Source organism: Carettochelys insculpta, chromosome 30, assembly GCF_033958435.1.
Source record: "Carettochelys insculpta isolate YL-2023 chromosome 30, ASM3395843v1, whole genome shotgun sequence".
Lineage (NCBI taxonomy): Eukaryota > Metazoa > Chordata > Testudines > Carettochelyidae > Carettochelys > Carettochelys insculpta.
In genome coordinates, this window is record NC_134166.1 from 1,595,146 (window position 1) to 1,718,782 (window position 123,637).

A 123,637-nucleotide genomic window follows, 5' to 3' on the forward strand; every position below is an offset into this window, starting at 1 on the left:
GAGTCTGCCCTGCTAGTGTCTGGGCAGCTCCTTCCCCAGAACACAGCTGGGAACACGCCTTGGCTTCCTGCCCTCCCCACCCCATAGCCCAGTGAAAACTGCCTCGGATGCTTCCCCTCCCCTGCACCAGGATGGGCTCTTCCAGCTTACCCTCTCCCCCCACTGTCCTGCTCTGGGTCTGACCCTTCCTTTCCAACAGCAGGAGAGTCCCCACCCGGCATCTCCAAGGAGGTGGCATCGGCACTAGCCGGTGTTCCTGGCTTCGAAGTGGACACATCCCTGGGCCTGGAGGAGGATCTCAAGATTGAACCGCTCACCCTGGACGGTCTGAGCATGCTGAGCGACCCCTATGCCCTCCTGACGGACCCGGCGGTGGAGGACTCCTTTCGGACAGACCGGCTGCAGTGAGGGGCTCACCTGGGGAGTGGGGGAGAGAACAGACTGCAAGCCGCACAAATAAGTCTGACTTCCAGGGACAAAGTGCCCGTTCTGGGCCTGGCAACATGCCTGCCCTCACTGCCCCACTGTGCAGGGAAACAGCCTGGGGCCAAGAGCACTGAGCAGCTGGGCCCAGGTGTCGGGACTCTGCCAGGAATCACTCAAAGCTGGGCAAGGGCCAGCCTCTGCCCCCAGCAGCGACCCTGTGCCGGGCGGGGCTAGGCTCTCCTGGGGCCCTCTACCACTGTGAAGGGTGCAGTCTGCAGCCAGGGACCTAGGCCCTTAAATGAGGGTGGTGGCTCAGTGTCCCCATGCTGGTGGGGAGGGGGAGCCTAGGGTTCCACGGCCCCACAACCAGGGCTCTGTGCCCGTTTCCAGGCAAGTCTGTCCACACACAGGCGCTGGCATGGCTGTGTATGGAGCTCCGGGCTGGCTGTGTATATAACTGGTCTGTTAGCTAGCCGCCTGCGCCCCAGCACTCTGGCCTGGGGGCTGGGTTTGTTTTTGCTAATCATAACGTTTAAAGACAAGATTTACCCCCATCTTTCCCTGCCGAGCCATATGTACCCGTCCCCCACCGAGCTGTGTGTCCGGGGCTTGCCCAGGGCGGGGGAGGAGAGGGCTGTGTATAAAGCACTTGTAACTTTGAATCCTTGTCTGTTGTGAGCTCACATCCTGCGTCCATGTTGGGGGGGCCCGTGGGGGAGAGCAGACGTCATGGGGCGGAAGGAGGTGGGGCCCCAGCCCCCTGTGCTCCACAATGGGCCCCTTGCTGCGGAGGAGAAAGCCAGAGTGATTTATTATTATTATTATTATTATTATTATTTTTTAAATATATTCTATGTTAATTACCAGCGTCGCATTGATATGTGGGTGATTGGGGGCAGGGCAGGGGGAGGCAGTGGGGCCCTGCGTGCTCCCACTCACATCCTGGTGCTGGCAGAGCGACTGCTTGTGGGTGGGGCGTGTTGTGCACTGGTGGCATTTGCAGCCAGCATCCGGCCAGAGCTTGTCCAGCTCCCTGCTGCTAGGGGCCTGCTGAGCAGCAGGGATGGCTCCCCAGGCGGTTAGGGGACGGCCTCAGGCACCTCTTGTCACTGACCTGCCACTGGCCTCCCTGAAATGCTCTTCCCCGAGGCCTCCTGTGGTTGGGCCAGAGAGCTGCAGGCTTGGGACAGGACAGTGAGAAGCAAGGCGTGGAGAAGGCTCTCACCCTTGCCGATGGGGCTGGCTGGAGTGGGGGCATCAGACCCTGCACCTCATCCACAGCCCGATGTGACTCTTGTTCAGCAGGGAGAACAGAAGGTTTATTAGAGGATAGGGACACAGTGTAGAACAGACGCAGGGACCAGATGCCTCAGTACCATCCATCTTGGGGAGTGGGGATCCCTGAGGCAGACCCCTGGCCCCGCTTCCTCCCTCTCCAGCCAGACCAGACTGCCCCACTCAACTGCCCAGTTCCAATTCAAACTAGCCAGCCTCTCCTCCCACCTTGGTCCTGTTTCCCCAGGAAGAAAGGTGTCACCTGGTTGCCTAGGTTAGAAGGGCCACGGGGGCCATTGCCTACATGTGAGAAGTTGTCACCCTGAGATGCCCCTCACCACTATGCACTGATGCTGTGCCCGGGGAAACTGAGGCTCCCACTTTGTGTTACTACCAGACAGTAGGAAACACACACAGCCAACCCAGGGAAATCAAATCCTCATGCACCCCACTTTGCCACAGAAAGGGACCTGGGTCCTGCTGGGGCTGGAGGGAGCAGTGGGCTGGCTCCAGGGCAGGGTGGGGGGTCAGAGCAGAGCTGCATGGGGTGAACCGCCCTTCTCTTCCCCTGGACTCAAGAGGCTCATGGCTGGCGAGGCCAGCTGACTGGCCAAAGGGCTGTTTAATGGCAGTGTTGTCTCTAACCTGCACCAGATGCTTTAGAAAGAGAGAACAGAACAAGCCAGTTGAGCAACCGGGCCCTGTGCTCCAGTCCCAGCCTCAGGCACTCAGAGGGCAAAGGGACCCCCCAGAGCAGGGAGTTGTCCCTCCCTGCCCATGCTGACAGCCACTGATGGGTGCATCCCCCATGTGTGAGCCCAGCCTGGCCTTTGCACCCCTGGCACTGAGTTCTACCCATCCCCCCTCCTGTGTGTGTGTGAAAGGGAGGGGAAAGCCTGCTGCCTGGTCATTTCTTGGATGAGCCCTGGGTCCTGTGTTATGGGGAGGGGTCACTTTCTCCAGCCCAGGCAGGATTCTACAGACCTCCATCTTATCCTGCCTTTGGTCTTTTTCCAAGCTGAACCACCCCGTCTTTCTTCTCCTTGGTCAATGCCTGTCCCAGCCCGACTGGTTCCCCTTCTCAGGGTTTCTTGCCACTAGGTGCACTTTGGAGCCGGGGTGAGCAGAGCCATGTTTGAGGGTGGGTGCTGTGGGCTTGGCAGCGTACGCAGTGTTCTTGGCCAGACAGGTTAGCATGGGGAGCTGCTCTGCTGGCGCTGAGCAGGTGTTTCCAGGTGCCCCCACCATGTGTGCGGTGGCAGCATGCTTAGAGCCCAGCTTTTGGCAGAGGTAGCTGGGTTCCCACTGCTGGGTTGTTGGCCACGTCCCTAACCCTGGAGGAGGATCTTCGTGCAAGTCGCCCAATGCTGGGAGATCCCTTTGGAGCTCTTCCCAGGCAGCTTTGGATGGAACTAGCCTGAGTCACCGTGTAGTCTGCCAATGCTGATGCCTCTCTGCTTCCCCCTCTGGGCAGGGGCTTTCACACAGGGCTGGGCCAGGGGCCAAGCTTCGGGGCTCTTCTCTCCAGCCTGGCAACAGAGCATGGCCTGATCTGGCTGGGTGCTGCACTACTTCTCTCCTGCTCCCCTAGGCCAGGTGCTGCCCATCACCTGCATTTCTGCAGCAGCTGCTTCCTATCTCCCTGGCCCTGGAATCAGGAGTGAGCCCAGCTGCAGCCCAGGCAGTCCCAGTGCCTGCTCCTGGCCACGGGCGATCTTGCTATTCGTGTCAGCCTGTTGCTCTCACCCCACTCTGGCTCCTATCTGGTCCTGCTTGGGCCTTGCTGGACCAAGCTCTGTGCTGAGGCCTCGGAAGGTGGCCTGGGCTCTCTCTTCCCTGCAGGCCTGGTGTGGATCCACCCAGCTGATTCTACAGCCCCTGCTTTGGCCTGGTTTCCAGGAGCTCCCTTTCCGTAGGCCTGGCCCAGCCCAGCCCAGCCCAGCCCCTCCCTTCATTGTCTCCTGCACCCCCTCCCCCAGCCGAGTGCTACCGCCTCGCTCCAGGGGCTGCTGGTCTCCTGGCCGGGGGAATGGGTGTAAAGGTTTGACAGGAAGGCTGCGTGCCTCAGTTTCCCCATTGCCCCGCTGTCACTCACAGGCGGTGGGAACGAGCTGTTGCTCTGTGGGACCCTGAAGCCAAACCCCAGGGCGTTTGCTCCCCCCGCGCGCCCCGGGTTTGAGCGGCTGAGGTCGGGACCCGGGGGGCCTGGCGGGCTGTGGGGTGGCCCGCTGCGGACGGTCCTGGCGGGGGCCGAGAGGCGCTGGAGTGCGAGGCACCGCCCGGGGAGGCCGGGGCCAAAGCGGCTGCCCCCCGGCCCGGCCCCCGAGAGCCCCTCCCTTGGGCCCCTTCCCCGGGGCTGCGCGCGGCGGGACCCAGGCGTCCGGTCCCAGCGGGGCCGTGAAGCCAGGCGGCTGCCGAGCAGCCTCCGAGCCGCCAGGGGGCGCGGCGCGGGCGGGAGCCGCGTCGTAGGTAGGGGCGGGGCGTCCACCGGCCCCGCCCCCGGGACCCCGCGGCCCCCCGGAGCCCGCACCTCGCCCGGCCGGGCAGGTAGGGCCGAGCGCCGCCCCCGGTCGGGGCCGCGGGGGTCGGTGGGGGGCCGGGGCCGTTCGGGAGCCCGTCGGGGTCTGTCCGGAGACCCGCCCGCAGTGGCGCCCCGCCCGGGTGTCACTAACGCCCCGCTCCCGGGGCCGCCGCTGCCCCATTGCCCGCGCGGGAGGGGCCAGCCGGGGGTGCCCGCGGGGCGCTGTGCCGGGGCGGGGCCAGCTGGGCTAGAGCCCCCCCGCAGGGGCCTGGTATCCGGGGGTGTCCGGCCCGAGCTGGGTGCCCCCCCCGGCCCCGCTGTCACTTGCTGCCCCAGCGGGCCGCTTCCTCATTGCGAGTTCTGCTTTGCCCAGCACCGGCCTCCTGCGCCGCTGGCCGCCCCCGGCAGCCCGTGTCCGCAGCCCCCGGGGCTGGCCCGGCCCTCCGGAGCTGTGCGGCCGTAGTGGTGTGAGGCGTCGCAGAGCAGGTAGAGCTCCGGCCCGGGGGGCAGGCGCCCGCTGGCCCCGAAGGCCTCCTGCTCCGGGGGGCGGGGGCCCCCAGCGTGGCTCAGAAGCGGCGGACCTGACCTTGGGAGGCGGAAATGGCTCAGGCACCGGAGGGGGAGAAGGTCCTGGTGAGGTGGGTGCTGGTGAGGCGGGGGGCCCCCCCAGAGGGAGCGGTTAGGGGCTGCTGCCACTCCACGTCTTGGGGCTCTTGGGGGTCCCAGCCCCTGAGGGGACTGGGCCTCCTTGCTGCTTTGCTTCCCCTGGCCTGTGGTGACCTAGGCTCACAGGTTGCAGCCTGGGGCCCTCGCCCCAATCTGCCCAGACCCTGGAACCCATGTGAAATGTCACCTGGTTACGGGCTAGAGGCATCCTGGCTCCTGCCCCCACTGCTCTGACTGCTAGACCCCACTCCCTTCCCAGAGCCAGTCCCAGCTCCCGCTGCCTCCCCCACCCGCTCTGGCTGCTTGGCCTGCTGCTCTCCCAGGGCAGGCCACAGGGCTGAGGCACCTGCTGTCCAGCCCCTGGGCTTGCATTGCTGGGGAGCAGGGTGTCCCTGGAGCAGCAGGTGCCAGGCAGGCTGGTCGGTTGCTCTCGGCTGCGCAGGCTGAGCAGGGAGGTTTGTGTGTCCTGTAGTTGAAGGCGGTGCTGGCAGCAGCTCTGCCACTCCCAGCATCATTGGAGGCTCAGACTTAACCTGCCTTCCAGCCATCCCTGAAGGGAGGAGCCCCTCTGTCTGGAGGCTGCTGACGCTGCCCAGGTACCAGGACTGATATGCCCAGGGCTGGGTGCCAGGCAATGTGGGTTTGGCTGGCGCCTGTCATGCCCTGGGCAGGTTTGGACTTTGCTGGCCCTGAGTGGGGTCTCCCCTCTGGAGTGGGTGCATGGCTCTGTTAGGGAGGCTGGGGGCCCAGGGGTGGGTCAGCAGGGGCTTGGTGAGAAGCCCTAGCTCCAGGGTGCTGGGAGTGGTACCGGCCAGTGTGCAGCAAGTGGGGATCGAGGTGACTTGCTGGGGTGGGATGGAGACTGAGCCTCGTGCTGCGGGGAAGGCGATCCCCATCACCCAGGGCCTAGGCAGGGGAAAGCCCTTCCCCAGAGCCCCACCCCTGACCAGTTTTGGTGCAGAGGCAGGTGCCCCTCGGTCCTCCCCCCAACGGTGGGGCAGCAGCAGCAGTTCTGCCCGGCTTGCCTTAGGCTATGGGAAGCTAAATTAAGAGCCGCCGACACAGTGCGAGGGATCACATGGGCCTGGGCTAAACATAGCGCAGGTGGTACCTTGGCAGTGCCTGTCTGGGGCGGAGGAAGGGAGGCCTGGCTGTGACATGCAGCACTTGGGGGCAGGGGGCATCTGGTGGCAGCAGAACACCCCTGCCCAGCCACAGGGACGAGTTAGTAATAGGCTCGCTTTGGGGGCGGCTCTTCCCCCTCATTCTGCTGGGGCCCCAAACTCAGCACAGGCTGGGGGAGCTGCCCGGGGAGCAGAGCAGCTGCAGGGTGAAGCTGGTGTGGGCTGGGGACAGCTGTGCCCCAGAGAGGGACCTAGGGGGTTGTGGGGGGTGATGGGCTCCCCACCCTGTAGCAGCCTCTCTTCCCTGGGGTGGGGCTGGGCCAGGGCTGAGGTCTGTTCATGGGCCTTTTCCAGTAAGCCACTGACATGTCCTGTCTTCTCTCTGGGCCACCCCTGGGTGGGGAGCCACCCGTCCACACCTCTCTGGTCTCCCTCCCCCGCTCGGTAACCGCGGTAACACTGCTGCAGGAGCCGGGATGGTTCTGCTTTTTGGCTGCGCAGTGTTGCAGGGGCTCCCCAACCGCCCCTGCTCTGCTCCCAGTGGCCCTGGCAGGTCGGTGCCAGGGTGCCCCTGTCACGGGGAGAGAATGCAGTATTGTGTGCAGGGAGCTGGCTCCCGCCGTCTGGCATCACCCTGCTGGGAGCGTGGCACAGTGGGGCGAGCCGGCCAAGCCAGAGCTGAGCGGCCCAAAGGCCTGGACTGGCTTGGCCTTGCTGGGGAGTCCTGCGGGGTGTGACTGGGCCCCTCCCCCGGCTGTGAGCAGCATTCCCTAGAAGCAGAGCGCGTGGGTGGCTGCCCAGCAGAGTGGCAGAGCACCCCGACACGCGGCCTGTCTGTCCGTGGGTGGGGCTCGTCCGCCAGGGATGGAGGAGTGGACAGCCCGGCTGGGTGTGTTGTGGTGCTGCGCGGGGAGAGGGGCCGGGGGGCAGTGCCGGGTGCAGGGACAGGAGGGCACTGGAGTGCGGCGTGACCTGAGCGTCTCCTGCCTCCCCCGCCTCTGCCCGTAAGCCCGTCACAGGCCGTGCTCCGTCCTGCACCTGTGGCGGCCGTGACTCAGCCTGCTTGGCCCACTTCCTGCCTGCGCAGCCCGGCGGGGCTGGCTCTGGGGGGGCAATGCGCATTGAGGGGGCGAAGGGAGGCTGAGGCTGCTGCTCGGCCCTAGGCAGAGGGGGCCTGGGTGTGCTGTGGGGCCCCTGGGGGCAGGGATCTCCCCACAGACCGCTGGGGTCCTGCCCCAGTCCCTGACTTTGCAGTGGCTGGCAAGTGGAGCTGGTCTGGGCCTGAGCAGGAAACAGGAAGCCGCCTCCCTTCCTCCCAGCACTTCATGCTGTCAGCTCAGCCCCACAGGCTCAGCGGGTCGTGCCCCCGGGTACCCTGGGCTCTCTTGCTGACTCCACTTCAGATTGGCCCTGGAGGCGGCTCCTACCTGGCCCTCCCTGCCCCATAACCCACCCAAACAGCCCCTTCCTGCCCCATAACCCACCCAAACAGCCCCTTCCTGCCCCATAGCCCACCCATATGGCCCCTTCCTGCCCCCGCACCCTATAACCCACCCAAACAGCCCCTTCCTGACCCATAACCCACTCAAACGGCCCCTTCCTGACCCATAACCCACTCAAACGGCCCTACTTCCTGCGACCTCCGGGGGAACAGGAGCAGGTGCTCCCATTGGCTGCTGGCAACATTTCTGTGATGTCATCCTAAAGCATGCTGTGTCCTGGCTCCTGCAGCTCCATTGGCCATGTTGGGCCCTGCCTCTGGGGGGTCTTTTGTCGGGGGGTCCCTGGCATCCGGGTGGGGGGCAATCACAGTGCCGCTCCTGTGGCTTCATCCACCCTGGTCTTCTGCCCCCCCGCGGCCCCATCGCTGTGGCACTGTCCTCCCCAGCCTCCTCCCCTGCCCCATGGCCCCATCCCTGAGCCTGTGCCTTACCCCCAAGCTGCCGTCCAGGCTCCCCGTGACACCAGCCTGCTCCTCCCCAGATGCCGTGAGGCTGCTGCCATGGCGGAGGAGAAGCCACCGCAGCTGGTGGACTATTTTGTGGTGGCCGGTTTGACGGACTCCTCCAAGGCCTTGGATGAGGAGAGCCAGCAGCCCCGGCCGGCCCGGCCCAGTGAGCCCATCACCGACGTGGCCGTGGTGATCCACTCCCAGGGCGAGGAGGTTCCCCAGGGCTTCACCTGCATCGAGCGCAGCACCTCTGGCCACCCCGTGGACCTCAACGCCAGCCTGCTGCACAGCCCCCAGATGTACATCTGCTACAAGCGGGGCCGCGCCAAACCGCCCCTCATCGAGCTGGGGTGAGCTCAGTCCAGCTCCGGGAGTCCCGCCCCGTCCCCTGCTCTCAGCCCTGGGCTCTCCCCAGCTCTGCTGCTGCCCCTCACTCCCGACCCACAGCCCCCAGTGCTCATTGCCTCCGCCTGTCGTGCAGCTCTCGTTAGCCCCACCCCCTCCTGCTCCCCAGGGCTCCTCCCACTGGCCTGGCCCCTCCTCTTCCCCCTTCCCGTGGGACTGTGTTGGGCGTACCCTTCCCCCACACATGCCTGCTTAGCCCCTTTGGCTCCCGGCCCAGGGTGCACTGCGAGGGGAAGGACCGCCTGAAGCCCGGCTACGAGCTCGTCCACACGACGCCCTACAGCCGCTCTGCCAACCTCACCTCCGGGGCCCCCGGCCACCAGCGCACCTTCCTCGCCTACCGGCGGGCCACCGAGTCGCAGGGCCACAGCGCCCTGGGCATCACCGACATCTGCCTCGTGGTGCCCAGCAAGGGGGAGAACACGCCTCACACCTTCTGCCGCGTGGAGCGGAGTCTCAACACTGGCATGGTGGGTCCCGTGGGTGCCTCCTGCTGCCCGTGCCTGGCAGGCACAAGCAGGGCAGACTGGTTCTGGGCTCCTTGGGCTGGTGCTGCTGTCCCTCTTGGAGGAGGGGGCCACAGCCCCGCTGACCCTGCTCTGCTCTCTGGCAGTGGGGCCCAGCCGTGTTCCTCTGCTACAAGATGGCGATGTCCAAGGCCAACACCCTGGTCTACGAAGCAGGTAGGGCCCTGGCTGTGCCCTGAGCGCCAGGGGGTGGGGGGTGGGGGGTGGGGGGACCCGGCCCCGGCTGTGCCCTGAGCCCCAGGGGGGAGGGGTGACCTGGCCGCGGCCGGGCCCTGTGCTGTATTCTGAGCCTTGGGGAAGGCGTCCTTGCCCCCATGAGTGACTCGTACTGAGGAGCTGATGACGCCAGGTATGGGGTGGGCAGGGACTGCGCCAGCACCCTGTCCCCTGCTCTGAGCCCTGGGCTGCCTCCAGCTCTGCTGGTGCCCCACACTCCCGACCCGCAGCCCCCCAGTGCTCATTGCCTCCGCCTGTCTTGCAGGCCTCATTAGCCGCTACCCGGAGCAGGACAGTGAGTCGTTCCCGCTGCCTGAGTCAGTGCCCGTCTTCTGCCTGCCCATGGGGGCCACCATCGAGAGCTGGCCCCTCGACACCAAGTACCAGGTGCCCCTCTTCTCCACCTTCGTGCTGACTGGGGCCTCGGGGGACAAGGTAGGCAGGCTGGGGAGGAGGGTTCGTGCCGAGGGAGGGGGCCTGGCCATCGTGGGGGTCTCTGGGGACCTGGGACAACCCCGAATGTTGGGCTCACTGGATGGAGGTGCTCCCGTGAAGGCACCACCTCTGCCCTCATCTCCCCTCCTCCCAGGACTGGGGTACCCCCACCCCGTCGTCTTGGCCCATGTGCCCGGGACCCCCCCATCTCTTCTGCCCCGACTGCCCCCCCACAACATACTCAGGACCTCCACTTCCTCTGCACCCGCCTGGTGTCCCCGCAGGTGTACGGTGCGGCCATCCAGTTCCATGAGGCCTACCCGCGGGCGTGGCTGTCAGAGAAGCAGAGCCTGCACCTGGGGCTGCTCAGCGTGGTCGACCGACGCCCCATCACCAGCCGCTCAGTGCAGACGCGCCGCAGCATCTGCGTCCTCTCGCGTTGGCCCTTCTTCGATGTCTTCCGCAAGTTCCTCATGTTCATCTATCGCTACTCGATCTCGGGGCCCCACGTGCTGCCCCTGGAAACGTGAGCACCGGGGGCGAGCTGGAGTTCCAACGGGGCCGGGGCCGGGGCCGGGGGAGGGGAAGCCCTGCCGCAGGAGAGGGGCTGCGGAGCTCCCCCGGTCCCTAATGGGCTTCTCTTCCCCCAGGCACATCTCCCATTTCATGCACAACGTCCCCTTCCCGTCCCCACAGCGGCCCCGCATCCTCGTGCAGGTGAGTGGCTGAGAGCTGCCTGCCAGCCCCAGGTTCTGCCCCTGCTCTTCTCCCCGGCAGCTGTCCACATTGGCCGTCAGCTAACGGTTAGGGTCAGAGCATCCCAGCCTGTGTCTGTAAGAGCCTGAGGCTCCTGTGAGCCCGCTGCCACCAGGCTGCCCCCCGCTCCCCCTGTCTCTACCCCAGGGCTGCTCCCGCCTGCCCCCACCCCATTCAGCCCTGTCCTTGGGCTGCCCCCTGCTTGCCATATGTTCCTGGCCAGCCCTGCCCCATGCCCGCCTGCACAGTGCAGAAGCTGACTGCGTCAATCTCCTCTCTGCCCCAGATGTCTCCCTACGATAACCTGCTGCTGTGCCAGCCTGTGTCCTCCCCGCTGCCGCTCAGGTACGCCCAGGGGCTGGGGGCAGGGCAGCCGGGGGTGCTGGTGCGTGGGGGGCTCAGGGTCTCTTTCACGAAGCGGGGGAGGCAGGCGGTCGGTGGCCGTGGGGGAGGAGTGAGTCGGTTCTGTGCAGTCCAGATGCTGCATGCTCTCCCCTCCCCCGCAGCGGCGCCAGCTTCCTGACCCTGCTGCAGAACCTGGGCCCTGAGAATGCCGTCCGGCTGCTGCTGGCCGTGCTGACAGAGCAGAAGCTGCTGATCCACTCGCTGCGCCCGGACGTGCTAACCAGCGTGAGCGAGGCGCTCATCTCCGTGAGTCTGGGCGGGGGCGGAGTAACAGGGCCGGCTTCTGCCCCCTCTCGGTCGCTGACACCCCTCTCCTGCCCGCCCCAGATGATCTTCCCGCTGCGATGGCAGTGCCCCTACATCCCGCTGTGCCCGCTGACGCTGGCGGACGTGCTGTGCGCCCCAGTGCCCTTCATTGTCGGCATCCACTCCAGCTACTTCGACCTTCACGACCCTCCTCACGACGTCCTCTGCGTCGACCTGGACACCAACACCATCTTCCAGTGAGTTCTCCTGGGGAGGCTCTCGGCGTCCATGTTCCTGGGCGCTGCCGTCCCGGCCCAGTTCCTGCACTGGGGTGGGGAGGGCTGCCCACATCTGTCTCCCCTGCCAGGAGCGAGGAGAAGAAGCTGCTGTCGCCTCGTTCGCTGCCCCGCCGCCCCTGCAAGGTGCTGCTGGCTGCGCTGCATGCCCACTTCCAGCAGCTGGATGAGAGTGAGTTGGGGGCTGCGGGAGGTGCTGCTGGGGTGCACGTGGTGCTGGGTGGGGGGTAAGATGGTAGGTTCCTGGGGCACTGCTGAGAGGTTAACTCAGGGTGAATTGCTTGTTGACGGGGTAGCTTTCCCATAAGGCACCAAACCCGTCACACAGAGCACATCTGTCACCACTCAGGCCAGTGAGAAGGCGTCTGGGCCATTCCCTGTGCCACCCCCGGCCCCTCACACCGAGGAACCGTTGGGAAAACAGGTTGCACCAGATCCGCCCAGGTTCTTCCAGACCCAAAGGACCAGCCACGTCCCCAGGTCAGCGTGTGCCTGACCCTGCTGAGCCTGTGGGCCTGGCCTGCAGAGGGGCCAAAGGGTCAGTGATAAATGAGAAACACTGAGAGTAAAATCGCTACAGGGACCAAATTACAGGGACCACTGCAACGTCCCTGGGCCAGTCTGTAGCAGAGATGGGCTGATCTGCTGGTTTATGAGCCTCTGGAGCACATCCTCTGTTAGGACACAGCCCACAGCAGAGATGCTCCTGAAGGGAGGAGCTGCAGTGACCAGTGGAGGAGCTTTCGAGGGCCCCTATCCCCTGGCCCGGGGAGGGAATTCCCTTGTGCTTCCTGTGTGGACGCACGTCGGAGCTGGAGCCTGTCACGTGAGCAAGTCACCTGCCCATGTGTGACTCTGTGGCAGCCCTGGCTGCTTTGCTGGTCTGAGTGTTCACAGCAGAGTCCCTCAGATGGGGGTTGGCAGCACTTAGGGCTCGTTGTCAGTCAAGTGCAGTAGAACCCCAAGATATGTGCACTCAGGTTGTGTGTATCTCAGGTTAACGCGACTGAGTGGCAGGGAGCTGGTGCCTGGCTCCGGGCTGCCTGCCACTCAGAGGAGCCAGCGGTTCAGCAGCCCTGGTCAGTTCCCTGGCTCCTGCGCATGGTGGGCAGCCCGGAGCCAGGTGCCAGCTCCCCCGCTCAGAGGAGGAGGGAGACTGGCCAGCGCTGCTGCATTGCTCGGTTTCCTGGCTTCCCCGAGTTGCACAAAATTCGACTTACGCAAAGTCGTGCAAGAACACAACCTCTGTGTCGGCCAGGGGTCAGCCGCACTGCAACTCACTTGGCTAGCAACCTTTTCTGAACACATTGGCCGACCCTCCTATCAAGGTCTCCTTCAACAAACACGTGGCACACAAGTACAGAGCCACTATTTGTAACTTCTGATGCGAAAACAGGCACACTCGTGAGCAGTAAAAGGGAACCACAACTGATCATCTCAGCAGATGTCTCCCGTAGGCCCCTGTGCACAAGATTTGGTGCAAGTGCAGAACAGTGGTTGCAGCAGTGTTTTTCATGGTCACGTTAGAATTCAGTAACGTCACAGGTGGGCAGGCCCTTCTGGTGGCTGGGAGCCAGGCATGTCCTGGCAGAGCATGGGGAGCCGAGAGGATGGAGCGGTACTGGGTGGAGCAGTGGGGGGACAGCAGGATATGTGGTGAGGGCCAGCGGGCTGCTGGGGATGGGGCCGGAGCTGAGTGGAGCCCTGGGGCCAGCGGGCTGCTGGGGATGGGGCCGGAGCTGAGTGGAGCCCTGGGGCCAGCGGGCTGCTGGGGATGGGGCCGGAGCTGAGTGGAGCCCTGGGGCCAGCGGGCTGCTGGGGGTGGGGCTGGAGCTGAGTGGAGCCCTGGGGCCAGCAGCCTGCTGCTGGTGGGGGGTGGGGCCTATGCCAACTCAGCTGCACCTGGCAGTGTACAACAAGCCAGTGGAAGAGGCCTCGCTGGAGTTCCTGCTGACCGACTATGACCTGGTGCACGGGCGGCGCAAGCAGCTGGAGCTGGAGATCCAGGCTTCCTTCCTGCGCTTCATGGCCTGCGTGCTGAAGGGGTACCGCTCCTTCCTGCAGCCCATCACCCAGGCGCCTAGTGACACCACCCATGACGTCAGCAGCCTCTTCTTCCTGCAGGGTGAGCTGGGGCTGCCGGGGGCTGAGCTACGTGGCAAAGGAGGTGGAGCCGGAGCCATGTGCGGGGAGCAGGGGCCTTAATCGCGTGTGACCCCCCTGCTCCCCAGGTTTTCTCAAGTCCCGGGAGCGCGCGTACCACAAGTTTTACGGGCAGCTGCTGCGCACACAGCTCTTCACCCAGTTCATCCAGGAGTGCTCCTTCGTCAGCGACCGGCACGCCTGCCTCGAGTTCTTCGACAGCTGTGTCGACAAGGTGCCACCCCGCCCCCAGCAGCGCCCATGCCAAGCACCATCCTCTCCCTCTCCCTCTCCCTCTCCCCAGCCTGCCCTACTGCCCTCGCTGGGTCTGGCCGCTCGTGTGGCTGAGCAGGCCGGTGCCGGGGGCTGTTCGGGCCCCCTGAGCCGCCCTCTCCCCCAGGTGCAGGTGGAGCTGGAGAAGGCCGAGGACACGCCCCTGCTAGAGCTGGACGACTCGCACGGTAGTGAGCACACAGTGTTCATCATGCCCCCCGAGGAGCCCCTGCTTCCTGATGGCACTGAGCCACCTGCACTCTACTGGTGAGATCTCTCCCCCCCGCGCTCCCCATCCCCCCCGCCAGCCCCTGACACCCTCTCTGCTCCCCCACAGCTACGACAGCTTCCCCGTGCTGCAGGCCGAGCTCTTCGAGCGCCCCCAGGACCAGCTGGCTCCTCCGCTGTGCCAGCCCAAGAGCAGCGCTCCCAGCAGCCCCGCACCGCGCAGAACCAAGCAGGTGACTGCCCAGGCTCAGCTCATCCTGCAGGGAGTACGCTGAAGCCGATGGGAGATGCCAGTCCTTGGTGGGCAGGGGCCCAGGCAGAGCTGGGGGGCGCCATCCCGGGGGGTTGGGATGCTCTGATGGAGCAGGAGTGTGCCAGCCCTGGGGAGAGCTGGACTGGCATGCGCTGGCACAGCTGGAGATGCCAGCCCCTGGGGGGTCCTGGTCTGGGCAGAGCTGGGGGGTGGTGTGCCGGCGGGTTGGGATGCCCCGGTGGAGCAGGAGCAGCCCCGTGGAAGGGGTTGTGTTCCCCAGCCTGCTGTCCCCCCAGGAGATAAAGGCGGCGCAGCGGGTGGCGCAGAAGTACTCATCGGTGCCGGACATGTGGGCCCGCTGCCTGCTTGGTCACTGCTACGGGCTGTGGTTCATCTACCTGCCCACCTACGTGCGGGCTGCAGCCTCCAAGGTGCGGGCACTGCAGACGGCCTATGAGGTGCTCAAGCAAATGGAGAGCAGGAAGGTGGTGCTGCCAGATGAGGTGAGGACCCCAGCGCTACTGCTGGTGTGCTTAGATCCTTCGCAGGGGGACCAGGGAAAACACCACCTTTGTTGGTAATATGTATCTCAGTCCACCCGGTATCACAGAATACCAGGATGGGGAGAGAGCTCAGGAGCTCCTGGAGCCCAACCCCTGCTAAAAGCTGGGCTGACCCCAAGGAAATCATCCCAGACAGGGCTTTGGCAAGCTGGGACTCGAACCCTCTTGAAACCCATTCGTTCATTCACATCTTGGCCAGACAAGTCGAAGGCGGGAGATCCATTCAGCTTCTAGTACAAAGCTGCTTTCTTTACCTGCCCAACCCCAAGGGAGGATAACCGTATCCCAAGGCTTCCTCCAAAGCGTCTGCGTGAAAAGACAGTTACGTGAAAGTGCTTAATACAGAGAGTCATCTACACTGTGGCCCCTCCCTTGGCCCATCCACGTGACACGGCAGCCCTGGGGGGCTCTGGACCTGTCAGTGCCTGGGGTGGGACCTGGCTGCCCGGCTCTCCCCTCACAGTGCCCTGTGGTTCCTGCCCCAGGTCTGCTATCGAAGCCTCATGCAGCTGTGTGGGCAGTATGGCGAGCCGGTGCTCTCCGTCCATGTCATGTTGGAGATGAAACGGGCCGGCATTGTTCCCAACACCGTCACCTACGGCTACTACAACAAGGTGTGGGCTGGGGTGGGGCATGCCGGGGGTGGGCCAGGGAGGGGTGCACGGGACCATGCTCTGCCCAGGCAGCAGTTGCCATGGGGGCGGGGGGGCACATGGGGCCATGCTCTGCCCAGGCGGCGGTTGCCATGGGGCCGGGGCACATGGGGCCATGCTCTGCCCTGGCGGCGGTTGCCATGGGGGTGGGGGGGCACATGGGGCCATGCTCTGCCCAGGTGGCGGTTGCCATGGGGGTGGGGGGGCACACGGGGCCATGCTCTGCCCTGGCGGCGGTTGCCATGGGGGTGGGGGGGCACATGGGGCCATGCTCTGCCCAGGTGGCGGTTGCCATGGGGGGGGGGCACACGGGGCCATGCTCTGCCCAGGCAGTGGTTGCCATGGGGCTGGGGTTCATGGGGCCATGCTCTGCCCAGGCGGCGGTTGCCATGGGGGCAGGGGGGCACATGGGGCAGGCCATGCTCTGCCCAGGCGGTGGTTGCCATGGGGGCGGGGGGCACATGGGGCGGGCCATGCTCTGCCCAGGCGGCGGTTGCCATGGGGACGGGGGGGTACATGGGGCCATGCTCTGCCCGGGCGGCGGTTGCCATGGGGGCGGGGTTCATGGGGCCATGCCCCGCCCAGGCGGCGGTCGCCAAGCGGCGGTTGCCATGGGGCGCAGGGCAGCCATAGTAACCCATGGGTCTGGGGGATTCACTCTCTTGCAGGCTGTGCTGGAGAGCAAGTGGCCCTCTGGTACGCAGGGCGGGCGGCTGCACTGGGCCAAGCTGCGCAACGTGGTGCTGGGCACCGCCCAGTTCCGGCAGCCCCTGCGGCAGCGGCAGCGGGAGAGCCAGGCCCACGGCAGCACCCTACCAGGTGTGTGGGCTCGGCAGGCTGGGGCCGGCTGTGGGGCGCACAGGCGCACGGGGCGTAGGCAGGCGGAGCCGGCAGCCCAGCCCAGCCCCTCTCTCTCTCCTGGCCGTGCAGAGAGCCAGAGTGGCCGGCCCCGGCCCAGCCTGCAGCGCCAGAGCACATGGGCTGGGCACAGCCTCCACGAGCCCTCGCCCAGCCCCCAGCTGGTGAAGAGCAGCAGTGGCAGCGTTCCCCACAGTGAGCCCTCCACGGTGGAGGCCGGCGTGGCCCAGAGTGAGTTGCAGCCCGGGGGAGGGGAAGCTCGCAGCAGTGAGGGGCTGGGATGCAGGGTCACTGGGCTTGGCACTGGGGGTACCCGTGTCCGGCCCCTGTAACCCTGCCCTGCCCTGCAGTTATCAAGGCCCTGGGGGTGCTTCAGCCTGGCAGCGACTCCGTGGCCACCCTCCCAGCCAGCCTGCGCCAGCTGCTGGATGAAGCCGGCAGCTCGGAGGATGGGAGCCTGTCAGACATCAGCTTCCAGACGGACGAGAGTGACCAGCAGGCCCTGGCCAGCGCCCAGGGGCAGCCAGGGCTGGGTGTGCGGGGCAGCAAGCCAGCCTGGCATGACGAGAATCACAACAGCCTGGGGGGGACACCGCGCCGGGGGCTAGCTGCCAAGCTGCAGCAGCTGCTGTCCCCGGCCAAGCGCCCCTCTCTGCGCCACACGGCCAGCGTGGAGCAGCCCAGCACCCGTCGGGCCACCGGATCCCTGCGCCGGGCCTCAGAACATGCCGAGCCCCCACCGCGCAAGAGCCCCGTGGAGAGCCTGCTGCGCCCCCAGGAGCGCCCCGACTCCACGGCCTCCGAGGTAGGGCTGGGACCTGGGGGGTTGGGCTGGAAGGCCCTTGTTTCTGGGCTGGGCTGGGGCTCTGGGGCCAGGCTCTGGGGTTGGGGTCTTGGCTGACCTCTGAGGGCTTTGCACTCTGGAACTGGCAGGGGACTCGGTGGCTCTGTGTGAGCTGCTGGGCCGGGGGTGCTGGCAGGGGCAGGATCCAGCAGCTCCAGCGGTGGGGCTCACAGTCTGTCTCTCCCCAGAGCTCCATCTCCCTGGGCAGCGAATTCGACCTGTCGGACACGTCGCTCTCCAGCTTCAGCCTGCGCCAGTCATCGGACCCGCTGCCTGAGGCCTCTGCCAGGCTGGAGCTGCCCCCTGTGGAGGTGAGCTGCCCTCCTCCACCTGTCCTGCACCTGGGCCAGGCCAGAACTGTCTCCCTCCCCCTGATCACCCTAGCTCTGAGCGGGACCACACCAGGGCCTGCCTGGCTGCACCTGCCAGGTGGGAGTCCCGCAGCGACAGGGCTGTGCACTGGCATCTGACAGAAACTCCCCACGGGAGCCCAGCAACCCAGGCTCTGGGAGGCAGCGACCAAAGGTGCTGAGCCAAGTCCCTGCCCCTCAGGAGAGCTGGGGTGTGTGTGAAGGGACTGAGCCGAGCGCTGTGGGGGAGCTGAGCCAAGTCCCTCCCTCCCAGATCCGGCTGTCCAGCTGCTCGCGGTGCCAGACCTGCAACTCACTGGTGCACGACGAGGAGGTGATGGCTGGCTGGACGCCCGACGACTCCAACCTCAACACCAGCTGCCCCTTCTGCTCCCGCCCCTTCGTGCCCTTCCTCACCATCGAGATCCAGGACTTCCCGCAGCCCCCCAGGTGAGAGCCGCCCTCCAACCCCCTCCTCCCGAGGGGTCCCCCAGCACCCCCCAGTGAGAGTCCTCCACCAGCCCCCTCCTCCTGAGGGGTCCCCTGGCAGCCCCTTAGGTGAGAGCCCCTGCTCCCGAGGGGTCCCCCGGCAGCCCCCCTTGCCCTCCAGGGGACTCCCCCCAGTAGCCCTCCTGTCTTTGGGGCAGCCCTCTCCCACTGCCCCCAAGCCCTGCTCTGCTCACAGCAGTCTTGGGGTCAGGTGTCTTGTGGGGGTTTCGGGTGGGTGGCCCAGGCGGTGACTCTCCTTGTTCAGGGGCATTGAACCTGTCTCACTCTGGGCTGTCACAGCCCCTCGTGCTTTGACATGCGACCTGATGGGGGCGGCTGCCCAGGGGCTGCATGCCCCCAGCCCTAAGGGGGCAGGGCTGATCTGCCCTGCAGTAACCTGCCCCTCTCTTGCCAGCCCCTCGGATCTGCCCCGGGACGGCACAGAGCAGCTGCCAGCTGGCCAAGGCCCAGTGCTCAGCGACCGCTACCAGTGCCTGGCTCTGGACAAGGCTGAGCTGCAGCCCGGGATCCCCCCAGCGCTCTGCAATGGCTGCATGGACGCCTCGGTACAGCCTCTTCCCAAACCCCCTGCAGCTCAGCCAGGCTCCTCCGGAGCCAGCCAGAAGGGGGCGCTGTGGGCACCGGCGAGAGGGCCTGCACCCCAGACTGCTCAGGGCTGTGGCAGGAGACACCCCAAGGCCCAGCCTGCACCCCTCTGCCAGAGCTCCCACCCCTGTGCCTCAGACTTGAGCCCCCTCCTGTGTCCCAAACCCCTCAGCCCTAGCCTCACCCCAGAGCCCACACCCCCAGGAGAGCCTGTTGGGGGAGCTGAGCTGTGCCCCGCTCCAGGAAGGGGCAGGTCCTTGGGCTGAAGGGATGGGGCTGGGGCAGGCGGCCCTCAGTGCCACCTGGGCCATGAGCCCCCGCACGCAGATGGCCACCAGGGCAGCACTCCAGCAGGAGTTTAAAGGACCCAGAGCTCCAGCTCCTTCCCTCCAGGCCCTTTAGAATTGCCAGGCCTTGGGGCAACTGTCCCCTCTGCTCCAGCCTGCTGCAGGCCTGCACACACTGCCTCCATGTCTAACCCTCTCGCTCAGCCCTCCCTCTGCACCCAACCCTTTGTCCCAGCCCCCTTCCACCCTCTCGGCCTGCCCCTGCCACACACCAGCCATGTGTGTGATGAGTTGATATGTGCCTCAGCTCGGGCGTGATGTGTCACGCCCATCACAGAACTCATTATGCTCATGGACAAGGGGACATTGGCTCCTGCTCCTGAGGAGTTCTGGGACTGCAGGGCAGGAGCAAGCGGCAGAGGCGCAGCTGGGGTCAGCGCTGGGGCAGTCAGGGTGAGAGGCGAGGCCAGGGGCTGTGGGCCGGCAGGGTCCTGTCCCCTCAGGACAGCCGCTCTCCCTGCAGGTGCCCAGGAGTCCTGCCCTGCGCTCCAGCCTGGTGACCGTCGCCTACCTGAGCCCGCTGGTGCTACGCAAGGAGCTGGAGAGCCTGCTGGAGAATGAGGGCAGTGAGTTCCTGGCCCAGCCCGAGTTGGTGGACAGCCATCCCATCATATACTGGAATCTGGTCTGGTATTTCCAGCGCCTTGGCCTGCCCAGCAACCTGCTGCAGCTGGTGCTGGCCTCCAAGCACGGCCAGCCCATGCCCCAGGTAGGGCCCCTGCCCACCACGTGCCCTGTGCCTGGTGCCAGCCCTGCCCCCGTTCCGACCCTACAGGTCTCTCTGCAGGCCCAGGCTCCGGAGGGGCCCCGGCTGTGCGTGCGCCTCTTCTGGGACGTCCTGACCCCCGACCCTGACAGCTGCCCCCCTCTCTACATGCTCTGGAGGATCCACAGTGAGTAGCCAGGCCAGGGGAGGTGGGGCGTCCAGGGGTCAGCGGGGGGAGGGGGAAATGGCAGGGGTGTCTGCAGGCCGGGGGGGAGGGGCGGGCCGAGCCGAGGCAGTGCCCTGACCCCCGCTCTCCCCGCAGGGAACAGCGCTGCCTGTCTGCAGTCGTGGTGCCGCCACAACTGCCCCTTCTCACTGGCGTTCCTGGAGGCCGTGCTGAGCCACGTGGGGCTGGGCGAGATGCACAAGGCCATCGCCCTCTTCCTGGAGACCCTGGCTGCCCAGCCCAGCCCCCCACCCCTGCAAAGGTACTGCCCTGCTCTGCCCCACCCTCCCCCGTGCATCCCCGATCTGCCCCGCCCCCTGCAGACCCCCCACCCCCTCTGCTCCCAGCCCTGTCCCCCGGCCTCACTCTCCCCGCTGTGCCCCCCAACTCAGTGCCACTCTCCTCCCTAGGAGTGTCTACCGGGAGATCCTCTTCCTCATGCTGGCTGCGCTGGGCCGGGACTACATGAACGTTGGTATGGGGGGAGCGGACATTGAGCTGCTTGGGCCCATTTGTTCTGGGGTGGGGAGATAGCCAACCTGCCAGGCCCATTTGTCTGGGAGTGCAGGGGGATTTTGAGCCAGCTGGGCCCGTTGCTTGTGGGGCGGGGGGAGATATTGGGCCGGCTGCACCCATTGCTTGTGGGGTGGAGGGGGGTGGGGTGGGGGAATATCTAACCTGCCAGGTCCTTTGGTCTGTGCAGGGTGGTGGGGGCTATTCAGCCAGCCAGGCCCATGGGTCAGGCAGGGGAACGTCTGAAGGGTTGGGCCCACTGGGCTGAGCCAGCTCAGTTGGGTCCCAGCCCTGCAGCTCCCTCCAGAGCCTGAACCCCCGTCTCCACTGCAGCCGACTTCGACAAGAAGTACAGAGCGGCCTACGCCAAGGTGGCCGGCAGCCTGGGTAAGGAGGAACTGATGAGGAGGCGGGCGCAGCCGCCCAGCTCCAAGGCCATCGACTGCCGCCGGAGCTTTGGTGCCATGCTGGAGTGCTAGCACCATGCCACGCCGCCCGGGGCAGGCCCAGGACCCTGCCCCCCCTAGGAATTCAGGGACTGAATAGGGTCTTGGTGGGGAGTGAGCAGGGCAGAGCTGATACCAAGCCATGCACTGCCCCTGCCTCTTCTGGGGCTCTCCTGGCCGTTGGGGGAGCTGCACTTTATGCCCTCTGAGCCAAGGCAGAGTCAGGTGGGAGCTGGGGAGGCCTCTGCTGCCCCCTAGCACTTTATCCAGCCCTGCCCAGGGGCAGTGGCTCCTCTAGGCTGTGTGAGCTGGGAGGGGAAGCAGCTGCTGCCCAGCTAGGGAGCTGGGGCTGGATGGGCAGGGCCAAGACCTAGCTCTGGGCAGAGCTCACACAGCCCCTCCAGGGCCAGCTGGACTAGGACCTTTGGTGGTGGCTCAGCAGCAGGTGTGGGCTGGGCTGGCGCCAGGCACCCTGGGTATACCCGAGGGGTCAGCTGTGCTCCTCGGCCTGGCCTGGGAGGCTCCCCCCAGCCCGGTGCTGTTTTGGAGCCTGGCCAGACACAGGCGCATGAGCGACTGCCCAGTCCACGGCTCTCGCCCTCCTGTGGTGCCCCCCAGGTGCAGCCCTTGCCCTGGGGTAGTTGGTCAGTGTTAATATATTTTTTATTTATTTATTCTCCCCACGGCTGCTGTTAGCTTGTGCTGTAACCGCTGTGCTGGTGAGCTGGCGCCATGCGAACCCCTCCCTTCCCTGCTGGCCCCCTGCCAGGCAAGCGGGAGGCACCCTGGGCTGTCATGGGACTGGGTCATTGCGCCTCCTCCCGGGCAGGAGAGGGGACCTTCCCCTGACTCCCCCCCTCACTGCCTGCACTGGAAGCTGTTTCTCTCCACACCTATGGTTGGGTAGGAGCCTGTCTGGGCTACAGGAGTGGGGGTTCCCATGCACCCCCCATGGGAGTCTCACTGTGCAATATGGAGTCATCCCCATCCCTTGGTTTCATTTGGGTTTTGTTGGATCTGTAAATAAAGCCGCTTCAGTATTTTCACTGCCTGGTGGTGGGGCGGGGGGCACGGGGGTTGCCCTGCTCTCGCCTATGTCCCCATCAGACGTCGGTCATTGCCCTGCCCCTGGTTCTGGGGGCCTGAGAGGAACCCACATGCCCAGCCTAAGCGGGGTGACTAGGGGTAGTGCAGGCCTAGGATGGCCCTGTCTGCTGCTGGGAGCACAGAGCTAGAGGGCAGGCCTCTGGCCCCCACCCCACCCAGCTCCTGCCAGGCTTCCAGCCCTGCCTGGGGAAGGGCCATCTGATTGGCTGCCTTCCCTACTATCCCGCTTCCCCGGGCAGAGCAGTCAATGACTGGCTGTGTGTGATCCTGAGCCCTTCCCCACCCAGCAGGTGCTGGGAGGAGTTAGGGGGAGCAGGAGGGGCCTGGCAGCTCTGCTCTCACTTCCCCTCCTCTGGCCCTAGCTAGACTCCTGGTGCTTCCCAGGGCTGGGACACTCCCCAGCCTGGCAGCAGGGCAGAGGAAGCTGCACTCTGTGCCACCAGGCAGCGTCTCGCACCTTGTCCTGTGCCCATCCCATTTCCCTTTGCTGAGGCCTGGCCCAGGCACCTTCGGCTCCCAGCAGGTGTCACCCGTCGACACCTCTCTCCCCCAGCCACTGTCCTCCCCTTTGGAGCTGTCTGGGTCCATTGGCTGGCCCCCATCCTGCTCTCACCAGCCCTACTTGGCCAGGGTGTGGCTCAGCCTGGGTGGCTGCTCCGGGACTGGCTGAATGAACACTCCTCCCTCCCTGTGTGGCTGGCAGGGGCCCCTGGGCTGGCTGCTGCAGCCTCCCCTGGCCCTGCCCCAGGCAGACTGGAGGCTGGGGTGCTCCTGCTGTGCCCAGCTCCCTCCTGGTCCTGCACTGCTCACTGGTGGCTTCCAACAAGAAAGTGCTGCTGCAGCCTGGGTACAATTGACCCCTATGTGCAGGGCCCTACCCACCCCGGCTCCCCTCGCTGCTCCCTGCAGACAAAAGCTGCCACACCTCTGGCTGCACAGCAGCTGCTGCCAGGGCTGGTCTGTCTGGGAAGCCAAAGTGAGCTGGTCACCTGCACCCTGGCCCTGGGGCCCCCCTCATGGCTTGGCTCCCGGCACAAGGCCATGGTATGGGGCTGGTTGTGTTTGTGCTGCACTGTTGCTAAGGCCCAGGTCTGCGAACAGTCGGGGACTAGCTCAGCCTGACTCTTGCTGCCCATAAGGGCTCCTGGGCTAGCTGTCTGCCAGCCTCCCACTTGCAGTACCAGGCCGGGCCCCAGCCAGGCATGGCCCATGTTATGTGGTGTGGGGCTTTCCCTGCCCTCAAAGCACATGTGGCAGTCAGCCTCCACCTTGGCCCTAACATGCCCCTCAAGCAATGTCCACTCTCCTCCTCATCTGCCCCCTTCGTGCCCCTGCTCTCCATCAGGACTTTAAAAGCAATCGATTGTTGTGAGTAGGGCCTGGTTTTCTATAGGCCCTACTCATGTTTTGGGGCTGGTTTGCTGCCTGCCAAGGTGGCAGGTACTGAGCCAAGGGCTGTGGGTCGCAGCAGTGCAGGGGAGCAGAGTAGGAACCCACATGGCCTGGGGCTTCAGCACCAGCCTTGTCCCTAGGACAACTGAAACAGCTCTGAGCAAACCCAGTGCCACTGGTAGGAGTGGACTGCATTGCCCTGCTGGCCTGGACTCTCGTCTGACACAACATGCCCACAGGCCACAGGGAGCAGCCATGTGCACTCAGGTCTTATGGCCACAGGCGTCTGTGTGTCACCTGGCCCCTGCCATCCTTTGTTTGAAAAGTAACAGAGGTGGCTGTGTTAGTCTGTATTCTAACAAAACAAACCAGCAGTCCAGTAGCACTTTAAAGACTAACAAAATAATTGATTAGGTGATGAGCTTTCATGGGACAGACCCACTTCAGATCTGACCCTCTGCTTGGAGCGGGAGAGCCCGTCCCAGTGCTCAGCCAAAGGCGGGAGTTGGCCCTTTCTGCAGTGAGCATTAAACTGTTTGTCTGAGGACTGAGTGAAGGAGGTGGGGGGCAGGGGGGCGCGCAGCCTGTCTCATCTGCCCAGCTCTGGCCCAGAGCATGCAGCCTGGCAGGAGATCAAGCATTCACAGCCCCAGCTGACCCAGTTCTCGTGGGTTTCGTATGCCGCCACTGAGCCAGGCACAGGAAACTGACAGGCCTGCTTGGAAGGCCGAGTAGGAGACCGCCAGCCTCCCCTGGGACAGTGCAGACGTGTTAGTCGCTTTGCTTAATGGCCCCAGAAATAGCCTCTGGCGGAAATGGCTGGGAAGGGCTTTGGTTTTTGCCCCTGCCTGCTTATTGGCTGGGCCAGGTCCAAGTCATGGGCCTTTGAAAGACACAGCCAATTAGAGAGCCCTGCAGAAGAAACAGGGTGTGTGTCAATCACCTGCTGTTAGCCAATGAAGTGAGAGAGGTGCTAATAAACCATAGATCGTGGAGAAGAAAGGCCAGAGTGTTGGCTTGACTCCACGTCTGGCTTGGCAGACACCCTGAATTCTGGCAGACGGGCTCCTTGCCTGGGCCACTAGGCTATTTCCTGAGGCAGCTGTATGAGGGATGAGTGAAGTGGGAGTCGTTAGGGTCCCCGCTTCTGGCACCCACAAGGGCTATGCAACCTCCTTGACCTCGGCTGTCACAAGCACACACAGTATCTGTCCTGGCAGTTTGCAACAGGAAATGCCCTCTCACCAAAAGAATGGAGAAAGTGCTGACCTGTCAGAGATGGGGCCTGCTAGCACAGACCCACCCCAGCCAAGCGCCCCCAAGTGCATGGGGCTGACAAACCTGAGATCAGTGCTGCTATCTGGGGCAATAATACACCTGCAGCTGCTGTGACATATTCCAGGCAGGGGAAGCCAATGGCCAACTCCCCCTGCTCCCAGCCACATTGGGATGTTATTCCCAGGACCCCACGCAGCTGGAAGGGGGAAATTCCACTGAGCCACCATAGTGATATTACTGCAGGATCATGGAGCCCTGGTGCGGGGGGAGCTGCGTGCGTGCACACACAGAGAACAAGCATATGCAGACAGTCTTAGGGGGCATCTTCCCAGCACGTATAAGGGGGATTGCTAGCTGGAATTGGGTGGAAGTTTGCTGACCAGCTGAAGTGAGGACCACAGAGGTGGACTGCATTTAACTCTCAGACAAGTGGAGGTGGCAGAGGGTAGCAAGAAAACAGTGAGGCAATAGGGGCTGATGCTCTGCAGCATCCACAGAAATCCACTCATGTCAGTGTGGCCACGTGGAGTCACAGGACATCTTGTGCACTGAAAAACAGCACCACACCACTGTGTCCCTGGATCAACCTGCCCATGTCACTGTCATGGGCAGCAGGCCTGCTAGATTCCATGGCACTGTGACACTGGGACAGACTCTCATTTCCTGGCATGCAATGCACAGGGAAGACCTAAGGTTGGACTGCAGCTGTGCTGTGGCTTGGGAGTGTGACCAGCTGCTCTTCACCAGTCTTCTCAGCTGGGTCTTTGCTGACCTTTTGTGGTGAGAACCAAAGAAGAGCACTAGTGGAGCAGAGGGATGAGCCAGAGCCCAACAGCCTGTGCCTTGAACATGGCCTGTGCCAGCTGCTTCTCGGAATGACTGCACAGGGGCACTATAAAGGGACCATCCCCCGTTGCCCAGTCCTCTGCTCCCCTGCAGCCCCCACGTCCTCTATCCCCTGCACCTCCCGTCTCCTGCACCCCCCCATCTTGTGCACCCCGTCCTCTACCCCTGCACCCTCCATCCTCCCGTCCCCTGCATCCCCCCGTCCTCTGCCCCCTGCAACCCACGTAGCCCAGCCGGGGGCGGGCCCGAGCGGGGGGCAACCTGTACCCCAGGGACGGGGGAAGCAGTGAAAGGGGATCGGGGCAATTTGGGGTAACCACGGTACGGTGGCTGCCGTGGCCCAAACTCCCTTCGAAGGCCGTTTGCTTTTTGCCCGCCGACATATAATAGGACCACAAGGTACCCGGATGTCCAGTCTAGGGGACCCATTAAAGGTGCCCCGCGGGGCGCTTTTGCCACCTCCCAGTGGTCGCGGTGTACGCCAATCAACAGTCCCCTTAGCCAGTCGCAGCTATCGGGCGGGCGTCGCGGCGGAATCTCCATTTTCGATTGGTTTTTATGACCATCGGTCATCTGTCCTGCCCAATGTGCGTCGTTTTTCGGGCCGGGAGGTGGAGCCGGTGCGGCGGGCCCACTGCCCAATCAGCATCATTGTTTGTGGTGGTGCCGGCTACCGCTGGTGTCTGCGGCGCAGCGTCTGCTCCACCCGCCCGGCCCGGTTTGAGGGGAGCGAGCGGGGCCGCCGCCGACCGAGGTGAGCGGGCGGGACTGCCCAGCGCGGGGGGCGGGAGCTCGGCGGCGTTCTGCCTGGGGCCCGGTGCCTGGGCTGGCTGCCCTGGCGGAGGAGGGGAGCCCCCCCCCCTCGCGGCCTCGTTCTGGGGCCGGTCGGTGCAGGTTCCCCCCCCACCTTAATGTTGCCGTGGAGCCTCCCCACGGGCGCGCGTGTGCGCGAGGCGGCCATGCCCCGCTGTCAGCGCCCGCTGCGAGGCGGGGGGGGAGGGGGGCGCCGGGTGGTGCCTTTCCCGGGGCGGCGGGGGGGGGGGGGGTCCTTCTGCTTTGCCGCCTCCCGCCCCGCGCGCCGCGGGGAACAATCGCTCTTCTTCTTTCTTCCCGCTGCATTTCCTCTGCTCTCCGCTGTCTCTGGGGTGCCGCGTGCACACCCACCCCTGGATTTCTGGGGTCCTTCCTGACACGTCCCCCGCCCCCCTGCGGGCTCTCCACGTTGGAAGTGGGAGGGGAGAAGTTACTGGCCGGGAGGACCTCCACACACGTGCTTTTCTGTGGCGCAGAGAGCCCCGAAATTGCTTTTCCTCCACTACTCTCCGGGCTTTGCTGCCTCCCATGTGGGTGGTGGGAGCGGTCATGTCCCTGCCCACGTTTTCAGGGAGGGTGGCCTTGGGAGGCCGCCTTAGTTCGGAGGAGCGGCAGGTTTTAGAAAGCTGCAAAAGACTCCCCCCTTCCCAGGAAGTTCCTACCCTTGGGATTGGAAATTTTCGTGGTACTGGTACCGCTCCTCTCCTTTCACTGGAATTCCTAGGAGAGAACATTTTATTTGCAAGCGGTTTGAACAGCGCTGTCACTTTTCCTGTGCACCCTGTCTAAAACTAGAAGTCTTGAGCAGTAGTGGTGTGGGGAGCCTGGGGGGTGAATTCAAAAGAAAACAGGGAAGGAAGCAGCATCATATAAATGGAAGCTTAGTGATGTACAGCTTTACATGTTACTTGCTTAGAATACCCCCAAAAGGAGACTTTTTTTTTTTTTTTTTAGAGCTTGACAGGTGGGGGCGGGTGGAGGAGTGGAGACTTTGGGTGGGTGGGGGGCTGTGCACTTGATGGTGTGGGAAGTTAACTGTTTGCAGCAGTTATGGAGGGTGGCTGCAATAAACAAGCATTTAGAGAGGGCATTAAAACAAAAAACTCAGGGCTGATTACAAGCAAAGGCATCTCTTTCCTCTCACTGCGTGGAGAGCAAAGGACTGATCAAACTTTTTATCACCCTAGATATATTGGGAATTTGTCCTCTCCTAGAAACCTTGTTTATCCAAGACAGTTCTGCTTTCTATGCTCTTCTTATGTAAGCAGTATGCTGTGTTTGAAATTGACAGTGTTCTCCCTTTGCTATTGGTGACTAATAGTATTTCATTTCAAGCATCTTGATGCAGGTTTTGGTGTTGACTGATAGCCAGGTGGTAAAAGATGCTGCATGTACCACAGGCACAAAGGTATTTGGGCCCTGTCTGCACTGAGGTCAAAAATGGAAATGGGTCTGTAGCACATTGCACCTAGCATACTTGAGATCTTGTCTTGGACATCTGTGTAATGGGAGCCCTTGTCTACATGAGCTTTGATTTAGGCACAAGTTTTAAGTTGATGCATTTCTTTGACTCCTGGCTGACTGGGAGGTAGCAGAAAATGGAGCTTAGAAGGTTTCTTTGGACTGATAATTTGATTTCTAACTAGCTAAGGTCTTCAAAACTAGGTGGAAAGTATGCCTCTCTGCTTTCCTGATCATGTGGTTATATGAAACTGAATGTGACTTGCAGCTGACAGGGAGCATCCATCTTTGTGGGTCCTGTGGTTTGCCTTTACCTAGCATGGTCTGACTTCCTGTTTAGCACTCTAAATGGTATCTGTGAATTTTGATATTTGACTTGAAACTACATTTTTTTCAGCTGTAGTCTACTCAAACAAAAGACCCCTGGCTCTCATCTCTCCACTTAGACCCCGTTGGGAACAAGGGGAGAGACGGGTACATGATTAACTGAATGAATGAAATTTGGGTGTTCTTGGAAGTGTGGTGTCTGCTTTCTTTTCTCTGTGCCAGTGTTTCCTGCTGGAGAGGAGACATGGTGCTTGAGATGAGCTATTTAGAAAATGCACAGGGTTAAGAAGTGTATTTTCAGGATGCCGTCTTTTGATTGCTTTAATCTGCTTTGCAGGTTAAAAATTTTTTTGTTTGTTTTAAGAAAACCCTTTCTTGTTCTTTAGTGTTCCTTTTGTTTTCCCTTTCAAATCCTTACTGGTTGAGTGGGGGTGTGTACAGTGTGGCAGGTTAGTAAGACTTTGGAAGAGCTTCTTTTAAGAAGCTCAGTTTGGGAGAAATGCAGACCTTTGTCTAGAAAACCCTTCTGTTCCCAGGCGGGGGGAAGAACCCTGCTATGTTGCATCCTGATTGAAGTAATATGAGTCTTTAGCCAGCCTGAAGCCCTGGGGTTGGCTGTCTGTGGGTGGAGAGAAATAGTTAAATTGTAACTATTGTCAAAATCTTCTGTTTTTAAAAGTTTGTGCCTCCAACAGCCCTTGCAGAGGGTGGCCTCTCATATTAATAAAAGCATCTTTTCAAAAAGTACTAATCTACTTCGGGAGTTGCAAAGTGCCATTTAAACCCTCTCTTATATAAGTATTGAGCTTGAAGCTCTGCTTCATGTTCATATTGGGGTGCAACAGCAAGAAGTTTCTGTTAAAGGAAGAAAAAAACCTGGCTGTTAATCTAAACCCAATGTAAAGGTATCCACCTCTAGCTCACAGAAATTCAACCTATCTGATAATGCCACATATAGTTGCAATTTTATGGCATTGGATAATCCCACTGAAAGATGCATCCAACATTTCTACTTTTGCACATAACTGTAGTGTGTTTTCTTGTCTCAAAGCTTTGCTGGTATTTACGTATCTACACGTGAAGAACATGTTCCGTTGTCTTTTACTATTAGAATTCTCAACACTCCCTCTGTATAATGTACAGATTTCTGGTTGAATCAACAATGATATAAGAAACAATCATACTCTTGCATGTTTGCTCCTTTATCTGTGATTTGTTTAGAGAAACCCAATGTAAGAATGCTGGCATTTAATTCTGAATAATTCTGTTGTATATGTATTGCATAATGTATCTGGATTGCATAGCCTTTTGAAACATGCAAGATGATGCATTGCCATTCTGCAACTGTTGTTAGTTGACCTCTGCTGGGTGTGATATAGCAAACAGTGGTTCTCAGGAAATAAAATGTTGTTTCCCATATTTTTTGCATTGGCTGTTATCTTTGTAACTGTAAATTGTTACTCCTAATTGGTTTTAAACATCAGTATGGTAGTTGGGGATAAATTGTCAATTGAAAAAAAAAAATGCTTGATGCATTTGTTCCTTGCCAGCACATGCCAACCCTTTCATTGTTTAACAAGTGTGAGATGAAGCAATTTTGTCATAGGGATAGCTGAGTTAGTCTAGAGCCGCAAAAACAGTGCAAAGTCCTGTGGCACCTTTATAGACTAACACATTTTTTGGAGAATGTGTTTGTGGGCAAAGATGCACTTCATTCATGCATCTGACAAAGTGGGTCTTTGCCCACGAAAGCTTATGATCCAATAAATCCGTTAATCTAAAAGGTGCTGCAGGACTTCTCGTTTTTATGAAGCAATTAGAGTTGGTTTCTGTGGTACTGTGATAATGGGGTACCTCTGAGTGGCTATTTCTGTATTTACTCTGTTCTGAAAATCTCACTACTGTTAATGCTAGACCAGTTGAAGAATGGTTCCAGGTGACCACTGGCATTTTAACTACTTTATTATCTGGAACTGTTGAGAGCCTCTGCAAAGAACAGGAGTGAAAATGCATGGAGTTATGCTGGTGTCTGCAACAGTCGCAAGTTTCCTATTGCGGGGGGGGGGGAAGCCTAAATATTTTGAAAGAACAGCCAGTCTTGGCACAGGATGTGCCCATTTTCAGAGGTGGAGTTGCTATGCTTATGAGTAGTGTTTAAAAATAGTTTTTTTCCCTAAAGGAACATCAATTATTTTGCAAGTGGCATCTTAAAGCACTTGTACAATGTGCAGAGTCTGCAATATTTCAGTTCTTAAATCAGTGTAATGTAAGAATCTGAGTCTTGTTTTTGAAGCTTGCCAAAGCATTGCTGTGGAATCAGACAGCATGGGTTGCTCGGGCTCTCAATTCATCTAAACTTGCACAGTGTGCTCCACTGCTAAGGGGTGGACGGCCATATTTTTACAGTGACAACATTATTTCCGGAGCAGTGATGTCTCTACAGGAAGGCTGTTTTTATTGCTGCTGGCCTGGGCTTCTCTCTTCTTTCTCTCCCCAAGTGTCTGGTGTAATTTGAACTCCTGCCCCACCTTCTTACTTTTGACACAGTGGAAGCAGGAGAGTAAGGTTTCAACTCTGTTAGTGAGTCTGAGCCAGGAGCAACAAAAACTTCATTTCCGGAGAGATGCTGGTGGCCCACTGAGGCTGCAAATCATCCAGGCTCTATTCCGTTCTTGCACAGAACGTATAGAAGATCTTTAGGAACACGGAATTGGATTTTTTTTCTTATGTCGAGATTAATGAACATGATGTTTAGCTAACCAAAACCAGAGCTTCAAATGGTAGTAACTGTTAGTCTCTTTTAGCAAAAACGAGGAGTCCTTCCAGCACCTTAAAGACTAACAAATTTATTTGGGCGTAAGCTTTGTTGGCTGGAGCCCACTTTGAGAGATACGTGTGATGAAGTAGGTACCAGCCCACGAAAAGCTTATGCGCAAATAAATTTGTTTCTTTAGGTGAGGCAGGGCCTCCTCACTGTTTGTTTGTGTTTGCTAAACAGAGTTGCATCCCTGGTGGTGGTTCTGGTGCTTTCTATCTATTTACAAATAATCCAGAGCAATACTAGCTGCCCATCCCAGCATTTCAGACTTAATAGAACACCATAAGGTGTTGTGCAGTGGGTGCCTGAGCTGGGAAGTGCATTTTAACGCTTTTTGAAAATGCAGGCTTCAAACACTGCTGTGTTATAAGTATTGTGGATTTCACCTTGACAGTACTTTTCTTTGTTGATGCAATCTGTGTCCCTGCTCTCATTAACATTGTCAAGTTGTGTAGGTCTAGGCCCCTGTCCTGTGCACCACCTTACTAACAAAAGCATGCATAAGTCTGTTACTAAAGCTGCGTGTGATTAAATGCTTGTAAGGTTGGGATTGTTAGTGTGTTGGGAATACACATGAGGTTGAGAGGACAAGGGAGAGGTGCTTACAGTTGTAGCTGTAATGTTAGACGTTCCAATAAGAGCCTTTGCTGGTGTCTTCCACCTGTAGTATATAACTCTGAAGGCCCTCTTGCTTCTGTGCCGCCTTCTATCAAGATGACTTGAGAAATTCTACAATTTCTCATCCCCAAGCTACTTTACAGCCATGGAGAGCAGTACAGCAGTGCCATTCAGTCCTGACCATGGTTTGTCTTCCTCTAAGTCTGTCCTGGTCATGTCCCATGAACAGTTTGCCAACATTTGGTTGTTGGTCAGCCCCTAAATCTGACTGACCTTGGTTGAATTTGCATTATTTTCTGGGGCATCCTGTCTTTTTTGTCTTCTACAACAGTGTCCTTGTTTGTAATCTCTTGATGGGAGCCTAGTCTGTCCCCTGACTTCATAGCCTACTTTCTACTTAATTATCTTAAAATCATTCCCCTTTGCACCTGATGTTTTCTGAAGAGCTCTCATCTCTACTGCTTCCAGCCTTCCAGGATCTGTCTATAATGCAGCTGCTTCCAGACCTTAGGATCTGTAAAGCCGTGGGAGGTATGAAAGCATGTCTCTTCCACCAACAGGAGTTGGTCCACTAAGAGAGACTTCATGCACGTGTGTGTGTGTGCGCGCGCGCTGGTACCAATATGGCTACAACCCTGGCAGCCTTAATATAGTCAGTTAAAATAAAGAAACATTAAAGTGGCTGTTCAGAATACAGCTGAATACGAGTAAAAATCAGCATTTGGAAATTCAAGCTCTGTACAAATGCCAGTGTGATAAAATAACAGTTTACAAGGCTTCAGTCTAAAATTAAAATTAAAAATTCTTTTGAAGTGCAGAGCAGTGTTCCCTCTAGTCTTTTTCATGCATGTGCAGACTTTTTCCACCCATGTGTGGAATAATTTTTTATATGTACTGGAGCACGTGTGACTGCACTATCAGTAGAAACCAAAAAGCTAGCTGTGTGTACTCTGCTAATCAGCTAGGTGGCATTTGAATTTCTCCTTACGGGCTACACAAATGGACAACAGGGAACAGTATCTGTAAAGAACCATAGGGTCCTTTTTCTCCACCATCTTTAGCAAATTGAGAGTCAACATGACTGTCTCAGTCCCAAGGCCAAATTGAGAATCTCTGGGCAGCCACATCTATTTTGCCTTAATTTTCACTGGAGTATTTAAAATGTACAGTGTAGCTGCTACGTTCAGTTAGGTAGTAGCTGAATGATTTAGTAGTTTGTGTGATGATGGAGCCTCTCAACTTGCAGCTTTGTGGAAGTTGTCACAGTTTTGGGGATAAACCCTGTATTAAATTGCTTGAGACAGCAGTCTGTCTGGTTCTATCCACAGACTTCACGTAGCGTCCAAGGGACCTGTTTCACTCCTTCAAGGTGAAGAATCCTGCAGGATGACTGAAGGAGTCACAAGGGATAAAAATACATTAAAAGAACATTAAGGCTACAGCAGAAAACAAAAGCCAAAGGAATTCTCAGTTAGGAATTAAATGAACTGTATCTCCAGCGGCTCCTCGGCTCCACAGGGAGTGCTAAGGAAGGAGTGGAAGATGCCCTGTTGTGCACAGAGATATGGGAGAAATAGTAGATCTCACTTTTACCTGTACATTGCCTTGCTTTTGTTGGGTTTCCCCACAGCACTTGGGATCATCTTAGCAGCCCTTTCCTGTGTCAAGTTTTCACTGCCTCTTCTAAAAAGGAAAACATTCTGTTCAGTGTGCAAACGTATTGTACTTCAGATGGTGTCACATACTGCTGGCATGTTGTTCTTTGAGCAGCAGCATGTCATAACTGGGTCAACAGCTGTGTAAAAACACCTGAGAGCCAATGTGGACACATCCTGTTATTGAACATGTTTGCAAACAATTTTTTAAGGTTTTGTGCAAACTGCATCTGCAGTTTGTGCGTTGTATCGGAATGTAATGGATAGTCCAATGGTGATAGAGAGGAGACTGTGTAGAAGTAATATTAAGGCTCCTGGGAGGAATTTATTAAATGGTGATAAAGCATAACACACTTGTGTATGGTGTGTGTGCATGCTCCCCTTCCTGCTACTGAGCTCAGGCAGTGTGCTCTATTTTCTGTACCCACACTCACTACTTTTGTGTAGTTAGAGGGCTCCCACATTATGGTACCAGGACAACACACTTGCAGTAATATAGATGAGAATTTATCACTGGATTAACGGTTACCTCTCAAATTACTACTTTGAGATTCTATAACGAACCTCAGTGGAATGAAAACAATTCCAAAATACAGACCAGCACGCAATGGCGAAGCGTCCCCTTTCACTCGTGAATGCCTTCAAATAGAGTGAGCTTCTGCAGAGCTGCACTGCAAAGGTCTAGACCAGGAGTGTCCAACCCGCGGGCCGCATGCGGCCCTGGACAGCTAGTAATGCGGCACCACAAGATTGTAAACTTTTAACATTATTATGTGATTTATCTACATTAACTATATTATATATTTTATATGTAGCCCAAGACAATTCCTCTTCACTCAATGTGGCCCAGGCAAGCCAAAAGGTTGGACACCCATGATCTAGACCCTGTGGACACCCTGTCTGGCTTGCACTTCATTGTAGGTGAATTGGAAATGCCTGTGGTCGTTGTACCATGGTACCAGACCTCATTAAGCTTTATCATGAGAACAGAAAGGCCTCATTTCTTCTTGCAGAACATGTCCAACCAGAGTCCTTTCTCTCTTTCAGGCAAATCAGAACTATTCACTGTTCCATCTTCTCCCTCTCAGGGCTCCAATTGTTTTATTATGTTCTATAATAAATAAAGCTGCTCCATTTTTCAGTAGGTTCAGCTAAAACATGAAATAGTGCACTTGGTTCAAGTTAATCTGGTGCTGTTTTTATTTGTATACTGAGGTATCTCAAAGCCAGAAGTAGGAGCCAAAGTTATGAAATAACTGTGTGGGATTTTTAGAAGCCAGAGCCAGTCTTAAAAATCCTGCATCTGTTTGAAAAGCCTCTTTACACTTGTTAAAAGAAGGACCCAAAACAAATGTATCTCAAGGAGATTGGAGAGGGTTGGAATTTTTTCTTTTTTCCAGTTTGTATAAGGTTGGCCTCACTGTTTCCAGGACTGCAGTCATTTGATCAGTTTCCTGCTGTTTGTCTGGGTCTTCAATACAGGCACATAAGAGGAGAGGGACTTTTTTTTTAATTATTAACTGTGAAAAGCAGACTGTTACAATGATATACAGTTAATGCTGATTATATGCTATAGATGTTGCATGGCTCTTAAGCAAAACTTAAATTTATAGATAATCTAAGCATGGAGATGCACAGAAACATTTTTTGAGCTGTGTACCTATAGACATTTTTTTTAACATTAGTGTCAGTAAAATTTTGAAGTCTGCAGCTATTTTAAAATGGATAGTACCCTCTCTTCCATAGCCTCTGTTTGCCAGAAATTGGAAACAGCTAAAAGAGGATGGAAAATTTGATTTCTGTTCTGTTCATTCCCTCGGGGGCACCTGGCCTTGGCCACTTTCAGAAGACAGAACACCTCCTAGATGGACCTTTGGTCTATCCCATAAGGCTCTTCTTATAATCCAAAGAGTACTTGTTGTAGGCCTTAGTACCACATTCTGATTCATGTTGGCATGCACTTATGTGAAATCCCATGGAACTCGTGGGCTGTGCCTACACTAGCTCCTTACTTTGAAGGGAGCATGGTAAGTAGGGTGGCGGGAAATTATTAATGAAGTGCTGTGGTGCATATGCAGCACTCCATTAAGCTAATTCTCCCCTGTGGCAACTTCGAAGTACCGGTGGGTTAGTCATGGCTACACGCAAGCCAGCACTTCAAAGTTTAACACTTCGAAGTGGCTGCAAGGGAGAATTAGCTTAATGATGTGCTGCATATGTACGGCAGCACTTCATTAATAATCTCCCACCACCATGCTTACCACGCCCCCTTCGAAGTAGGGAGCTAGTGTAGACTCAGACATGGGGTCTCCATATAGATGCAGGGATCTGATTGCAGGGTTTGGGACCTTAGGCTTCATGAGATGATCTGGCTGTAGTAGTATCGTAAGTGACCCCATGATAACATATAGATGTCACTGAAATTTATTGTAGCATCTTTATTTCCTAACATAACCAAAGACTGCAAATTGATTGATTGGAAAGGTATAACAAGTGGGGTCTGTTTTGGGACTGGTTCTGTTCAATATCTTCATCAATGATTTAGATATTGGCATAGAAAGTACGCTTATTAAGTTTGCAGATGATACCCAGCTAGGAGGGGTTGCAACTGGTTTGGGGGATAGGGCAAAATTCAAAATGATCTGGACAAATTGGAGAAATGGTCTGAGGTAAATTAAGATGATGTTTAATAAAGACAAATGCAAAGTGCTCCACTTAGGAAGGAACAGTCTGTTTCACACATACAGAATGGGAAGCGACTGTCTAGGAAGGAGTGTGGCAGAATGGGATCTAGGTGTTATAATGGACCACAAGTTAGATATGAGTCAACAGTGTGACGCTGTTGCAAAAAAAGCGAACATGATTCTGGGATGCATTAACAGGTGTGTTGTGAACAAGACACAAGAAGTCATTCTTTCACTCTACTCTGTGCTGTTTAGGCCTCAGTTGGAGTATTGTGTCCCATTCTTGGCACCGCATTTCAAGAAAGATGTGGAGAAATTGGAAAGGGTCTAGAGAACATAACCTATGAAGAAAGGCTGAAAGAATTGGGCTTGTTTAGTTTGGAAAAAAGAAGATTGAGGGGGGACAGGATAGCAGTTTTCAGTTATCTAAAAGGATGTCATGAGGAGGAGGGAGAAAACTTGTTCTTCTTGGCCTCTGAGGTTAGAACAAGAAGCAATGGGCTTAAACTGCAGCGAGGGAGGTTTAGGTTGGACATTAGGAAAAAGTTCCTAGCTGTCAGGGTGGTCAAACACTGGAATAAATTGCCGAGGGAGGTTGTGGAATCTCTATCTCTGGAGTTATTTAAGAACAGGTTAGATAAATGTCTATCAGTGATGATCTAGACAGTACTTGGTCCTGCCATGAGGGCAGTGGGCTGGACTCAATGACCTGTTGAGGTCCCTTTCAGTCTTAACTTTCTACAATTGTAGGAAGGTGACAGAAAAGCCCTCTTTCCATGCTGTCCATCTCAGGTGCTGTCCCCCTCTGTCCAGCTGTTAGCCTTTTTGAGTGTTGCAACATTAGTGCGTGAAGAGGGAATGATATAGGTGACCTCCTAAATTAAGAGTACAGGAGTAATCAATAAACAGAGCTCCCAATCTCAACTCCTTTGGACCTGCAGATGGAATGATGTTTGTGAGCTGTGAAGTCTGGTCTTGAATGGATATGCTAGCCTGTGGAGATGAATCCAGGTGGGTTTGAATCCCAGTTGTCCCAAGTTCTGAGTGACACACAAGCTTTGGAGTTCCTTGTAATGCTTTATTTTAGTGTGGGAGCAGATAGGAGCATCTGCCTTTATCCCTGCAGAAGAGTCCTAAGAAATGGATGGTTAAACCAAACCTCTCAAGAAAAGGAATACAAACATAAGCTCTCTTTCAATCCTTGCTGGTAAAATAATCTGTCTGATCTGGGTTGGGTTTTGACCCCTTCTCTCCTTTGTTCACTCCAAAATACCTTTTGTCAGTCCTTTCCCACAGGAAAATGACTGGAATCAAGTTCTCTATTCCTTATATTGGCACTGCTGAGAGGTAGGGGGCATGGTCCTGTCACAGGTTAAGAACAGTTCTTGCTTAAAATCTTAAACTCCCCCCACAAATTATTTAAACTGGAAAAGTGTGTGCAAATGTTGGGGAATAGTTCCTACAGCTGTGCTTTAATCTTCACATTTCTGCCTGAAGTTTTTCTCATTAACATCTTTGCATGGGCAATTGCTGTGTGAGGAGTCTCCAGGAGATTGCACAGTGCAATAGGCTGGTGGGATCGAGTACTACATTCAAGGAGTGTGGGGGAGCATTAAGTAAGACGGATAATTTTGGATTCTTCAGGAGACAAGATTTTTACTGCTGACTCGCTCTTGCTTTAACAGCTTTCTTGTCCTTTTTCCCTGACCCTGACTTAGTGCTGTTTGTCTGAGAAGATACTCTACTTGTCTTTAGTGAATTATAAAACTTGTTTCACTGCAGTGGGTCTTCATTTTTTCCTTCTTTCAGCAGCAGATTTATTGTTTTGAATGGAAAAAATTCACTTAGATTTAACTCACCCTTTCAGAGACTGAAACCACTTACACCAGTGTGGGTGATGGAGAGTAAAGTGCTCCTGTTATGGTGATGGTAATGTTTTGGGTGGGTCAGATTGTGCTAATTAAAACTGGCATTCTTTGTGCTGTTTGAAAATGTCCTTTTGCTTTCCCATGTAAAGTCAGTGGAAGTGTGTGTCTCTCCATCTCTGTCCCCAGAGGCAAAACAAGTCTGTAAAATTTAAGAAACTGTTCAGTTGAATGTGTGCAAAATCTCTGGAATGTTACACTTTGCATTGTAAATTCTGGCCGTTTTCTGTTCTGTCACTTGATGGATTAAAAGACTTTGTGGAAAAAAATTACATCTTAGCCTTAATACTATAGCAATGTGTTTAAGACACTGGGAAGTCTTAACTGACATTCTGTAAGGAGTAACAATGTATATTTGAACCAAATTCTTTGTTATATGGCTAAATAAAAGTTCCCAGCTTGGCTTTTGGTTGGCTTGGTTATTTCTTCCATAGTTATGTGTCTAGCTCAGAAGAGTTGACTTACTCTTTACTAAATTCTCATCTCTTTTTAAACACTATTACAGTGGCTCCCAAACTTTTTGGCATCATGCCCCGCTTTTGATTTTTGAGAAACCATCATTCAGCCCCTCCCCCCTTAACAAACAATTCGATTTGTAATTTCAAATAAACACAACAATTGATATAAAATGTTATTTAAAATTAAAAATAAGCACAACTAGTTTTTCTTGGCCCCTTGTGGGTGCCTGGTGCAGCCCCAGTTGGCCAGCTGCCTGAGCCCCGCACTTCCAGAGCCACCTACCTGAGCTGCCCAAGCCCCACTCTGCTGGGGCTAGCTACACACCTGCTAGCCCGAGCCCTGTGCCGCCGGGGCCAGCTGCTCTCCTATCCGCCTGCCACTGGGGCCAGCCGCCTGCTCGCTCACCAGGGTCAGCTGCCTGAGCCCCATTCTGCGGGGCTAACCATCCTCCCGCTAGCTGCCTGAGCCCAGTGCTGCAAGGGCCAGCTGCCTGCCTGAGTCCCCTAAGTCCTGCAAGCCAGTCACCTGAGCTGTGCACCCCCCCGCCTCCCAAGCCAGGTACCTCCAGCCCTCCATCTAACCCCATCGTCCTTCTCCCACCCCCCAAACCCACACTCACTTACCTTTTCAGGAGGCAGCTAGTTCCACGTGGGTCTTTGCTGGCTGCCTGCTTTTTATAGGAGCTGCTCCAGGTCACCCACATAAAAAGGCAGGGGCTGAGAACCAGAAGCAAAGGCTGGCTCTTTCTTTGGATGGGGGAACTATGGGCGGGGCAAGGGGGGCTGGTTCACCTCATGCCCCCCTGGAATTTCTTCATGCCCCTGCAGGAGGGCACATCCCCCCCATTTGGGAAACTGTGATCTATTAGCATTCACTAAGGCACCTTCTGATTCTTGTGTGTTGGGGACAGCTGTGTATATGTGCAGGTGAAGATGATTATTCATTCCTCATTTGAAAATACATTGTGTCTGTTTGGTAAACACATTTGGTAGTGTTCTGCTGTAATATGAGGTGTGGCTGTCTGTGCATGTGAGAGCTTCTTGCATTGTTTGTAACAAGCCAGAGATAGTAATCTTCAGATATTTGTTTGTAAAAGAAAATCTCAAATGAAATCAATCAGACAAATGCAGACTTTCAGGGAGTTTCAAAATGGTTGCTTAGTAATAGTCCCTTGTTGAATAAGTCCAAATCTAATGCATTCTCCTCCCCCATCACCACAACCCAATGAATCATCTGTTAACTTGCTTGCTGTTAAAGTCCCTGATTCTAATTTAATCTTGGAGATTTGACAGTTTTAAATACCTACTAGTGCTATGTGACTCTTGAATAGCTATTTCAATAGCTTATTGTTTCAGCTTTTGCCCGCCTGAGACAAAGGGTCTTCGAGAACTGGGACATCTATCCCAAGAGAGAGCTCCCTGTATACCGTGCAGTGGTTGTTCCAGCGCTACTATATGCACATGAAACCTGGACAACATACAAGCGTCCTTTGAAGGCACTTGAACAATATCACCAACACTGCCTCAGGAGAATCCTAAATATCTTTTGGGAGGATAGGGACACAAACACTAGCGTCCTGGAAGAGCTGAACGTGACCAGCATTGAAGCCATTATCATTCATCAACAACTTAGTTGTACTGGTCACGTGGTTCGGATGTCTGATCAGCGCCTCCAAAACAGATTCTGTTTTCCGAGTTGGAAGAAGGACAGAGGAGCATTGGGGGCTAGCGGAAGCAATATAAGGACATGCTAAAGGCACACGTGGAAAAGTGCAGCTTTGATGTCGACACTTGGGAGAACCTTGCCCAAGACTGTCCTCGGTGGAGAATGGTAATCCGTAAGGGAGTGGTGCTATTTGAGAGGTCCTGTGGCAGTGTAGATGAGAGGTGTATAAGAAGAAAAGAGCATCAAAAACTGCCCCAGGCCCCTGCAACAGCTACCAACACCTGCCCCTTCTGTGATAAGATCTGCAGCTCCAGAATTGGGCTGATCAGCCATCAACGGACTTACAATTAGGAGGGTGGCATGAAGACATCCTACTTGTTATTGAGTGTCTGCCAAGAAGAAGAACAAAAAGTTTCAGTCTTCACAAAATTTTTCAACAGGCTAGCAGCATTATGGGTGAATATGGCACTGAAATATGCAGAGAGTCACTGGAGTGTCTTTGCTTTGAATTCAGGGCATCTTTTCCAGAATTTTGCTTAGCTGATTCCCAATCAACTCCCCCCTCCCCCCCAAAAAAAAAAACCTGTTCACAGACCCCCACTGAAGCCAATTCTGGTCACACAAAGGTGCCACAACACAGATTTTTCAGACGCAAGTTAACATTATTGGAAGATATTTTGTTTAAAAATAATTGATTGTAACTTTACAATTTATTTAAAACATACTTTCTATTATTTTTATTTTTTCATGGTCCTCCTGCAATACCTCATGGGTCCACGGACCCCAGGTTGGGAACCACTGCTCTAACACATACCCTCTCATGTACTCTTGTATTTCCCCATCACAATTCCTTGATCTTGAAACAGGAGAGTTTGGGATAGTCTTTTAGGACTGATTTAACAACATGTCAGATTCTGATTTTCTACCCATCTAACTTTTATAGTACTTCAGAGCTTTTTGTAAGGCTTAATGTTTCAGAGAAGTTTGGACTCCATCTGCTCAACTGAAAAACTGACTTAAAGCAACAATGAGAGGTCCAGGCACTCATTAGAGATCACTGAGGTACTAGTCCTGCAAAGTGCTGTGCGTCAGTTGGGAGTTCTTTACCTTTTGTGGGTGTGCTGGAGCCTCCCCTTTCGTGTTGAGTTGGTGGATGGGTTCCCATCACAGCATGTCCTAGAGGTGATGCTGTGACTCCCTATTTTATTTCGTTTCACTTCTCCTTGTGTTTCTTTTAATGTGATTTGTTTTCTTTTCCTCTGACCGCTGCTTCTGGTTTCCTATGTATTGGCCTAGAGCCCCAGTGAGGTGGTGCTATAATAATCAAGGGCATGTAGCACCTCACAGTGTCTTGCTGTAGTGACTCATTCTACACTTGAGCCTCAGGCTCTAGTGGTTCCTGGGACTCAGCTGTTTTCTGTAATCACTGGGCTCCAGAACCTCCCTTCACTTTGTGGTGAGGGTCCTGTGGGGATCAGTTGTGAGTGACCCATTGGGGGAGTGGTAAGTAAAGCAGTGTTAAGGTGTGGTCTGGATTCTAAGTAATCTGGGCACAGATAAAACAATGTGTGCTTTAATTTTCCTCATTGTGAATGCATGCCTTTAGCAGCAAAGAATGTTTGCCAAAGTTACAGGATGGGGGACTGTTCTGGGAAATGGTGACTGAAAATGATTGGAGGGTCATGTTGGGTAATATGCTACACTTGACCTCCCTGAGGGACACTGGACAAAAGGGGGAATCATAATCCTAAAAGGGGATCATACATATGAGAAGAGAGCTTGGTTTACTTCTGTATTTGATGCTATCTACCACTGTTGTACTTCTGTTCAATTCTGGTGTCTGCATAGTCCAGGAAAGATGCTGATACTTTGGAGAGGGTTCAGAGGAGAGCCACACAAGTGATCAGATAGCACGCCTTACAGTGTGGTGCTCAAAGAGCTTGATTTATTTAGCTTAACAGCAGTCTAAGTATGTACAAGGGAAACAAATATGTAACAATGGGTTCTTTAGTCAGGGAGGCTCAACATGATCCTATGACTGGAAGCTGAAGGTAGGCAAATGTAGACTGGAAATATGAGTCTTGCTTTTAATAGTGAGGGTGTTGGAACCAACGTACCAAGGAAATTGTTGTGGATTCTCCATCAATGATCATTTTTAGTTCAAGCTTTGGATGTTTTTCCAAAGACCTGCTCTAGGAATGATTTTGGGGGCAGTTCTCTGGCCTGTGCTATGCATGGTCAGACTAGAGGATTCCTTCTGGCCTTGGAAGCTGTGAAATGCCATAGATGAACAGTAAGTTTTCAATGAGTAACACAGTCAGAGCTATTTCTGTTCAGTTAAGGTACATTGATGCAGACTAGTAACCAGATTCCATTATTTTTTAATTTGAGATCTTAACTGTCTTGGCAGTTAAGAGCTGGTGGGATGGGAGGGCTATCTCTGGCATTACAGTGTAATTTACTATGGAGATGAATAAATCCAAGGACATGTTTAATCTAGTAAATCCTTAGTTGTATTTTGTTTACTGGGAAACTTCATAACTGCAGGGTGGCTGATGCTAGACACAAATTGACTTGAAGTTTGTGTGGAGAGATTTTGTTCTAGTTCTGACTTTTCCTAGTCCTCTGAAATGGAGATGTCCTTGACCTGCGCTGAGTCACTCTTTTGCCGCCTGTTTCTGTTTATCCCTATTCTAGTCTGTGGTAACACCCAGTTATTGCATAATCACTTTCCTTGTGCTGTGATTGGCTCAGAGCATGTTTTGAAGTTACATTGAATGTGAATTTGGGCTTTTTGTTTAAAAGAGATTTCTTGCCTTCCCTAGCAAAACTGTGACCCACCTGTTGAAAGTCCTTCCAAATGTCTTAACATTAATTCTAAACTGTGCCTTATCTGACTGCACGTAGGGACTGTTGATGTTTTATTTAAAAATAAATAATTGGCGGAAAAAACTTTGCAAAACCCTGCTTAAAATAACAAGTGGCTTCAGGACCTCAGCTGTGGAAGAGAAGAGCATTCACTGCAGCACTTGCAAAGATCCAAACCCTAGGAGCTCCATGTGATGAACAAGCAATAGGAGAACAGAACTATACCCTGTCCTCATCTGGGTTATTTAACATCAAAAAGGTTTTCCACTTGCTTAAAGTTTGATGATTCCACTGGGTAACTTGTGTGAGTCTATGAAACTTCATCATTCTTGGTTTAATTCACTGAGTGCTGTGATTGCTTGAAACTGTAAAAGCATTGTTTCTTGCAAGGTGGTACTCACGTACCTTTAACAGAGCTACAAGCCATAGACTATGAAGTATATAGTCTCTAGCTCTGAGAAGCATCTGGCCTCACTCATAATGTCACATCAAGGTACATGTTTATAGGGAAGAGGGGCACCCACCTTTCTACTTCAGAGAGCAGTTGGTAGTTGCTGACAGCTATAAGAATGGAAAAGTCTGCTCTAAAGACACGTACAGCCCTTATAATGTTTGGTCAGGCTATACAGAAAGCAAAGGATCACAAGAAAACAGATCAGAGAAATGGCCCGTTCCACCATTGGTGGCAATCTTGATCATCTTGGGTCAGCCCTGCGACTTTTTATATTGTCTAATAAGATGCTATATCATGTTTGAAATGTTTTTGTTTTGGAGGGGAGCCTCCTCCATGTATCTCTGCTTTGACACTGAAGCACTGTATCTGAAAAAATAAAATGGAAATGGGGAGGTTCATGTATTAGGTAAATGGTGCTATATCTCCCACAGATGCTATATCTCCATGTCTCTCCACCCACACACACTCTTAATAGCGTCAAGGCTATTTGGGAGTATTTATGAATGGATTATGGGGTGGGGTTGCAGGTGACAGCAGAGGTGATCAGGAGATCCTTCCAGTCTGCTAAACCAAACCATGGACTGAGCACCTAAAATAAAGTGGCACAAAACCCTAATAGTGTCCACATTGTTGGCATGGGGGTTAGTTTTTAGAATGTTGCTTTTAAATTGCTTTGTTAGTGCTGTGCACATAAGAAAACGAACTTTCATGCACAACTCGTTCTATTGCCAGGTTAGCTGGTCTTTAGTGGTGTTCCACAAGCAAAAACTTCTTAAAATTTAAGACACGCCCCCCATCCCTCCTGCCCACACACAGAGTACAGCAGGAAGAAAAATTAATATCAAACTATTTAAAATTCAGCCAAGATTTGTTGTATTTAAGTACTTTATTTCCCCACTCTTGTTTGACCGTCTCAGATGGCATCAAGTATCCAGTGGCTGGGAGAGTCAGTTCTGTGCTTTATCAACACTAATTTCTCATAACATGCTTCTAGGTTAAAATAATCTCCTGCCATGTCTCATCCACAGTAGATGATGGAAGACTTCAACCAAGGGTAAGGTTCAGCACAACAGTGTACGCCTTCAACCCCATCTGCCGTTTTCCTTGTGTCTGCTTTAACCCTTGTCCCATCTGACTACGTCTTAATAGACTTGTCTGGCACTTGCTGCAAATGTTACGAAGGCCCTGTCCACCTTTATCATCTATTTTGGGCCTATGCTATCAGTCCAGCTTTCTGGCTTGGCATGCAGTGTCCAAGCTAGGCCATACGTCTTGTCTTCTCATTACTTACATGTGCTATGACTTATTCTGCCTTTGAAAATGTGACTGCAACAAATCTTAATTTGTGTGAAATTTGGATAGCTTTCCAATAAATCTAAATTAATAACTCAAAGCAGTTACACACAAATGTAGCAAAGCTTATGGTTGGCCATCTTTTAGCTAATAAGGAAGGTAATGTGAAAGCTCTGAAACTACAAGATCCCTAGCATTGACCTTTTGAGTTATATAAGGATCCTTTAAAAAACAGAAGTGAAGAGAATGCGGGGCTTCTGGGCTTCAGTCTTCCATCAGAGCAATCCGTGATGGGGAGAGATTTCTAAGTCAGGGATCACCTGAAGATGATAAATCTGGTTCTGGAAAGAGTGTAGCATACACGCAGCCATTGTTACTGCTCCTGTGGATGATAAAACGGCCTTTGAGTAAGTGGAAATATGAGCATCCAGAGGAAAGGATCCTAAAATGCATTGAAACAAATAGTCCAGTGACAGCTGACCACTGCCCTTTGCCTTCTGGGTATAGAGAATCTTTAGAGCTTCGAATGGGAAGTAGAGGAGACCATGGCGTGGATACAGAGCAAACGAGCTGCTCCCAGTTTGTAGAAGACACTTTCACCTTTGCTGAATCATTGAGAGACCTCAAAGCAGTGATACAGCCCCTAGTCACAAATGAATGCAGAGAAGAATAAAAGTGTCTTTAAAAATATCAGTGTATAAAGATAGCAGGCACTCTTAAGCTGTCTGTTTTGTAGCAGTTGATATGTACCACTGCAAACCAGGAAATTAGATGAAAAGAAGACTGGATTGGGGGAAGGGGAAAATATGAACACTCCCTTTGCTATTCTGTACCAAATTAAGAAGAAACCAGTGGCCTGAAATTCAGGATTGGAAAGGTGTTCATTGCCCTATAGAGAAATGAACCAGTGAGTTAATGCAAGATAGGGTGAGAAGATGAGAATATACTTGATGACCTGCAAGTCCAAGTACACAGGCTGTAAAATCACATGAGTTAAAACTAACCTTGACACAATGCCAACTCAAATAATCCCTTCCAACTGACCTAGTCACACTGAGGCATATGGCAGAGACTTGCAAAGCTAGGTGCCTAAATTTGTTTAAGCACCTGAGTGAAAGTAGCATGAAGTGCTGAATATCTTTAGCTTCTACTTGTACTTAGTTGCTTGGCTGTAAAACGTTGGCTATTGTGAAGTGAACTTTGAAGGTCAAATATGGGTCTGTTGGATGAATTTAGTATGTGGAGGCTCTCAACTGAGAATACTCAGTTCCCATCTAGTGGTGGTCAGCAGGAGAGAATGTTGAGATGAAGCCTGAGCAGTGTGGGTGGGAGGGCTGTCTGTGACTTAATAAGTACCCAAATCACGTAGTGTCTCATAGATCAAGACTCACACTAGCTGGAAGTGAACAGGAAGTTGTGCAGTCTGTGAGACGTGTACGATGCAAGAAACACTGAGTTAAGGAGGTGACATCTGACATTACTTGAATTTTCTTTGTGATCTTCCACGGTAGCCACAAAGTGCTTTTAGATTTGGTCTAGGAGCAACTAAGGAATGGATGATGGTAACTTAGTCTGCATCTAGAAGGAAAAATTAGACACTTCAGCAGGTAAGTATGAATGAAGGTGGTGGCTGAGAGGAACAATTCATGGACTTCTTCGCCAATTAGGTGGCTCCTTCATTGCTAGGATACAAGCAGGGACTCTTAGATTGTGAACTTTGAAAGAAGAGAAATTGCTGCCAGTAACCCACTGGCACGATACCTAAAGAGAGAGACTGGCTCTGAATAAATGTATGTTTAGAAAAATGTGGCTAGTTGTCTGTAGCAGTAGACACTATACTGGCTACTGCTTCAGAACTTATCATGGTCTCAGGTGATACCTTTTGAAGATACCTAGCTTCTATAGTCAGTACAACAGAACATGTGAAACGTTCTACACAATGCAAACTGCTTGATACATTTTTAGCCATGATTTCTCTTGCTCCGCAGCTCCATATGGCTTATTCATCACTCCTTCACTTACATAGTCTCTGCTTGGTCGCACCCTTTCCTTACTTGTAAAATTGGGCATTTCTCCCTCACTTTCTGGTAGTAACATTTGCAGTGCACATCCTGAAAAAAGTTACTGGTGGCAGCTTATTGGGCGCAGACAGACGCTTTATTAGGTCATAATTTGATGGTAACTACTATAATTATAGACTAAATAGTTATTTCTCCCTTTGTAAACTAAATTGTCCCATGTTATTTAACAAGGGTAACTCAGATGGTACCAATGCTTGGAATGGCACAGGAACTCTAATTACCAGCTTCTCTGCACTTAGTGGGTTAAGAGCATGATAGTAACTATGTATTGTAGATTACATGGTTATTTGTGCACTGTGTAAGATGTTATTTTTAGAAGACTGGATACTTAGTTCATGCAGGTTTCATTGGTTTGAATGCAAAATCTAGCAAAAGATGTAGTTTGTACATCACTAATATTTATGCTTGCTCCACAAATAAATTCAATGTAGTAGTAATACTTAGTGCATGTAATTAGTATGTCCAAATTTGCTATAGTTTTTTGCCACTAAAAATGAACCATCGCATTTTGCAATATACTTCTGCCTTGCATTAACGCTCTAAAGAGAACATTTGCATCCTGTTTCTGACTGCATGGGATTTTTAATTTTCCTCAACAAAAGGTAGCGCTAGGTTTTGAAGTAACCTCCCTTATCAGCTTTAGAAATTACTAAAACCTTCATTAATAGATTAGACTTTACTATAACCAAGCAGTCCATTTCTAATAGATGGCACAAATCAGTGAGAAGTGAGCTGTAGTTTCTAGTTCTCTGATATTGCATGTCTGATGTTGCATAGGAGCGTAATTGATTCTGTTGTTAATAGGATTAAAGTGATATAAATTAAGATGATATTGTCTATTTAAACATTAGCAAGATGAGGTGAGTAAGGCAGTATCAGTTATTGAACTAGAGAACTTTTGTTCCAATGTAGGATATTTGAAATAGATATAATACTAGGTAAGATTACTTTGCCCATTGTGTGTGTCTAATATCCTCAGACCAACATGGCTACAACACCCTTGTACATTTAGTTAAACATGGACTGTCTTAAAGTGTTCAGTCTGCTGATAAGGCATTAATAGCTGTGGGAAATGTTAAAAATTCAACTTTTTACATGATGCATCAATGATGAAAATTGTTAGTTTCATTTTCTTGTTGGGTTTCATTTTCAGGATCTCTATTCTGTAATGTCTGGATTGCAAAAGCAGGGGAACATATGTCTTAAAAACTGCCTGTATTATAAATATTTCCAGGATTTTTAAATTGATTGGTCCAGATTTCATATTTTTTTAATTGAAATCCAAATCCCTGGGCTCTAAGTAGTTGCTGTTGTCCTTGTTACTTTCCAGAAGAAGTGCATAGTAAGGAATTAGGTTCTAAGTGTGCTAACAAGGTGTCATGGCCATATAACTAAAGTTCACAAGAGTATATTAGCTGGGCATTAGAGTGGATCAAATTGGGACAGCAAATGCATCAACAAACGCAATATAATGGTTATAAACTTCACTACAGATCGCTACAAACAGAGCTGGATGACGTGCATATTTTAGCATACTCTTCCTTGCAAGGTCTAAGGTCATATGGAGATGCTTTATATCAAAGTTGTAGGCAACATTTTATCTCAAGTAGCAAGCACAGGAGAAAGAAAGAAGAGATATGAAATAGGGGCAAAAGCTTAGTTGTGCAGTGCAAATGTTAAATAAGTGTGTGTGTGTGGGTATTTGTAGGCACTCAGTGCTGCAGTTTTCGTAGATGACTTTCATTCAAATATACTGAATGTCCTAAGTGCAGCAAGTCTCTTGCTTATTAGGCTTCTGATCGATTCTCAGAGGAATTCAGCTATCTCTGGGGGGTGGGGATTTGGTGTTCAAAGGCCTGTGAACTGGAGTGTGAGCAGCAGTCTCTCTAGAGGATAGAGCCAGGGGATTGGAACTCTTGGTTTTCTTCTTTGCTCTTGTGCTAACTCACTGACCTGGGAGAGAACCACTTAGCAGCCTCTTCCTCATTTTACCACTCTTGCAGGTGTGAGGTTACAATAGTCTAAGTATTGCTTTGAAAATATAAACACTTAGGTGTTAAGAATTCTCCATGGAACTTGTGTGTGTCTGTGTATTTTATAAATATAATAAGTAACTAAAGAGTTAAATACAATGGGCCAAATTGGGCTATTATGTACATATTTGATGTTCAGCCTCTTTGATATCAATGGAATTGGGTACCTACGTCTGAAGATAGAATTTGCTTTGCTTAATGTGTCATTTAGACCAAATGAATTCATGACCTGTGCCTTCAGCAGGGTGGTATCAGTGTCTAACCTAAAAGACTACTGCTTCACATTTAAAAAAGATCTGCTACTTACTATCGCTTTGCAGTCCCTTAGTTACATTTGAACTTTTTGGGCTTTCTGATGAGATTTCAATAGGCCTCTGTTGTAAACATAACATAAATTAATGAATGATCTCTTACTACCTAGTGTGACTAAATTCACATCCATCTCTAGGACAATAGACTGAAGGGCTGAAGTTACTGGCAGATGTTTGCGAGGAACCTCTGTCAAAAGCTAGTTTGCTTTAGTTTCTATTGTATTGTTTCATTGAAAACAGTAAATTCTTCACACAGGTTGAACCTCTCTAATCTGGAATACTCTTGTACAGCAATATCTGTAATGTGGCATGATTTTAGTTCGCTAGATGACCACTTGTGGGGGTGGCCAAGTTTCCCATAGTCCCATAAAGCTTATTTACAGCCAACTGACCCAGTTCTCTGTTCTGTGCTGTTGTTTAGTTCTAATTTACTCCTGAATGTCTTCTAACACCCCAGTAAGCAGTGGAAGTATTGAAAATGCTGCTAGACTATATTAACCTCCCATGGGTTGGCAAATTCTCTCATCCAGCAACGGTCAGGTCCCAAGAGTGCTGGATTAGAGGGTTCAGCCTGTGGTAGTTCAGTGTATTTTTGCAGCAGATAGTTGTATAGTGTTGTCTTAATAGGACTTGATTCTAGTTAAGTGTTTCAAAATGGTCTCTGTACAGTGACTCAGAATAGATGGGCATGGATTGGGTTCGAGGAAGTCATTACTGTGTGACTTTTTTTTTGCAGCGTTTTTTTACTAACTGAACAAAATTCTCCTGATCATGAGATTCCTCAGTTACCCTCAATTTCACACCATTTTTAACAATGCATCTGCCTTCTTATGTCTAAAAAATCCTTTTTTCTTTGTCAAATAATTCTTAAATTGCATTTGACTTTTCTCCTCAAGTTTTAAGTACCATCTGCTTGCACTCTCACACCTGATCCTCAGTTTTAAATTGCACCTATATAATCTAGACTGACATTCTCCTGGGGGCAGGGACCTTGCCTTTCTGTGTACCTATCAAGTGCCATGGAAGTGTGCTGTGCTGTATGGAGTTGCAGGAATTTATCGTTAGCAATTACTTAATTTTGGTACAGGTGTAAATGCGTCAGCATAGGGATTGAAAATCCTATTCTCCCCAAAGAAGTGACTGTTTTTAGGGTGGGCACTTCAGGCTGAGTAGTACCACGTCTGCTTTAATGCCTTGAGGAATGCAGGCGTGGCAGTTCCTAGTTACACCATTTGAGCGCTGTTGTCTCATTGCCCACCCCCCAACCCTTCTGCAGTATGTGAAAGTCTGAGTGGAAGAGGGCCAAGGAATGGCTGAAAGACCAGGGTTGCATGTAGTATGGCAAAGAAGTCCAAAAGAAGCAAGACTGGGCAGACCAGAATGGTACATCAGAACTCCAAAGGACTAACATTGTTCCTGGGAGCTAACCAGAAGGGAAGTAGTGGTGTTGCATCTAGTCCACTGGGCAGGACCTAGTTCTCATGCAGGTACAGCCAGAAAGGAAACAGCTGGTGGAGGATGAGCTTTCAGGCCCAGATTGTAGGGGAGGACCCAACATCTTGCTTCTAGGACTTCAAGGCTCAATTTATGGGGAGGTCTGATGAGCAGGAGACACTGGACAGATATGGGCCCAACTAGTGGGGATCTGGAGTGTCCAGGTGTAGTGGACGGCTGACCAGTAGAGGAAAACTGGAGGCTAGAGCCTGTGAGCTCAGTCAGGAAAGATCTGAGGCCAGTCCCACTCTGGGGATGGACAGTGTGAACGTGACAGACCATCTGGGGAAGGGCAGCTTAGCTCTAAACTAGACTAATGGAAGGAGCTCAGGGGGAGGAGCACATCAGTTAGACTTAAAACTGCTTTGTTGTTTCCCTTGTTCTTGGGAGATACGCCAGAGAACTGCAAGCACACGCATTGCTTTCTGTCTCTGCAGGCGTTAATAACTGACTTGTGGTGGAGTGGTGAGAGGATTCGGGGTGTTTTGGCCTGAGCAATAGCCTGAGTTCTTGGACTTGGACTAGTAAACATTGGATAGGTTTTTCAAGCTCTGCTGATGCATGCAAGTATTGGAATAAGAGTTATTATGGGAACACCAGATAGAATGGAAAGGATCTTTTTTTGGCACACCACCACCTTTCCTACAAAAACATGCCTTGGTCAGAACCTTTGGGTATGTTCTTAGCATGTTATCAAACACCAACAAAATATCAGGCATAATCCAAGGATGTAGAGAGATACATTTGAGCATTCCAAGGATAGAGCTGTTGAAAGGACAGTGAGGATGCTGTGAAGAAGTGGCTTCACTTCTGTTGAGGGTATGGCAGAGGTGTGGTATCTACCTGGTTCTGTCTGGAACATGTACAAGAGCGGTAACTGATCATATCTGTGAAATATCTGTAACAGATTGTAGGAAGAGAGAGTGCTTGGCAATTATCAAATATTGGTATTGGAGGGTAAGAATTTCAGGGTTGATGCCTGGATGTTTGACACCATGATATTCGTTAGGAATGCTGCAAACACCCTGATTTTTCCTGTGTTGGCTGTTCCCTGACTCCTAACACCAGGCAGGTAAGCCTTTTTCCAGAGAGATGCAGAACAATGAGATTATTGTCATTCTCTTTTTCTTATGAATACATCTTTATTAATTGCTTCACCACATTGATGGAATGTCCTTAAATTTGTTTTGGGAATTAAACAGTTAAATAGCGTTGGAGGAAATGAGCTCTCATGAATGAAGACAAAGTTTGGCAAGGTGCCAGAATCTGCTGGGGGGAGGGGAGGCAGCTTAACTGACTTTTTTATACCACAAACGACTTTAAAAAATTAAGAGATAATTCCATGTCCTGAGGTTACAAACCGGCTGCAACTGGTTTTTTTTCCCCTGCCCCCGCTAGGCATTATGGGTAAAAGTAAGCATCCCCCTTTTCTTTTGTTTAATATAACAGTACAGCGCATGATTGGCAGGGAAGTGCCCGTTTTGAGACAGGGTTTCTGCAGGTCCCTAGAGGGGGATGGCACGCGGGGCCGCCCATGTTCTACGGAGAGGGCTTCTCATAAAAAAATCTCTTTCCTTCCCTCCCCCTCTCACTCTGTCTTCTCTTCTTTCTCTCTCTTCCCCCCTTCTTTTCTCTCTCTAATTTTCTTGACAACTAAAGGAGGCAGCAGGATATTGTACCTGTAAGTATTCTTTAGACTGTCCTTTTTAACGGAGAAAAGGCTCTTTATGGATTATCATGCCTGTTTGTTTTCTCTCCTTTAACGTGAGTTGGAAGGTTAAATGTAATGTTTTTACATTATATTTAAAGAGAGAACTGCACTGTTGCTTGTGTTTGCTGTTGGAATGCTTCCTTCCCCTACCTCCCAAAAAACCTCGCCTCTCTTGTTCATGGAGCGGTGTTCTTGTGGAATTACTAAATATGACTCTCCATGATCTAAAGCTGCAAGGGAAGGCTTATTTTGGGTATATAAAAAAATTTCTTTTGTCTGTAGTGCTGATGGCTTGATGTAATAGCTCCCCCCCCCTTTTCATGTCAGCTCCAACCCCTCTCTGTGAATGGAGTCAACCAGCTGACGAGGGTTAGTGCTGGCACAGTGCCAGGGGCTGAGTGTCTGTGTGTGTGTGTGTGCGTGTAAGTATATACGGAGCACAAAGGGAAGGCCTGCAGTCTAGGAAATCACAGGCTATTATATAAGGCAGCCTGCGTCATCTCTGCTTGCTCAGGCTGACGGATGGGGAGCAGAGCTGGAGGAGGATTGTGAAGAGGAAAACTCCCCTTTTGCCCCCTCTTTATTTTTAAATGGCCGATTCAGTAAGGGAGGGTAATGTTTGCAGTCTTGCAGGACCGATTTCCCCAAACATTCAATTAGTGCCACATTCCTTGGGAGGAAGAAGGTGATTCCCTGCCTCCCCATACTTTTTGGAAAGAGGGGAAGTGGCTTAGATTCTTGTCTCCCCACATTTTAAATGATTGGGGAGCGTGTGTGGAGTACCCTGCTATATCTAACAGCTGTAGTTTAGGTCCCTGTGTTAATACAAAATTGGTTTCAACAACTTAGCTTTTCAGGAAGAAAACCTGAAAAAGACGTGAGTGCCCAGTACTAGAACAAACACTGTGCTTTGCTCCATTTAGTCCTCTTTCTTGGTGGAGTCTGACAGTGTAGTAGAAATACTTTTTTAGGCCATCTGCTACATGCAGTTGGGTTTTACTCTACAAAAGTCAAACGCATGGTAGCAAAATTATAGAGTGTTCTGAGCTCCCACACATCTGGGCAGTTGCAGTTTTGGGTTCTGTTTCAGGTGCTGGTGTGTTTCATTAGCTGTTAACTGCTGTAAGGTTTGTATACTCCATTGCAGTTATGGGCATTTTGTTCTGTGAGACAGTGAATTGACTTGGAAGTCATAATTTTATCTGAGTGACCACAGTATTTTGTGTTCATTATTTTTATTTGCTTCCTAGATGCATTGTATGACACAGACCCTGCATTTGTGTTGGAGAAATGAGAATTAAGTATACACATTAATGAACAGAGCTGTCGTAATGTTACCGTTTCCTTTATGTGAGTACCTGATCATTTAGCCCACAGATTTGTATGGGAAAACCATGGAACTGTTAGTGAGTTTGCACTGAAATGACTGTAAGAATTTATGGTCTGCTGCAGTCTAGTGACAGCTCCCTGATTCTGTTGAAAAGGACCATTATGGTTTGTCTCTTAAGTGTTGTCTATTTCTTTACTCTTGCAAAATCAGAATCAGGTGTAAAATACCTAGTTTAAATCCCTAATTTATGAATGTCTCTTTTCAGCATTTGGCATATTTAAGAATATTTCTTTGATTGCAGTTTTTCCCTTGTCAAGGAGGGTTTAGGATGGTGTCTTTCCTTAAAGATGCATTTTCTGTTTCTGTGAACCTACATGATAGGCCTACTTTTTCTCCTCAGGCGCACAAAATTGTCCCCATTCACAAATACTCAATCACACCCTAGTAGCTCTTTGCAAGTTATACACAAGCATGAACTGAATGTAATATTCCTTGACAACTTAGAACATGAAGCATCAGGATTCGTAGAGCAATGTGCTTTTTATTTGTTAGTGTTTGGTATCCGTGTTCTTGCAAATCTTTTCTGACTGCATAGCTGTTAAGTCATAATTACCTTTTTAGGTTGTTATCCTTTTTATAGTATTGTATGGAAATGCTCATCTTGGGAGCCAGCCATTTTGTGTGTGCTGTGTTGAAATGCATTTTACGACATAGATGTTGGTATGGTTTGTATTCAGCATAGGTGGAAGTTAAGAAATTATAGCATTGCGTGTGTCGGGCTCTTTTGAGCCATTAGACAAATGATTTCATCGCATGGTGCTGGTTAGCTGCCCTGGCAGCTTTAGAATGAGCAGCCAAAATCTGTGTAAAATCCTTAGTTTGCATATAGGCTTGCTTTTTATTTAAGCGTTAAACTGAATCTTTAAATTCAGACATACCAACGTGGCTCTTGAGCAGAAAGAGCGGAGAGTCTGGAAGGTAAGCAGGACCTTCGCTTTGTTAGAGCGTGCAAAGATTTTTACTGCGAATAAGCAATAGATGCTTGATTTAATATTTTCCTTTGTCCAAAAGAAGTGTTGATTTTTAAATAAGCTAATTAGGATTTAGCCAGATTTCGGTTTTTGATGCTCTAGATACCAAAATGGTGGCCATTGGCTTATTGGAGCAGTGACTCTATTTAAAATCAGTTGGCTTCATAGAAGTAAGCCTTCACCATTTTTTAATTTAAAACTACATGCAACGTGCATTGAAGGGGCTAGGTTCGAGGCCTACTTCTAGTTTTCTTGTTGTGCAAATGTGATGAATAATGTGGTGGTGTTTAGGTATTTCTTTCAACTGGACCAACACATAGCTTCATACTTTCAGTCCAAGAAGCTGCTAGTTAAGTGTCAAATTTTGTATAGATCCAAGTTGGCTGTTTTCTGTCCCCAAACCTTGTCAATCATTCGTTTTAGAAATCCATCTTATTTACTTTCTTGAATTAATGCAACGTCAGTGATTCTTGAGTTCTACCTGAAAAATCTTTTTTACAGGTTTTGTGTGTTGCTTCTGCTTCTGTCTTTCTCTGGTCTCTAAGGTTTTATACATTAGCTGGGGAGTTCCTGCTGGTAAGGTCCTGTATACTTCAGCAAGAGGTCTAGTGTAAGGTGCGCTGCAGTGTAAAAGTGGAAATGGAAAGGCATTGTTACAGGATTGCAAGTTCTTCTGTCTGTGGGTGGGAGTGAAAGTTCTCTGTGAGAATAATGCCCTGCTATTTTTTTTTTTTTGAGTGATTTCATTAGTTTGATTCTGTGTTCTAAGGAGCATGGCTCTGATGCACTAAAGCAGGTAGACAAATCATTTGGTTTGAGTTGCCTGGAAAGGTTGAAATTTGAGGTGTATGGGTGAGCAATCCAGCCTCTGCCTGATGTGGGAAATTATTTACTTTAAATTTCAGTCACTCTGAGTGTGGTGTGCATAAAGGCTGATTTTGGCTAACTAGAAACTACCAGGTTATATTTTCCCTTGTGGCTTGGTTACCCTGTTTGCTGTGCCCTGTGGATTGGGTAGCTTCTCTTCATTGGTTCTGTTTTTCACAGGTTGGAGGGAGTTGTCTCATTGTTTCCTTGGGTTGTCTAAGCAGTGACTGTCAGTTTGTCATGCACAGTAAACTTTTTTTCATATCCAGCAGGGACCAAGAGGTTGCCAGTTTATTCAAATATTCTGCGTAATAGAGAGGTATACTTAGCAATGTATATCACCGAAGGAAAAACAAGATCAGATATTAAGAAACACACAAAAATGTGTGCAGATTACTTTATTTACTGACAGTAGTATTATATTGTATTTGCTGTATTTACTTTCACTATACTGTTCCTATGGAAAATGTAATTAAAATTTCCTTTTGATTTAAAATGCTGGTTTTGAGAGTTCTGGATAATAGAATGCTGGATATGAAAGTGTTTCCTGTAGTTGTATTTATTTGCCTTCCCCTCAGAAGAAGAGAACACAAGCTAATTTTCTGAGCCTTAAGGAGGCTTCTGGATGTCCTTCATTTATTGCAGATGGCAGTCTAGTTCTGGTCTTGGTTCTCTCTGTTGGTGGCAATGGTAACTGTCTTACCACAGCTTCCTATTCTGAGCAGTTGTCACAGCGCACCTTCAAAGGACTGTACAGACTTAATCCCCTTCCAGGTATTACTTTTTTAGCTCAGTCCTTTCCTTTACTGTAGTTCATTCAGAATCTTTTCTAAAATCTTTGTCTCCTGAGGGATCTTGTTTTACAAATGTAATTATACAACAGAATCTCAATGGCTGCCATACATCTGTGTTTAGAGCAGCGTGGCTATAACAAGGAGCAACTGATGGGATCTGAGGTTACTGGCCTTCAGGACAAGTGACCTTTGAATCTGCACGTGTCAGGAATCTGTTCCCTTGCTATTGAGATGCAACTACCTCCTTATGTAGGTGGAGTATAGCATATCCTTTCTCATAGGATTGTGTGAAGTTTGGTGAAGAGCACCAGGGCAGCCTCTCCCTCCCAGCCACGAACTGGAGTCAAAGTTAATTGGTTTCCTATAGGAAAAAGGGGAGAGGTACTAGATGAGTGAGATGCCTCTTAGAAATGTTCTATGCCATGAAAGGTGCAAAGAGAGCTCCTACAGAGAGGAGTGGAGAAGATTGGCAGAAGTGTTTAGACAAACAGAGAGATGGAAGTCGATTGAGGCAAAATTGAGAGTCCGGGGGAAGCAAATCCATGGAGAGTCTGCAAAGAGAGAGGGCAGTTGGGAGCTGGATCTGGAAATGCCAGGGGAGCTGTTTGAGATGGAGGTGGATGTGCTGTCACTTCCTTGCGTGTTTAAGCTGGTGTCTAGTAACAACTTGCAATTCAATTGCTTTGTCCTCAGGACCCAGGTTCCCTAATGTGCAAGTTTTGTGAGAAGGGAAGGAAAGAGTAACTGGAGCAGAATCAGGGTCTGTAGAAAGACAGATGAAGTGTGAATGGTAACAAGGTTGCAGGTAGTTGAAACAAGCAATGGTCTCTGCTAGATCTCCCTTACAGCAGGTTGATTATTCTTCCTCTAAAGCATTGGAAGGCAGCGTTGGTCCTGCTGAGACTCAGACCTGTTTCAAACAGGAGTTCTAGATTCCTTGAACCTTTCACTGGCATTTGGGTGGGATCCTTAAACACTTGGTCTTGGCTTGTCCCGTGCAGTGGATTTCACTAGACACCATCAAATGCATTTAATTATCAATTTAAATTGTGCAAAATTATGAATTTCTTGGCTTTGGAGAACAGCTATTAGCTTCATGTAATCCTTACTGGGCCAATATGCCCTTTCATTCACCAGTCCAGACTCTTTCTATAGAAAGCAATTGGTATGTGCATGGCAAGGCGAGAAAGCAGGATGGTCTCAAGCCAGTCAGCAGGGTTCAGCTCCAGAAGGCCCCTGGAGAGCCCAGCGCAAAACCAGAAACAATCCAGTGTATGCAGCATCCTCCACATCTGTGCCAGGTATGGTCGGTCTTGGAATAGCAAACCATGCCTCACCTGACCCTGATAAGCTGGCGTGAAAGGTGGCACGGGAGCCATTTGCTTAGCGTAGTGATGTGGAAGTTGATGGTAATGGTAGCAGCTCTCTCCAGTTCTGTTACTGTGAGCTCTTAACACAAGCTGGATGGGAGCACGCACAACTATGCAGGAAGGATTTCTCCTGCGCGGCGGGGACGTGCATTTTACATCTCCGAATAATGGCACATGTGGCATTTGCTCTGCCTTGACGATCAGTTGACTGGGTGCATTCTGATGCTGGGTGGAGGAATACTGGGGAGGACCGGTAACTTACAAGTTTTGTTTGCTTCAGTATACCTGAGACAATTTTCCTAGAATGGTGAAGCTTAGTGTCTACTAGTATAACATGGATGAAGTTTAATCAAATGTACAGTACAATATTCCTCAATGAGTAGCAGAGAATAAGTCCCAGACTATGCAGCATTTGTGCATTGACTTCCCAGGTGCATCTGCTAATTTGTTAGACAGTTTATGCTTTTGATGATTGACTGCGTCAGTGTAATAGTATTTGTATAGAAGCTTGCAAACTGTACTGACCCATCAAATGCACAAGGGCTTTTAACATCTTTTTGAATCCAGATGGATGGACTGCAGTCTTCATTGTGTGAGTGATAGACAGCAGCACCAATTAAACTACATCCCATGTGTTGCTTCAAGGGACTGGATGTCCGACGTCTCCTCAAACCAGTAGTCACAGCAGCACATCTGCAGCTCAGGGAACTGAGATTTTTCCCATGAAAGGATGGGGAAGGGAAAAACAAAAGGAAAAGCAAATTTTATATGCGGAATTCTTTCCTTGTTCTCAGTAGCAGGACGCGGGTCCAGCAATGAACAGGCACTGTGGACCAGCTGCTGAGGTGGTGACAGAAGGGCATGTTGGATGAGTCATGCCTCTTTGACTTTATGGAATACCAGCAACTTGATGAGCAATAGGAGCTGGGACCAGTTTTGCTGTGTCCCTTTCCTCTTGCCCGGTATTGCTATGCTTTCTTCTTCAGGGGCAAGAACCCAGGTAGCTGCCCCTGCTACTCAGGTGCTGTCAGCTGTGCCTCCCTGGCAGCTCACCTTATAACAGCTTCTGGTGCAGCTGGAACCAAGATGACCAAAGACAGTGAATGCTGCTTACTCTCAAGGTGGGAGGGGCCTGGGCCTGGGCCTTGTGATGTTAAAGACTAACGTGTCCAGGGAAATTTTCCTTTAAGAAATGCCAGGCTGGGACTGTCCATCTCGCCTAATATGGTGTCTCTGGCAATGGACAGTACCAGCTGCTGCTGGGTTTCTTGCACCTTCCCTGAAGACAGCCGTTTTGGAATAGTCTGCCCCAAAATTCCTTAAGCCAATCTCTAATGAACAGTGGCTGAAGTCATGATGCAGGAGGGTGTGTGTCCTTCCAAAATGCTTGTGTGTTCTAATCCTTTGTTAGAACTCTGCATAGTCTGATTATCATACAGATACCTGATCCTGTTGTGAATCCAGCCACTCACTTCTTGGGGCAAGGCGTTCCAGCCTCTGTGAGGAAAAATTCCCTTTTAACAACTGAGAGTTTGTCACTTTTTGGTTTAATTGACTGTCCACTTCTCTTCCATGTGCTCAAAGGTTGAATTGGATGCCCTGATTTATTTTTTCAAGACAGTTATTTTGTGCCCGTGCCATATCTCAGTAAAACACACATCCCATCTCTGCAGTCTCCACTAGAGAATTTTTCCATGCCTGTAATCATCTCACAGCAAAAGAGGTGGCATCTTTGAGACAAAGAAGATAAAGGCATCTGTTTCCTTAGCAATGATGTTCTTGCTTCTTTAGACTGGAAGGCTCATGCTAGCGGCTGCACCCTTGTGGAGGAAAGGGCTATCAAAAGTATATATCCTTTCAAAAAGCATTTCCAAGGTATTTGTGATCTGAGCATTATCACAAGGCATGAACCCAGGGTGCCCATTGTGCTAACCGATGTACAAACATGGAGCAAAAGTTGCTTCCTGCCCCAGGTAGTTTACACTCATGGTATAGCTGGAGGTGAAGATAAGAGAGACAGCGCCAGTCAGTACGGTGGGTAGTGCTCATGGCACACTAGCTGCCTAAATGCTATTAATTTTCCGTAGGCCTTGTAGCGAAGGTGAGTTAAAGGAGGGAAGTGCGGTAAGTGACTGGTGATGCCTGAGAGGCAGCGTGGTACAAAGCAAGATGTGCTTGTTCAGAACTTTAAAATGAGCCAATAGGGCTGGCATCATTGACAGTAGAGGCAGGAGTCTGCATCCCAACAGCATGTGAGAGGTACTATGGCAACTGGCCTGGAAGGCCTTTGAAAGCCAGGAGAGAGTGGTCCAATTGATTGACGCAGAGAGGGGCACTGGGGTGAAGGTGAGGAGAGGAAAAATTTTGCAACAATGTTTTGAGTGCATGCTACTGGACTGCACCCCGTGCTCGCTACACTTGCCAACACCCCCCTCTTTCCAGAGGCTGCTGTGGACAGCTCCGACTGGGAGGTAAGGGAGGTGAGGCAGAGCTGGGCCACCTTCAGCTGTGGATAAGGGGAGGCCGACTTCCCTCCCCTGCAGAGAAGACAGGAGGCCCTGAGATCCAGCTCCAGTTACTGATGGGTGTGTCTCCTGTTGCCTGTCCTAGGGGGAAAAGGGGAATCAGTAGCAGGAGTTTGGCTCTGAGAGACGCCATCCTTCCATGGCCTGGCAGTGGTGGCTGCTCCCAGCTCCTTCCCAGGGCAAGGTGGGTGGATGTGGGGAAGGAGCCCCAGGAAAGCTGGGGTTGGCTGCACAGTTAGCTCCAGCCTTCCCGTGGCCTTCTCTCTGCTCCTCCTTCTCCTTCCCCCCAACTCGTCCTCTCCTGGGCAGCAGACAGATGTTATTTGCATAATGACATCATTCTGTTGTCTGGGAGAGAAGAATGTTTATAGAGGGGGGAAGAAAGTGCAAGAATGGACTAGTCAACAGGAGAGGATGCTGCAGTAGTCAAGCTGTGACTGTTCTGGGATAAGAGTTCTCACAGGATGGAGAGGAAAAGCTGGATCGCCCATGTCGTTCAGGCAGAAACATCTACACGGGGAATGCCTTACTCTCGGAGATTGTCACAGAACCAATGTGACTTTCCACAAGCACACAGTGAGTTGCTGGCAAACATGTGACTGCAGCCCAGGGTCCCAGTCCCTTGCTTTAACCAGAATGTCAGGTAATCTGCCCTCTAAAGGCACACAGCAGACTCCCAGCTTTGCAAGCTGTTGGGCTTTCCAGTACTTGATTGAGCATCAAGGGACTCTCAGCCAAAGTCTACTTACAAGAGGCGTCCTGCGTCAGTAAGGCACTGCTGTTCTTGGTGGTAACACTCCTCCATCAGTTCAAGACAGCCCTGTAGCATAGGAACAGCTTTGATAGACCTATGACAAAAGTTAATTTTGTCTGTGGTTTGTGTACAGCCAGGGTGCTTGCTGAATGTACGATAATGACAGCATCCTTCAGAGAGGTGATTCCCAGAACTTCATTTAGAATGAAACCTTAGTGGGAGGTGTCAGACTGTCAGATTGTGCCAGGGTATCCAAGTGGGAACCTCCTTCAGTGTGAGCCCCTCTCAGGTGAGTTAAGTCCCTCTGCCTCTTCAGACCGCATGTGAAAACCTTCAGCACACCTGTCTCTCACTAAGACCTCTCAGGGTATTGGCTTGGTCTGTTGCCAGGGCCTCTGTTCCCAGAGGGAATAATGCAGCCAGCCCTCTTCTCTAGACTGGAGTGACTTGCAGCCAGCACAAAATAGGAGGGTTTATTGAACATCTAAACACAGCACAGGATACTCTCAGGGCCCATAGACCTGGCCCCTCTCAGCACAGCATATCCAAGTCTCCCTTGCATCCACGTGGGCTCTTCCTGCTCACCCTGCCTAGTTCAGAAGCTGTCTCCTTCCAGAAGAGCCTCTGATACCCTAGCCCTACAGCTCCTGCCCTATCCTTTGTCTTCTGGCAGGTAAACAGGGTTGACTAGGTCCCTCTCTTTTCTGCCTCTTTTCATCCGTCCTCTGTTCCCCTAGTTGGAACCAGCTGGTCAGGTCACTGGGTTCTCTCTGCACAGCTTATTGTACTCCCACTGGCCAAAAACAGCTGTGCCATTTGAGCTGTTCTCTTGATCATCAATCACTGGGGTCTCCATTCCCCTGACTGGGGGTCCTCACTCCATGCTTCTCCCTGTGACAACGAACTCCCTCTCCCTTCATCCTGGTAAGTCAGTACCACACAGTGACAGTCCCACAATCACTTGGAAAACTCAGGAACCCAACCACCTCCATTGCCAGGTGATAGCTTTCTACATGTAAGAAGCAAATAAGCTTTCTGGTGAATTTAGGATTGAAGGGCAATCCTGAAATCAGTTTATTTGCTTTCTTTTGTCTGGAGGAGACTGTTGTTCAAAACACCACAGAGGAGAGACTTTTCTGAGGTTAATGGCAAGTGTGGGAGAGTGTAGTTTAATGGTAATATGTAGAAGATGGGATGAAAGCACATAATATGCCAAATTGCAGGCAGAAGGTAGTGTGAGCATCTCTTTCTGTCTCATAAATTATGGTAACACATGAACAAAGGGATATTCAATGAAATTGTAAAAGACAAATTGCAAAAAGGAACTACAAATGCCTATGGAACTCACTGTCACAGGAAGGCATTAGGGCGACACTCAAAAAGGAATTAGACATAGATATGGATATCAAGAATGCCCAGAATTCCTAAAATAAGGAGAGAGTAGCCATTTGGCTTAAATCCTGGAGGTTTTTCTAACTTAGTAGGTATTTTGGGGAGTAAAGGAGCATCCCACATCTGCCTACTGCTACAGGGTTCTTCTGACTTTCTCTGAACCGTTGGTACTGGCCAGTATTGGAGACAGGGTACAGGACTCCTTGAGTCTCAGATGTAAACTTTTCGTTCTTAGTATCAGGAATGATGGTGGTGATGGACTGGATCTGTTCTGTTACTGACTCTCAGCCCAAGAAGTTATATTGCTTAATCATGCTATGCCTCAGCTTTCCCATCTGAAAGCACTTTAGCAGGTGCCAGGCTTGTCTACAGCTGTAAAGGGCTTTGAGATTGTTAGCTCAAAAGTGAGGGGAAAAAAAAAAAAAAAAGCCTGACGTGTTTGTGGAGTGGCACCAGATCAGATATCGGAGGACAATGCTGCTGAAATATCTGACAGGGATTGTACTTCCTCACCAACGTGCTGCTTTTCCTAGTCTTCTGGACCCTTTTGTCAAAAACATTGGTTTTAGATGCTTTCCCTGTGATGCAATCGGTATAGGAAGATACCTGCAAAATTGTTTTTGTCCTATTCTGGTTAGATGAGGCAACAGAATTCCTCTTGTCCTTGATAATCCATGAGTGTAGGTAGGCTGTAGACCTGACTGGCAAAAGGAAGACTTGAAAACTTTGGTATTTGTTAGCCAGCGTTACTGCTGCTTGCGTGCTGTAGCTGCTCTCTGTGTGTAGATGGGAGGCCATTATGGAAATACCAGAAATGGGTAAAGTTTAGGTCTGGAAACAACTGCGATGGGAACCTGGTGCTAAAGCTACAGCAGCAAATTTACCTTCCCTGTCATTTTGGCAAGGGAGACAGTGCTACTAACATTCCATCCACTGGGGACATCTCTGAGGACCCAGAACAGAATTACTGTAGCTTCAGCTGTTTTTCTGCACCTTGATACCCCTGCGCCAAACCCTCTGCCCTGCTGTTGTGTGGTGGTTAAAGTTTTCTCATCTCCTTACTAGGAGAATCTTGAATCAAGGCTTTGCTGTTTTTCTCATTGGACTACTCTTTGTATTCCTGGCTTATGTGGAGCGCGGTGTGTAAGGGGGCACAGCCTGACGAAGATGCAGCAGTGTTAACTTGCTTTTTGGCATGGTTGTGTCAGTCCAAGAGTTCTAACCCATCGGCCTCGAAGGGAGGAAGTTCCGCCTTTTGGGTGAAGGATGTGGCTGCTCCAGCACACGAGGATATTCTGTGGCACCGGTGGGGGCTGTGGCACAAAGGAGCTATCAGAAAGGACATGAAAACTGTCACTGGACAGAAATAGTCTCAATATACAACTGCCCTGCTGGTCTGAGCTTCACTAAATGGCTTATTTTAGCTGAGGTTTTGGTGGTGGTGTGTCTGATTCTGTGTGAGATGCTCATCAATTCAGCTTCTGAACAGCACTTGTTCCTCTCCCACATATGAGCATGTCTCAGAATCAGTCCGAAGACGTAGGAATGGCTCTGCTCCACTGTCCTTTGGCTAACCTGACAACTCTCATGTAGCATTTCATATAACCTTTCTTGTGTCTTTGATTAATCTGTGCAGCACAAGGATGTGCTGGAAATGGGAAGTTTGGCCGTAGTGTTTCCTTAGTGTCTGGGAATGGAAAACCTGCATTTCTACTACCGGGGTAAATAGTCTGAGGGGGTAGCCGTGTTAGTCTGTAGCTTCACAATCAATAAATAAAAGCAATCTTATAGCTCCTTAAAGACTAACAGTTTTATTAGGTACATTCATTAGACTTGTCTGAAGTGGGTCTGACCCACAAAAGCTAATAAATTGGTTCATTTTTAAGGTGCTACAGGACAGTTTAAGTGTGTTTTTTGTTTTTGTGGGGTTTTGTTTTTTTGGTAGTACCAGAGTAGTGAATCAGCCCAAAGCTAGACATGTGAATGAGCAAATTAGAGTTTTGAAAGCAAGGCAGCCATTAGCAAGTGACTGCCTGAACTTCAGCTTAGTGTGTGAGCCAAGGGTCCCCCCCTCGCTGACGCTGTACTAAACTCTTCCACACATGCTTCTACTCCAAGCTTTCCTTTTAGCACAGTTCGTCCGTTCCTTCACCTGTACGTCTTGTGGCTGTAGCTGCATGTTTTTCTGAATGGAGATATAGAACATTACAACACTCTGGGCTTGTCTACACTTGCCCTCAACTTTGAAGGGGGCATGTTAATCAGGGCGATGGGAGATTACTAATGAATATGCAGCACTTCGTTAGGCCAATTCTCTCCCATGGCAACTTCGAAGTGTCAGATTTTGAAGTGACTGCATGTGTGTAGCCGTGGGCACTTCAAAGTGCCTTTACCCCCCAAAAGGCACTTTGAAGTGCCCGGGGCTACCTGCATGCAGGCACTTTGAAGTTCCGCGGGAGAAAATTAGCCTAATGAAATGCTGTGTATTCACCGCAGCACTTCATTAATAATCTCTCATCGCCCTGATTAACATGCCCCCTTCGAAGCTGAGGGCAAGCGTAGACCCAGCCTTTGTGTAGTATTTCTTACATACACTGTACCCCAATGCACCTTAGAGTGAACCATTTACAGATAAATAGCAGCTGAATACAGGGAGCAAAATTAAGAGTCTTTCTACACAGAGGTAAACTTGTAGCTGGCACAGGTCAACTGATTCAGGCTCGTGGGTTTTGCACTACTTGGCTGAAGAATTGGTATGCAGATATTCAGGCTAGGGCTGGAGTCTGATCTTTGGGACCCTGCAGTAGAGGAGTCCCAAAGACCAGCCTCAAGCTCATAGCCTGAGTCCCATGAGTCTGAGTCAGGCTAGGCCAACTGTGGTCATGCTTCAGGACTTGTATTCCAAAAGGCTCAGTCAAGAAAGAGATGATGGGTGCAGATGGGAATTGAGGAGCTGGAGAGTCAATGAAGCAGAGAAGTTGCGAAACAGTTCATGATGGCGAGAGAGGAAGAGGAGAGGGCTCTGGCAATCACTGCTGAGAAATTGGGGAGAGACTCAGTGCAGAGGCTGATTCTAAGTGAGGGTTGTCACTGAGTCCATCCATTCTTTCTGAAAATTTACTTAATGTGCATAATGCAAAGATGCATTATGCAAAACAGGTGATGTAACATATCATTTTAAAAGTTGCAAACCCCTAAATGTTTACATTGGATTTTTGTGGGTGTATCTTTCTTGTATGTAGAGAAATATTAATTGGAAATTTTTTATTTTTTTTTTTTTTGGCCCTGTATTATAGAAAAAAACATTAGTGATTCTTTAGGCACTTGCTGGCTGGGTGATCAAGTCAATGACGTGACTGGTTTTGTTTTTCCTGTAAGCCCAAAGTGCGACTGGTTCTGCAAGACACGTGGCCAGGCCACCTGATGGTGGAACCCATTCTGGATTGATACTTTCTCACTCAAGGGCTATGTCTACACTAGCCCAGATATTTGAAATGGCCATGCAAATGGCCATTTCAGAGATTACTAATGAGGCACTGAAATGCATATTCAGCACCTCATTAGCATGCTGGTGGCTGTGGCTCTTTGAAAATTGTCACTTTTTGCTAATTCTTAAGGGGATTTTGAAGTTCCTGGGTTCCTTTTGAAAAGGGCCTGTGTCTGGATGAGCCGCCTGGCAATTTCAAAGAGCCGCAGCCACTGTCATGCTAATGAGGTGCTGAATATGCATTTTAACGCCTCATTAATAATCTTCGAAATGGCCACTTGCATGGCCTTTTCAAAGATTTGGGCTAGTGTAGACATGGCCATGGTGAGAGAAATCAAACTAAGGACAAGTAATTCTCACCTTGGGCTAAAGGGTTAAAAAGGTGGGAAACAAAATAATAGGAACAGATGCCAGGAGACCCGCCCCCCGCCCTTAATCACCTAAGGTGCCTGCTAGAAATTTCTAAGACTGAACTGGGTGAAAGATCAGGCCCAAGCTAGGAGTCTGCTTAACTCCTAAAAGAGAGAATTGGAAAAAATGTTAGGGTAAGAAATTGCATGTAACAAGTTTCTTAGTGTATTAGAAGTAACTGGTGTGTTTTGTTTATTTTGGTTTAGTAATTTAATGTGCCTGCTTTCACTTGCAATCACTTAAATGCTACTTTTTGTACTCTATTAAAATACTTTTTGTTTTATTATCAAGCCCAGAGTAAACAATTGTTACCTGCGAGGCACAGGGAGCAACCACTGTGCAAATGTTTCATTAATAAAGGGACCTGACCCTGTTGAGCTTTCTCACTGTAAAATTTTATAAAAAGTAAAATTGGGGCTTTTGGTCCTTTTGGGGATGTGGGTCCCTGTTCCCTGTAATTTTTTCCATCCATGGGCAGAATAAATTTTATTTATACCAGGGCATGTGCAGATGTGTGTTACCAATAGAAAGACATGCTATGGCTTCAGGAGGCTGTGGGCACTCTGCTAGTCAGCTGTGTAGTGTTGGAATCTCTCCTGGGTGCCCACCTTAGTGTTCAGCTTACAGGGAACACTGGTTGGGCTTTTGGGTGCTATCAATGGTCCTATAGCTGAGCTGGTTCATTGCACTGTTGTGGGGGGCGGTAGTAAACCAGCTCTGCCTTTTGGGGAGACCATCACTTCTGTCCCAGCAGGGCAGGGTGGTCGGGAGCCCAAGTTGGTAAGAAGGCAGGCATCAGTGGCTTGATCAGCAGACCCAGTGACAACCACAAAGGGACTTCCTTGATCCAACCCATAACAAGGGAAAAAGGAGTGGGATGGAGGGGAGTAGACCAGGGAGTGCTTGGAATGTCTGTGAACTAAGTCCAGGCAGCGGCCATGTTTGTCGCATAGGCAGTCGAGAGAGCTGCAGCATGAGGCCTTATTGGAGAAGGGAGCTGCAGCAACTGGGAGCAGTGGGAATCCATTGGTGTACCTTGGTTGGGTCTGTGAGTTTGCTCCTTTTGTCAGGAAGTCACTGATGGTAGGTGACTTTCTGTACGTCCCCAGCTTCACTTTCAGGTACCTGAGTGAAAACAGTTGTACTCTAGCCTTTGGAAAAAACAAAGGGGCAGTGGGAAAGAGAGGAATAGGCTCCAGCCAATGTGGGAAGTATCCCCTGTACATCAGTGTATTTCCTGTGTCTGTAGACTTTCCCCATGAACTTTCCTGTAGGACTGCATTGCGGGAGGGAGTAATGGGGTGCCCTCTCTGCTTCTTTTCTGGCCGCCTTCTCCCGGGGGACTGTTAACTTCTAAGTGTTTGGTTCTAAACTCTGACACCAGCATTTTTCTGCTCCAGTCAGTAAAGCTTACTCACCTAGTGGGAGCCTGTTGGAGATAATTACAATCTCTATCTATCAAGTCTGAAACAAAACATGTTTTATAGCTCTTTTGTTTTCCCTTAGGGGAATTTGCCACCATTTGAGGAATATTTTTGAGTTCCTTTAGGGAGGTGAAATGGAGAACCCACTTCCTTGGATGTGCAGAATTGCTGGAAGTGATTTACAGGGTAATTGCTGGGATAGGTAGCTGGGGAAAATTCTGAATCATCTGCTTTGTTATGTTTTGATGAAGACGTTGTAAAACTGATCATATCTTGGCTTTCAGGTATGACCCTGAACCGAAGTATATTGTTTAATGTACTTGATTATAGGATTCAGTGCCTTGTATATGCATTATGCATCTTAAAGTAATGCTATTATCAGTCAGCTTTTTCACTGCCAAACAGTGAAGTGGTTGCCTCTGATAGGCATGTCTATATCAATGTAAAATTAAGAGTAAGAAAAAAGTATGCTTTCCTTTGGCATTTATTGCCAGCTTACTAATATGAAGGTTTAGCTTCACCAGTGTGTGCTCTGATTAGCTGTCAAAGCTGAGCTAAATTAGAGTTGTTGCTAGTGTCATGTAGTTTTCACTTTCCTGAGGTTGCTCTGACACAGCTGAGAGGCCTTTTGAAAGTTCATGACTGACTGACCTACCTTCGGATTTACTTGAATATTAGGGAATAGTTTGTTTCTTCTAAGCTGGATGAAAAATCATTTAGTTGCTCCCCTGGTGCTGTCTTTCCTGCAGTTAAGGAAGACAGGAGGTTGTCTTAGAAATTCATATAAATCCTAATAAAATAGCAGTTCCTCCCACCCTATCAACTCCCTGTTCTCTTCCTTCCTTCCTCCCTGCTCCCTTTTGCAACTGAACTAACGCCACTGAAGGGCTCCGCACAGTAAAAATTCCGAAGCCAAATTTCATTTTTATTTTGAATCTCTGGTTCAAGGTGCCAGTAGAATCTGCTGTCAAGAGGATTAAAATGTTACAGTATCAGTTTGACAATTGTGGGTTTGGTTTCTCGTTCTAGCAGGGGGGAGATCTGGAAAGAATTGCCCCTGTTTTAGGACTCTGATGACCCTCTGTTGGGTTGTGGCAGGTAGCCAGGATGTTAGCCATAGTTGTCTAACTTAAGCTTTCTTTCAGCAAGTGGACTACTTTATACAGATTGACAGTCAGTACCCTGCTGACTATTAGCCAGAGTGGCTTTGGAATTGGAACAGTTTTTTAGTTTTTATGACCCAGAGCAAAACTTTCTGGTGGTTTTTAATTTTCGGGGTGCAGGGCATCAGAATTTCTTCCTCCAGCTTGTCAAAAACTAAATCCTTGTGTCTTCTTTGAGGGTTTCTGTGCATTCACACTGATGGGAGTCATCTCTGCCCTTGTCAGAATCTGCTGCTGAGGAGAAAGACTTACGGCATTTGGATTTCAGCAGCACCACCCAAATACTCAACCTCTTCTAAAATGGGTTGTATTAAAGAGAAATATCAAGGGATCCTGCTCCTGTCTTGCATTAGAGGTGGGATAGTATCTTAGGTAGGACCAGTTGCTACTGGTGAGAGACAAGCTTTGTGCAGAGCTTTCTTCAGCACCGGGAAAGGTCCTTTGTGTCATAAGTAAATGCAGTGTGGAACAGATTCTTTGGCATAAGTAGACAAGTTCTAAAAGCCCCTTCAAGATGAAGTGATCCATTAACACATCTACATTAATCCCTAAATTACTCTGTGAAATCCTCATTTTCTTCATGGTGGGACAAGCACCAGTTGACCTGTTTGAGTCCAGATAGGGTGCCAGGGCTCGCAGGGACAGAAAATTTGCTTTAGGCATGTGCTTGCTGGATTGGACCGGTCCTCTCCTTTTCACCTGTCCTTCCACTCCCTTGATTCACGGAGCCTAAAGGAAGTCAGCCAAGCAGAGCCAGTGTGGCCAAGTATCTCTGGTACAAAGGCTGTCCAGAGATCTGCTGCTTGCAGCCTTCCTTCTCCAACAATAATCCCAACACAAAGACATTCCATCTGGAAGCTTATTTCACCTATAAAGGGTCCAGTTAGTAGTGTTAAAGTCCAGAAAGAGCTCTGTCCTCCAGATTGCAGTAGGTATGGTTTGTATTAGAAGAACACTGAAGGGTTAATTCTGGCATTTAGACTCTGTGATGTACTTGAAATCCCCAAGTTGGCAGAGTTTATTGCAGCATGGCCAGAGAAACCTGTATTCTCACTCCTCAATTTTATTTTCCTAGAGAATGTGGAGTGCCTGTTCCCTTGAGAAGAGGCTGTCTTACCTGGGACTTGAATCTAGTCTTCACTGTGCTTCTGAGCCTACTATACAAGCCCCTGGTTTAGACATCTTCACATAAGCAGCGTTTTGAGAGTGGTCAGCTCTTCTTTGAGGGTGTGACCTATGGCCGTATCTACACTAGCCCCAAACTTCGAAATGACCATGTAAATGGCCATTCCGAAGTTTACTAATGAAGCGCTGAAATACATATTCAGCGCCTTGTTAGCAAGCAGGTGGCCGCGGCACTTTGAAATTGACGCGGCTCGCTGCTGTGCGGCTCATCCCGACGGGGCTCCTTTTTGAAAGGACCCCGCCTACTTCAAAGTCCCCTTATTCCCATCTGCTCATGAGTATGTATTTCAGCGCTTAATATGTATTTCAATATGAATATGTATTTCAGCGCTTCATTAGCAAACTTCGAAATGGCCATTTTGAAGTTTGGGGCTAGTGTAGACATAGCCTAAGTGAGGTTTTATTCACCTTGGTATGTTGTATGTGAGTCTTACTGTCCATTACCAATATTGTGTGCGCCTCATTTTCCATGGTCATTGCACTAGTGCACTGATGGTGATGGGAATTGGGTCTGTGACTTTGGCTGAGGCCCTTGAAGCAGGTGAGGCTGCTCCACTGCCTGTAAGTAAACAGTGGATGTCTTTTGTAACCTGAGCTCCAGAAAGGTACCCAACCAGGGGATGTGTGTTGCCCTGGAAGCAGGACAAAGTCTGGAGGAGGAACAATGGGGCTAGGCATCTGAAAGCGAGTCAGTCTGGGCTGGCTGGGGCACAAGGAGAGGGCAAAAACCCTGACTCTGGGTTCCCTTTTTCCCCCACAAGGTGGACTCTACTAAAGGCTCCTGTTTCCTGTACTGGTGAGATCCTTTCTACACTGTGTCCTTATCTAATAAACCCTTCTCTTCTACATGCTGCCTGAGAGTCACTGCTGACTGTGGAGGTGTTGTGCAGGGCCCTTTTGACTTCCAAAGAAGTCCTGTTGGGGCAGACTTGTTGCAGGGAGCGGAGGGTGTGGACAGGGATGCTGAATGCTCTGAAGTCAGACAGAGGAAGGTCGAAGCCCTGTGAGCTTCTTGCCCTGGAGACAGCGTGCTCCAGGAGAGGAGGCACATAGCCCCAGAACCCTGACTGGCTTCTCTGAGCAGGTCTGCAGCATCAGCCCCATGAGGACTTGATGTCATAGTGTCTGTGAGCTTGCTGCCTTCTGGCAGGTGGTAGTGAGCTAAAGAAGTCCCAGAACTTCTCTTAACCTCGTCGTTTCATGCCCGAGGTCTTGGATGTTCACCTTCTGTAATATATTTTCTTTCCCAGGCCTCCAGCTCATCCAGGGGAGTCCCCTTCATCAGGATTAGACATTAGGCTTGTGCTGGGAGAGACAGACCCTTTTGAAGATCAAATAGTTGGTGGTTTTGGGAGGTGATGTAGAGAGGAGCCAGGTAAAAGCTGACTCTGTCCCACCGTAACTAGTTATGCATGGCGCTCACAGGGTTAAGGCACATTTTGCAAATGCCACAGCAGCAACTGTGGCCTGTTTGACTAAGGCCCCGCCCCCCCCCCCCCCCCCCCAAAAAAAAAAAAAAAAAAAAAGATTTGCAAAGTAGCAAGTTGCAGTCCAGATCATACTTTGATTAAGCAACTCGCTGGACTTGCCATCCTGTTGTGATTCTGTGTTCATTAGAGAAACTGTTCTTGTTTTTTACCTTCAACTCCTTCCCTGTTGTCCTGGATGGGAGTACTGCTTGCTGTTCTTCCATTAGTGCAGTGGTCACCAACTGGTCAACTGCAGTGTCTGGAGCGGGAGGAGGACTGCTGCTAAGTCTGGCTCCCTCTTTGCTCCAACCCCACATGACTCACTGGTTCCTCCAAAGTGGCCAGTGTGGTCCCTTGTCTGTGGAGGGGAAGGCAGGGAGCAAGGGAGTAGTATCCATGCACTGCTTCTGCCTGCAAAGCACTGTCCTTGCATCTCCAGGAAAGGGGAACTGGCCAATGGGAACTGAGGAGGCGGTGCCAATGGGAGCAGTGTGCAGAGCGATGTACCCCCCCAGCCTCCACCCATGGGGTCACAAGGAGCATTGACCTCTTCTGGGAACAGTGTGGGGTGGGGGCCGGTAGGGAGCCAACACTGTGGCATTTAATTTCACAAAGGGGAACTACACAAAGATGAGGAGGTTAAACAGAAATTAAAAGAACAAAAGTAAAACCCTTGCAAGCTGTATGGAAACTTTTCAGAGACACTATGGCTCAACCTAAATGTATACCGCAAGTTAAACATGGTGAAAAACAAAAAAGCACCACAGTGGCTTAACAGGCAGGTAAAAGAACCAGTGAGTGGGGGAAAAAGGTATCATTTTAAAAACTGGAAGGTAAATCCCAGTGAGGAAAATAGAAGGGAACATAAACCCTGTCACTTCAGATATAAAACGAAATTGGGAAGGCCAAAATGAAATTTGAAGAATGGCTAGGCAAAAATTCAACAAGTAAATCAACTTTTTCAAGTACAAACCCTGCTAAACAGTCAGCAGTGGCCACTGGGCAGTTAAGATGCTAAAGGAGCACTCAAGGACAAAAGATTGTTGTGGGGGAACTATGTGAGTTCTTTGCATTGGTTTTCATGGCTGCGGATGTTAGGGACTTTCCTCACTCTGAGCCATTCTTTTTAGTTGAGAAGGAATTGTCCCAAGTGGAGGTATTGTTAGAGGAGGTTTTGGAACAAACTTATAAACTAAACAGCAGCAAGTCACCAGGACCAGATGGCATTCGCCCAAGAGAGAGAACTCAAATGTGAAATTGCAGAACTACGAACTGTGGTGTGTAACCTAACCTTTAAAGCTTTATCTGTACCAAACGCCTGGAAGATAACTAATGTGATGCCAGTTTTCAGTAAGGGTTCTAGATGTCATCCTGGCTTAGAACTGAAGTTACTGTTTCCTTATTTTTATCACTGTAGCACCTCATCTCCAGCCAGGCCCCAAGACCAGTGTTCCCTGTAATCTGAGCACTTTGGCAGCCACCCAGCTGATTAGCAGAGTGCCCACAGCCACCCACAGTAGGCAGCATGTGTTTTTCCTGATGGTGCACATCTGCACATGTCTTGGTGCACAGAACAAAACTTATTCTGCCCTGGATGAAAAGAAAATGAAGGCACGCTGTCCAGGACTCCATCATGCCCTGCTTTGTGCAAACAGAAGAAAGTCAGACCTTGCCCCCAGAGCTTACAGTCTGTGTGGTACGTGGCAGGAGACAGATGCTGACCAATGAGGCAGTGTGAGAAACAGCCAGTATGGTAAGTATGACAGGCAGTGGTCTTAGAACACCAGCTGCCAAGTACTTGTCAATGAGTCTGTAGGCCTCACAGCAAAGAGGAGTTGGAAAGGAGTGTCTTGAGGATCAGAATGAGTTGTTTGTGGGGAGTTTGTCCCCGGCACAAGATGTAGCATGGGAGGAAGCATGTGGTTGCTTGTGGGACAATTTAACAAGCGGGTGATTAATGCTTTCATCCTGGGCCCAGTGGAGGTGGGAGTCAACCTGTCCTGGTACTTGGACTAGATAATAAGTGGAGTTAGGAGAGAGAGCCAGTGACGTAGTTCATGTGACAGGCTTGGGAAAATGATCTTTGCAGCATTGTTCGGCAAGGACATCCGTGGGGCCAGGTGAGAAGCCTGTAGCAATAACTGAGATGTGAAATGACAAGAGTTTGGAAGTGCTAGCAGAGTGGATGGGTAGGGAAAGCTCCATCTTAGAAATGTTATACAGAGAGAACATGCAAGACTTTGGTGCATTCTTGACGTGAGGCCCAGGAGCAGTCGGGGTCAAGGATGGCACTCCAATAGGTTTATAATGGTTGTTAGAATGCTCTTGTGTTCAGCGTGTCTTGCTCATGTAATCATTTTGGTCAGTGGAGATACCTCAGGTACAACAAAGGATACTGCACCCCTTCCAAAAAAGGGGTGCGGGGAGAGCTAGAGTGGAAAAGTCCCAGCACATGGTGAAAATTTACCCAAATGAGTGATGGACTTTTTGCCCTTGTGCAGTGCAAGACAAGACCAAGGTGTTGTCAGGAGACCTAAATCTCCTTTATGCACTCCAGCTTAGTTTTATTTTTCTGCTTGCCGGCAAATATTGTAGCTGCATTTGTCTTAGTGGCAGGCCATGCAACATGAAAGATGTTTGTGCATGAAGCAGCGCAAGGTTTTTGAGTACCAAGACATAATTCAGTTAAATTGTATTAGATTGCTTATCACTTAAGGTAGCATCTACCTTCCTAGGGTTTGTTTGTTTTTTTTTTCCAATGAACCTTCTTGTTTATATACCAAACTGTAGCACGGATGCTGGCGTTCTGTTCACAAAGAAAACGTGCAGGATGCCTTTCCTCCTCCTGGGTAGGACGTACCATTGCTGGAGTGGTGTGGTATGAAACTTCGTGCCTTCTGATGCGAGTAGGCAGGCCTGCCGTTCAATGACACTGAGCGTGAAGCATGTTTGAAGGATGTTCTCTTCTTGCCCATTGTCCTATACCAGCCTTTGCCAAGTATATAAGACATCTTACTTTCCCACATCCTCCTCCTTTGCCTCCCAAGAGCATTGATAGGAAAGTTATGCTGAAGGCCTTTCATTCAGACTTAACTCTAGCTGTGTGTTCTGAGACCTGTGCTATGGTGTACACTGGTAGAAAAATGTGATTTCTGGTACACAGCTCTAGCTATGAAAATGCCATAACTGGATTCGGCACATCTTGAATCGTGTTTTTTTTTGCTGCTCTCCCCACAGTGGGAGGTCAACAGGAGAAATTCTCCTGTCTGCTTCCCTTCCTCCTCACGACTGCAAGGAGTACTGGGGTCGATAGCAATGGTCTGATCATTCGATTTAGTGCAACCCCACTAGCTGTGCTAAATCGGACCCTGGAAGATCAACCGTAAGCGCATTGATCTTCCGGTAAGTACAGACATGCTGTAAGTGTGATGGCCTAGTGCGTCTGCACAGGATGTCAAGTAGCTCACTGAGACTCAAAGAATTGGTTTCTCTCTCTGAAGTGACCCCAAATTAAATCCATGATCTGCATTTCATACCTCGTCAAAGCACTGTACTTGTCTGTGCTTGCCTTTCTATAGATGGTTAAAACAGATGTTAATGCCAGGAGACCCAATTATAGAGTAGGAGGACATCTAGCTGGTGCTCTCTTTCAGTAAGACAAACCTGTTCACGATTAGACTGGCTTTAGATGCTTGGCTGGACTTCTGTGTTGCAGTGCAGATTTCCACATTTTTCTTGGTGTGTAAAGTGGTTGCACAACTTGGAGCAGAACGCTGATGCTATGGCCTAGCTGGTAACATCTGTGCCCCTATCACAGCATTGTCTTGAGGCTGTAGTCTAGTTCCACATTAAGGTTCTGCTTTAAAGGCATGTGATTGGGAATGTATGAAGGAGTGAAAACAACTTATTGCAGGCAGAAATTTAGCTTTTGGTTCTTAAGCCCATGAGTGACTTTCTTTGAAACCAAACTTGGAAACAGTCATACCTCCCACTTCTTTGTTTTTTTAAGGTGCAGATCAGAGACATGAGCTTGGTGCATATTGTCCGTGTGTTTCATTGCTCATAGAGCAGAAAAAAAATAGCTTTTTAGAAGGGGAAAAGGGAGAAGAGATGAGTTCTTCTTTACTGTGGCTTAAAAACAGCAATGTTAGTTGTCCAAGTCTAGCCTGGCAGTCTGCCTACCTGTGTCAGGTGATGTAATGTGGGTGGTATATATCAAGATGCAGTGACTTGACCAGATGTTCTGTAGCTTGATGTTTGTTTCTCCAGTCACAGGTAGGATTGTCTTCATCCCCATTTGTGGAGGAGCTAGGCACATCTGCAATGTGATACTCAGGAGCAGTTCAAAGACTAGATTTTTTCCATGGGACTGAAAAGTCCAAGACTCTTTGCTTGAGTCCTTGATGAGGTGCTGAGTTTTGAAGGAGAATCCTGAGTCTTCAAACTCTTATAGTGCAAATGGACAAAATTTTCTACATTTTTAATCAGAATGTCGGTATCTTTAGTGTATCTACCACACTCTCCCATATTTATGCATTGGAAGAGCCTTGTTTCCTTAAATACCATAGGACTCTAAGGATTCTCATGTTACAGCAGACTTAGGGGATGTGTATATGTGTTAGCATAGAAAGCCACACTTGAGGTTGTTTTTTTACTGTCTGTAGTGATCCGTATGTCAGTGTTAAGCCCACAAGTGATGTGTGGGAGCTGTGTGATCAGACACCTAAGCAACATTCTGTGGCAGAGTGGACGGAGGTCAGTCAAGATTTCTGCAGTGTTTTTGCACCAGCTTTCCAGATTTTCTGCTGGTAGAAAGAAGTTAACATTTGGTTGAGCATTTCTATCCACCTCCCTTGATGCTGTGTTATGGACTGCATTTAAATAATTGGGATCATATTGGACAACTGCGAGAGATCTTCAAATTATAGGTTCTTTCATCCCAAAAATGCATAGTTAAGTACAGAGGAGAATTATAAATTCAGGGACACAGCTCCCACGGGCTTAGTGTTGTACATGTGACCCCAGGCCTTACACCCCCTTTGACACCTTTCCTCCAGGTCAGAATCCACTCCTGCATCCCTGCGCCCTCCCAAACACAGCACAACTGTCCCATACCTGGAGCTCATAGAATCACAGGGCTGGAAGGGACCTCAGGAGGTCATCTACTCCAGCCCCCTGCTTCAAGCAGGATCAACCCCCACTAAGTCATCACAACCAGGACCTTGTCAAGCTGTGACTTAAAAACCTCTACGGATGGAGAATCCACCACCTCTCTAGGCAGCACATTCCAATGATTCACCACCCTCCAGATGACAATTTTTTTCCTAATATCCAACCTACACCTCTCCCTCTGTAACATCAAACCATTACTCCTTGTTCTGCCATCTGACACCACTGTGAACAGTTTCTCACCCTCCTCTTTAGAACTCCCCTTCAGGAAGTTAAAGGCTGCTATTAAATCAGTCCTAAGTCTTCTCTTCTGTAAACTCAACAAGCCCAAGGTCCTCAGCCTATCCTCATAGGTCTTGTGCTCCAGCCCCTTAATCGTTTTTGTTCCCCTCTGATGAATCTGCTCGAGCACATCCACATCCTTTTTATACTGGGAGGCCCAAAACTGGACGCAGTATTCCAGATGTGGCCTCACCAGTTCCGAATGGAGGGGAACACAACCACTTTTCTAGATCTGCTCAAAATGCTCGTCCTAATGCACCCTAGTATGCCATTAGCCTTCTTGGCTAATGAGTAAACAAGGGCACCCTGTTTACTCATTTCCAGCCTTTCATCCACCATAACCCCTAGGTCCCTTTCTGCTGTACTGCTGCTTAGCCAGTCGGTCCCTAGCCTGTAATAATGCTTGGGATTCTTCTGCCCCAGATGCAGGACTCTGCATTTCTCCTCATTGAACTGCATCAGAATTCTTTTGGCCCAGTCTTCCAGTTATCCAGGTCACTCTGGATTCTCTCTCTACCCTCCAAAATATCTGCCTCTCCTCCAGTTTTGTGTCATCCGCAAACTTGCTGAGGGTTCAATCCAGTCCCACATCCAGGTCTTTAATAAAGATGTTGAACAACACCGGCCCCAGAACCGAGCCTATCAGCACTCTGCTTGAAACTGACCATTGAGATATTGAGCCATTGACCACTACCCTTTAGGCCCACTGTCAAGCCAGCTTTCTATCCATCTTATAGTCCAAGGATCCAATCCATGTTTCCTTAACTTATGGGCAAGAATGTTGTGGGAGGCTGTATCAAAAGCTTTGCTGAAGTCAAGGTGTATTACATCCACTGACTTCCCCATGTCCACTGAGCCTGTTACCTCGTCATAGAAGCTAATCGGATTGGTCAGGCATGATTTGCCCTTGGTGAATTCATGTTGGCTACTTTTGATCATTTCCCCTCTTCCAAGTGCTCCAAAATTGGATTCCTTGAGGATCCCCTCCATTATTTTCCCAGGGATTGAGGTAAGACTGATCAGTCTATAGTTCCCTGGATTGTCCTTTTTTCCTTTTTTAAAGATGGGCAATACATTTGCCTTTTTCCAGTCATCCGGGATCTCTCCCAATCTCCAAGAATCTTCAGAGATAATAGCCAAAGGCTTGGCAGTGACATCTGCCAATTCCCTCAGTACCCGTGGGTACATTAAATCCAGACCCATGGATTTGTGTACATCAGGTTTTTCTAGATAGCTCATAAGAACGGCCATCCTGGGTCAGACCAAAGGTCCATCCAGCCCAGTATCCTGTCTGCCGACAGTGGCCAGTGCCAGGTGCCCCAGAGGAGGTGAACCGAAGACAATGATCAAGCGATTTGTCTCCTGCCATCTGTCTCCAGCCTTTGACTAAAGGCCAGGGGCACCATATTTTACCCTTGGCTAATAGCCGTTTATGGACCTAACCTCCAAAAATTTATCAAGCTCTATTTTAAACTCTGTTAGAGTGCTGGCCTTCTCAGCCTCCTCTGGCAAGGAGTTCCACAGGTTGACTGTGCGCTGTGTGAAGAAAAATTTTCTTTTATTAGTTTTGAACCTACTACCCATTAATTTCATTGGTGTCCTCTAGTTCTTATATTATGGGAACAAGTAAATATTCACTTTCTCCACACCATTCATGATTTTATATACCTCTATACCTGTTCCTTCCCCACAGATGGCTACCCTTCCCATACTTCATTGTCTAGGACCGTAATGTGGGAGTTAACTTTGTCCGTGAAGACTGAGGCAAAAAAAGCATTGAGTACTTCAGCTTTTCCTATGTCATTTGTTACTCGGTTACCTCTCTCATCCAGTAACAGCCCCACACCTTCTTTGATAACCTGTTTATTGTTAACATGCTTGTAGAAACCCTGCTTGTTACTCTTCATATCCCTTGCGAGCTGCAGTTCCAGTTGTGGTTTTGCTTTCCTGATTACTCCCCGGCCTTCTCCAGCCATATGTTTATACTCCTCCTTAGTCAATTGTCCCCTTTTCTACTTCTTGTATGCATCCTTTTTGAGCTTAAGCTGACTAAGGATTTCCCTATTAAGCCAAGCTGGTTGCCTACCATGGTTGCTCTTTTCAACTCCCAGCCTCCATCCCAGACCCTGTACTTCCACCATTAATATCATGGAAGAATAAAGCCCTGGATTACTGATGAAATTCTTGGAGTGGCCCACCTCATGTTAAAATCGTTTGTCTGAGTGATCTCCTTTCCAAACAGTTTATGTTGTGAGCTAAGGGACAGTGTATTACAGCAGGGGTGAGGCAGAGAGATACATGTGCTCTGAGAGAGCTGCCCAGGTTATGCACCGCCACCTCACCCCTGGCCTCCACCCTAACCATCCCCTGCATCCTAACTTCCACCCAGACTCAGCACGTCAACTTCCATCCTGCTCTCCGGCACACTGAACTGTTCATTTGGGGGCCCCCAGCAGAGTGCGTATGCGCAACACACACACGGGGAGGGGGGCGCTCCTGTGGGGTTGAAGCACAAGGGGTGAGGTATCTAAGCTGGGGGCCACGTCAGTTGTGACTTATTTTTTTATGGGTCTGTGGCCTCCAACTCAAAAAAGGTTACCTGCTCATGGATTACAGCTAACTTCATGTTCCGTTCCCATTTTCACGGGAGTATTTGGCTGATTTTTAAAATTTTTTTCATTTGCACATTTTAGTTCTTTTCCTAAAGAAATGTTTAGTTTTAGCTGGTAACTGTTAAACCATGTTGTTTGCAGCTAAGTACAGCCTTTACATTAACTTTGGTGCTGCTCTTTGTTATCATGAGGATACAGGCTTATCAAGACACACCTAAGCTGTTACGTAGCTTAATTTAGCTTTTTCAGAGCCTAATATAAAAATTAAAAACCGTAGTTATCCATTTAAGAAAATCATTAATGTTTTTAGTAAATAAAAGTACCTGAAGTATAGCATATTTGAACTTTTTGATATCCTTATTTTCTTATATGATGGACTTTAAAAGGACATAGCTGTACTTAATTATTTTTGATAAGTATGTCTTCCAAGATGTTAGAATGGTAGATTTCAGCTTCATACCTAGGTTTTAGTCACAGAATGAGAGACCCACACTAGTTTTTGTTTTTTTTTCCTGCTTTTTCGGTGTCCAGTTGGTTTCTTAACTTTGAATGAGCTTGAATGGGGAGAATCAAATGAAAGGCTAGGGCTGCACTGCAGGGCGTGTAGTCACGCATGAGTATGGATGAGGCTGTAGTATGGTTAGTAGAGCCCTGTGCGAATACATTTGTATCCATAAAAATGAGCGGCAGATACCTACATTGATATCCCTGGATGCAGGTACCTGCAGATTTGTAGGGCTCTAGCTGTTGGAGCCGATCCTCTAAGCAGAGAGCTCTCCCACTGACTTAATTATTCCAGCCCCCACAAGTGGCGGTAGCTGTCGGCAGGAGCAGTGAAAGGAGTGGGTGGGAATGGTCTTGTATTGTGTTAACCTTTTTTGGTAAGATGCAGCTTTCAAGTGCATCACATTCTTTACAGGGTATCTTAACTGAAAGCAGCCAACTGCCTAAACATGATACTTTGCAGAGGACTTTAATCTTTTTAGAGAAAAAAATTTGCTCTTTTGTTTGACCTGATGACTTGAAATATATTTAGTCTTTCTCCAAAGACTAAGGCTCATCCAGTGCAATGGCTTCTCATCGTGCTCCAGTGCAAACCCCCAGCACCCTGCTCTTCTCTTCTTCACCCCAGAGCAACAAGATCACATGTCAGCTGCCCCAGTACAGTACAGGGGAGCGTGGTGGAACTCCATGACCTGCATGGAGGGGGGGAAAGCAGGTCAGCCTCCCTGCTGGGCCAGACCACTCCCAGTTGGCTTCTGCAGGGGAAGGCCCGAGAGTGAACACCTTAGTTCGGCTAAAAATGAGGATGGGCTGAAACAATAACTGTATGAAAACTATTGTCCACAAATAAAAATGGACACTTATGAAAGTGGTGGTGCCTTTGGCCTCCGTGCTCAGAGCAGGTCCTTCAGGGGCTGGCACAAGGCTGTGGTTCTCTCTCTCCACCATGGCATATTGATTGTGGGAACTTAGCAGGATGTATTTTCCCCTTACGACCTGTTCACAGTGCTCAGATGGGTTAGAACCATGTGATGCACCTGTTCACACGGGGGTCTGCACCTGGTCCAGGGACCTGTGTTGGGTTTTTTAGGGGAATTCAGTGCAGTGGTGGCAGGAAGTGGTGCTCTGGATACCCTGTGTGCATCCAGTTCCAGCAGGTCAGGTTGCCATAGGGCAGTTCTCTGGCGTAGACATGGGTCCTTGCTTGTTTCTTACCAAACATAGTGGTTTTGTAAAGAAAACTGGTGGACTTTTTAGGAAAGCTAAACCAGTATCTGTTGGTGTCAGTGGTGGAATCTTCCCTTTGCTGTGGCTGAATGGTTTTCATGGAATATCCATCTGGCTCCTAGCTGGCTAAGACCTCAGCTGTAGTAGCCAGCAGCCTTGTCCCCTTGCTCCTGCAGTGTAGAGGTCTAGCTCCATTCCCTGTTCTTTGGCCCCACTGTGCTGAAGCTCTTCCCCCACCTTGTGTGTTCTGTTGGGTGCAATCCAGTAGGGAAAACCCAATCATGGGACGTGCCAGGTTGTGTAAGGCTGAGAACAAAAGCATCCTGCACTGCACCTGTGGGTTAATTTGCCCAACTGAACAGGAAGCCAGCCATCTGTGTGCCACATTGGTGAGGCAGGAGTGGCTGGGCCCAGTTGTTAACACTAGGGCTTGCGGGAGGAAGGACACAGCAAGGCGAGGGGCACCAGAGTTTGGGTGTTCCCAAGTTCAGTCTGCAAAGAGCGCCTCTGTGGTCAGAAGTCAACAGGTTGCAACTCTGTGTGAGAGACTATTTGGCTATATTTGCTGCTTTTCCTCCCTGTCACCTTGGTACTGATCCTGCTTTTATGCCACTCTCTCACCACAGGATGGACAGAATGACAGAAGATGCACTGCGCATGAACCTTCTGAAACGGAGCTTGGATCAAGCAGACGACCGGGATGATGTCCTGGCAAAGAGGTTGAAAATGGAAGGTCACGAGGCCATGGAGCGCCTGAAGATGCTGGCACTGCTGAAGAGGAAAGATCTCTCTGGCCTTGAGGTGTCCCATGAGCTTCCGGTGAAGCAGGATGGTGTTAAGGTCTATGAAGAGAAGCTGAACGGGAGCCTGAGACCCCACGCAGATGGCAGGACAGCAGGGCGGCCAGGCAAGGAGAACATTAATGATGAGCCAGTGGACATGAGTGCAAGGAGAAGGTAGGCCAATGAGCAACTGAATTTGTGTCCGTTCCATCCTGGCACAGACTCTCACTGACCTTCTGTTTAGCCAGATAGGAGGCCCCTGGTCATGGAAATCAGAGCAGCATTTCATGGGGCTGCTTGGGGATCTCCCATGGCATCTGACTGTCCGCTTGTGAAAACGGGCAGGCTCAGCTAGGCACATCCCAGCTGAGGTTCTCTAGGAACATGACCTGCGTTCTCCCACTCTCAAGAACCCTAGCCGTTGTTTTCCCTATCCAAACTACCCGCTATCAGCACACCAAGTGGATTTTGTTTCTTGACTGATAAGTTTGTATATGGCATAAACTACAACAGTAGCATGGCTGGTTGAGCAGACGCCTGTCTGTGCATTTAATAAAACAGTCCCACTCCATTTAGTCTTTTTATAGCTCCCGCAGAAGTGACAACTAAAGCCTTCTATTTAGCTGAAGGTAAAGTATGGTAAGTGCAGGGGTAATCAATCTTGACCCTAACCTTGGAGAGAGGGGTGACTCCAAGAGTAGGAGGGTAATTGTTTTCTTAGCAGAGCCTTAGACCGCATGTGAAAAGGTGGTAACCTAGTAGCTGGTGAGGTGTCTGTTTTCAAGGGGAGGGTTTGGTACGCCTTACGGCATATGCTTGTTGCTTGTGCACATCTGCAGTGCCTGCCCGCTAGGTTTGCTGCAGCTGGGCTCCAGTTACTGAATTCTCTTCAGGCATCTCCAGAAGGTGGGCTGCTGGTCATTACAAAGGAGGTTTTGAGGTAGCTTCTCCACATGTGAGCTGGGAGAGGCTGTAGCACATACAGCAAACATCACCTTTATTTCTCCAGAGAATAGCAGGAGGGGAGAAGTATTGATGGGTCTGATTTTCTGTATTATGGTTTGGATGCTCACTTAACCCAGTCTTCGACAAGTGTAATCAAGAAGCTGAATAGACAATTGAATGAATAGTGTTCAGACCTGGGGGAGCGGGGTGAGAGAAATTTTAACTCTTAGTGGACTTAAAAGTTCTTTGTTTCTCTGACACTTAACTGTGAATTCAGCTTGGCCCTTGTGCCAACTGCTGCTTGTTGGTTTAACAAATCTGCTGGCTGTTTGAAGCCCTGTAGTTTTAAAAATTTAAAAAAAAAAAATTGGTATGGCAAACAGGAGGGGCCTGGTTTGCGTCCGGAAACCAGTTGTTGATGATTTGGCATGAACCCTCTTTGAAAGAGGCAGTGCTCCTAAAGGCTGAATTTCTTCCACATCCAGAACAACTGCAACCTGTTACAGGAGCAGCTTTCTCCATGTCCTCGTAGAAAAGCCAGATTGGAACCTCCTGATTGGCAGAATAGTTCTTTGCTCATCTACTAGCAGGGTGGCTTCTTTACTGGAAAAGTTTGGCAAATAATAGCAGGCAGGAGAAATTCCTCCTAGTGTAACAGCAGAGATACTTCCTTTGGTAATGGGATGTATTCTGGTCAGTGTTTTGTTCATTCTGCTGCTGCTGCATGCCCCTTCCACTCCTATATCTTGGCGCACAGGCTACTGATGACCGTTTGCCAGCGTCCCCTGGCCTAGGTGATATTTTTCAGTTCTGACCAGGTATATCCCATCTTTTCAGCATCTGCCTTTGGGTCTGTATGCCAGGCATTCAGCATTGCAGCTTCCTTTCAGATTTCATTACAACACATCATACGTCCTCGAGATGAGGGCCCATTTTCTCCCAAGAGTGGATTCTGTTGTACTGCTAATGTTTCTGTAGCAGGGATTCTTTTACAGGGTAGGGCTGCTAGCTGTATGCCCAGCCCTACTCCTTTCTCGTCCAGGCTTGGGACCGACCGTGGCGGAGTTGTTTGGTCTTCCCCATTCTGAGTTAAAAGCAACTGGTTTGTGATCAAAATCCTGTCGGTCTCAGTTACTCTTTTCCAAGTATCTTTTTCTTAGTGGCTTTTGCTGACGCGTGGTCTCTGGATTTAAGGAGACCTCCTTGATTTTTTCAAGGTAGCTGGTGTGCAGGGTTGGGAGGGTTTACATGTCTTCCAGGTCCACTCTTGTGGTTACAGTGTGTGGGTGATGCCTGTGTATTGTGGGCTTTTAGACGCTTGGCTGTCAGATTCTGACTTGCAGAGTTCTGGGTGGGGAGTAACCCTGAGATATGCCCTGTAGCAGGAGGGAGAGAGTCTTTCAAAGGTACGTTTGCCTGGATTATTTCATTTTGGCTGACAATAAGCCATTGTGTGTTTTCATCTACTCAGTTGCTTCTGCTGTTGATTTTGTTTACTTTATCACAAAGAAGCTCACTGGGATGGGTGAGGGGGAGGGTCAGAATATTGTGTTCATCCTTGCAGAGCAGTGGTGTCCAAAAGCAAGACACCCGATTGCCAAGTGCCCCTCCATCCCCAGCTCCCGCAGCGCGCACACACCCTAACCCCCGGTGAATCACTGAAGCTGTCACCAGAGCTGCCTGGCCCCAAGCTGCTCTAATCTGTGAAGTCACCTTCAGCCTTTCAGTTTACTCAGGGTTCATGTTGCCCAGCACTTAGGGGAGTGACCCAGTGGTGCAACAGACAGGGGATGAGGAATCAGTAGTTCTCATCCCAGCTCTGTGACCAATTTGCTCTGCAGCCTTGGGCAACTCATCTTCTTCTTCTGTGTGACATGTGGCACCTTCAGCCACCTTTCAGTGTTAGGAAGATGTGTGTTAAAGCTCTGTATAGAAGCAGAGTTACCAGGAATAATATTGGCCCTATACGATGTGTTATCATAGGCTATTAACTTGTATATTCCTATCTCATCCTCTCACAACGCCACGTGGGTCAGTCTGTGACAATGTGGATGCCTGGCGTGGCTGAGGGATTGCTCTCTCCTTCTGAGTCCTGGTTTTGAATTCTCAGTTGTCACTGCACAGAGGGGAGGGCGATATAGTAGATGAGCTGGCCAAGTGCTAGAATTGGACCCCACCAGATATAGGTGCACAATGCATAGGCATGGTGGTGTCTCCTGAAGAAGTTAAGTTTCTACCAATGATGTGTTCCCAGAAATGGTTGAAATGGAAGATAACCATAAAGAGAAACGCTGGCTTCAGAAGTAAACACTGATGAATCAAACAGGACTGGGCAGAAAGAACAGAAGAGAAAATATTCCAAAAATGTCAAGTATAGCTTAGGAAAAAACAGATTCTGTAGCAATAGAAATATGTCTGCTATTCAATTTCCCTGTCTTGTTGGAAAGGACCAAGGGCTGGCTTGGGAAGGCCTCCTTCATGCACCTCCACTTCTGTGTTTCTCTTGTGTGCTCAAAGCTGCTTCTCTTCCAGTAGTTTTGTTGCAGTTCTGCTCTTGTCTTGACAAAAGTGGAAAAAAAGTCCTGACATTTTTAGCGATTCTTTACAGATGGTCCTGTTTCCGTGTCTGGCTTTCACACTAATTTTTGTTGAAAGAATGTTAATAAAATCCACGAGTCACATCTGAATGTTAGTCCAAAATACTTGCAAGAAATCACATCAGCCATTTGAATTTAAGAAGACCTCAAAGGAGCCAAAATACAGTGCTTTTACTCAGTTGGTGTGTGCATGTGTAGAAAGTGGAGGCCAAAGATAGGAGGAGTTAGTCTCCTGGGACAAGCAAAGCAGCTCTAGTTACCAGGAAAAGGCTACAGGCATGGTGAGGAGAATCACAATCTGTTGAGACAAACTAATGCTTTTGAACAGACTTTTATTCTGCACCTGAACACAGACCACCTGAGATGTCTGGGTCTGAACTTACTGAAATAACCAACTGTGTGAATTGAAATCTGTTCATAATGGTGCATCTGCATTAGGGAATTTGTTACTGACCTCAGCTCTTCATTCCAAAACAAGAGCACCCTCTCATAGACATGCATCAGAATGACCAGATGGGCTTAGATGAGTGGTGCATATTCATATGCCGATGTGCCCTGATGGCCATAAGAACAGCCAGACTGGGTCAGACCAAAGGTCCATCCAGCCCAGCGTCCTGTCTGCCAACAGTGGCCAATGCCAGGTGCAAAAGAGGGAGTGGACCGAACAGGTAGCGATCCAGCGATCTGCCAAGAGCCAGACCAGTCCGTACAGGGAAAGTGAGAACTAGTTTAGAGATCAGATATTTGTACTTGCCAGTAAAGAGAGTTGAGATGCCTCAGACGTCCCCCATATGCAAAAAAGAATCCCAGTCACAACTAGCTCAGACAAGGGCTTATTTACATTAGAAGTGAATATACTCCCTGCCTTCATCCCAGTGAAAAGTGCAACAGCTCTTCCTCTACCTCTGGGGTGGGGGGGGGGGATGTTCCTCCCAGAATGTGTCTTGTTCTGCCTCAGTCCTGTCTGCTGTCACTGTGTTTGGGGTTTCTCCTGCTTCTGTCCAGAGAAGGCTGCACCAAACATTAGCTGAAACACCAGCAGCCTGGCGCTGAGAGAGAGAACGTCTGGGCCAGGTGCTGGCTGAAGGTCTGAGACACATTCATTTGCTCATATCTCCCATTCTGAAGTAGATGAAGCTTCAGTGGATCAAGGCACTCCTACTGCAGACAGTGTGCCCAGTTGTGGAACTCAGGAGGGTTGTGTTGGGTCAGACCAGAGGTCCATCTGGCTTACCAGCTCGTCTTCTGGCAGCAGCCAGTCCTAGGTGCTGCAGCAGCTCTCTGCGGAGATGAGCCTGAATTCCCAGTTTTCTAATAATGTGGTAGTAGGTATGTTTGGAAGCTGGTGGCTCTTTGTGGTGGGGTTCCACTGTTCTTAGAGGTCATGAGACTGCTTCAGATGTGTAAAAGAGCAACTGTTAGCTGATTGGGGAACCCTATCAGGGACCAAGCGCAGCCGCCATATGCTTCTAGGATGGTCCAGGCCCAATTCGCTAATTGTGCTAACAAGGCAGACAGTAAGCCAAACTTAGACAAGCTGCAGTTAATGGAGTTGTTATAAGCAACGAAGCCTAGTGCCAAGGTGCACCTCAGAGATTCCACCAACAGATGAGTCACAAACGGGCCAGCTGCAGGAGACCTGAGCATACTGCTCCAACATAAGACACAGCAAGTTGCTGAAGTGAGCCAGACCAGAGCTCAGTGCAGTGTGAGCACACAGTGCGCACGAATTTGAACATCAAAAGCCTCATTGTTAACTAAGGGATGTGGCTGAGCGTGTAGCGTGGAGCTGAATTGTCACAAATGCCTCCTTTGTTCTGTGACACCTTCCAGTTGCAGCCACCCCCTGTTCCTGTGTCTGCCTGTGGTACCAGTTTGTATTTTTGCCCTGCCAACCACTCAAGCTGATCATGTTGGGCCTTGATGTTGTGCTTTGTCTTCTATTCCGCTGCAAGGCAGGAGATGCCCTTTGTTACAGATGGAGAAACTGAGGCAAAGGAAGACCTTTCCTAAGACCACGGAGGGTGTGCTGGAATTCTGATCACACTCCAGGATTCTGGTCCCGTGATAAGCTGCACTGTCTCTGTATCCTGCAGTGGGGATTTGTTCTTTGAACATCCTGTCGGTCATACCGTGCCATGTTCATATGCGACTGTAAAGATGCAATAACCCACAAAGAGGGTGTTGATTGCCATCGTAATTGGAGTCCTTAAGATCTTTCATAGTAATATCCCAGTTCTGACGGTTAGCGAATGGCTTGCGTGGCTCTGGTTTTAATTTGTAGGGAGTAGGCCGTTGCAGAGGTTCTCTAGAGGAACAGCCAGCTGTGAGCTGCCAATCAAAACTTGGGTTTGTAGTTTAACTAGATTTCTGATCAGTCAGAGTACAGTGTATGCAAGAGTCCATCTCCATAGTACTCAGCAGCTGGCTTCACCTCTTCCATAGCTAGTGACAAATGTCTCTTTGGTAACACATCCTGCTGTGAACCAGCCTGAGCTGGCAATGAGTACCAAGATGTAGCAAATGCTAACCTCCATGCTTGGGCTGTCAAGAATTGTGGCATTGTGCAGAAGTGAGACCACAAAGCAACTCTTACATTATTCCCACTGTGCCTCAAAGGGAAAGTAAGACTGATCCTCTGTCAGTCCATTCCAGTCATGTGGGAATAAAAGCTGTGACAGGTCAGGAGATGGCTGTGCTCCCTCCCTCTGCAGCACCCCACCCCTGTCCTTGACACCTGCTCTTCACTAATTAGCATCTTGATTTCGTTGTGTTTGCAAGCTTCCCCGAGCTCATTACATTAAATTGGTGCCACTGAAGGACTTTTAATGTAACCATCTTATTCCAAATGATGTCACAATGAATGCACCCGTGCTCGGTTACCACTGGATTATAGCGTTGATTTCCTAGCGACAAGCTTCTGTAGCTGCTCTTCCTATCTGTTGGTTGTATTGACTCTGTGCGGAATATTTTTATCTGGCTTTTCCGTTATTGCCTTTTACAAACAGGTAGGTTTGGGGTATTCATATGTGTCCTAAACTTTGAGCACTTCCCCTCTAGCACCTGAAGCATCATGTGAGTAGTTGTGACTTTTCCAGCGGTGCTGCATGACAGGCAAAGGTGTCTGAAGTTATGTTTGCCTGTGCCCCCTTAATCTCTGTCCAGGGCCTCCACACCTAATTATCTGTGATTGCCTGTGTGGTTAATATTTAGCTCCTTATTAACATGTACATGCCTATCTAAGACATGGGCTTCTGTGCTAATGCTGACCCTAGAGAAAGCTGCTAGTGAAGAAAGTGTTTTGAGTGAACCCTTTTATCTTAAATGTGGCTGTTTTGTGAGCAGAGAGCAGTTCTTCCCCTCTCTGAAGCCAATGTGTTATGGTGTTTCAGAGGTGCAGCTGTCAGGAGAAGCGTAGCACTGTATACTGGTTCTGAGTGGGGGTGGCTGGGGGCCTCACCGGCAGTATGCAGGTCAGGGATTTTTAAATGGCATTGGGAACAGCATTGTGGTTCAGCTTTCTCATTCCCTCTGTGCAGTGACCAGGACAGGGGTCGATTGACCCCCTCTCCAGATATAATTGTCCTCTCTGATAATGAAGCGTCAAGCCCACGTTCCAGCTCCCGCATGGAAGAAAGACTTAAGGCAGCAAATCTTGAAATGTTTAAGGTAAGAAGCCCCACACCTACTCACTGGGGAGTGTAGAGCCCTGCTCCAGGGAAAGGTGACACCAGCTCTTAGAGGGCTGGGGGCTGCAGGAGAACAGTGGGCAACACAGTGATGCGGTTGACAGTGCTAATCCCAGTATTCTCCCCAGTTCAGATTTAGTACAGCACAAAGTAACTAGCTCTCACTAATGATCTCTCGCTATCAGAGGTAACCATGCAAGTCCTGTGTGATTCTGTCTGTGCAGGGTAAAGGCATAGAAGAGCGACAGCAGCTTATCAAACAGCTGAGGGATGAGCTGCGACTGGAAGAGGCCAGGCTGGTACTGCTAAAGAAGCTGAGGCAAAGTCAACTGCAAAAGGAGAATGTTGTACAGAAGGTGAAGTTCTGGGAGGTGGGCAGATGCATGGAAGTGTGTGTTCAGTCAGGCCCTGGGGAGCCCATTTGGTGGTACACGTTAAGGCCAAGCAGGTCTATTGGAACAATGTTTGTGTGTGTTAGTCCCTTTATTTTTCACTGGCTTCCCTGTAGGTGCCTGTTCCGGGATCTAGATGGTCTTTTTGTGGGGAAACAAGGTCATTTATCTTCTGCTGGTCTCAAGGGACATCTAGGTAGTTCTGAAGTATTACTCAGGTGTGCTCCAGGATCAGTCCATGTGTGCGTTTCCCTTCACAAGTACTCCACAGTGATACCAGTGTTTGCTGTCTCCATTTAGACTCCAGTTGTGCAGAATGCAGCATCTATTGTCCAGCCATCTCCTGCCCATGTGGGACAGCAGGGACTGTCCAAGCTTCCCTCCAGGCCTGGAGCTCAGGGGGTCGAGCCTCAGAATTTAAGAACATTACAGGTAAACATTATTAAGCCAACACTCTACTGTCAGTGACATTGGAAACTTTCTAGGTGCATTATTAAACTCCTTTTTACCACACACACTGGCTCCACAAAAGGCCAAAAAGAGCTTCTTTGCAACTATTTTCTGTTCATATTGCGGAGATGACGACTTTCCCAGTAAATATTGGCACTTCTGAATCCTTGGAATAGAGCTACCTTTGTTCTTCATGTGTGATCACCTGTGGGGAAGCAAATACACTGGCCACTGCTAGACCAGATAGCTAGTCTGTCTGGCAGTGTGTCTTGTGCTCTGTGTGGGGCAGTCTTAGGAACGAGGCTGTGGAAGATTATTTTTCTGTTTTGCATGATTTAAAGTGTGCAGCATGCTCTGTGTTCAGTATTCCTGATAAGCTGTGCACTTGTGTGTCCATTTAGAAGAGATTCAAACGCTGCCCAGCTGATTAGCAAAGCACCCACAGTTAGTTTTTTTTTTTTTTTTGTTTCTACTCTTGGTGCACATAAAAATTTATTCCACACATGGATGTAAACAATCCACATGTGTACCCCACCAGGTTTTCCCATTTTAGTGTTGCAGTGCATGCTGTCGAGTGTTGTTCTGCCCATTACTCTTTCTTTTCAAAGTGGATGCTTTTCAGCAAAGGACTGGGAGTGTTCAATAGAACACATTGTTTTGGGACCCTGTGGGATGAAAGGACGACCACAGTGTAAGATATGGGTGGTGACGGTACTGGAGAAGTCTGTATTTGGTCACTGTTTGGGATCATGAACTTGCCACTCAGTATATCAGATGAAGTTGCAGCGTTACTGGCATATAAACTGACAGAAACCCACCAGCATTTGTCTAGCAACAGGGGTAGCCACTCTCAGTGGAGTGGGGTCCTGAGACGGGGTAGTACGGTTGAAGGTGGGTGAGGGGAAAACCAAAATATCCAACTGGAGTAACTGTTTCCCAAAGAAGGTAAACACAGACAGAGCTGGATGCTGTTTAACAAAGATACCTTCACGTATGCTTACTGGAAACGTGCTGAGCCTGGATGTCACCCATTGTTTAATACTATGGAGATAAACGAAAAGCCGACACTATGAGCTCACTAGAACAAGGACTCGGCGTGTGCATGCCTGGAGCAGGATGTTTACGCTGACAAGCGATATGGATTTTTTCTTGGCATTTCACCCAGCTCTGCTGTAGGGCCCAGTGCTCCCTTGCCATCTTGCAGAACTCCCACCAGAAACGTGTCTCTTCACTAGCAGATAACTGCACTTACCCTCTGCTGTGACTGTCATGTGCACGCTCGGGCACAGATTATACAGCCACCCCTTTTTGTGAGTGAGCAAGAGCTAGTGATGGACGTCACCCACAAATCTAGACAGTCTTCAAATAACCAGATCAAAGCACCTGCTACAAAACGCACCTCCACCCCAGTTCCAGAAGTAACTACAGAATCTAAAATGCTGGCTGATCGGCCTCCTAAATTACTCCGTGTCTCCCTCCCACTTCTTCTGTGGGCTACTGTGTTCCCTTTCCTTGAGGAGTCTGCGCAGCTCGCAGTTGAGTTGACATTGTCCAGTCCGTCTATGGTAGACTCTTGCTAGCCTGCCCTGACTGACAGAGTCCCTAGAGGTTTCCCAGACTAAGTGACTGTGCAGCGGAAAAGTGAGGCTAGTGCATTAGTGCGCCTCATCTGTTTATTGGACAGACGTGGTTTTCACTTTGACTCAGCTGTGTTTGCAGTATGTTGCGTAGTCCAGAGGTCAGTCTTGGTAATGCAACCCTACTGTGGCTGAGAGGTGGCGAGAACCCCCATTGGGTCCTGGGGTGAAAGGATCAGAGGTTCAGCTGTCATACTGCCTGCAATGTTCTTGCCTGCTATCGTTGGAGCATTCAGCCTCAACGGGGTGAGCACTGTCTCCTGTTGGCCATCTCCTTGTGTTTATGGCATTTTTCCCCACTATGGTACCAGTTCTGAGGTCATGCCTGATGTGCCTTCCAGGTTGAGCCTGCTGTGTAAAGAAAGGGGGCTTTAAGGAAAGACGAAGCACATTGTTGGCATGTTTTGTGCAGGTTTTCTTGGTGAAATGAGACAGATGTGGACGCTTAGCTATCAGCCACTCTCCTTTATTAATCTACAGATTTTTATAAGTGAAATCCTTCCCTTTAATGGACTTCCACTCTTCAGCACGGACTTTGCCATGGCTCCTGCCATGTAGAGAACATTCTCTGAACCTTGCATGTGACGTCTCATCTGGAAGACTAGTTGCTGACTCTAGCTGTCGTTTAACCAGCACTAAGCACTTGGTTTAGTGGGTTTGGTAGCATGGTTCCGCTGATAGTTGTTCACTCTGCTAGCCAACCCCTGCTAAAGAACAGCCTGTCCATCTGTCCCCACTCCTCCAGCCATACAGTTTGTTGGACGTTATTTTGTTGTAATGACATCACACACAAGAACCCATCGGCACTAGTCGAAGAAACTGTTTGCCATAACAGTTCTATTTTAAATGCAAGCCATGTGTCAACCACTGTGACGTTGACTCTGGTACCTGAATGTAGTAGACTCCATGTGGCTGGCAAACTACCTACTTGCAGCTTTCATGGATTAGATGAGATCAGTCAATAGCAGTGGGAGGCAGACAGAGACAGACTGAACACTCGGTATCATAGATGTCCATTTCTGGGATGTGACGCCTCTGAAGCTGCCCACCAGAGCTAGATAATGCAGGTCCAGTTTCCAGAGAGCACAGGCTGATTCCTGAAAGGAGCAACTGAGCTTAGATCATTAATCTCATTTAGATGTAATCCCAGTCTCGCCACCTGAGAGGCCAGAGTGTTAGTTTTATAGCAGACTTCATTCTGGTCAGAGCAGGTTGTGTGAAATACACCAAATGATTACTGGGAAGGTTGGGTTAATTGGATTTAATGTTTGCACCCATGAATGTCGTACCTAGTCTGTTACCAATCCCAATTTGCTGATACCGTTTTTTTGCCTTTCTCCTGAACAGGGTCACAGTGTCATTAGGTCTGCTGCAAACACAACGCTTCCCCATATGCTTATGTCACAGCGTGTGATTGCTCCAAACCCCACTCAGTTACAAGGGCAGCGAGTTCCTCCTAAGCCTGGTCTCATCCGCACTACAACTCCAAGCATGAATCCAGCCATCAACTACCAGCCAGTAAGTTCTCTCTCACCTCTTCTTAAAGTTGGGTACACTCTGGCGGTGCAAGGAAGGGAAATCTGACGAAGGGTTTTAAGCCACTTGAATCACCCCAAGCTCCTTTAGAAGAGATGAGATGAGCTTCAAGTGAAGATGCTACATGATGCATCAGAAGTATTGACAGGGCATAAACGCTTTGCTGCCGTAAAAAAGACGTTTTCCACAATGACTCCAAGGCCCCTCTTGAGTGGTTGCAGCTCGTGTGGGCCCCGTTGTTTTGCATGTACAGTTTGGCTTGTTTTCCATTGTGCGTCACTTCTCTCAACGTGGAATTCTATCAGCTCTTTGTTGCCTGGCCACCCAAGTGTCTAGGATTCCTTCGTAACCTTCCCAGTCCACTTTGGACTGGACTGTATTGTTCTGCATGATCTGTAAGCTTTACCACTTCCCTCTTTTCCCTTGTTCTAGGCCACTTGTTATATGTTAGCCAGCACTGGTCTTAGTACGGACCCTTGAAGGACCCTGCTATTTACTGCTATTCATTGTGAAAACTGACCACTTTATTCCTGTTTGTTTCCTATCTTTTAATCAGTCACTGATCCAGGAGAGGGTTTTTCCTAATATTACATGATTGCTTACTTTTCTTAAGAGCCTTTGGTGAGGGACCTTGTCAAAGACTTTCTGAATGTCTGAGTACATTGGATCCCCCTTGTCCACCTTTGTGGAGGCCCTCCAAGAATATTGATTGCTGAGGCTTGCTTTCCTTTGCGCAGTCTGGACCAACTCTTCCCTACCAAATCACGTTCATCTATTGCTGAGAACTCTGCTTTTTACTACAGCTTCAGCCTAACCGTCTGGTATTGAAGTTCAGTGCCTCAGCATGTAATTGCCAGGATGGCCTCTGGAACCTTTTCTGAAGGTGGTTGTTACATTGGCTATTCTCCAGTTGCCTGGTACAAAGCTGCTAAAAGTGATAGGTTATGCACTCTAGTTACTAGTGCTACTGTTTGAGTTCCTTCAGAATTCCTAGTTGGTGCCATGTGCCCATGGTGACTTACTCTGCTTAATATGTCAGTTTATTCCTGTACTGACAGAGGAAGTGGATTTCAGTAAGCAGGGGCAGTTTTGTGTCTCATGCGAATAAGGTTTAGCTATTGACAAGAGCAAGAACCATCGTCCATACAAGGTTTAAAGGACATTTGGCAAATCAAACAGTCAGGGAGGGATATAGTGCAGTCGAGATATTACCTTCCCTTCTAAGAGGGAAGAAGGCGCCTGAAGATCATGGAATATCACTGGCAGTTTGGGGGCATGAACTTACAGCTGTCATTTGTCCAAAGTCAGGATGCGCAAGGGCTGCTTCTGGCAATCAGACCCTTAAGGTTGAGAGTGGATAAAGAGGGGTACAGCCCCCTTTCCTTGAATGGCCATCAGACCTGATCTAACCCTGTCTTCTCCCTTCCTAGCAGTCAAGTGCTTCAGTTCCTTGCCAGCGCACGACCTCCTCAGCCATCTACATGAACCTTGCCCCTCATATCCAGCCCGGGACTGTGAACAGGGTGTCGTCCCCACTCCCCAGCCCCAGTGCTCTGAATGATGCTGCCAACTCCCAGGCAGCTGCCAAGCTTGCTCTGCGCAAGCAACTGGAGAAGACGCTGCTGGAGATTCCACCGCCGAAACCGCCAGCACCCTTGCTTCACTTCCTACCCAGCGCAGCCAACAGCGAGTTCATCTACATGGTGGGGCTGGAGGAGGTGGTGCAGAGTGTAATTGACAGCCAAGGTGAGGAGCATGACTGCAAAGACAGCAGTGGCGAGGCCTTGGAGTCAGGGTGCCAGGGCTCTGTTCCTGGACTGGTAGCATTGGCCTGATCCCGTCCCCTCCCCTCCCCTTCTGGAAAATGGGGTTGTACTTGCTTCGCAAAGTGCTGACACTGTTGGCTCAAAGGGGCATCAGACTCTTCTGGCTTTGCAGTCACCTGACGAACGGGCAGTGCTTGGCTGCCTGCCTGCCAGGGTGTTGGGAGGGTTTAATGGATGCAAAGTGCTTTGAAGGTCAGTGCAAAGTGGTGTTGGGTTGCAGTGTGCTGGTGGGTGAAATCCCCTGCTGTGCTAATGGCACTGGGCAGGCCTGGGGCTGGGGAACTGCCCCTTTTTGTACACACGTAGACCTAGACTGCTACTTTCCAGCTGGCATTGCATGCAGCCCTGGTCAGCTTAGCCCACTTCCCGCTATCCTGTGTGGGTGGGGGGCAAAGGGAGACTTAAAAGACCCCTTCCTCTTCCCTGTACTTCGGAAAACCCCAAAACAAACTTCTGGAGTTGCCCAGAGCTCCTGTGTCTGGCCGGCTGCTCCTGTTCCTATGGCAATGCACTTTGGATCTCCATCAATGGCCTATCTGCTGCAGCACCATCTTTTCAAAGGAGTGTTTGAAGAGCACCTCACCCCATCCCAGTGCTCCGTCTGTTGCCATGGGAACAGGAAGAGTAGCCAGCAGCAGAGTTGTAAGAACTGTTATGTAAATCCTCTGCCGCGTTCCTGGGCGAGATGCAGTCTGTGCCTGGAAGGGGGAGCAGACGCCGTCTGGAGGGGATTGGCTTGGCCCAGGATGTGCAAACCAGAGTGTGCATCGTGGCTAGATGAGGTGTCTCAGATCAGCCCTGTGGACTAGCATTTGTCTGGATGCTCTCAGTGGAACGCTGCAGGGGTCAGCTCTGCACTGCCTGGAACCGGGCAGTTCAGTGCCTAGGTTTAAAGCTGGGCACTAGTGACTGCCATCTCTGGGGTTGGGAACTGGCTGGCATGGATAGTGTCATGGAGCTGGGGAGTGAGAGAAGCCCCTGCTCATGAGTAGCTGTGTAGAGAGGACTCAGGCTCACGCTAGCTCTGGGCACATCTTCTGGGCAAGCCCTCATCTGCTCTTGTCCAAAGTTCCTCCCCCCGGCCGTGCTGCCATGTGCTTTGTGTGCTGTCCAAATGCCGTGCGCCCCTTCCTTATGCCCCCGGCTCTGGGTGAAGCGAAGGGTGAGGTCAGCTCTGTCTCCGCGACTGCAAGGGAGGTTGTTTGGGCTTCAGGCCACCCCTTTAATACCTGTTCTTGGTGGTGGTCAGGCAAAGGCTGCACTTCCCTGCTGCGCGTGGAGCCCTTCATCTGCGCTCAGTGCCGCACGGACTTCACGCCGCACTGGAAGCAGGAGAAGAGCGGGAAGATCCTGTGCGAGCAGTGCATGACCTCCAACCAGAAGAAGGCGCTGAAGGCAGAGCACACCAACAGGCTGAAGAACGCCTTTGTGAAAGCACTGCAGCAGGAGCAGGCAAGTTCCCCTCCACCCCAGTGAGAGGCCCAGGCTGCCAGGAGCCAGCTAGTCCTGCTTCGAGCCAGGCACGGCTGTGTGACGTGTTCCCTCTCCTCTGCCCAGCTTTGGCGCCTTTCAGCTCTGCCCCAGTGCCGGATGTGGGTATCTGAAAATGCCGACTCCGGCTGTGACCCATGTTTCCCTAAGGCGCACTGCCCCGTTCCTTGGCTTAGGTCTCCCCGGGCTTCACAATTCGTGTGTTGCGCTGGCAGTGGGAGCCAGAGGGGGCTTGGGACTGGGGCTTCCGGGTTCTGTTCCAAGTTCTACCACTGCCTTCTGGTAATACCGGAGAAACCACTTAGCCTCTCCATGCTGCTTGCGGTGCTGTCCCATGGGGGCATTTTTCCATGTCCCCACTTCCAGATCAGAGTGCCTTGTGGCCCACTGGGGGACAGGCGTGATCCCGAATGAGCCACCTGTCGTTCTCAAAACAAGCTCACTTCGCTGCTGCTGCAGTGCTGAGCCATTCCAGAGAGCGCAGAGGAAGGGCCCTGCCCATGCTGGGAAGTCGTCTTTGGAACAAGTGAATGCAGAGATACAGGCAGCCCATTTGTCCTGGTTCAGGCTGGAGGGATCGGTTAAGATCCCCCCTCTAGTGCCATTCTGGTCAGCTCTCTCCATCTGGCAGCCCATGCCTCAGACCAAACTGGGACGCCCTTAGGGGTAGAGCCGATTGGATGTCCTGGAGTCGCACTCTGGGCGCACAAGGCGTTCTCCAGACCTAGCCCAGCGGTTCGCAATGGGCCTTGGGCAGCTGCGGGTGTGCAGAGGAGGGGGAGAGTCAGCGAGGGCTGTGCAGCAGCCAAGCACGTGCCGCTTGTGTGTGGAAAGGAGGCTACTCGCTCCTCTGCTCTGAGGGCAGACGGGCCCTGAGGCTGCTTCCCCCAGCCCCAGACGCAACTTTCATGGGGACTCTGCCATACACGGGCCTTGCTGCCCTTCAGGGCCCCAGCCTGTGCCTGCGAGGGGTGAACGCTCCCAAGCTGGGTCCTGGCGTGTTGTTCTAAAATGCCTCTGCCTCCTGCAGGAGATCGAGCAGAGGCTACAGCAGCAGGCAGCCTTGTCTCCCACTGCAGCTCCGTCCGTGCCCAGTGTCAGCAAACAGGAGACCATCATGAGGCACCACACACTCCGACAGGTGAGCAGCACCTGCGCAGGTGCCAGCAGCCTCCTGGGACGCACGGTAGGGCTGGCGGGGAGACAGCACATGGTCCTTGGATTCAGGTCCCGATGGCCAGAGCCAGAACCTCATTGTCAACTGCCCAGGGCAGGACAGTGTTCCCCCTTCCTGCCCCTCACCCCCACTTCTTCCCATGTGCTGCCCTGTCACTCCCAGCTGAGGCAGCAGAGCTCAACTCTGAGTCCAGAGAGGCTGCCTAAGACGTGGAGTAAATCTTTGGCCTTTTAAAAAACTTCGGACAAAGGCAGGGCCAGGCCTCATCTCCGGCTTCCAGGCTGGCTGTCGCTCTGATGCTCTGGCTCTGACTCAGGGCCTACCTGCCTGTTGTCTCAGCAGAGATGGGAGCTGTGAATGTGTCCATCTCTGTCTCTCGCCTACCCACCTCCCTGGGCGCTCAGTTCAGGACCTCTGCCAGTATATGTGGCTTGTGGCCCTTCTCCGGCCCAGCTGCTGCTCCTGGAACAGGGGGGTGCACGTGTTCTGCTTACTTCCCTCGTGTTCTCTCTCTGCCTGCAGGCACCACAGCCCCAGAGCACTATGCAGCGTGGCATCCCCACCTCTGCCCGCTCCATGCTGTCCAACTTCGCTCAGGCACCCCAGCTGTCTGTCGCAGGCGGTCTCCTCGGTATGCCAGGTAACGCCCAAAAGCCCGTCTGCGCAGAGGGAAGGGCAGGACAGGCTGCAAACGAGTCAGGCCCTTAACTGTGTTTGTCACTGGCTGGAAGGCTGCTCCTTGGCGCGTGGCCAGAGTGTGTCAGAGTGCTGACAGGGCCCTGCTCTGTTCTTCCATTTCTGGAGCCCTGAGGGTTGTCGGGAGGACAGGGCACCTGCACCGGTGCTCAGATTCCCTAGCTGGCTGCTCAGGCTCTGACATCCAAGAGCCAACCCCACCTCATGTGTCCTGGGACAGTGGCTCTCGACTACAAGGTTCGGCCTGTCTTTGTTGATCCTGCAGCCAGATATGGGTCAGTGTGCTAACAACCATTGAGCATAATGGTTATCGCTCAAGGACCTTGTAGAACCTCAGTGTTTACCTGGCACACACTGGCTCTGCTTGGCTGCATGCTCCCAAAGCCTGGCTCAGACAGCGGACAGGCCTGTGAGTGGAACCTGCTCTGACTGGGAGTGGCAGGGAGATGGGCTGGTGTGAGTTCTGTGGAGGTGGGGCACTCCTGGGGGGCCAGGGTGGGTTTGGGTGTGTCAGGTGTCATTGGAGTAATTGTCCCTCCATGCTTTTCTCTCCCCCAGGGGTTAACATTGCATACCTGAATGCTGGGATTGGAGGCCACAAAGCATCTAGCTTGGCAGACCGGCAGCGGGAATATCTTCTAGATATGATCCCCCCTCGCTCTATATCGCAGTCCATCAGCGGACAGAAATAACGCCTATTGCCCCCTTCCTCCCCACTCCTGTCGCATGCAGTGCCTGTACTGGTGCCTACCATACATGGGAAAAAGACAAAAACCATTTCCAAACGTCAGCCACCTGCCCTTCCCCGACTCTTCGCTAGCGGTGAGGTCGTTCCCCGGGCCTGAGGTCAGGACCGTTGTCTGCTTGGAAGCAGCACTCTCCATGTGTTACTGCTCGTTTTCTGCTCTTTTTTGTAATGACAAGGCATAGAATTTTTAATTGTGTTGTGTTTTATTTTTCCTCGCTAAATGGATGGTTAAACTTTTTCCTTTCCAGAGACTTCTTAAAGAGCATCTGCTCTGTTCCAAGAGACCGTTCTTAGGGGTGGTCAGTGCTGACTGGAGGGGAAGGGGGTGAGGTGGCCATGTGCTGGCATCCGGAGCTGTTCTATGCACTTAGTAGAGCGACCTAGGACTTGGGTTCTTTGAGTTGCTCACCAGAAGAGGTAAGAAGAGAGGGCTGTGGACGTGTCCAGTTGAATCTCTGTGGGGTTGGTCCATAACTCCGTGGCCCATACGACGTGTCACCGGAGTGCAATGGCTTTCCCTGAAGGAGGGAGCCTGGCGTGTGAAGGAGCCATTTCAGTGACATGCACCTCCCCTGCAGCACGTGTGGCTGGAGGCAGATCTCTGCTGCCGGGTTGTACCAGCGAGTCCCCTCAGTTGTGTGGTGCAGCAGCAGTCCAGACCAGCTGCCTGGAGAGAGGGGGTTGCAGACCTAGCCTGGCTAGCCCTGTAATGCTGTGCCCTGGACGTGGATGTGGGGCCTGTGCCCCAGGAGCAGCCTGGCCTGCCCCCCAGTGCAAGTGGTTCTGTCCCCTGCATCGTTCTGAGGCTCTGTTTGAAGTTGAAGGGACGGTGAGGAGATACCACCTGCCTTTTTACCCCTTCTTCCCTGCTGTGGTGCAGCGCCCCAGCTGCCAAGCAGACAGTGCTGCAGGGCACGGGGACCCATGGCTGGAGATCTCAAACCCAAAGCAAGAGCGAGCAGAGAGCGCCTGCGGATTGCTCCATTTGCACTTCCGCACCCTGAGGCCCCACACCTGACCATGGAGAGAGCAGAACTATCTCCCGACAGCAGAGGGCTCTGGCTCCTCGCTGGAAGCCTGGCCAGCCCTGCGCGGAGCAGGACGCTGGTGCATGCGCAGGCCATGGGGAGCCTTCCCCTTGCTGGGGATGGAATTGCGTCGATGGGGGACTGTTACAAAACCCAGCATACCTATGCTGACTGGCTGCCTCAGAGGGAGCCCGGCCTGGAGGCCTTCCCTGATGTGCGTCGATCGTGCAATGAAGAGCTACGTTGCCGCCTGCGTGACGTTGGTGTGAGCAGTGCCCGGCCGTGCCTGCAGCAGGCACCTTCCTTCCAGCGCGGCCCTGTGCTGCAGCACCCCGGCACTGGGTCCCCACTGGTCAGGCCCTCCTGGCTCTGGCTCTGGCTGGGAGCTGTGCCTGCAATGCCAGAACTGCCAAGAGCTACCGAATGAGCGAGGGGCTGGAGCCTCTCCTGAAAGCCAGCAGGATTTCTCCAAAGAGGCCCAGGACACCTGCCGCGCCTGCGGAGAGGAGGGTCTGCGTCACTGTGAGGCCCCTCCCTGCCTGCTCTCTCCCCCCAACCCCCCAGCGTGAGGGCTGTGCTGGGACGTGCTCTTGGCTTTGGTGCGCCTGCCCCCAGTCAGCGAGCACTTACTACCAAACCAGGGGCCCGGCTCAGCAGTGGCAAAAGGCGGCCTTGGAAACTCACGGAACGTGCAGTGGCTTTGTCCCCTTTGTTTTGTGGTTCACTGGTGCTGCTCTCCCCCACCGGGACCCTGCGCCTCTGCACATGGGCAGATCCTCTGCTCAGCCTGGGGGCACAGCTGGCAGCAGTTGGGCCCATTCTTCTGCCAGCACCTTCCCACCCCCTTTGCCTCTTGGCCTTGTTGAGTTGGCTTCGTCCCACTGTCCCGTCTCCCATTCAAGTGCCATTCTCTCCCGTGGGCGTGCCGGGCAGCGTGGCTGAGATTGAAGTAACAATGTGCAATACGTGACGCGTCCCTACCATGGGGCTGGTGCACCAGTTAATTGTTGGATGGCACGTGACCGGTCATGGTGCTACGTGACGCTTCTTGGGAAGGGAAGGGAAGGGATCAGGGTTCTCCACCCCCACCCCCACCCCTGGCCAAGGTAGCAGTGGTGGGAGAAGGAACCTCATGGTCGCTTGCTCATAGGTTTATTTCCATCCTGCAGCCTGTGTCTCGCACACCAGCCTGGCTGACCTGTAGCTGTGGCAGGCAGCATGTTCTGAGCATGGGTCTGGAGCCAGGAACTCCCCAGCTCTGTGGCCTTGGGTAAGTCACTTCACCTTTCTCTTTCCCCAGCTGTAGAGCGGAGGTGCCCGCTTTCTGCCTCCTGGGTGCAGGGTGGGCTGCCTGGCGTCCCTCGAGAGCTGGAGGTGCCCAGTGGTTTTGCTATCCTGGCACTGAGGGAGGCGCAGCCTGGGCAGCCCCTGCTGGTTGTGGCCTTGGGCTGTTCCTTCCCCTGGGGTGAAGTTTACAGACCCATTATCCAGCCCGGCCAGTGATGGGCGCCTGTCATATTGCTCAGGCTATGGCTGTTTGCTGCTCATCGCCCAGCCCCTCTCCCACCACCCTCTCTGTGGTCCCACACTCTGGCAGACGGTTGCTGAAGGGTGAAATGGCTGGTGACCAGCCCCTCCACCCTCCTGTGCTGGACCTGCGCGTAGGCTAGGTTCTGTGGTGCAAAGGGGAGAGGGAGCTGGTAGCAGGGATCTTGTCCTGTGGGTAGCTCCAGCTGTTTGTGGGAAACAGAGCTTCTCAGCTTCCCCATCCTGCTGGAATGACCATCAGCTCTGGACTTTGTTCCTTGGCTCTGTGAACACTCCCTGCAACAAGCAGGGCTCCTTCTGCCCTGGGCAGAGGGGTGCCCCAGGTGAGAGAGCCCAGAGCAAACCCTCCCCCGGGGCCTGGGCTGGGATCAGTGCTCAGCGGTGGGCAGGGGCTGTCACACAGGCACACTTGGGGATACTGCTTTGAGTTGCCAGGCTGGTTGCAGCCATCAGAGCCCATCCTGCACTGCTCCTGCTGCCAGGGGACACCTGTTTGGCTTTGTCTTGTGAGCTCCCCAGGGGATTCCTGTTTGCTGGCCTTTTGCTGTGCCTCTGGGACTCTGCAGGCAGCGATTTGGGTGCGTGTAGTATTGGACACACCCGTCCCTGCCTGCTGAGCTCTGTCTGTGAGCTGCACCAGCTTACTTGTTTTGTCTTGACCGCAGTGCGCGACCTCCCCAGCCCCACGCCCTTTCTGGATGTGATGTATGGTAGAAATGTCTCTTTTTTTAGATACAGAAATTGGGACTTCCCCCGCTTCGGTTAGCTTTTCTTTTACCGCTAGATGTAGAACTGCTTGTGAACGCTTAGTGGGGGGTTATTTTTTTGTTCCTCCAAAGGCATAGCCCGTCCTCCCGCCTCTAACCCTCCCCATCCACTCACCCACCCCGACAAGATCTTAATTAGCTTATGGTATTGCTGCCGAAATGTTATAACAAGGACTCATTCATGTATATAAGCTATTTCTTGACACAGTAAAAAACAATTGTACATTGTGTAGAAAACAAAACAAAACAAAAAAAAAACAGCCTCGCCATGGATATTGTGGAAGTTGTTACGTCCTTTCGTAGTGTGACCTTCTGTGTATGACCTGAAACGTGCAAAAGGGGTGGTTTCCGGCGGGCGGCTGCAGAGGGCAGAGATCCTGGGCCGGCGTTCTCGGCCGGCGGGAGCGGCTGGCCTGCAGAAATGCACTGGTGGCAGGCGCCACCTCCAAATCTGTGCCTTTCACACACACCGAGAGAGACCCTACAAGTTACCAGCACCCCCAGGGCAGTGGAGGCAGGAGGCTCCTTCCCCCAGCACTAGGGTTACAGCTTGTGATGGCTCTAACCAGTGGGGTGGCACATTCCCGCTGGGAGATCCGGATGTTGGGGCGTGGGCCGGGCTGGGGACAAGTATTATGAGCTGTAATTGTATTTGCACTGTTTTTATTCTTGCTTTGGCATCTGTACAATATACATCTCTACCAACCTGCGGTGTGCGGCGTCCTTCGTGTTCTGCTGAGGGTAAGCATAGGGTCTCGCCAGCCAGAGCCTGGGCAGGCACTCAGCAGAGTCCACAGCAGACTGGGACCCACAGTCAGATTATACAGAGCTCCTCAGAGCAGTGGCCAGATGTTACCGGGAGGAGTGGGGGGTACATCTGCTCCCAGCAGCTGACACAATTCAAACAGCTGGAGACGCCAAGTGGTGACCAGCCTTCCGAGCCAGCGCCCAGCTTGCCGCGTGCGGTGCTGTTCCGGGGCTGGCATTGGCCCTTAGTGCGCGCGCACACACGCATGCGCCCCATGGAGGTGTTGCTCTGATGGAAAGGGGCTCGCCCCAGCCTTTCCCTGGGTTCCAAGTGCCTGACCGATGGCTGCTAGGCTCGGCCTGCTTGCAGAGCCCACCGGAGCCTGGCGGCATCCGAGCCTGTTAGCAGAACCCATGCACTCCACGCAGGAGATTCCGCCTGCAGGCTGCCAGCCCCAGCCTGTGCCTTCCTCCAGGCACAGCCGGGGGGGGTCCTGCTGGGAAACATCTGTCCTCTCCTCATCCCCACACACTGGGTTAGCAGCACTGCCCTACCGAGGGGAGGGGCCAGGCCCCATTGCATGAGCATCTTTGCTCCCCTGTGCTTGCTCTCTCCAGTCCCTCTGGCTTCTCTGGGACTTTTCACCTCTGCCCAGGCATCCTGGTGTTGGCAGGTTCCCACCTGGCACAGGGGGTTGGCAGTCACTGGGGAGGGCTGAGCCCTTGGCCGGGGTGGGCTAGTGGGCCAGCGGTGAGAGTGATCCCAGCTGTCTGTGTAATGGGAGGGGACAGTGCTCTGGGAAGCTGTGGCCATTCCCTGTTCTGGGGCCCGGGGGGTGGGTGGGGGGCTGTGTTAGTGTCTCCCTTCTGTGCTCCCCCACCCCAGGAGCAAAGAGCTGTCTGGGTGGCCAAGGGCTGACTTGCTGGCCCAGACATGCGCTGAGCAGCTCCTGTGACAGGACAGGCTTTTCCCATGCGTTTTTGCAGCAGGCATTCCAGTACTCACCAGCGTGTGCAAGGGGCTCTGGCTCAGTGACTCTGGTGAAAGGGTTCAGGAGCTGGGTGGTCACCCTCCCCCTCCCCTCTTCCACTGGGTCTGAAATGCAGCTGGAGGCTCATTATCGGGCCAGGCTGGAACCTGCTCACGGTGCCCAGCTCTGGCAGTGCCCTGGGCTGAGGAGCTGGCCATTGGTGCTGGGCGGCGGATGCCTGGTCATGGTGTCGTGTTCCTTCACCCTCCCCCGTTGGTCACAGCAGCCCCAGGTGGGGCCCAAACCCTCGCAGGTGAGCCTCGAGGCCCACTGGTTTCACAGCCCTTCTTGCCAGTCTGGGCCCTGTAGGGGGTCAGAGCGCACACGGTCACTACCCACATCTGGCTGTAGCTGCGCCCAGTCTGTCTGCTGGTGCTCTGGAGTCACTGGCTTGACAGCTCAGTCGCCCCCTTCCCCCAACAGCTGCTGCTGATCCAACTCCCCCAGAATCCAGTACCTTTAGTCTGAGTGAGGCCCTCAGCCCTGGGAGGGGAGGGAGAGGTTGCGGGGGGACTGCCAGGGGGATCCCAGCCTCACCCCTGCAGCCTAGCTCTGTGAGGGGGGTGGGAAACCAGGCCTTTTGCACACCTTTTTACGTTTTTTTGCATTGTGTTTGAAATCTGGTTTTAAGACAAAACAAAGCTGTTTAAATACTGCCAAGCGATTACGCAGTGACTGGTTACAAATAATAAGCTAATTTTTGGAGAAAGGATTAAAAAAACTTTGTAATATTTATCACTTGCGAGCTATGTTTAATAAAGAAAGGAATGATTTATAACTTTTCATGAGGCTGGTGCGTTGCATTTGGGGCTGGGGGTGTCCCCAGGGAGCTGAGCAAGCAATCCCCTTGGTGCTGACCTCACGGGCAGGAGGATTTCCATGGCGTGGCTGGCTTTCAGGAGGGGCTGGTTCGGGAATGGTCCCATGGAAGGTTTGATCTGGTTTAGTGAGACTTATGTGACTAGTTTTTATAAATCAAAACACTGGGGGGGGGGGAGAGGAGCCTGCCAAAAATTCTCAGATTTTTGACTCTTCAACCCTATTTGGGACTAACACCCCCCCAACCCTGCCGGAGTGCCCTGCGACCGCAGGGAAGGGGCTGCCTTGTGCTGCAGTTAGCGATGGCTCATGTCTGGCACGGGGACAGCATGAGCCGCGTTTACAGTTTGACTGTTTGTTCGTCTAGGGGTCGAGTCCCCTGATGGCTTAGTAACAGCCAAGTTCAATGGCCTGGTGTAGTGATGAGTGCTACAGGCTGCTTGTGCCCCCCTGCGGAAGGAACGGGGGGAGCTGGAAAAGCTGTTCTAGGTTGTCCCAACTTTGAAGCCTCGGGGCCAAGTGCTGGTGCAACCCTGGGAGCCTCCTCTGGACTGCAGTGGGGCTTTCCCTGCCCTGTGGGACTTGCCTGACTGCCTCTGAGGGGCCTGAAAATGACCCCAAGCCCCCTGGTGTCCAGGGAGGGGTGTGTGGCCCTGCACCTCCTCCTCCCCTGGTCCTTGCTGCTGCCTGGCTGGTGGTGTAATCTTGTGCTGCCCCGGCCCCTGCTGTCACTCTGAGGGGCAACCTGCAAGTTGGGTTGCTGGGTGGGGGCCAGGAACACCCCCCAAAGACACTGGCCCATCTCCTTTGCTGCTGAAGTGCTGCAGCAGTGGAGCGGGGGGAACCTGCAGCTGCATAGCTCAGTCCCAGCCCCCTGGCATGGTGCTCCAGGAGCCCTGTCCCCCCAGCAGCATCAGTGGCTGGCATTGCCCAGCTCAACTTGGCCCAAAAGCAGAACTCTGATGGCAGAGCCTGGGTGGGCTCAAGTGCCAGGTTGTGCTGCTGATCAGTGTTGGGTGGTTACTCGGTGGTGCTGCAATGACCCCACCACCACCACAGCCAACTGGCTCTGACCATTTCCAACTCATGCGCTCAGGGAGCAGGACTCTCCGCTCCTGCCCAGCTTCATGCCTGGTGCCCAGGTGCCCTCTCTGTGCCTGCACCCAGCCTGCTCTGCTGTGGGCTGATGCTCACCCTGATGCCAGGCCAGTGCCTTTCCCCCTGCTGGTGCCCAAGGCCCCCTGGAAGGCATTTGAGTCTGGTGGTAAGGGGGCAGGGTGGGTGGGCTGGCTTGGTGAAGTCCCCTCTGCAGTAAAAAGGTGGGCCCAGGCCCATGGCTGAGTCCCAGCCACCGTGCTCAGGGGTAGCAGACTGGCTGCTCCTGTTGCAGCTGTGTCATGGGGCTGGGGTCCAGCTCCCCAGCCACGATGGGCCCGTTCCCACCCCTGAGGGCTGGGCCCTGCCCGGTGGGGGTGGGGCGAGCTCTTGGATTTAGCTTGTTCCCTGCCCGCCCCCCCAGAGCAGGGCCAGGGAGAGAGTAGCCAGGGACAGCTCCTGCCAGGCCCAGGCGCAGCCCAAGGACACCGCTCACAGCCAGCATCTGTCCATGGCAGGTTTAATGTTAGCCCAGCCCCAGCACCAGGGGTGCGACACACTGACCCCTCCCGCCCCACGGGCTCAGTCTGCTCATTGGTTCTAGCGATGGCCTCGAAGAGCTGGGGACCTCCAGGGGCATGTCGGGGACGAGGGAGTTGGACTCCAGCAGCAAGTGCAGCACCTGCCCCGCAGCGGAGCCCCTCCAGCCAGGCCCGGGCACAAGGAGGGAACATGGCCCCAACCCCACAGATGAGCAGAGGGTGCAGCCTGGAGCAGCAGCAGGGACATGGAGCTCCAGCTGAGGCTGGAGCCAGCCCCATGGCCATGAGCTGGGCCCCAGTGCTGGTGGGTGGGGGTGGCATAGGGCATCTTTGGACAAAGCTGGGCCAGACTTAACTGAGGCAGGTGCTTTGGGAGCAAGGGGGGGGTGGCTTTTGGCTACTGGGCTGCTCACTCACACACCCAGGTCTGGCCAGTGGGGAGGGGGTAAATGGCTCCTTAAAGCTCGGCATCTTTGGCTTTTGCTTTTTACAACATATTTGGATAGAGCCATGAAAATAGCAAAGCAGCTAAGGGACCTGGGGCAGGGGCTGTGGCTGTGGGGTTCCCCCAGGGGGGGTGTCCTCCTATAGGACAGGTCCCGTGTATTGGCATTGCAGCCTCAAGCTACACAGGAACCCTGGGGGGTAGGGAGATAATTCCTTGCCCCCCCCCGCGCACACACACATCAAGGAGGTGCAGCACTGAGGAGTGGGAAAGGCTGCAAGCCCTGCCTATCCCCACAGCACTGCCCCACTTTCCTCTCGCTGGGCCCTGGGGGCTTTTTGGTCCCAGCCCTGGGCTGCAGGGTCTGCAGCAGGGTGGAGCTGGGGGCACTGTGGCCAGACACAGCTGAGGTAGCTTTGGTTTCTGTAACAAAACTAGCTCTGTAGGGGGAGGTAGATCTTTGGGGGCCCAGCTATCCCAGGGGCTGCAGGCGAGAGGCACGCTCCATGGGGACCTCGACCAGGGGCACAGCCAGCTGTGGTTGGGCCTGTGGGGAAAATGAAGGGCTGGGTTAGGCTGGGCCAGCTCCTGTTCAGCCCCCCCCCCGCCTCCTTCCCTGGGGCTGCAGCTCAGCCCCTGCCTTTAGCCATGTGCCTGGCCCCTGTTCTGGACACCTGTCCCTCCCCACCCAGTCCTTGTCCTGCCATGGGGGCAGAGTCCAGGGATATGGCCCAGCACTGTGCTCTCTCCTCTCCCAACCACTGTGGCTCTGTATGCACCCCACCCCCGGCAAGGCTGGGCCCGTGTGCTTACCTGGGGGCCCAGGTCCATCATCTCCAGGCGATCAGCCTCCCCCTTCCTCTGCTGGCTGCACAGGCTGGGGAGGGCAGCGCAGGCACCAGCATGGGGCATCTCCTGCCCTGGGGGCACCATCCAGCTGGCATGAGCACCCTTCCTGCAGAACAGGCTGCAATTGGACCAGTGGGGCGGGAGTGACCAGACACCCTTCCAGCCCTACTGGTCAGTGACTGGCTGCCCTGGGGTACCGCCAGGGCTCAGGCCTGCTGGGGGGGTGCCTGCCCCAGGACCTGGTCAGTGAGCACGAGGGGGCAGAGCCGAGGCCAGGGGCTGAGGACGGCCTAATGGGCAGACAGCCAGACAGAGCCGAACACCGAGAGCCCCAGCCCCTCTGGACGCCCCCCACCCCCAGGGCAGGAGCAGCGAGGCCCTCACCTGCGGCGGTAGCTGACCACAAGGAGCAGGATGCAGCAGATGATGCAGGCCATGCCCACGTGGGCACCCACCACCACCTCGCCCAGCGAGCTCTCCTCTGCTGGCCCGCAGCGGCACAGGGGCTGCGTCTGCTGGGAGGAAAACAGCCAGTGGCCAGGCAGCCCTGAGCATGTGGTGCCGGGGCTGGCCCTGCCACTCCTCCACACAGCACGGACACCCTCGTGGGTACAGAACCCACGCGCCTCCACCTCTCCACAGCCGGACGGCCACAGATGTCCCATGGCTGGGGTCGTACCCTTCACTCCCCGCCATTGGCAGAGTGGGACCTCAGCACCCGTCCTTGGCCCTGCTGGGTCCCCGGCCGCTCACCCAGCGCCCGGCTGCTCCCGTCGCCGTGCCCATCAAAGGCCTGGAGCTTGAGTTCATAGGTGGCTGCAGGCTCTGCAGAGAGGAGCCACAGGGCGTGAAGGGGGCAGGGGCTGGGCTGGGCTGGGCCCAGGGCCCCCCCCCCACACCCACACAAAGAGAACCCCAGGGGCCACAGTGGTGGGGGGTATAGAGGGGCTCCATGCTGCATTGGGGGGGGCTCAGTCCTGCAGGGAGGGGGTGGGCCTCTTGGGTGGCTCATGCCTGTGGCATAGCAAGGCTGCATGCAGGGGGATGTAGGGGACTCAGGCCTATGGGGTGGGCCTGCAAAGGATGGGGGTTGGGAGGGGCTCAGGCCTGCAGAGGAGAGCCTGGGGTAGGCATAGTCCAGGGGGCTCACCCAGGTGGCTGTAGATGTAGGACGTGGCTGTGCTGGCCAGGAGCTGGGGCCCCTCAAAATAGGGGCTGGGCAGTTTGCGGTGGAAGAGCTTGAAGCCTTTGATCTGGCCCAGCAGCGGTGCCCAGAAGACCTGCATGGTGCTGGCGTTGAGTACCTTGGTGAAGAAGCTGGGGGCTGCAGGGACTGAACAGTCAGTGGGGCTCAGTGTAGAGTACTGGGCCAGTCCCCACCCCGCAACCAGGCAGAGTGGGGGTGGTGAGCAGCCTGTCGCCCAGCACTGAAATGCAGCCAGCTCTGGGGTGGAGGCAGCAACCAGCAGCCCAGCCTGGCATGACAGCAGCAGGTGTCTGGCTCCAGCTGTAACTGAAGGCGCTTCAGTGTGGGAGTAGCTCCCTGCCTGGTGGGGTGGGACCAGCCGATTTTTTTTGGGGGGGGGGGCGGGGCCTGGCTGGTGTGACCAAGGACAGAACTGGGGAGATGGGCCTTAGAAAAGGAAGAACTTTGTGTAGTTCAGAGGCTCCCTGCTGAGCCACCCATCACCTGCAGCCCAGCCCAGCCCCCCCCCGCTGTGCACCCCCCACCGCAGCCCAGCCCCCCCCCTGCTGTGCCAACCCCCACCACAGCCCAGCCCCCCCCCCCTCACACCCCAGTGTCCCTCTGCTAAGACACCCTCCCCGCCCCTCTTTGTCTGGCTGGGGGCTGGGGCTTACGGCTGCCCGCGGTCATGGCCAGGGTGGGCTCCGAGGCCTTGCTGGGCCCCCGCGGCGAGTAGGCCCGGAGGCGGAGGCAGTAGGTGGTGGCCGGCTGCAGGCCGGTGAAGACGTGCTGGAAGGTAGTTTTGCTCACGGCCTCCCGGAGCTCCCGGCTGTCGGGCTCTGACACGGGCCCGGGGCTGATGAGCAGCGGACCGGGGAGGGGGGCCGGGCCGGGCCGGGGGTCAGCGCTGCTCACCTCCCGCCCGGCGGATGTGCACCACGTAACCGAGGAGGCCGTCGGTCACCTCCGGGGGCAGCTCCCGCCAGGACACCTGGATGGCGGTGCTGGAGAGCGCGGTGGCCTGGACGCCCGCGGGGGCGCTCGGCAGCTCCTGGGCCGGCCCCACCGACAGGCGGGCGCTGGCCTGGGCGGTGCCCGCGCTGCTCTCGGCGATGCACTGGTAGATCGCTTCGTCCGCCGCCGTGAGCCGCGGGAGCAGCAGGGTGCTGGGGGGCGGGAGGCAGAGCTGGGACGGGCCGGGATCCGCCTCCCGCCAGCTGCGCCCTTGCCGGGGCCCCGTCACGGCTGGTGCCCCCTAGATGGGAAAGACCCTGTGCCCTGCCCCCCAGCGCCCCCCCTGCCTCCCCCCTGCCGCCCCGCGGCGCCCCCACCCTGGGCTGGATCGGACTCCGGCCCCCCTCACACCTGTTGCCGTGGCTGAGGCGGACGTTCTCGCCCGGGCTCAGGCTCTTGCCGTTTTTCAGCCACACGAGGCGCGGCTCGGGCGCGCCCTGCGCCAGGCAGGTGAAGCTGGCGCTGCTGCCCAGCGGCCTGGACACCGACTGGGGCCACTGCACAAACTCGGGGGGCGCTGCGGGTGGAGGTGGGGGTAGGGGGGCAGCCCGCGGGTTAATGCGGCGCCTGCCGCCCCCGTGCCCCCGGCTGCAGTCCCACCCTGGCCGTATCACTGTGCCCCCCGCCCGGCCTGAGCAACCAGGGCACCAGCCACGTTCCCAAGGCCGGGGCCGAGACCCGAGCGACCTCCGGGGGGCTGCAGCCCCACAGCTCCCGGCGAACACCGGGCCCCGGTTCCCAGCTGGCGCGCCCGGGTTCAACTCCACAGCCGCGACCCGGTATCCCCCAGAGGAGCGTCCTGCCCCAGGGGTGCCGTGGGTGGGGCCTGCCCCCCAGCCCTGCTCGTCGGGGGGGGGGGGGTCCGTCCTCCCCCGCATCACCCCCCGGCCCGGCGCGCTCCCCTGACTCACCCTGCACCATGAGGACGCCCTGGGCCGTGCAGTGTGTGCGGGTGCCCGGCCGGCTGGCGGCGCACACGTAGACCCCGGCGTGTAGCACCGAGACGTCGGAGATCACGAGGTTGCCGGTCCCCAGCACCTGGATCCCCTCCACGCCGATGGAGCGTCCGTCTGGGGAAGCCAGCGAGTGAGGGGGGAGTCCCCGCCCCCCCCAGCCGCCCCCCCCCCGCTCTCTCCAGCCCCCCAAGCTGGGCCACCCTGTCATCTCCCGGGGCTCCATCCAGCCCCGCCCCTCACCGAGCCGGCTCCAGGACACGATGGGGCGGGGGTTGCCGGTAGCGATGCACTCCAGGATGGCGGTCTGGTGCACCGCGATGGTCAGGTTCTGGGGGCCGGACAGGATCACGGGCTCCTTGTAGACTCTGGGGGCCGAGACTAGGGAGAGAGAGACCAGTGGTCAGCCCTTCCCCCCGTGCTCAGCCAGCAGCCCCCACGGCCGGGGGAGACCCCAGGAGTCCAGGCTCCCAGCCCCTTGACCGGGCCCCCCCAGGGCCCCGCACTCACCGCTGATGGCCAGCTGGGCCTCCTGGCTGTAGCGGGTGCCCGCGATGTTGCTGGCCACGCAGCGGTAGCAGCCCACGTCTGCTCGCCGCACCCCGGAGATCTGCAGGACCCCCGCCGGCAGCAGAGTGAGCCTGCGAGCAGAGCCCGGTCAGGGAGCGGGGCTGGGCTGGGCTGGGCTGGCGGCGCCCCCGGCCCGCCCCACGCGCGGCTCTTACCGGGGCTCGGCGGGCAGCAGGGCGGTGCAGTTGCGCTCCCAGGTGATGGTGGCCTCGGGCACGCCCTGGACGAGGCACTGGAACCGGGCCACGCCGCCTTCCTCCACCGCCATGGACTGCGGGTGCATGTGGAACTTGCCCAGGCCTGTGGGGGGCAGCAGCCGTCAGGGCAGAGCCCCCCCCCCAGCGCCACCTCCAGCTCAGCTCGGCGGGGGGCCCTGCCGTGCTCGCCCTCAGAGCAGTGCCCGCCCAGGCCCGCTCGTCCCCGAGGCAGGACTCCGGGGCCGCTGCCACAGGCGGGGGGAGGAGGAGGTGGGGGGCTGCCTGGGGTGTGGCAGAGCCGGCGGGGGGGGGGGGTAGAGGAGGCCCTCACCCACGCGCCTCCCGCGCACACGGGGGGAGGGGCGGGGCGCTGGGCCGGGCTCGGCTGCGCTCCCCATGGCCGCTAGGGGGCGCCGAGTGCGGGCACCTGGGAGGGGAGGGGCGGGGCCAGGCCAGGCCACGCCGGGCCGCGCTCTGGCTCGTGGCGCGCGCCCATCCCCGACTCACTGGCGAGCTGCACGCGGGCCCTGCGGCTCAGCAGCCGCCCGTCGCGGTTCCGCGCGGCGCAGCTGTACTCGCCCACGCCGGAGAGGCGGGCGGCCGTGGGAGCTCTCTAGGCGCAGGGAGCCGTTGGCCAGCACGGCCGCGTGGCTGTCGTTGCCCAGGGCCGCCCCGTCCTTGTGCCAGGTGATGCTGAGGGGCGGCTCCCCCTGCACCCGGCAGTGCAGCACCAGGGGCTGCTCCCGCACGGCGATCACGTCCGCCGGCTCCAGCAGGAACGCCAGCTCCGAGGGGCGGCCCAGGCCTGCGGGGAAGCAGCTGTTAGGCCCTGGGCTGCCGCCTGCCGCCGGTGCCGGCAGTGGGGCAGGATCAGGATCAGGCCCTTGTGCCAGGCGCCTGGGGGAGCCACCCAGGGGCGTTACGCTCCCTTCAGCCGGAGCCTCCATCCCTTGCCCTCACCGCTCCCTCCAGTCCAGCCCCCACTGCCTGCCCACCTCGCAGCCAAAGCCAGCAAGTCCAGCCGTCGGTCCCCAAGCACCCACAGAATCGCTGCGCCTGGCCCGTGGGACTGGCCACGCTGGGGCAGCTGTGCAAGGAGGCTGGGGGGCAGCGTGGTATGTAGCAGTGACCTGAGCCCAGCCGGGCGCCGGACGGTGGTTTGCCCGCAGGTCTGGCTGTAGCTCTTCCGTCCTGTGGCTCAGGGGGAGCCAAGCTCTGGGGTTTGGCCTCTGCCTGTGGCCGCGCGCAGGACGTGGTCGCCTGGGCAGCCTGGTGAGACCCCGTGGTGAGTGATGGTCGCGTCGTTCCAGCTGCTGGTAGCGACTTGGAGTTGCTCCCAGGCCAGGCCTGGGCCTGAGGCTGAGGGGATCCGCAGCCCAGTCGAGCCCTGGGGCGGGTGCCCTGCTCCAGACGAGCCTTTAAAGATGAAGGCCCCCCAAGGCCTGCAGCCTGGCCCTGCACCGGGCGCTCACGTGGGGACAAATGGGGCTCCTGCCCTGGGGCTGGTCCTGCGAGCGGCCCGAGCCGACTCCTCCGGCAGGGTTACTTGGCTAGGGCGCTTGGCTTGAGCCGCGAGGCCTGGTAAAGCTCACCCAGCTGCAGCAGCCGGGGCTGTGCTTGGGCTGGCTGCGGCTGCGTGCAAAGGGATGGGCAGCTTGCCATGGTTTATGTTCCATAAAGGCGGCCGGTCGCCTCTCGCTTGTCACCTATGGCCTGTCGCCGGGGTCCCTGAAAAAGAGCCTGCATGCTGCTTCTCAGCGTAGCAGCAGCTCGAGGCGAGGCCTGCCCCTGCCCCTGCCCCTGCCCCTGCCCCTGCCCCTCACTGCTGAGCGCTGCAGAGGGGCAGCACAAGGCATCCCGGGGGGCAGGAGCGGCACTTAAAGGGTTTGCAAGCGGGACCTGTTCTGCTCCCCTCCACCTGCCTGGTCCCGGGATCCCCGTGGCCCCACAGAGCCAGACGGGCACCCAGGGAAACAGGCCCTGACAGGGCATCTGCCCCCTCCCTTTGCCACCCCGCCGCCCGGCGGGCAGGGCAGAGAGAACAGGCCAAGGGCCACACAGGGCAGGGAGCACTTGCATGTGTCACTCGTGCCAGTGCACAAATGCCACATCCCCCCGCGCACAGTGCACCTCAGCCTGGGCGTGTCACAGGCGTGCCCATGCCGTGCGCCCCGCGGGGCTTCGCTTCCCTACTGAGCGCTTACTCCCCTGGCAGCCCAGCAGGCTGGCCCAGCCGTGGGCACTTCCCAGTCTGGTACAGGCTGGGTGCCCAGCGCGCAGGGCCTGCTGCCGGCGGGTTGTGCTGCCCTTTGCTGCAGGGCCCTGCCCGGAGATCCCCCAGCGCTCAGTGTGGCTGGGCGCACCAAGCCCGGCCTGCGCTGGGTTCAGCCAGTCCGTGGCCTTCACTCCCCCATTGCCCAGCTCTGCCCGCCGGGCCCCAGTGCAGCACCCTGAGCCCTGGGGGTGGGCTCCGGACGCTGGGGCGGGGGGAGATGCCCAGGCCCCGGCCCCGGTGGGTGGAGGAGCCGCAGGCGGGGCGGGGCGGGGCGGGGCGGGACTGGGCCAGGCAGCACGAAGGTAACTTTCGGTGACAATGGAAGAGCCTGGGGGGAGGGGCTTTGCCGCCCTGACATCTTGATTGATGCTGTCTTTCAGGCCGGCCTTAGCAACGGCGCTCGGGCAGGGCTGGGCCCCAGCCGCGGAGGGCGCGGGGCGGGGAACAATGGGGCGGGTCAGAGGCCATGGAGGCAGCCTCCATTGTGCGCCGAGCAGGCACAATGGCCCATCTGCCTGGCTGGGCCGGACCATGTGAGTGGCTGGGCCGAGGTTCCCATGACTCACTTGCCCTCCCGCCCATCCATCACTGGCCTGTCCCCTCCCCCACACTCCCGCGCTGCCCCCTGACCCCCCGCGCCCCCAGGAGCCTAACCCAGGCCCGGGCAGGCAAGAACCAGCCTCTGCGTCCCCAGAGGCAGCCACTGGTGCAGGAGTGCCGGGGTCCGGGCCGGGGCCTTGGGCTGTGGCAGCCCCCCCATACAAAGGGCTGTAGGTTAACACAACCACATCGGCCAGGCCGGGGGTTAGTTCCGCCCTCACAGACACGCTGGGACCTGTGGGGGGGGGGAAACCCCAAATTCCGTCCTCCCCAGCCCGTGCGCCACAGACACTCCAGTAACACCAGTCTGGCAAGCTGACCTGTCCCGCACCAACCACTAGCGGGGGGGGGGGCGACCCCAGGAGTCCTGGCTCCCAGCCCCCGCTACTCTAACCACCCGCCCCCACTGCCCTCCATGTCTCGCTCCCACTCTCACTCAGCAGGCCCGGGGGACCCCCCTAAACCCTCCCAGCCCCAACCCCGTGAGGGGAGCCCCCCGCCCTCTGCTCTGCAGCCCGGGGATCCCACCAGCACCTCTGGGAGGGGCCCAGCTGGTTGGGGGGCAGACCCACGGGGGGGGGGGGGACGGACTCACACGTGCTATACGCGGGGCTGCACTCGGCCTGTGACACTTGTTTCTTCTCACCTCGTGTACCGCCCCGGCCCAGTGGGGGGTCACCCCCCCAGCACCCCCCCCCCGGCTCGCCCCATCCTGCCCCCTCGGGACTCACCGCAGCCCTGCAGCAGCAGCAGCCCGGCCAGGCAGAGCCGCCAGCGGGGACTCGGGGGGTCAGAGCCCGGGGCCGCGGGAGGCCGGTCCATGGGGAGCCCCGCGGACAACTTCCCTCGCCTCGCGCTGCCGCTGCCCGGCCCCGAGCCCGCTCCGGCCCCGCTCGGGCTCCTGGCTCCGCGTAAGTGCCCCGCGCCCATTGACCGGCCGGGGGGACAGGCAGGGGGGGCGGGGAGCGGCCGCCCAATGGCAGCGCGGCGCCAGGTGACAGGCAGGGCTCGCCCCGCCCAGGGGCCCGGGGGCCGGAGCCCGGGGGGGGCGGGGGCGGGGGCAGGGGCCAGGTGCAGCCAGGGCTGGGGCGGAGCGATGCGGCCGCCGAGTGCCCGGGGCGGGCTGGGGGCGGGGCTCGGCCAGGGGGGTCCCCCGGCTCCGGACTGACGGGGATGGGGGCAGGAGCCCCGGGGCTGCCGCGACTAGCCCGCGGAGCCTCCCCGGCCGGCGGGGCGCGCGGGCGCCTGGGGTACTTCGGGGCAAGGGGGCAGCCGCCCTGCGGCGCCGGTGAGGGGCGCAGTTGCGGGAGCCAGGCAGCGCCGCTGTCCCAGGTGCTGAAGTCTGCCCGGGGGCTCGCCCCCCTCCCCGCGGGACTAGGCACAAAGTGGCGGCGGGCGGGGGGGAAGTCTGGGCCGGCTCCACCCAAAGTTACCCCCCCCCCCCAGCCGCGTACGGAGTCCCCGCGGTTACCTGGGAGACGCCCCCCCCCCGTCACTGTGTCACTTGCACAAGCTGTTAGCTCCGCTCCCCGCACACAAAGGGACGCGGGGGGGGGAGGGTTGCCCGCTGCCCCTCAATCCAGCCCCGCCCCCCACCTCCCGGCGCCCCGCCCAGACGGGCTGTGTTTATGTAGGGCCTACACTAAATGCTGCCGCTGGCGGGGTGGGGCGGAGGGCTAAAGCGAGCTACAGGACCCGAGGGGCCGCCCCCCCGGGCTTCAGGCCGCCCCGCCGCGGGCATCTGGGGGGCCTGCCGCAAGCTGGGGGGGGGGGCTGCGCTGCTGGCCCCCGCCCCGCCCCCACCCCCACTCACTGAGCTGTGGGGGAACCTGCGGCGGACCCCCCCCCCCCCCCCGCCTTGCACGGAGAGAACTGGCCCGTCTGGAGCTCGCGCGCCCCTTTGCCATACAAACGGGGGCGGGGTAGGCGGCTCAGTTCCGACAGCGACCCCCCGGCGCCCCTGCCCGCCCCAGCCGACCGGGGGGGGGGGGGGCACAGGGCGGCAGCGGCGCCAGACCCCACCACAACCGGCCACCAGCCCCGGCTATGGCTCGGCAGGAACCGCACGCCTAGAGCCGGGCCCTTGGCTGCAGAAGCAGCAGGAGGGAATGTGGCAGGACCGCCCCCCGCTCGGGTCACAGGCCCCCGCTAGAGCAGCCTGGTGTCCCCCCCCCACCCCGCTCGGGCCACAGGCTCCCGCTAGAGCAGCCTGGTCCCCGCCCCCCGCTCGGGCCACAGGCCCCCGCTAGAGCAGCCTGGTCCCCGCCCCCCGCTCGGGCCACAGGCCCCCGCTAGAGCAGCCTGGTCCCCGCCCCCCGCTCGGGCCACAGGCTCCCGCTAGAGCAGCCTGGTGTCCCCACCCCACCCCGCTCGGGCCACAGGCTCCCGCTAGAGCAGCCTGGTCCCCGCCCCCCGCTCGGGCCACAGGCCCCCGCTAGAGCAGCCTGGTCCCCGCCCCCCGCTCGGGTCACAGGCCCCCGCTAGAGCAGCCTGGTCCCCCCCCCCACTCGGGCCACAGGCCCCCGCTAGAGCAGCCTGGTCCCCCCCCCCACTCGGGCCACAGGCCCCCGCTAGAGCAGCCTGGTCCCACCCCCCCCCGCTCGGGCCACAGGCCCCCGCTAGAGCAGCCTGGTCCCCGCCCCCCGCTCGGGCCACAGGCCCCCGCTAGAGCAGCCTGGTTCCCACCCCCCGCTCGGGCCACAGGCCCCCGCTAGAGCAGCCTGGTCCCCGCCCCCCGCTCGGGCCACAGGCCCCCGCTAGAGCAGCCTGGTCCCCGCCCCCCGCTCGGGCCACAGGCCCCCGCTAGAGCAGCCTGGTTCCCGCCCCCCGCTCGGGCCACAGGCCCCCGCTAGAGCAGCCTGGTCCCCGCCCCCCGCTCGGGCCACAGGCCCCCGCTAGAGCAGCCTGGTCCCCGCCCCCCGCTCGGGCCACAGGCCCCCGCTAGAGCAGCCTGGTTCCCCCCCCCCGCTCGGGCCACAGGCCCCCGCTAGAGCAGCCTGGTTCCCGCCCCCCGCTCGGGCCACAGGCCCCCGCTAGAGCAGCCTGGTCCCACCCCCCCGCTCGGGCCACAGGCCCCCGCTAGAGCAGCCTGGTCCCCGCCCCCCGCTCGGGCCACAGGCCCCCGCTAGAGCAGCCTGGTTCCCGCCCCCCGCTCGGGCCACAGGCCCCCGCTAGAGCAGCCTGGTCCCCGCCCCCCGCTCGGGCCACAGGCTCCCGCTAGAGCAGCCTGGTCCCCGCCCCCCGCTCGGGCCACAGGCCCCCGCTAGAGCAGCCTGGTCCCCCCCCCCCACTCGGGCCACAGGCCCCCGCTAGAGCAGCCTGGTCCCCGCCCCCCGCTCGGGCCACAGGCCCCCGCTAGAGCAGCCTGGTCCCCGCCCCCCGCTCGGGCCACAGGCCCCCGCTAGAGCAGCCTGGTCCCACCCCCCCCGCTCGGGCCACAGCCTGTCCCATCCCCGTACCCCCTCCGGGCCCGCAGCCCCCGCCTGGGGGCAGGAGGCGGGCGGGAGTCTCCCGGAGTTTGCTTTGCGGGGTCTGGCACCGGCCCCCCCCGACCTCCCCCGCATCCCACCGGAGCCGCCTGCAAACAACCTCCAGCGCCCTCTGGTTGGGGGGGGCCGGGGCCGCCGCCTCGGGGGGGCACCACCCCCCCCGGCGCCCACTGACCCCTCCCCCGGGCACGCGCGGACCGGCTTCCCCAGGCGCTTTGCTGCCGGGGCAGGACGGGGCACGACCCCTGCGAGGGAGCGTCTCTGCGGTGGCCGCAACCCCCGGCCCTTGCGGTGGGTCCCGCCCGAGCACACCCGTCATGTGGGGGCTGGGCCCGCTGGTGCGGGACCGGGTGAAGGGGCGCTCGGCGGGAGCCCGCGCTGGGAGTCACTGCACAGCCGGGGGGGGGCTCTGACGGTCAAATCTGGGAACCGAGGTCCCCCCCCGTCAGCCCGCCCCGCCCCCCAGGCCCTCAAACCCCCCCCCGCCTCGGCTTCGCTCCCCCCCCCAGCCCCGCCAGTCGGCCCCCCTCAGCCCCTTTGAGACAAACCTGACCCCACCGCACAGGCAGGGCTGAAATCAGGGGCTCTAACCCACCCCAGGGCCTGGCTGGGACCCCAGACCCCAGAGTGCCCCAGTGCTGGGGGGTGGGAGGGGGCCCCCAGGTAGGGGGGTCAGTGCCTGCTGGTGCCATGGGGGGGCGGGGCAGCAGCTGAGAGCAACTCGCCTCCTTCAAAAGGCTTTTATTTACCCAACCTAAGAACATAAGAGCATAAGAACGGCCATACTGGGTCAGACCAAAGGTCCATCCAGCCCAGCATCCCATCTGCCGACGGTGGCCAATGCCAGGTGCCCCAGAGAAGGAGAACAGAAGACAATGATCAAGTGATTTATCTCCTGCCATCCATCTCCTGCCCTTGTTCTGAAGGCTAGGGGCACCATACTTTATCCCTGGCTAATAGCCATTTATGGACCTAACCTGCAAAAATTTATCAAGCTCTTTTTTAAACCCTAATAGAGTCCTGGCCTTCACAGCCTCCTCGGGCAAGGAGTTCCACAGGTTGACTGTGCGCTGTGTGAAGAAAAATTTCCTTTTATTAGTTTTGAACCTACTACCCATCAATTTCATTTGGTGTCCCCTAGTTCTTGTATTATGGGAAAAGGTAAATAATTTTTCTATATTCACTTTCTCCACACCATTCATGATTTTATATACCTCTATCATATCGCCCCTCAATCGCCTCTTTTCCAAACTGAAAAGTCCCAGTCTCTCTAGCCTCTCCCCATATGGGACCCTTTCCAAGCCCCTAATCATCTTGGTCGCCCTTTTCTGAACCTTTTCTAATGCCAATATATCTTTTTTGAGGTGAGGAGACCACATCTGCACGCAGTACTCAAGGTGTGGGCGTACCATAGTTTTATATAGGTAAAAATATACCTATAAAATATACCAACGGTATAAAAAGCACAAAAATAGACCAGGCACCTCCCCCCCGGAGCTCCAACCCTGGGCACCTCCCCGAGCCCCCGGCACCTCCCCCCTCGGAGCCCCCCCGGAGCTCCAACCCTGGGCACCTCCCCGAGCCCCCGGCACCTCCCCTCCGGGCAGAGGGCAAAGGCGGCTGGTGGCTCCTGACACATGAAGGCTCCAGACGACAGACAGGTTTGCAGCAGGTGGGGCTCAGCCCCATTCACCCCCAGGCCAGGGCTCAGAGACCAGCCCAAGCCCCCCCCTCCAGCCCCTGGCAGAGCTGGGACCTCGCAGTGCTCAGGAACCTCCTTCTGTCCTGCCCAGCCGGGAGCCGGGCTGGAGCAGAGCTCCTGTGAGCGGGCCAGAGCTACCCCCAGCCACACACCCACCCCTACCCCTCGGGCACAGCCCACGGCGCAGCCCTCTGGGGACAGGCACCTATGGCCCAGCCCCGCAGGGCAGAGGCCTGGGGTGTGTGCAGGAGAAGGGGAGGCACCGGGACTGTACCTGGGGGGCTCTGGAAGGAAGAGGGGCTGCAGTGGGTGGCTACTCAGGAGAGCCAGGCGGCGGCCAGAGCCTTGGCAGGGTGCCCCCAGCCGGCAGTGTCTTTCCGGTGGTGGTGCACATTGGCACGTGCCTTAGTGCACGTAACAAAAAGCATCCCCCCCATGGCGGGAAGAAGGGTCAGCTCCGCAGGGTGCCAGCTGCAGCCCTGCCCACCCTGCAGGCCGCCCAGGAGAGACTAACGCCCAGCACGCAAAGGTGCTGAGCAGGGCGCGCTGGGACTCACAGGCGCCCCAGATGAGCAGGAGCCAGGGGGAGCTGGGGGCAGGTGGGTTAGACCGGGACAAGCCCCGAGACAACCCCCTGCCAGAGCTGCAGCGGCACGTAAATAGAGCGGGCCAGGGATGCGGTGGGGTCGCAGCCCTTGCTGGCCGGACGCACCTTGTGCTGCCTGGAGGGGGGTGTCAAGGCCGGGTGACCCCGCCGGGAGACAGAAGACTGGGGGGTGATGGAGGCGAGGGAGGGGCTACAGGCCAGAGCTCTGGGGCGTGGGGCTGCCGGCCGCCCTCTCCCTCCGCCGCCGGCATTCCTGGGGCTTTGATGGGCCCCGCGGAGCTGCCAGAGAACCGCCCCCGCAGGTGCAGCCCCACGCGCGCGGCTGCGCTCCAGCGGGGGCGGGGGGCAGCAGCTGTGGGTTCCTGGGGGCCCTGCAGCGCCACCTGGATTGGCACATTTGTCACTTCCCACCCCAGCAGCCCTCGCGCCCCACCCAGAGCCAGCTGCAGCGCAGCGCGAGCTGCCTTGTTTCCAGGCTCCGCTGCCCGCACTCCGGGGGAGCCGGGGCGGGAACTCCCCCACATGCCTGTAGAGCTGGGCCCAGCTGGGTGCAGGACGCTGGCGGCGATGCCAGCGCGGCCCTCGTAGCCTGCTAAGAGGAGGGATGATGAGCCTGGGCAGGGTGGGGCAGCGCAGGGGGGGAGGAGACAAGAGGCGGGGGAAGCAGCCAGTGGGCTGGGCAGATACCTGGGACAGCGACCCCGCAGACATTGGCTTCCTGCAGAGTCCGGCGCAGCCAGGGCCTCCGCCACCTCCGTCATGGCCACGTTCTCCCCCTTCCACCTAAGCTGAGCGCAGCCTGAGTGGGACAAGGCCTGGGGGGCGGCTGCACCCAGACCCAGCCAGTGCTCCGGCAAGAGGCTGACCCCGCAGCCCTCTCAGGCCCCAGAGGCCAAACCCAGCAGCTCTGGGTCCTGCCCTTGGGGGCACCGGGCTCCCCAAACCACGCATGGGTGCTGACCCTGGTAGGGACCTGTTTGGAATGAAGGGTTGGCAGCTGCCCTAGGGGCCGGGGTGTCCCTGGGTCTCCTATACCTGTAGGTGTCCCGGGACAGCAGGTGTCCCTGGCTGGGAAGGTGCCTGGGGCTCCATTACCTGTAGGTGTCCCGGGACAGCAGGTGTCCCTGGCTGGGAAGGTGCCTGGGGCTCCATTACCTGTAGGTGTTCCGGGACAGCAGGTGTCCCTGGCTGGGGGGTGCCTGGGGCTCCTATACCTGCAGGTATCCTGGGACAGCAGGTGTCCCTGGCTGGGGGGTGCCTGGGGCTCCTATACCTGCAGGTATCCTGGGACAGCAGGTGTCCCTGGACGGGGGGTGCCTGGGGCTCCTATACCTGCAGGTATCCTGGGACAGCAGGTGTCCCTGGACGGGGGGTGCCTGGGGCTCCTATACCTGTAGGTGTCCCGGGACAGCAGGTGTCCCTGGCTGGGGGGTGCCTGGGGCTCCTATACCTGCAGGTATCCTGGGACAGCAGATGTCTCTGGACGGGGGGTGCCTGGGGCTCCTATACCTGCAGGTGTCCCGGGACAGCAGGTGTCCCTGGCTGGGAAGGTGCCTGGGGCTCCATTACCTGTAGGTGTCCCGGGACAGCAGGTGTCCCTGGCTGGGGGGTGCCTGGGGCTCCTATACCTGCAGGTATCCTGGGACAGCAGGTGTCCCTGGACGGGGGGTGCCTGGGGCTCCTATACCTGTAGGTGTCCCGGGACAGCAGATGTCTCTGGACGGGGGGTGCCTGGGGCTCCTATACCTGCAGATGTCCCTGGATGGGAAGGTGCCTGGCGCTCCATTACCTGTAGGTGTCCCGGGACAGCAGGTGTCCCTGGACGGGGGGTGTGATGGAGTGGGGGGGGGTGCATGTGTGAGTCAGGCTGGATATCCGAGGCAAGCAGCAGCTCCCAGTGGCTAAGGATGACCCTGGGGCTACAACTGGCAGATAACACCTCTGCCTGAACAGAGGAGGGAGGAGCTGAGCTGGGTTTTGAATCGGGGGCGGCAGTTAGAGGCTAGGAAAAGGGAGAGCTGGAAGGCAGCCAGCCTGAGGAGGGGGAAAGCTACACCCCAGAGGGGCACCCCTGGGGGTCTTCTCCCCAGGACAGGTTGGAAGGACTGTCTCTGGCTGCTGTGCTGTCGCTTCTGTGAGAAACTGGGCTTCTGTTGCCTAATAAACCTTCTGTTGTACCTGCTGAGTGAGAGTCACTCCTGCCAGCGGACGGGGTGCAGTGCAGGGGGACCCCTGAACCCCATCACAGGGGGTGCCTGGGGTGATGCCCCTGGACAGGAGGTTTCCCTGGGCTCTTGTGCCTGCAGGTGTCCCCGGTGCGGTCCCGGCGGTGGGCTGTGCTGTGCCGTGCCAGGAGGTCGCCCCTGCTGAAGTAGGTGTGGCCCAAAGACGCCGCGCAGCAGCTTGTGCTGGGGAGCTCCGGGCCGCCCACGTAGCCCAGGAAGGGGCTCTGGGGCATCCCCGCGCAATCAGCAGCCCCAGCTCACTTGGGGGAGGCCGGCAGCGAGTGGGGGCGTCGGCCAGCCAGGCCCCACCCGGGCCGACACGCTGGCACCGTCCCGCCGCGTCCCAGCGCACCGGCTGGAAGGGGGAGGAGCGGGGAGAGGCTCCCAGCGTCAGACCGAGGTCTCCGGCGTGGGGCGGGGGCGACAGGCCCTTCATGATGCCCAGTTCTGGGGCCACTGCGCGCCCCCATCCCTGCCGGTGCCCCTCCCTCCCGACCCGCAGCCCCAGCCGGGGGCAGTGGGTCAGCGAGGGGCCGGGCCCCCCCCGGGAGACATTAATGCAGCTTAACCCTCTCAGAGACCCCAGCTCCCAGAGCCTCCTGCTCTAACCACTGGACTCCCCTCCCCTCCCCCCCCAGGGCTGGTGGGGAGCCCAGGAGTCCTGGCTCCTGCACCGCTCCCCGTGGGCAGGTCTCTTCCCAGCCGGCACTGCCAGGCCTGTTTCCCCAGGGGGTCCCCGTGGGAGGAGGACGCTGCTCACACGGTGGTCCCCGCCCATCCTGCCCCAGGGCACTGCTAAGGGGTAGCACCAACCCAACCCAGCGCGCTGCTGCCCGGCTGCAGCCAGGGGCCCCGCTGCCCACCCCGTGCTCACCTGGCGCAGCGCCCCGAGGGCTGGCGCAGGGTCAGGCCGTAGCGCAGGCTGAGAACTTCCTCTTCAGGACACGC

At 53.8% G+C, this 123,637-nt stretch overlaps 4 protein-coding genes across 19 annotated transcripts in view; 3 read left to right on the forward strand and 1 right to left on the reverse strand.

Moving 5' to 3' along the window:
- Window positions 1-1,292, forward strand: part of CRTC2 (CREB regulated transcription coactivator 2) — a 20,773-nt gene extending 19,481 nt beyond the window's left edge. For 3 of the 4 annotated variants that reach the window (XM_074980864.1, XM_074980866.1, XM_074980867.1), the window contains exon 14: window positions 200-1,292. In XM_074980864.1, coding sequence (XP_074836965.1) covers window positions 200-408 — 209 coding nt within the window. In that variant the 3' untranslated portion in view covers window positions 409-1,292. The remainder of the gene's footprint in view (window positions 1-199) is intronic. The other variant, XM_074980865.1, reaches the window with a different exon arrangement.
- A 2,903-nt stretch (window positions 1,293-4,195) lies between these two features.
- On the forward strand, window positions 4,196-21,783 carry DENND4B (DENN domain containing 4B). 7 transcript variants are annotated; one of them, XM_074980886.1, is made up of 28 exons: window positions 4,215-4,248; window positions 4,596-4,860; window positions 7,996-8,313; window positions 8,586-8,838; window positions 8,982-9,051; window positions 9,377-9,546; window positions 9,831-10,072; window positions 10,197-10,263; window positions 10,589-10,647; window positions 10,809-10,953; window positions 11,035-11,210; window positions 11,321-11,421; window positions 13,159-13,374; window positions 13,481-13,626; window positions 13,792-13,931; window positions 14,002-14,125; window positions 14,442-14,648; window positions 15,194-15,322; window positions 16,030-16,450; window positions 16,570-17,024; window positions 17,252-17,374; window positions 17,688-17,863; window positions 18,318-18,468; window positions 19,319-19,564; window positions 19,643-19,748; window positions 19,884-20,049; window positions 20,198-20,262; window positions 20,634-21,783. In XM_074980886.1, exons 2-28 carry the CDS (start codon window positions 4,823-4,825, stop codon window positions 20,777-20,779), a joined length of 4,656 nt encoding a protein of 1,551 aa, XP_074836987.1. In that variant the 5' UTR covers window positions 4,215-4,248; window positions 4,596-4,822; the 3' UTR covers window positions 20,780-21,783. The 7 variants fall into 7 exon arrangements, with proteins under 7 accessions (XP_074836988.1, XP_074836987.1, XP_074836992.1 ...); XM_074980891.1 differs by lacking the exon at window positions 4,215-4,248 and having other exon boundaries at window positions 4,269-4,860; window positions 13,798-13,931; window positions 16,030-16,180; window positions 16,292-16,450; XM_074980890.1 differs by lacking the exon at window positions 4,215-4,248 and having other exon boundaries at window positions 4,270-4,860; window positions 16,030-16,180; window positions 16,292-16,450.
- A 4,255-nt stretch (window positions 21,784-26,038) lies between these two features.
- On the forward strand, window positions 26,039-103,049 carry GATAD2B (GATA zinc finger domain containing 2B). 7 transcript variants are annotated; one of them, XM_074980729.1, is made up of 12 exons: window positions 26,060-26,123; window positions 44,111-44,170; window positions 81,662-81,991; window positions 88,899-89,028; window positions 89,273-89,404; window positions 89,741-89,872; window positions 92,875-93,045; window positions 94,494-94,809; window positions 96,139-96,341; window positions 97,411-97,521; window positions 98,080-98,197; window positions 98,812-103,049. In XM_074980729.1, the coding sequence occupies exons 2-12, from the start codon at window positions 44,148-44,150 to the stop codon at window positions 98,943-98,945; spliced, it is 1,800 nt and encodes a 599-aa protein (XP_074836830.1). In that variant the 5' UTR covers window positions 26,060-26,123; window positions 44,111-44,147; the 3' UTR covers window positions 98,946-103,049. The 7 variants fall into 7 exon arrangements, 6 of the variants coding, with proteins under 6 accessions (XP_074836832.1, XP_074836830.1, XP_074836831.1 ...); XM_074980730.1 differs by lacking the exons at window positions 26,060-26,123; window positions 44,111-44,170 and adding exons at window positions 51,976-52,009; window positions 53,290-53,389; XR_012642859.1 differs by lacking the exons at window positions 26,060-26,123; window positions 44,111-44,170 and adding an exon at window positions 72,883-72,994 and having other exon boundaries at window positions 98,812-100,551; window positions 101,199-103,049.
- A 4,305-nt stretch (window positions 103,050-107,354) lies between these two features.
- On the reverse strand, window positions 107,355-115,597 carry LOC142003999 (immunoglobulin superfamily DCC subclass member 3-like). The gene is given in 15 exon segments (XM_074981418.1): window positions 107,355-107,570; window positions 107,837-107,978; window positions 108,257-108,384; window positions 108,591-108,697; window positions 109,023-109,205; window positions 109,733-109,897; window positions 109,974-110,224; window positions 110,424-110,589; window positions 110,984-111,142; window positions 111,269-111,406; window positions 111,536-111,666; window positions 111,751-111,895; window positions 112,300-112,385; window positions 112,387-112,597; window positions 115,399-115,597. Coding segments are annotated over 15 exon segments (2,286 nt in total). The 3' UTR covers window positions 107,355-107,495.
- Window positions 115,598-123,637: the final 8,040 nt, after the last annotated feature.

Coding starts and splice junctions, on each gene's coding strand:
- DENND4B (XM_074980886.1), top strand. CDS start 4,823: ATGGCTCAGGCACCGGAGGGGGAGAAGGTCCTGGTGAG. Junction 15,323..16,029: donor CCTACGGCTACTACAACAAG/GTGTGGGCTGGG, acceptor ACTCTCTTGCAG/GCTGTGCTGGAGAGCAAGTG. Junction 17,864..18,317: donor GACTTCCCGCAGCCCCCCAG/GTGAGAGCCGCC, acceptor CTCTCTTGCCAG/CCCCTCGGATCTGCCCCGGG.
- GATAD2B (XM_074980726.1), top strand. CDS start 72,966: ATGAGGCAGTGTGAGAAACAGCCAGTATG. Junction 89,873..92,874: donor AGAATTTAAGAACATTACAG/GTAAACATTATT, acceptor TCTCCTGAACAG/GGTCACAGTGTCATTAGGTC. Junction 98,198..98,811: donor CGGTCTCCTCGGTATGCCAG/GTAACGCCCAAA, acceptor TCTCTCCCCCAG/GGGTTAACATTGCATACCTG.